Source organism: Bufo gargarizans, unplaced genomic scaffold (assembly GCF_014858855.1).
Source record: "Bufo gargarizans isolate SCDJY-AF-19 unplaced genomic scaffold, ASM1485885v1 original_scaffold_1533_pilon, whole genome shotgun sequence".
Lineage (NCBI taxonomy): Eukaryota > Metazoa > Chordata > Amphibia > Anura > Bufonidae > Bufo > Bufo gargarizans.
The window spans coordinates 18,451-162,629 of NW_025334402.1; the positions used below are offsets into that span (position 1 = coordinate 18,451).

At 47.8% G+C, this 144,179-nt stretch overlaps 1 protein-coding gene and 1 pseudogene across 1 annotated transcript; one reads left to right on the forward strand and one right to left on the reverse strand.

The window, feature by feature from the left end:
• Positions 1-21,386: 21,386 nt before the first annotated feature.
• Positions 21,387-55,562, reverse strand: LOC122923378 (annotated as a pseudogene).
• Positions 55,563-65,737: 10,175 nt separating this feature from the next.
• Positions 65,738-121,572, forward strand: LOC122923379 (E3 ubiquitin-protein ligase Mdm2-like). The gene is made up of 10 exons (XM_044274175.1): positions 65,738-65,815; positions 72,725-72,799; positions 72,886-72,990; positions 103,201-103,275; positions 103,362-103,495; positions 104,661-104,710; positions 115,032-115,162; positions 119,729-119,851; positions 120,021-120,095; positions 121,054-121,572. The coding sequence occupies exons 1-10, from the start codon at positions 65,738-65,740 to the stop codon at positions 121,570-121,572; spliced, it is 1,365 nt and encodes a 454-aa protein (XP_044130110.1).
• Positions 121,573-144,179: the final 22,607 nt, after the last annotated feature.

The following is a 144,179-nucleotide window of genomic DNA, read 5'->3' on the forward strand; positions in this document are numbered from 1 at the left end:
CGGACGGGGGCTGATGTACAGACTATGTGTCAACATATCACGTAAATTATTGTTGCGGCGATAAGTGACTGAAGGGTTGGCTGAAATCATCCCACCAATATCCGGATCGGATTTCAAAATGTCCCAGTGCTCGTTAAGGACATGGCGCACCTCGTCATGGGCGCCGTCAAAAGTCCCAATGATCCTCACAATATTCTCACTATTGTCCCTCTTTTTCGGAGACAACAACCGATCCCTGTTAGTACTCATTGAGTGCTGGTAAGCCTGCTTTAGACACTGCTGAGGATAACCACGACACTGAAACCTCTGCTGGAGATCCTTAGCAGCCACCCTAAAATCACTGAGATGAGAACAATTCCTCCTAACCCTCAAGTATTGGCCCTTAGGGATTCCTCTCCTAAGGGCCACAGGGTGCGCACTGTCCCATTTCAAAAGGTTATTGGTAGCTGTGGGCTTTCTGAAAACGTTGGTACTAATATGCCCATCAGCAGACAATGAAATGGACAGATCCAGGAAGGAAATGTTCTTCAAATCCATTTCTGAGGTGAAAAAAAGTCCCACGGTGTTGTTGTTGAGGACCGCAACAAATTCACGGAACAATTCACTATCGCCCCCCCACAGGATCAGCACATCATCGATGTACCTGATCCAGAGGGGGACAACATCCGTGAATCGCTCCATATCTTCACAAAACACTACCTCCCTCTCCCACCAGCCCAGGTAGAGGTTCGCAAAAGTCGGGGCACAGGGACTGCCCATTGCGACCCCCCTGAGCTGGTGGAAGATAGAGCCATCAAACAAAAATACATTGTGTGTGAGTATGAAACTCAACAATTCCATTACAAAGGCATTATGGGCCCTATATTGTTCACCCCTCTGCTGAAGGAATGTTAGGATCGCTCCACAGCCCAATCCATGAGGGATTGAGCTGTAGAGCGCCTCCACATCCAAACTGGCCAGATAGGTACCACTATCACATTGGACACCATCCAAGCGTCCCAGCACATCCATAGTATCCCTTACATGTGAGGGCAAGCTGTTAACAAATGGACGCAGGATGGTATCAACATAAGTACTGATATTGGCTGTCAAACAATTGTTTCCAGACACTATCGGCCTCCCCTTTAGATGTTCATACCCCTTATGAACTTTGGGGAGACAATAAAAGGCCGCAGTGACTGGGTGTGAAGGTAACAAAAAGGCCAATTCAGTCTTGTCAATGAGTTTCTTCTCAAGGGCTTGGTTCAAAATACAGGACAATTCCACCTTATAAGTTGGCGTGGGATCAGACGGAAGTAGTTCATATGTAAGCTTGTCCCTGAGCACGCTCATACACATATTACGATATTGTTCGTGCCCAAGGACAACAATATTTCCGCCTTTGTCTGATGATTTAATCACCACTTCTTTGTCCTGTTGCAATAACCACAAGGCCCCTCTTTCTTGGTCATTCAAATTGTCACTGTTAAGTCCATGCATGTCAATCTGACTCAACTTATTAGACACTATGGACACAAAAGTATCAATTGGGGTGCAATCACCAATAGGTGGCATTTTTGTTGAGGGTAATCTAAGCTTGGTGAACGGACCATCACCTGGATCCCTTTGTCCCTCAGCCAGAAGATCTGATAAAATTTGGACATCTGGCAAGTCTGATATATCAATTCCTAGCTCTTCGCATTTCCTGCGGTCATTATTGACAAAAAATTTTCGCCACTTGAGCTTACGCGCAAATAAATTCAGGTCTTTGACCCACCCAAAACAATCAAACCTGCGCATCGGGACAAATGAAAGGCCCTTTTGTAGAACATGGGTCTCCATGGTAGTTAGAGTCCGTGAAGACAAGTTAATAACTTGTAACTCGTCCTTCATTGATCTAGATGGAAATAGGGATGTAGTTTGGGACGTACAGGGGGATGTCAATGTTTGTTCCTCAGTAAGTATTGGGAAATCAGCGGGGTATCGTCTAAAAAACCCCCCCTACCGTATTGACCTCTACCTCCTCGTCCTCTTCTACTACCCCTACCTCTATTCCTACCACCATACGGTCTTCTAGCGGACTGTGACCTTGTTCGCTTATCACCAGTAGCGTCTGAATCTATTTCACCCTCTGAGGAAGAAACTTCAGTATCTAACTCAAGAGCATCCGAATGTTTGATGCTATAATCAAAAATTTTACCCTCTTTAAAGTCTCTGATATCTCTATTGAAAAGGGAGTGTTTCTTTTCTTTTAACTGGGCAGTGTATTTTTCCACAGAAATTTGGAGGAGTGACTCCTTTTTATTAAAATCAGTGTGACTATTGAATTTTTTTGTTGCCTCAATAGCTTCCTTCAGGTCACTTTCCAGAGATGTCACAACACTCTTTTCCTCCTCCAATAGGAGTTTCATCAATCTCAGAGAGGAATCTACGGACTCCTTCTCCCACTTTTTCAGGAAGTCCGCAGATCTCAATCGGACTGATGGTGTGATAGGATTCCTCAGGCCACGTGGGACAATTTTATTCCCAATATACGTTTCCAAAGACTGCACCTCCCACCAAGATCTAACAAAATTTTTGTAGATCTTAGTGACTTGTTTGAAAGCAGAAGAGATGGTAATTGTCTGAGAGGCAAAAGATATGTCTCGCTCAGAAAACACCTCACTAGGATCTCCCATCCACTGTGCGGTGTCAATGCCGCTAGATAAAAAGCCTGCCATTCCTTGTATAATAATTAAATGGAATAAATTGAAATGATATATTGAATATACGCCTATAAATACAATAGAGCAAATAACATGGGGATAGGCGCTAAAACAAAATAATAATGTCTTTATTAATTGTCTGATTAAGAAATAAGGGGTATCAACCGTCAGTATAATGTGCAAAACTGACTTTAACAATTGTGAAAACACTGATACATACCAAATAGCACCACCATCTGGATTGCCAGTGTAGTCTCACAAGCTACTAGCATAAGGGGCTCATTCAACCACAGGGTTCAAGATGTGTATCCCAGGGTGAAAGGTATCAAGGGGATGTATTGGTATGGGAATTTCACCAAACACCACTCCAAAACAGTGAGAGCCAGCGCGCAGACTCTCACTGCACTAATAATCACAGGTGCTGGACTATGGCAGAGCAATAGCATTCACTCCAGGTGGATTAAAGGAGCAATGGTTGCCCTGACAGATCTATGGATATGGCAGGTGAACTGAACCAGTTCCACCTACCTGCCACAGCCTTGCTGACTGGATCCCTGTGGTGGCAAGCTGAAGATCCGAATGCATCCACACACAGAGACCCAGATCCATAGCTGCACAGAAAAACAAGGAAAACATCAAATAGACATCACACATAAACTTGACATAAACTTAAGAATGACAATTTGTTTTATGACCACAAGGGTGGCCCCCACTGGCAGATGTAGTTCACAGGAGGCTGCTCCAGCTAAGCATGGCTGAAGCAACCCACTGAGCCATGCCAAACACAGAGGCTTTATAGGACTAAGTGGCCACACCCACACAGACACACCCAGTGTCTCACACACACACAGAAAGGGAGTTAACCCTTCCACCACCAGGGAAGGGAAAACAGCAACTTAAAGGGGAAGTGCACACAATGCATAAAACCAAGTGCACACATACACACATACCAAACGCAACCGCATGCACAACATAGAAAGCTGCCACGATACAGCTCAGACTGCTATGCTGCCACATACATACTGTTGCCAGCGGCAACCATAGGTGAGGCAAATACCACAGCCCTCACCTGTGATTGACAACCAAACCAAAACCGCTGACAACCGCATCCCTCTTTTAAAAGGTTGCCTGGGGAAATGGCCACAAGCCTATTCCACAGCAACTCAGCCGTCTCCGGCCGATTCTCCCTGCCGCGACAACCCGTCGGCATTTCCATGTAAACTACCTTTTCTGTGCTGCACGGTGAAGTTATACTGCTGCAAAATCAGGCTCCATCTCAGCAGTTTCATATTGTCTCCTGCGAGACGTGCCAACCAGCTGAGGGGATTGTGATCAGTGATCACTGTGAAATTGTGTCCATACAGGTAGTGTTGTAGCTTTTGCAGGGACCACACAATAGCTAAACACTCCTTCTCTATTGTGGAGTAGCTGGTCTCCCTGGCCAGTAACTTACGGCTCAGGTATAGTACAGGATGCTCCTCCCCGGCCTGGTTCACCTGACTCAGGACTGCACCCAGACCAAAGGCGGAAGCATCCGTGTAGACCACAAACTTCCGAGTGAAATCTGGGGCCTGAAGCACAGGAGCACTGGCTAGTGCATCCCCATCCGAACTGCTGGGGATGGCCAGTGGACCAATGATGTCCACGGCCACCCTCCTGAAGGGTTCATCAATTATCGGTAAGGGATTCAATGGAGCTCGGTGACGGTCTCCTGCTTTGCCAACTCGCTGACAGATGTCGCAGGACCTGCAGTACTTGGCGACATCTGCCCCGAGGCCAGGCCAGAAAAAATTCAGCATCACCCAGGACTTTGTTTTGGTTATTCCCAGGTGACCAGCTAAGGGGATCTCATGAGCCACTTGCAGTAATTGTTCCCTGAACTGCACAGGTACAATGAGCTGCCTCTTGAGTGGCCCCACCCTACTGTCACTGTGGGAGATGTCCTCCTTATACAGTTTCCCATTGTCCCAACACACTCGGTATTTGTCTCCCTCAGTGGGAGGGCTGGCAGCTAACCCTCTTAGCTGCTCCAAGGTAGGGTCATCTCGCAGGGCCTGCTCAAAGGCGGCACTACAAGTCCCAGCCAGCTGTCCTGTGGCGAACAGGGACAGTGGCTGAGGCTCTGACGCGGTTAAGTCCACGGGGTACGAACCGGTGGAAGGGGACACTTCCACTTGCTCTTCCCCAATGGAGCGCTCCGCTGCGGCTTTTGCAGCCCTGCGAGTGACGGGCAACACAGGCACAATAATGTCATCACATTTAACATTTGCACAACTTGAATCAGTTAAACACATGTCCACTATCTGCGTACATACACCCGCCATCCCCTCTACATCTCCTGTCATAGGAGAACTGCTCCCACACACCCCACCTCCCACCTCCCGAGGTCCATCCCCAAGGTTATTTGATGTTACGCAAACATCCTTGCACAGTACCTCGGTATGTCCAGGGACCTCCATAGGGACGGGTGAGTGATGTGTGCTTCCAGGGGGCACGTAGCACGAGACCAATCGTCCTAGGTCAGTGCCTAATAAAACATTTGTGGGGATCTCCGCAGAGACTCCCACCTCCCTTACTCCACTCCCAGACCCCCAATCAAGGAAAACACGAGCATGGGGAACATTAGGGCTCACCCCCCCAACTCCCGTGATGGTGAGGCTTTTGCCGGGAATAAGGTCTGCGTCATCCACTAGTTCAGGCCGAACTAGTGTGACTTCGGCTCCTGTATCGCAGAAGCCTGTGGTGCACCGGTTGCCCACAGTAACCGACTGTAGGTTGTCTGCGGTGTGTCTTGCAGCTCCATTCACTAACACCACAGATGATGGGTTGCGGGCAAGCTTGCCAGGGGGTGCTGTCTTCTTCGGGCACGAGTGGCTGAGGTGTCCTGGCTTGCCGCACGCATAGCACTTGCGCACGTCTGTCGGTGCTGGCTTGACTCCTTCAGATCTTTGTGCAGGCCTGTGAAAGGGTCGCTGGACAGGAATCGACAAAGCTGGCCGGGAGGAAGAAGCAGATGAAGAGGTTCCTCCCAGACGGGACAGAGTGTCTTTGAATGCCCGAGTGCTGGGCATGGCAACATATTCATCGGCTAGTTCAGCCGCCTCTCGCGCACTTTTCGGCTTGTGCTCACATACATATTTTTGCACATCTGTGGGGCAATTGGAGACAAACTGTTCTCGGACCATCAGATCCGCCAGGGACTGCTTGGTGTCCTCTGTGAGGGGATCAGACCACTGTTGGAAGGTGGTCTGCAACTTGCCCAGATGGTCCATAAAAGTATCTCCGGGCCCTCTCCGCAGGGACCGGAACCGTAAACGGTAAGTCTCTGGAGTCAGCTGGTACTTGACCAGAATAGCCTTTTTGATGACCGCGTAACTGGTACGCTCTGCTAATGGTAGTCCGACCAGGGCCTCCATAGCTTTGCCCTTCAGCGCGGACATTGGCTCTGGTACCTGGTACTGCTGGCATGAGGTTTCAAAAGCATGCAGGAAAAGATCAATGTCACAGTTCTCAGACTCCATCACAGGCAGTTTTGGCTTGACCATCAGGGATGGGCCTGTGGATGTAGCATGCCTGTCGGACCCCTGAAGCTGTACTCGGGCCAGGTCCAGTTCATGCCTGCGGACAGCTTCCCGTTCTCGTTCTGCAGCCTTGCGCTCAGCCTTGCGCTCTGCAGCCTCGAGCTCAGCCTTACGCTCTGCACGACGTGCCTCCAGCAGCCGAAAATATAAGTCCGGGTTACTGAGCATTAGTTGGTCCAGACCATTTTGGGATGGCATAGAGACAGAGTTATGTCCAGCTAGAGGACTGCAAGCCCCAGCAGGCTGTCCTCCTCCCAGTTCATCATCCTCATTCTGGAAGGGGTCACCTGGCTCAGGGGCCCCAGAGTGTCCTCCATTCTCTGAATCCTGCAGGGTTGACTCTTGACTCCTCCGTGCACATAACTCCTGGATAAGGACAGTCTTATTTTTCCCATATACTTGGATGCCTTTGTGCTCACACAGAGCTGTGATATCAGCCACGCTCAGGACGTCATAATTCACGGATTCGGACATTATTGCCAAATAAAAGATAGGACAGAAAACAAGAGAGAGGGGAGGGTACTGTCGTGAATTATTATTCTATCAAAACTAATGCACTGTGCTTCGTCTTCCAGAATTTTTCAATCCTTTAGTACAGAGTTATGGACATAACTTCATGCACTAATATTCTAAGCATACAGAATCCCGTAAGCTGCCACCAGAAAATGTCACGAACTATGGATCCGATCGCTCCGGATCCCACAGCTGTGACGTAGTGGTCTGTGACGGAGTCTGCGCACCCACAGAGACCTCACGTGACCGGGGTATTACCATCCGGCTAACACCCCCCCACTATACTTCGGTAACTGCCACCACGTGGGTTCCCGGTCCACGAGCCGACTATCCGGGTCATTCACTATCACACAGATCAGTGGATGATCCGGATATCACTTACTGACCAACCGCAGTCAATCACCCCCAGCTACAATTCCTAAATGCAATTTAACTAACTACCTGGTAACGTCTCCTCAAAGGCAAGGTACGTTGTCCAGCAGCTTAGAATATGGAAGACTTGGCCACTTAGATTTTATAATCTTTAATAAGCTGTAAAAAGCAGTGCAGACAAATCTAATGAAAATGACTATAAATCTACAGAATAATAATAACAATATAAATAATCACGACAGTTCAAATGAAAGGGAAAAAGATGAAAGAATACTTAGTTTCCCTGGAGGGTTTCAGATGGTCGCTCATATGTCCTTTTTGAATCCTTGCAAACCCCTTTTCAGTATGTATCAGGGGAGACCCTCAAAGTTCTTCTGATACAGGGATATGCTGTCAATGTCCAATGAAGTGTCTGGTGATGTTCCATGGGTCTCTCTCCTCTGTCCTTGTGCATGGATTTTTATGAACTCTCCCATGGGCAGGAGACTTACTCCTGTCAGCCAATGGCAGCAGAGTGACTGTGAAGCCTAGGGATTGGCCTCCAAGTGTTTTATGACCCCATCAAAGTTCAGTTCCTACAATGAGGATTATACTTAAGCCTGCATCTCCTTGATACATCGGCATATTTTTATACAGAATACATATTTGCGATCCTTATTTATTTACCTACAGAATGAGACCACACACGGTAATGCTGGGACCTGTAGTTCTTCTACCACCCATAGGTCAGCTACAGAATCACATCCTCTAGTCATATTTGATACCCAATTAACCTCAATCCTCTGTAGAGCCTGGATCTGGTGTCAGAAAGGGCATAAGTTGATTCATAAATGAAATATGAAAGTGGACTGGTTTTATGCCCAGAGCTAATTAAGGGCTATTAGCTCTCCTCAAACCAGACCTGGAAATTAATGACGTCACGCTCCAGCCAGGCTTGACAGCGAGCTGATCTTATCTTATAGGACAGGATGAGCTGGGGCTGGTATAGCCTTTATGACCTTTTATAGCTGGCCTCAAAGAGTAGTCGTAATAAAAGTGTCCATCTATATCATAGGTGACCCAGGCTTCAGGAAGATGAGAGTTCAGTTTTTTTACATATGCCAGAAGCATATAAGATGGCTACCCAGAGAAATTATGTATGTATGCCGGCACAACGACCATGACCATGGCCGTGACAACTGAGCTCACTTATCACAGCTCTCTTATTCCCCAGCAGGGGGAGGGGCCTCACAGACACTGCAGGACAGCCACATGTTCCTGTACACTGAGCTCACTTATCACAGCTCTCTGATGATTCCCTAGCAGGGGGAGGGGCCTCACACACACTGCAGGACAGCCACATGTTCCTGTACACTGAGCTCACTTATCACAGCTCTCTGATGATTCCCCAGCAGGGGGAGGGGCCTCACACACACTGCAGGACAGCCACATGTTCCTGTACACTGAGCTCACTTATCACAGCTCTCTGATGATTCCCCAGCAGGGGGAGGGGCCTCACACACACTGCAGGACAGCCACATGTTCCTGTACACTGAGCTCACTTATCACAGCTCTCTGATGATTCCCCAGCAGGGGGAGGGGCCTCACAGACACTGCAGGACAGCCACACGTTACTGTACACTGATCTCACTTATCACAGCTCTCTGATGATTCCCCAGCAGGGGGAGGGGCCTCACACACACTGCAGGACAGCCACATGTTCCTGTACACTTAGCTCACTTATCACCGCTCTCTGATTGTTCCCCAGTAGGGGGAGGGGCCTCACAGACACTGCAGGAAAGCCACATGTTCCTCTACACTGAGATCACTTATCACAGCTCTCTTATTCCCCAGCAGGGGAAGGGGCCTCACACACACTGCAGGACAGCCATATATTCCTGTACACTGAGCTCACTTATCACAGCTCTCTGATGATTCCCCAGCAGGGGGAGGGGCCTCACAGACACTGCAGGACAGCCACATGTTCCTCTACACTGAGATCACTTATCACAGCTCTCTTATTCCCCAGCAGGGGGAGGGGCCTCACACACACTGCAGGACAGCCATATGTTCCTGTACACTGAGCTCACTTATCACAGCTATCTGATTCCCCAGCAGCGGGAGGGGCCTCACAGACACTGCAGGACAGCCACATGTTCCTGTACACTGAGCTCACTTATCATCGTTCTCTGATGATTCCCCAGCAGGGGGAGGGGCCTCACAGACACTGAAATGGGAAAAAAGGATTGCGCTGCAGGAGAGTATGCTTAATAATTAAAGTCCAAAAATTATTTGTGTTCAATTGTCTATGAAAATCTTCAGTCAAATAGGTTCATCCAAATACATCAAACACAGCTGCGGTGTGGAAATCTGAAAAAAATATAAACCGCACTAATGGTGTAGTAACTTCTCAAAAGGAGTGTCCCCTGAAAACAGGTTATACTCACAAGACTCAGATGATATTAGGCGTAGAAAGCAGGCTCAGCGCTGTCATCCAACCAGGAACTGCACACCTTGGATGTCGTTCACTAGACCACACGGACGAACAGGGTGCTTAGCCGCTTATGTGAAATCTTGCACAAGCAGGATCCCAAAAATTGAGCACCACTTTGGCAGGATATCACCGAACTCCACACTCTTCAAGGTCTCGGAGAAAAGATGTCAACCAATAGTAAAGTACGTACAAAGTGTTGAATAAAAAGGATTTATTATACTCACAAAGAACGCAAGTTTTGGAGCAAGTTAAAACAAGCCTCACAGACACTGCAGGACAGCCACATGTTCCTGTACACTGAGCTCACTTATCACAGCTCTCTGATGATTCCCCAGCAGGGGGAGGGGCCTCACAGACACTGCAGGACAGCCACATGTTCCTGTACACTGAGATCACTTATCACAGCTCTCTGATGATTCCCCAGCAGGGGGAGGGGCCTCACACACACACTGCAGGACAGCTACATGTTACTGTACACTGAGCTCACTTATCACAGCTCTCTGATTCCCCAGCAGCGGGAGGGGCCTCACAGACACTGCAGGACAGCCACATGTTCCTGTACACTGAGCTCACTTATCACAGCTCTATGATGATTCCACAGCAGGGGGAGGGGTCTCACAGACACTGCAGGACAGCCACATATTCCTGTACACTGAGCTCACTTATCACAGCTCTGATTCCCCAGTGGGGGGAGGGGCCTCACAGACACTGCAGGACAGCCACATATTCCTGTACACTGAGCTCACTTATCACAGCTCTGATTCCCCAGCAGGGAGAGGGGCCTCACAGACACTGCAGGACAGCCAAATGTTCCTGTACACTGAGCTTACTTTTACAGCTCTCTAATGATTTCCCAGTAGGGGGAGGGGCCTCACACACACTGCAGGGCAGCCACATGTTCCTGTACACTGAGCTCACTTATCACAGCTCTCTGATTCCCCAGCAGGGGGAGGGGCCTCACACACACTGCAGGACAGCCACATGTTCCTGTACACTGAGCTCACTTATCACAGCTCTCTGATTCCCCAGCAGGGGGAGGCGCCTCACAGACACTACAGGACAGCCAGATGTTCCTATACACTGAGCTCACTTATCACAGCTCTCTGATGATTCCCCAGCAGGGGGAGGGGCCTCACAGACACTGCAGGATAGCCACATGTTCCTGTACACTGAGCTCACTTATCATAATTCTCTGATGATTCCCCAGCAGGGGGAGGCGCCTCACATACACTGCAGGACAGCCACATGTTACTGTACACTGAGCTCACTTATCACAGCTCTCTGATGATTCCCCAGCAGGGGGAGGGGCCTCACAGACACTGCAGGGCAGCCACATGTTACTGTACATTGAACTCACTTATAACAGCTCTCTGATTCCCCAGCAGGGGGAGGGGCCTCACAGACACTGCAGGACAGCCACATGTTCCTGTCCACTGAGCTCACATATCACAGCTCTCTGATTCCCCAGCAGTGGGAGGGGCCTCACAGACACTGCAGGACAGCCACATGTTCCTGTACACTGAGCTCACTTATCACAGCTCTCTGATTCCCCAGCAGGGGGAGGGGCCTCGCAGACATTACACGACAGCCACATTTTTTTACTGTACACTGAGCTCACTTATCACAGCTCTCTGATTCCCCAGCCGGGGGCAGGGGCCTCGCAGACACTACAGGACAGCCACATGTTCCTGTACACTGAGCTCACTTATCACCCCTCTCTGATTCCCCAGCAGGGGGAGGGACCTCACAGACACTGCAGGATAGCCACATGTTCCTGTCCACTGAGCTCACTTATCACCTCTCTCTGATTCCCCAGCAGGGGGAGGGGCCTCACAGACACTGCAGGACAGCCACATGTTACTGTACACAGAGCTCACTTATCACCCCTCTCTGATACCCTAGCAGGGGGAGGGACCTCACAGACACTGCAGGATAGCCACATGTTCCTGTCCACTGAGCTCACTTATCACCTCTCTCTGATTCCCCAGCAGGGGGAGGGGCCTCACAGACACTGCAGGACAGCCACATGTTACTGTACACTGAGCTCACTTATCACAGCTCTGATTCCCCAGCAGGGGGAGGGGCCTCACACACACTGCAGGACAGCCACATGTTCCTGTACACTGAGCTCACTTATCACCCCTCTCTGATTCCCCAGCAGGGGGAGGGGCCTCACAGACACTACAGGACAGCCACATGTTCCTGTACATTGAGCTCTAGTGAAATCAGGCGCAGTGAGGAAGCTGGCAGCCTTCGAGCGTCTTTCCCTCACCAAGCCTGCGCCAAATGCTGAACGGCGCAAAATTTCACCAGAGCACAGGGCTGGCAGACAGATGTGAGCGCTGCCTGGCCCTGTCAATCAGGCTTTGGTGGTAGACAACAAAGTTGGTAGAACAGAGCCTCTAGGAGCAGGAACAACGCCCCCCCTGCTCCTAGAGGCTAATTAGCATATTATAAAAGTTAGATTTCTGGGGTAACGGGAGCACTGATAAAAGTAGGAATAGGCTAGTTAGGTTTAGCTGACATTAGCACACCGCTAATGTCAGCTAGCTTAATGGGGTTAAATCTGGTGACAGAAACCCTTTAAGTTTGTGTGAATGGGGCCTAAGCAGGGGCGTAGCTATAGGGGGTGCAGAGGTAGCAGTCACTACCGGGCCTAGGAGCCTAAGGGGGCCCAAAGACCCTTGTGCCACATAAGACACTGGCATTACAGATGGTGAATACTGGTCAATTTACACCATTGGCTGGAGGGAAGGGGTTAGGTGATGAATTTGGCATGAGGGGGTGCCCTTTCAATGTTTGCCTCAGGCAGCAGAAAGGCTACGTGCTCCCCTGCCCCTTGCCAACAAGCACTGAGGGACGGGGGCCCAAGCTAAACTCTTGCAACAGGGCCCATGAGCTTTTAGCTACGCCCCTGGGCCTAAGCCTTTAGCAGCATGCTGTGAGGGGAGGAAGGCATCCATGCACAGCAATGCTCAAGTTATGCAGGCCATTGCACCTACAGATGACTTGGAGGGAATCCATCTTTTCCACTATAAGGCCACGGAAAGAAACCAAAACGCATTTGTTTAAACAGTTTTATTTAAGAATCCATTGACATCCAAACACAGAAGACATGACTGCAGCAAACCTTCTGGTTATTACCTACAAACCTAAACAGTCCCAACACTATGACCAGGAGCATGTTTCATTTCACTCCAGAGCGTTTACCACCCGCCGCCACCAGCATCATATGCCGTTCACAAGGACTCATTGGCGTTAAACAGAAAAGAACCAGATGTTTGTCCCTATAGGGCCCTCAGGAGATTGTAACAAAAATCAAACCATGGTCGCCTGACCAAAACTCCTTTTAGGAGTCCTATCTATATGTTAAAACTTTAACCTTTATTATTTACTTTTAAAACTAAAATACTCGGAGAAACCAATCTTATAAGGCAATTTAAAAATATCAGGCAGCAGTTTCGGGCTAAGTCAGTTAATTTATGTATTTTTTGGGGGCGCTGTCATAGATACTCTGTGGCCATGTATCACCGCAGGTTACTAGGTGTGTTTTCAATGGTGAATTATTTGGTGTCCCTGTGACAGATCCATCTGTATAGACCTATATTGCTGGTTCGTCTGTTTGCCCTTATTTCGCTGGATTTCCTGTCCATATGCCCCTGTTCGTGTGTTTCCCCACAGGACTACTGAACAGACGGCCACCCAGGAGAAGAGTGTGCTGCTAGTAACCCAAATGGCCTCATTGTTCACAAAGGACTTGAACCAACTTGACCTCCTGGTCTAATTCGTGCCATTGTGGGACGCTAAATGTCTGTGTATTGAAAAGGGTTGTGACATTGTGTGTGTAAATGGTGATGTCTGTTCTGTTGTCCCCACATGTGTATTGGTGATTTCCCTCTGTCTTGGGAGATAATTGGATTATCCCTCGGGTGTCGCCAGGGCAGAGAGGAGGAAACCATAATGCATTGTGGGGATGTATTGTCTCTGTAGTGCTGCATGTCTGTCCTGTGTCCCAGTCTCCATTCTGGGCCCCTAGGGGCGTGTCCACCAGATGGGGACCTGCATAAAAATGGGCGGGTAGCCCTCAATAAAGCATTCCATGTTTGACTTTCAAGACGGAGCTTGGTCTCGTTTATGGAGGGATTTATTATTGGGACAGCGCTTTCATATATTGCTAGCTGTGGAAGGAGTTCGACTGAATTGCTGATCGGGAGTTGCCACGCTCTTATGCTCCATTCGGGGGTTTGATGATCGGCTGGATTAAAAACTGCATTCCTGGAGAAAGGGGCTTATTCACTAACCAGCGGCGTCATCTACCTGGCGGTGAGTGTCGTAACAATTGGTGGCAAGCAACAGGATGAATCCTACCGCCCAGAAGGCCAGCTACAAATCCCAGGGTGGAAATGCAGTATGAGGAATTAAGGCGTGCTACCCTTAAAGATATATTGGAACGCAGAGGACGATCAGCGAGTAATCTCAAGAAGAGAGAGATTATTTCTATATTATTGGAGATGGATGCAGCACAGGGAACGGAGAGAGCTAATGGGCCTGGCATACTGGATTTAACACCCGAGGAGGTACAATTTAACCGGGCAGTCCAGATAAGGCTGGCACACTTTGGCCTCAACCCTGCAGCAGATATTGTGGTCCAGGTGCAAGCAGCAGTAGCAGCACAACAGACGCTCCAGGGGAGAGGAGCTGCAGCAGCAGAGGTACCCCATAATAATGCATTTAGACATTTTGTGGAAGCGGAGGGAGAGATTGACGGGTTCCTGGCCGATTTTGAAAGGCAGTGTGCCTTACACCAGGTACCCGCAGAGGAATGGGTCACTCTCCTCTCTGGGAAATTATCCGGCCGGGCCAGTGAGGCTTTTCGGGCCATCCCAGAGGAGGACCTTACAAGTTACCGGGCAGTAAAAGATGCCCTTTTGGCCAGATACGCTGTCACCCCTGAGGCGTATCGGCGGCGATTCCGGGACACTAACAAGCAGGCTGGCGATTCTTATGTGGAGTGGGCATGCAGGGTACACCGCACCGCAGCCCACTGGATGGCAGGGTGCCAAGCGGTAACTGGGGAAGAGGTGCTGCAAGTATTTTTGTTGGAGCACTGCTTTGATCGGTTACCTGCAGGAGTCAGAGAGTGGGTTAGGGACCGCAAACCCGCTACCTTACCTGAAGCTGCTCGTCTGGCCGATGAATACACAGATGCACGAAGGCTAGACCAGACAGCAGCCAAGGTCCCTACCCGAGTGGAGTACAAACCGGCAGCACCTCCAACCACTACTGTGTATCACCCCCCAGCGCAACGCACCCCCACAATACCACCAGCGAACAATTATGTTCAGCCAGCTCGGTTCAACGCCCGGGATTACTCTCAGCCTATCCGGTGCTATGGATGCAAACAGTTGGGGCACAAGAGACCGGAGTGCCCATTGAACAATTCCAACCCAGCGCAGTCGTGGAGAAAACCAGCCGGCGGAAATCAGCAGCCACCCCAGCCTTCCGCTCACTGTCTTGAGCAGGAGGAATTTTGGGGTATACTACATGAGGCAGATCCAGTACAAGCAGCCCAGCAGGATAACCGGCAGCAGCACAGGCAGACCGTTAGACTAAACGGTAAAGTGGTCACTGGTCTGAGAGACACCGGGGCCACTATGACCCTGCTCCAAAAGAACCTTGTTTCGGAACACCAACACACTGGAAATACTGTGGCAGTGAGGGTAGCAGGAGGCGCCGTGTTCCGTCTACCTGTTGCCCGGGTTCATTTGGATTGGGGAGTGGGCTCTGGACATGTGAATGTGGGGGTTATGAAAGACTTGCCTGCTGATGTCTTGCTCGGGAATGACCTGGCCCCTTTGGTTTCTGCTTATGCTCCAATGGGACCTGCTGATGTCCACCCAGTGACTACCCGGGCCCAGACCCGTGTTGCTGGGACCAGCCCACCTGCCACCGAGACCCAGGTAAGACCCGATTCCCCGACTGATACCCTAGGACAGACCTTTGCTAGCTGGGATTCCCCAGAGGAGTTTGGGAGGGAAACTCAGGCAGATCCGACTCTCCAGAAGTATAGAGACAGAGCAGATACTGGAGAGGAAGGAGTAGATGGGGAGCGGTATGAATGGGTGGGGGACAGGTTATATAGGATCCCTAAACCGTCCCAGAAAAGTGTTGCCCATCCGCCGAATCGACAGCTGGTGGTGCCCGCAAAATACCGGCAGGAGATTCTGCGGATAGGGCATGACGTTCCATTAGCCGGACATCTAGGGTCCCGCCGCACAGCCTATAGGATCATGCAGAACTTCTTTTGGCCAAATTTTAATCAGGCTGTGCGGATACATTGTAGTACGTGTGACACTTGTCAACGGGTAGGAAAGCGGGGGGACCACCCAAGAGCTAGGCTTATGTCTATGCCTATCATTGGGGAGCCCTTTGCCCGCATAGCCGTTGACATTGTGGGTCCACTGGCCAGGGCTAGTCCATCCGGTAAGAAGTATATTCTCACCGTGGTGGACTATGCCACTCGCTATCCAGAGGCAGTAGCGCTGTCTAATATAGAGGCAGAGACAGTTGCTGATGCCCTGGTTAGGATTTTTACTAGGGTCGGGTTCCCTAAGGAGATTCTCTCTGACCAGGGAACCCAATTTACCGCTGTGCTCACCCAGCAACTGTGGAGGGTGTGCGGCATTAAACCGATACTTAGCTCCCCGTACCATCCACAGACTAACGGCCTCTGCGAGCGATTTAATGGCACCCTCAAACAGATGTTGAGGACCTTTTCTGACACTTGCAGAGACTGGGAGCGATTCCTGCCTCATCTGTTGTTTTCTTACAGAGAGGTGCCCCAGGAATCTACTGGGTTCTCCCCCTTTGAGTTGCTCTATGGGAGGAGGGTCCGCGGACCCCTAGATCTCATTAGAGGCCACTGGGAGGGGGAGACAGAGCAGGAAGGGACCCCCATAGTACCGTATGTCATGGAACTCCGGGACCGCATGGAGAAACTGTCCCTGATGGTAAGAGAGAATCTCCAGGTGGCCCAGGGGAGACAGAAGAGATGGTACGATCGGGGTGCCCGGCAGCGAGTCTTCCAGGTTGGGCAGAAAGTGCTAGTGCTCAAACCTGTGAAGGCGAACAAGATGCAAGCATCTTGGCAGGGCCCATATAAGGTGGTAGCTCAGGTTTGTGATACTACCTACCTTATAGCCAGCTGTTCAGATGAAGGGATCCAGCGATCCTTTCATGTGAACATGCTAAAGGAGTATCAGGAGAGACCGGAGGATGTCGCTGCAGTATGTGCCCCTGCTGCAGACGATACAGAGAGTTTATCCTTACCCGATTTGTTAGAGAGGGACTTCCAGACTGACCTTACTAGTCTTGTACAGCTAGGGGATAGATTAAGCCCCACAGAGAAGGGACAGGCAAGACAGCTTCTGTGGGAGAAGCAGGCGACGTTCTCCCAAGAGCCTGGCTACACTACCCTAGCTGTACATAAGGTAGAGACCCCTGGACAGAACCCTCTACGACAGCCCCCGTACCGTATCCCTGAAGCAGTCCGAGAAGGAATGCGGAAGGAGATACAGGAGATGACCCAGCTTGGGGTCATCGAACACTCCGATAGCCCTTGGGCTTCGCCTGTAGTCCTGGTGCCTAAGAAAGATGGGACCACCCGGTTCTGTGTAGACTACAGGCGGCTCAACGAGCGGACCACCACTGACGCCTACCCGATGCCCCGGGTAGACGAATTATTAGATCGTATTGCCAGGGGACGCTATCTGACCACCATAGACCTGTGTAAAGGTTATTGGCAGATCCCCCTGGCCGAGGATGCTATCCCCAAGTCGGCCTTCGTCACCCCATTTGGCTTGTACCAATTTAAGGTCATGCCATTTGGGATGAAGAATGCCCCGGCTACCTTTCAGCGTATGGTGGATAGACTTCTCGATGGATTCCAGGAATTTGCTTGTGCATACCTGGATGACATTGCGATCTACAGTGGGTCCTGGGAGGAACACCTAGTACATGTGGGGGTAGTTTTGGACAAAATTCGGGCTGCTGGCCTGACATTGAAGCCAGAGAAGTGCCATCTAGGCATGGCTGAAGTGCAATACCTGAGTCACAGAGTGGGGTGTGGGAGCCAGAGACCGGAGCCGGCTAAGATAGAGGCAGTAGCTAACTGGCCCACACCTATCACTAAGACCCAGGTGTTAGCCTTCCTAGGGACAGCCGGGTATTACAGACGCTTTGTCCCAGACTACAGCACTATTGCTAAGCCCCTGACTGACCTGACCAAGAAAAATCTCCCTAAGCAGGTCCTGTGGTCTCCGGCTTGTGAAGCTGCGTTTCAAGCACTCAAACAGGCTCTTGTAAATGCCCCTGTCCTGGCTGCCCCAGTCCCTAACAAACGTTTTCTCGTCCATACAGATGCTTCCATGTATGGACTGGGGGCTGTGCTGAGCCAGGTCGGGGAAGATGGAGGAGAGCACCCTGTCGCATATCTCAGTAGAAAGCTGTTACCCCGAGAAGTGAGTTATGCGGCAGTGGAGAAGGAATGCTTGGCCCTGGTCTGGGCATTGAAAAAGTTAAGCCCTTATTTGTATGGACAGGAATTTTCCCTTGTGACGGACCACAATCCCCTTGTCTGGCTTAACCGGGTCTCAGGAGACAATGGGAGACTGCTGCGGTGGAGTTTAGCTTTACAACCGTATAACTTCACCATCAGCTACCGACCCGGTAAGCAGAATGGGAATGCAGATGGTTTGTCCCGGCAAACCGACGTTCTTGCTACCTCCTAGTCCGGTCATCCCCAAGTTGACCCGCCAAAGGGTCAAGCCGGGTCTGCCGGAGTGTCCCACAAGGGGGGAGCCGTGTGACAGATCCATCTGTATAGACCTATATTGCTGGTTCGTCTGTTTGCCCTTATTTCGCTGGATTTCCTGTCCATATGCCCCTGTTCGTGTGTTTCCCCACAGGACTACTGAACGGACGGCCACCCAGGAGAAGAGTGTGCTGCTAGTAACCCAAATGGCCTCATTGTTCACAAAGGACTTGAACCAACTTGACCTCCTGGTCTAATTCGTGCCATTGTGGGACGCTAAATGTCTGTGTATTGAAAAGGGTTGTGTCATTGTGTGTTTAAATGGTGATGTCTGTTCTGTTGTCCCCACATGTGTATTGGTGATTTCCCTCTGTCTTGGGAGATAATTGGATTATTCCTCGGGTGTCGCCAGGGCAGAGAGGAGAAAACCATAATGCATTGTGGGGATGTATTGTCTCTGTAGTGCTACATGTCTGTCCTGTGTCCCAGTCTCCATTCTGGGCCCCTAGGGGCGTGTCCACCAGATGGGGACCTGCATAACAATGGGCGGGTAGCCCTCAATAAAGCATTCCCTGTTTGACTTTCAAGACGGAGCTTGGTCTCGTTTATGGAGGGATTTATTATTGGGACAGCGCTTTCGTATATTGCTAGCTGTGGAAGGAGTTCGACTGAATTACTGATCGGGAGTTGCCACGTTCGTATGCTCCATTCGGGGGTTTGATGATCGGCTGGATTAAAAACTGCATTCCTGGAGAAAGGGGCTTATTCACTAACCAGCGGCGTCATCTACCTGGCGGTGAGTGTCGTAACAGTCCCTATAGGTCCTAAGTATAGGAGCTTCTATTGTACACATGTCACATGTCAATCGCAGCAACACAACTCGATTGGTGGAACCCATAGATTGGGAGGGGATAGATAGTTTAGGCAGGCGAAACAGAGCGTGCCACGCTATTACCCCAACTCACCTGATGATAGGTTGCAGTATAGGGCAAGATCTACAACCAGTAGGGTCGCAATCATTGTCCAGCTCCATAAATATTGGGCAAATGTCTGGAGGCAAACTGCCTGATCTCCCAGCGTGTGAGATGTGTGAATGAATGGTGGATGGCTGTCGTATAGGGATATAGGAACACATCTCATCTATTTACAATAGAAACTCCTATACCTAGGACCTATAAGGACACCAAATAATTCACCATTGAAAACACACCTGGTAACCTGCGGTGATACATGGCCACAGAGTATCCATGAGGTAAACCACCTCTTACCTAGAATGTAGAGCGAGCGACAGCGCCCCCAAAGAAGACATAAACTAACTGATTAGCCCGAAACTGCTACCTGATATTTCTAAATGACCTTGTAGTATTGGTTTCTCCGAGTATTTTAGTTTTAAAAGTCAATAATAAAGGTTAAAGTTTTAACATATCGATAGGACCTCTAAAAGGAGTTTTTGGTCAGGACACAGAAAAGAACGCACACCTCATACAGCATTCACAGCAGTAGACATTTCAAGGAGAGGAAAAGTTATTATATTTGTACAGAAACGCATTTCAAACAGTTATAGCTTTTAGGCGGGCAATGAAATAAGCTCCAGTCTTCCAAATGTAGAAGAACATTGGTGCGTTACTTGCTCCCACTGCTCTCTGCACGCGCTCACTATGGCCACTGGATCGAGAGACACATCTCCAACGTTTAGGAAAGAAAAAATCCCAAAATGCACCCCCAGGTCACTGCTCGCTCTCTGGATCTCACTCATACCCCAAGCCTCTCCTGCCTTGGTACCAACAATCCCACAGTTCAAACAGCCTTCCGGTTCCAACTCACAGCCGTGCGTACTCAGGGTTTATTCACATCCGTTTGTGTTTTGCGGATCCACTAAACACGGACACAGGCAATGTGCGTTTCGTATTTTGTGGACCGCACATCGCCAGCACTTAATAGAAAATGCCTATTCTTGTCCGCAATTGCAGACAAGAATAGGACATGTTCTATTTTATTTGGGATTGAAATTGCGGACCCGGAAGTGTGGGTCTCCATTCCCAGATCTGGGCTGCACATCGTGTGGCCCCATAGAAATGAATGGGTCTGCAATTCCGTTCCACAAAATGCGGAACGGAATTGCGGACGTGTGTATGAAGCCTCAAAGTGCTGGTACGACTTCCACGAATGAAAGTAGTGGCCAAAAATTGGATCACCCACCGTCTTCAGAACTGCTGTGTACAGCAGAAGATTTCTTGATGGGGATTATCAGGAATGGATTCCAGGGCAGGACATAAAACAGAAGTGGGCGCCAGGTCCCAGAGAGACAAATGTGCGGAGCAGAGATCAGTAGTTGAAGCAGTGAACACAATTTAGGAAGACTGTTCTACACAAGATGTGATTCTCATTTACATCAAAGAGAAAAAACCATGAACTATGTCTATATATTTTCTAAGTTAGTCACCGGCCTATGCCAAACAAAATCAAGTCGTTTTCTTCAACAGGCAGGTAGGGTTCATGAGCTACTTAATCATGGGATCACACCATAAGGCTCCATTCACACGTCCGCAATGCCGTTCCGCATTTCTATGGGGCCACACAATGTGCAGCCCGAATCCGGAAATGCGGACCCAGGTCCACAATTCCGATCCCGAAAAAAATAGAACATGTCCTATTCTTGTCTGCAATTGCGGACAAGAATAGGCATTTTCTATTAAGTGCCGGCGATGTGCGGTCCGCAAAATGCGTAACGCACATTGCCGGTGTCCGTGTTTTGCGGATCCGCGGATCTGAAAAACACACACAGATGTGTGAATGGACCCTAATCCCTTCATAGAAGATATGCAGCTGAACCACCAGCAAGCTTGAAGAAAACCTCTAGAGAAAAAGTCTGTAAATTACATTTTACACTTGTAATTACTATAAAATTAGGAAATGTTGCCTTACCCACCCCCCTCACTAAGCCATACTATCTACATACCCCAACCAGAGGACTTGGACTCGAGCTAAAGCCCCCAATGAACCCAGTAGCCAGCATTAGGAGAACCCCAGCCTATAGCAGAGTTCGAGCCATGAGAATTACTACCTGAGCCAAAACTCTGTGGCCGGTCTCTTGGCTGATTCCCTTGCCACTGATTGATACCCTGTGGACCAGGCTGATTCTGCTGACTAGCAAGCATACCCATCATCCCCGAGCTGCTCTGTACGGCTGCCGGAGCAGCAGCCATCATTGTAGGGTAAATGCTGAATGGCCTAAAGTTCATGCCACCACCATCCCCCATGTTATTAGGCTGGTTGTGCGCAAGGCCTCCATTGTTTGGCCTGTTATTAGGATATCCCCAATTCCCAAAGATGGGTCCTGGGACTCTGCCACCGCTCTCCAAAGGGCTCTTTCTATTGTGTTTAGCTGCAGATACGTGAACACAGAATCCTTTGATAATCACATCTTCTCCACACAAAGACTCGGCAACCTTGGGAAAAAAATAAAGACATTTACTCACCGAGGTGACATCTACAAATCCAATTCTAGCACCAATGACTGGGACACATTGTACTTCATGACAGTGGGAAATTTCAGTCGATATATTTCACCTTTATTTATACAATTATCCCAAATTAGAATTTCTCTACTTTTAAGACATCTAGTGATGCCTCATAAAATGGTTACCAACCAACATTCCCCATATGTCGGCTTTGTGTTGGCATCATTTTGTAAATGTTCGTTTTATTTTTAGGACATTAGAAGACTTTCAACAACGTTTCCAAAACCATTTTTTAAGCACCAATTCAGTTATAAAGTGATTTTGAGGGGCTTACGTAATAGAAACCCCCCATAAATGACCCCATTTTAGAAACTACACCCCTCAAATTATTCAAAACTGATGTTACAAACTTTGTTAACCCTTGAGGTATTCCTCAAGAATTAAAGGAAAATGGAGGTGAAATGTCTAAATTTCTCTTTTTTGGTAGATTTTTTATATTAATCGATTTTTGCTTGCACACAGCAAGGGTTAACAGCAAAATAAACATTTTGGAGGCAGATTTCACAAGATTGGTTATTAGGCACCATTTTGTATTTGAAGAGACCCTGACATACCCCTACAGTGGAAACCCTCAAACAGTGACCCCATTTTGGAAACTACACCCCTTAAAGATTATGTTACGGATGGTATTGAGCACTTTGACCCCCTAAGCGTTTTACGGAATTTGGAAACACTTTGCTGTAAAAATGAAGTTTTGTTTCTTCCAATAAAATGTTGCTTTAGCCCCAAATTTTTCTTTTTCACAAGGGGTAACAGGAGAAAAAGCATCAACTAATTTGTTACCCATTTTCTCCTGAATCGGTAACACCCCATATGTGGTGATAAACTGCTGTGGGGGCTCATGGCAGGACTCAGAACAGAAGGAGCGCCATATGGCTTTTGCAGGGCAGATTTTGATGGATTGGTTTACGGGTGCCATTGGTTTTTATTGTCTTACGTGGGGGCTCATTTTTTGCGGGATGAGGTGACGGCTTAATTGGTATTATTTTGATTGCTTGGTATTAAACTTTGTGAGGCAAGGTGAAAAAACATGGCTGTTTTGGCATAGTTTGGCCACCCCGCAGGATACCACGGTCAGCGCTGACCGAGGCAGTGCAAGGGTTAATGCACCGGGCATCAGCGTTTTCTCCGATGCTGGCTCATACAGCAGGGGGCGACTATCAGTGACTGCCGGACCACTGCGGCTGATCGGACGGGAGCAGCTCCTGCGCCCGCACAGAGCACCGTAGCCGTATGGTGCTGGGATTTGTGAACCTGATACCAGCACCGTACAGGTACAGTGCTGGTGTCCTACGGGTTAAAGGGCTTGTCCAGGTTCAGGGCTGAAGCCGGATATAAGCTCCCCTTCACTCCATTACCATGTAGGAGTGCAGCATTTCCTTGCTCCGATGCTCCACTTGTGCAGGGCACGGTCTGTTTTACTGCCGGTGACAGATCAGGCTTCACATCAGTATGCTAGGCAGAGACTTCCACCTAGCAGTGAGCCTGGTGACGTCACCAACACAAATGGGTAGTGTATAGCACTGTCCTGGGCATCAGTGGTACTGCCTCTAAAACCACCCAGAACAGCTATCTACACGGCCCATTTGTGCCAGTGACATCACCGGGTTCCCTGCTAGGCACAAGTCTCTGCCTAGCATACTGATGTGAAGCTCGGTACGTCACCAGCTGACAACAAGCTACACGATGCAAGGAAAGGGGAGCTTCTATCAGGTTCAGCTTTGGACGCAGCCACTCCTTTAATGACTTGTATTAGGAATGTAAGTGAGTGCTCTCATCTGGGGATTAAGGGCATAAACTCTTGGACCCACTACTATCTTGAGAACGGGGCCCTACCTTACCCTGAGAGGAGGCTGTGCACGCATGGATCTCCATTCACTTCTATGGAAGTTTCAAAAATAGCCAAACATGAGTCCCCTTTTCAAGATTGTTGTGCTGGTCCCACTTCTGAGACCTGCCTCCATCAGACATTTAGGACATACCAGTGGATGTGCCACAAGTATAGATGGGACAACCCCTTTAAATCCAGACAGCCACATGCCAAAAAGGGGAAAGCTAAGCCAACTGGTGGTCCGTCATATCCACAATTGTCAGTGTGAGCACTTTTCAGAACCTACCCAATGCTGAGGCAAGAACTGGATCCATTAGTATCTTCTCCATAGATGTGCTATGGAAGGTCTGATCTGTGGAAGCCAGAGCTATATTGCCCACATACAGGGGGATATGTTTATGTGCTTATATAATAGAAAATGATACAATCCTCTAATATGCATGTATATAAAATTCTGCATACATACCGCTCATATCAGACAGCTGACCCTATATGAAGAAGAATGGTACAGCCCATGTATCAGTCCTGTGTAATGTATCCATGGCCGTCATGCCACACCCTTCACCGTACAATGTATGACATTACTGACGCCATGTTTAGTCCTAACCAGCCCTCCTACGGATGCATTTTACAGGACTACAATGGACTGTGACAAAGGCACGGATATAAAAAGGTCCATGATCAGAATTTTAAATAGATGTATATTAGAAAATTGCTCCATAAAACGGGAATACCTGGTTAAGAGGAAGTGAGCGCTTGCACTCAGCCCCCCAGACATCACTGCTTAGTTCTGCAGAAGATTTCATCTACGTAAAGGGAGTGCCCCAAGTCTTCCACAGCCCTGACTCTGCATTCACTCTCCATGGGAGCCTCTGAAGACTTAAAGGGAGTGCCCCAAGTCTTCCACAGCCCCGACTCTGCATTCACTCTCCATGGGGGCCTCTGAAGACTTAAAGGGAGTGCCCCAAGTCTTCCACAGCCCTGACTCTGCATTCACTCTCCATGGGAGCCTCTGAAGTCTTAAAGGGAGTGCCCCAAGTCTTCCACAGCCCTGACTCCGCATTCACTCTCCATGGGAGCCTCTGAAGACTTAAAGGGAGTGCCCCAAGTCTTCCATAGCCCCGACTCTGCATTCACTCTCCATGGGAGCCTCTGAAGACTTAAAGGGAGTGCCCCAAGTCTTCCACAGCCCTGACTCTGCATTCACTATCCATGGGAGCCTCTGAAGACTTAAAGGGAGTGCCCCAAGTCTTCCACAACCCCGACTCTGCATTCACTCTCCATGGGAGCCTCTGAAGACTTAAAGGGAGTGCCCCAAGTCTTCCATAGCCCCGACTCTGCATTCACTCTCCATGGGAGCCTCTGAAGACTTAAAGGGAGTGCCCCAAGTCTTCCACAGCCCTGACTCTGCATTCACTCTCCATGGGAGCCTCTGAAGACTTAAAGGGAGTGCCCCAAGTCTTCCACAGCCCTGACTCTGCATTCACTATCCATGGGAGCCTCTGAAGACTTAAAGGGAGTGCCCCAAGTCTTCCACAGCCCTGACTCTGCATTCACTCTCCATGGGAGCCTCTGAAGACTTAAAGGGAGTGCCCCAAGTCTTTCACAGCCCTGACTCTGCATTCACTCTCCATAGAGGCCTCTGAAGACTTAAAGGGAGTGCCCCAAGTCTTCCACAGCCGTGACTCTGCATTCACTCTCCATGGGAGCCTCTGAAGACTACAGCAGGATGGGCAGGGTGTATGTGGGAAACTGGACCCCCACCAATCAGGTACTTCGTTATCCCTTATCCTGTGGGCAGGGGACAGCTTGAAAACTTGGCACAACCCCTTTAAAATGTATGAATGAACACGTTAAAAACCATTTACTCATGCAGAACAGATGACAGATACAATATATACCTGAGCTGCCTCTTACCTGGTCATCGGCAAAGGTCACAAAGGCAAACGCTCTAAATGGCTTTGGGACAAACACATCCACAACCTCCCCGTACTGCGTGAAGAAATGGCGAAGCTCCTCCGCTGTGATATCCTCAGTGCACCGGCCAACATATACCATCCGGCTGCGTACAGGTTCATCCGGGCTTTGCTGTAGAGAAGCCACAATGAGTGAGAGGCCTAGAAGTATGCATCCCAACGTTGTGACGAATAGTAATAAAGTGACATGGCAGTAGGGCTGCAGTAAACGAATATTTTTGTAATCGAGTATTCTATCGATTATATTTCTCGATTCATCGAGTAATCTAATAAGAAAAAGCTACTTAAAATAACGTACGTAATTAGGTATGTATAAAGTTATTGGTTTGAAGGGGTTAATAACTTTATACATGCCTAATGCCAAGGTGCTTCCATTAACCCCTCCAAACCAATAACCCCCCCAGCCTCTGATCTGCCTCCCCCCCCAGCCTCTGATCTGCCTCCCCCCAGCCTCTGATCTGCCTCCCCCCCCGCCTCTGATCTGCCTCCCCCCCCAGCCTCTGATCTGCCTCCCCCCCAGCCTCTGATCTGCCTCACCCCCCAGCCTCTGATCTGCCTCCCCCCCCAGCCTCTGATCTGCCTCCCCCCCCAGCCTCTGATCTGCCTCCCCCCCAGCCTCTGATCTGCCTCCCCCCCCGCCTCTGATCTGCCTCCCCCCCCAGCCTCTGATCTGCCTCCCCCCCAGCCTCTGATCTGCCTCACCCCCCAGCCTCTGATCTGCCTCCCCCCCCAGCCTCTGATCTGCCTCCCCCCCCAGCCTCTGATCTGCCTCCCCCCCCAGCCTCTGATCTGCCTCCCCCCCCAGCCTCTGATCTGCCTCCCCCCAGCCTCTGATCTGCCTCCCCCCCAGCCTCTGATCTGCCTCCCCCCCCAGCCTCCGATCTGCCTGTCCCCAGCCTCTGATCTGCCTCTCCCCAGCCTCTGATCTGCCTCCCCCTCCCCCTGATCTGCCTCCCCCTCCCCCCAGCCTCTGATCTGCCTCCCCCCAGCCTCTGATCTGCCTCCCCCCCTCCCCCCAGCCTCTGATCTGCCTGCCCCCCTCCCCCCAGCCTCTGATCTGCCTGCCCCCTCTGGTAACGCAACCCCCCCCCCCTCCCTCCCCAGTATTAATCATTGGTGGCAGTGGCCACAGGGTCCCCCTCCTCCCCCCCATCATTGGTGGCAGTGTCAGTTCCGATCGGAACCCCGGTAGTGTAGTGCTGGGGCTCCGATCGGTTACCATGGCAGCCAGGAGTCACGCTACTGAAGCCCTGGCTGCCATGGTATGTTAGTGAGCAGAGAGCAGCGCATTATACTCACGTGCGCTGTGGCCGGAGGTCGCTCCTTCTTCTGTCTGTGCGGCGGATTGCTAATGCTTACAGCATTAGCAATGCGCCGCACAGACCTATGAGAAGGAGCGACCGCCGGCCACAGCGCACGTGAGTATAATGCACTGCTCTCTGCTCACTAACATACCATGGCAGCCAGGACTTCAGTAGCGTCCTGGCTGCCATGGTAACCGATCGGAGCCCCAGCATTACACTGCTGGGGCTCCGATCGGAACTGACACTGCCACCAATGATGGGGGGGAGGAGGGGGACCCTGTGGGATATGGCCGGCACAGTCATTGGTAGCGCAGTGGCCACAGTCCCTCCCCTCCTCCTCCTACTCTGTCCTCATTGGTCTTCAGCGGCAGCCGCGCACAGTGGGGAGGGAGAGACTCCCTCCTCCTCCCTCCTCCTCAGCTGTGCCGGCTCAGTCCTGCCTCTCTGGCCTCCGGAGGACACGGAAGCGGTGAGTGAGACGCTTAATTTCACTCCCGCTCCGTGATCACGTGATCTAAACGATTCCTCGATGCAGGGAAACTGCATCGATGAATTTTTTGACTCGATTTAATCGAGTTATTCGAATAATCGTTTCAGCCCTACATGGCAGCGTCACGTAAATGGGCACAGCAGAGCTTTTACCATTTCCAGAGAACCCTCATTATACAGCTTATAAGAGAATGCGTAAAAAAAATGTAATTGCTGTCAGACCGCTCAGGCAAGATGGCTGCTCCACAGTGCGGGTCGGAAGATAGAAGGAACAAAGTCTGCCATGAAACTAGATTAGAACCAAAGGACTTGTGTGTCACTGTCTGGTTTTAACGGGCAGTAAAGACTTCTGTGACATATCCCTTTAAAGAGGACCTTTCCTGGGTGTGTAGTAATTGAGATAAATATCTGTGCTGCCACCCTGCCTGGTTTTTAAAATAGCGCTCCTGCGCCCCGTTTTGGCCCCCCACAAATTCCGCACTCAGTATGCTGATACGGAGCAATGAGGAGGAGACGGAGTCTCTCTGTGGACGTCTCCTTCTCCCTGGCGGTAGAGCTGTCCAATCACAGCGCAGAGCGTCACAGCCAGGGAGAAGGAGACGCCCAGAGAGAAAGACTCCGCCTCCTCCTCATTTCTCCGTATTGGAATACTGAGCGCGGAATTTGTGGGGGCCATAACGAGGCACAGGAGTGCTATTTAAAAAAAATATATATATCGCCAAAGCAATCGTATCCCGTTAATCAACGATTGTGATATGGCGAGTTGGCCAACCCAAAAATGCTGTGATAACCTACAATGATACACAGCGCGGTCGGCGGTTGTATGAACAGAGGGAGGAGGGGCTGGGGGCCGGCATCTGGATTAGGAATGACAGTGGGGACCGGTGCAGTCCCTGTATCCTATTGCACCATCCCCGCTCACTGTTGTATAATCTTATCTAACCTGCATTGTTAAGATATAATAATCATGTGTAATCCAGCTGTATTACTTACAGCTAGGTTCCGTAGAAGGGAGGAGGCAGGACGGGAGGACGGGCGGGCGACGCGTCACTCACTACGTCATGCACCTGCGCCGCCCACTTTATGAATGAAGCAGGCAGCGTCCTCCCGTCCTCCCTCCTCCCTGCTACGGAACCTAGTTGTAAGTAATACAGCTGGATTACACATGATTATTATATCTTAGCAATGAAGGTTAGATAAGATTATACAACAGTGAGCGGGGCCGGTGCATTAGAATACAGGGACTGCACCGGTCCCCACGGTCATTCCTAATCCAGATGCCGGCCCCCAGCCCCTGTTTTCAGGGTCATTCACACTGCAGGGACACTGTTATGGGGGGGATCTGTGGATGGCACAAAGCATAAGATGCTATAACAGTGCCATCAACAGATCACCCCATAGCAGTGTCATCCACAGATCCCCCCATAACAGTGCCAAACACAGAGCCCCCCATAACAGTGCCAGCCAGAGATCCCCTCCATAGCAGTGTCATCCGCAGATCCCCCCCATAGCAGTGTCATCCACAGATGCCCCATCACAGTGCCATCCAGAGATCCCCATAACAGTGCCATCCACAGATCCCCCCATAACAGTGTCATCCACAGATCCCCCCATAACAGTGCCATCTAGAGATCCCCCATAATAGTGCCATCCACAGACCCCCCATAACAGTGTCATCCACAGATTCCCTATAATAGTGTCATCCACAGATCCCCCATAACAGTGCCATCCACAGATCCCCCGTAATAGTATCATCCACAGATCCCCCATAATAGTGTCATCCACAGATCCCCCATATTAGTGTCTGTAACGGACCGTTTCAGCAGACAAGGGGTTAAAATCCGTCTAGGCGATATGCCCCTTTCTGAGAGACAGGCACAGCTACTGCAGAACACCAACCTCCCGAACTGGATACAAAATAGCACTCCAAACTGGAACCTCGCAAAAAGCTGCCGGCAGACGAACAGGAAAAGCGTACAGTCAGCTTACACTCCTGGCAATCAGTCTCCAACAGCATACAGGGAATCCCCCCAATAACGAGACAAGGCTCCGTCTTGAGGGTCAGCAGTGATCTGATGTGCTGGCACACCCAGCCTGGTTTTTATTACAGTTTTTCAAATACAGAACAGATACAACATATCCCCACAATGCATCATGGTTTCCTCCTCTCTGTCCCAGAGACGACCGAACACAATCCAATTATCTCTCAGGACAAAGGGGAGATCACCAATACACATGTGGAGACAACAGGACAGACATCACCATTTAAACACACAATGGCACACCCCCACAGCAAACACAGACATGTAACATATCCCCAGATAGCTCAAGTCTGAGTGCATATCATTAGGTGAATGGCACTCAGAATACACGAATACAATAATATTAGCTATCTGGGTGCCCTCACATAACATACAATTTAACCGAACGCATAATAACATAAAATACAATTCTACAGACAGATTTAAGCTGTGCGGCCGGCCTGTCTTCTCCTTTACAGTTACTATGGGCCATAATCCTGAGGCAAGAGGCTTTTAAACAGCCCTCTCCAAAACCCAGTGGCGAGGTTGGTTTCGCCACAGTGTCATCCACAGATCCCCCATAACAGTGCCATCCACAGATCTCCCATATTAGTGTCACCCACAGATCTCCTCCATAACAGTGCCATCCACAGATCCCCCCATAACAGTGTCATCCACAGATCCCCCATAACAGTGCCATCCACAGATCTCCTCCATAACAGTGCCATCCACAGATCCCCCCATAACAGTGTCATCCACAGACCCCCCCATAACAGTGCCATCCAGAGATCCCCCATAATAGTGCCATCCACAGACCCCCCATAACAGTGTCATCCACAGATCCCCCATATTAGTGTCATCCACAGATCCCCCATAACAGTGCCATCCACAGATCCCCCATAACAGTGCCATCCACAGATCCCCTCCATAGCAGTGTCATCCACAGAACCCCCCCATAGCAGTGTCATCCACAGATGCCCCATCACAGTGCCATCCAGAGATCCCCATAACAGTGCCATCCACAGATCCCCCCATAACAGTGCCATCCACAGATCCCCCATAATAGTGTCACCCACAGATCTCCTCCATAACAGTGCCATCCACAGATCCCCCCATAACAGTGTCATCCACAGATCCACCCATAACAGTGCCATCCAGAGATCCCCCATAATGGTGCCATCCACAGTTCCCCCATAACAGTGTCATCCACAGATCCCCTATAATAGTGTCATCCACAGATCCCCCATAACAGTGCCATCCACAGATCCCCCGTAATAGTATCATCCACAGATCCCCCGTAATAGTATCATCCACAGATCCCCCATAATAGTGTCATCCACAGATCCCCCATATTAGTGTCATCCACAGATCCCCCATATTAGTGTCACCCACAGATCTCCTCCATAACAGTGCCATCCACAGATCCCCCCATAACAGTGTCATCCACAGATCCCCCCATAACAGTGCCATCTAGAGATCCCCCATAATAGTGCCATCCACAGACCCCCCATAACAGTGTCATCCACAGATCCCCTATAATAGTGTCATCCACAGATCCCCCATAACAGTGCCATCCACAGATCTCCCGTAATAGTATCATCCACAGATCCCCCATAATAGTGTCATCCACAGATCCCCTATATTAGTGTCATCCACAGATCCCCCATAACAGTGCCATCCACAGATCCCCTCCATAACAGTGCCATCCACAGATCCCCTCCATAACAGTGTTATCCACAGATCCCCCATAACAGTGCCATCCACAGACCCCCCATAACAGTGCCATCCACAGATCCCCATAACAGTGCCATCCATAGATCCCCCATAATAGTGTCATCCACAGATCTCCTCCATAACAGTGACATCCACAGATCCCCCATAACAGTGTCATTCACAGATCTCCTCGTAGACAGTGCCATCTAGAGATCCGCATAACAGTGCCATCCACAGACCCCCCCCCCCCCATAATAGTGTCATCCACAAATCTCCTCCATAACAGTGCCATCCACAGATCCCCCATAACAGTGTAATCCACAGATCCCCCCATAACAGTGCAATCCAGAGATCCCCCATAATAGTTTCATGCACAGACCCCCCATAACAGTGCCATCCACAGATCCCCCATAATAGTATCATCCACAGATCCCCCATAATAGTGTCATCCACAGATCCCCCATAACAGTGTCATTCACAGATCCCCCATAATAGTGTCATCCACAGATCCCCCATAATAGTATCATCCACAGACCAATATTAGTTCAAAACCCACCAAAAGCACACCTTTTTCAAAATATAATTTTTCTTATTTTCCTACTCAAAAACCTAGGTGCGTCTTATGGGCAGGTGCGTCTTATAGGGTGATAAATCCGGTATATTCCCTTATATTGCTGCTGCTGACTATGGTGTTCTGTAAAACGTTCCTGTTTGTTCGGTGTTTGGAATGATCACATGTTCTTCTCTCTGTTCTATCGGATTTCTCCGTTCTGTGCAGCGCTAGTAAGAAATGGGAGGTTCTGTATTTCGCACTTTTGCAGTAATGAAATATGTTATTCCCTTTAGTAAGAGATGTTTTAGTGTGTAAAGCGCTGTGCGTTTCAGTTCTGGAGTTGGGCATAACTGCATTTCAGCATTACCAGTAATGTGTGTGTGATTGTACCTAGAAAATCCAAGCAAATAGACCTCTAGCGCAATTCCCTTAAAATATCGCATATCGTTATCGCAATTTCTAGGGCCCTAATCGCAATCGCACAAAATTCCCATTTCGTGCAGCCCTAGTCAGATATTTATCTCAGTTACTACAAACCCAGGAAAGGTCCTCGTTACAAGATAGCCGCTTTCTACAGATCCGATCCAAAGCCATTTACATCAATCTTCCCATAAGAACCGCTACAGCCATCAAATGCATAATGCCATACACGTCCCGCATTATGTTCCAGGGATTGTATAGAGTGGGCTGCAGTGCCGAGCCCACCCCATATGCAGACGTGACGGCTATATAATAAAGCAGGCACCTGGCCACATTGAGCCCCACGGTACAGCTGTAGTTCTCAAGGAGCCCCACAGGTGGCAGCGCTCCATAACAAATATAGCAGATCTCCCGAAACCTGCAGAGCAAGGAACAGGCGATCTGAAGATCACAGAGTATTTTACACTAAAGTTATCCCTCTTTCCCCATAATGAATTCGCCTTTCACATTCACGTTTTGGCTTCTGTCTGCGAGATCCGTTCAGGGCTCAGCGTCCAAAACGGATCAGTTTGCATTCTAATGTATTCTGAATGGAAAAGGATCCGCTGAGAATGCACCAGTTCAGTCTCCGTTCCGCTCTGGAGGCCGCCTGCAGCGTCTTGTGTCCGTCTGATGGACTGAGCCAAACGTCCTGGCACACAATGTAAGTCAATGGGACGGATCTGTTTTCACTGACACAATCGGGCACAATAGGAAACGGATCCGTCCTCCATTGACTTACATTGTGTGCCAGGACGGATCCGTTGTCACTGACACAGTCGGGCACAATAGGAAACGGATCCGTCCTCCATTGACTTACATTGTGTGCCAGGACGGATCCGTTTTCACTGACACAATCGGGCACAATAGAAAACGGATCCGTCCTCCATTGACTTACATTGTGTGCCAGGACGGATCCGTTTTCACTGACACAATCGGGCACAATAGAAAACGGATCCGTCCTCCAGTGACTTACATTGTGTGCCAGGACGGATCCGTTTTCACTGACACAATCTGGCACAATAGAAAACGGATCCGTCCTCCATTGACTTACATTGTGTGCCAGGACGGATCCGTTTTCACTGACACAGTCTGGCACAATAGGAAACGGATCCGTCCTCCATTGACTTACATTGTGTGCCAGGACGGATCCGTTTTCACTGACACAATCGGGCACAATAGAAAACGGATCCGTCCTCCATTGACTTACATTGTGTGCCAGGACGGATCCGTTTTCACTGACACAGTCTGGCACAATAGGAAACGGATCCGTCCTCCATTGACTTACATTGTGTGCCAGGACGGATCCGTTTTCACTGACACAATCGGGCACAATAGAAAACGGATCCGTCCTCCATTGACTTACATTGTGTGCCAGGACGGATCCGTTTTCACTGACACAGTCTGGCACAATAGAAAACGGATCCGTCCTCCATTGACTTACATTGTGTGCCAGGACGGATCCGTTTTCACTGACACAATCGGGCACAATAGAAAACGGATCCGTCCTCCATTGACTTACATTGTGTGCCAGGACGGATCCGTTTTCACTGACACAATTGGGCACAATAGAAAACGGGTCCGTCCTCCATTGACTTACATTGTGTGCCAGGACGGATCCGTTTTCACTGACACAATCTGGCACAATAGAAAACGGATCCGTCCTCCATTGACTTTCAATGGTGTTCAAGACGGATCCATCTTGGCCATGTTAAAGTAATATAAATGGATCCGTTCTGAACAGATGCAGACGGTTGTATTATCTGAATGGAACCGTCCATGATGGATCCGCACAAAACGCGAGTGTGAAAGTAGCCTTATATGCATAGCCACGCATCAAAATATAGATGCATTTATCCCACACTGAAGACAAAAGAGAAATTCCAGACAGCCGATTTGGCGTTTTTCCTCAGTCCACCTTGCACAAACACGGCCTGGTCGGTGACTAGCGGTGTGACTGACAGCTGCAGGTTGTGCATCCCAAACTCACAGCAGCCTAGGATCACTATGATGCTGCGAGTTCAGCTCACATGACCTGTAGTCAGGAAAGGCCATGGTCACAGGACACACGCAGCCACGTGGCGTGTTACCGCGGGGCAGCATTGCACTTTTTACACTGCAGGTTGTGTTAGTTTTTGGGGCATATACAGTGGGATGCGAAAGTTTGGGCAACGTTGTTAATGGTCATGATTTTCCTGTATAAATCGCTGGTTGTTACGATGTCAGGTAAATCTATCATATCGGAGACGCACACAGGGATATCTGAGAAGGGAAATGAAGTTTATTGGATTTACAGAAAGTGCTATAATTGTTTAAACACAATGAGGCAGGTGCATAAATTTGGGCACCACAAAAAATAAATGAAATCAATATTTAGTAGATCCTCCTTTTGCAGAAATCACAGCCTCTAAATGCTTCCTGCAGGTTCCAATGAGAGTCTGGATTCCGGCTGAAGGTATTTTGGACCATTCCTCTTTACAAAACATCTTTAGGTCATTCAGGTTTGATGGCTTCCGAGCATGGACAGCTCTCTGTAAGTCACACCACAGATTTCCCATTATATTCAGGTCTGGGGACTGAGGTGGCCATTCCAGAAAGTTGTACTTGTTCCTCTGCATAAATGCCTTAGTGGATTTTGAGCAGTGTTTAGGGTCGTTGTCTTGTTGTAGATCCAGCCCCGGCGCAGCTTCAGCTTTGTCACTGATTCCTAGACATTGGTCTCCAGAATCTGCTGATACTGAGTGGAATCCATGCGTCCCTCAACTTTGACAAGATTCCCAGTCCCTGCACTGGCCACACAGCCCACAGCATGATGGAATCACCACCATATGTTACTGTAGGTAGCAGGTGTTTTTCTTGGAATGCTGTGTTCTTTTTCCTCCATGCATAACGCCCCTTGTTATGGCCAAATAACTCAATTTTAGTTTCATCAGTCCACAGCACCTTATTCCAAAATGAAGCTGGCTTGTCCCAATGTGCTTTAGTCCACCTCAAGCGGCAGTTTTTATGCTGTGAGAAAAGGCTTCCTCTGCATCACTCTCACATACAGCATCATCTTCTGTAAAGTGCGCCCAATGGTTGAACGATGCACAGTGACTCCATCTGCAGCAAGAGGATGTTGTAGGTCTTTGGTGCTGGTCTGTGGGTTGACTCTGACTGTTCTCACCATTCGTCTCTTCTGTCTAGCCGAGGTTTTTCTTGGTCGCCCACTTCGAGCCTTAACTTGAGCTGAGCCTGTGGTCTTCCATTTCCTCAATATGTTCCTGACTGTGGAGACAGACGGCGGAAATCTCTGAGACAGCTTTCTGTGTCCTTCCCCTAAACCATGATGGTGGACAATCTGTGTCTTCAGGTCATTTGAGAGTTGTTTTGAGACCCCCATGTTGCTACTCTTCAGAGAAAATTAAAAGAGGAGGAAAACTTACAATTGACCCCCTTAAATACTCTTTCTCATAATTGGATTCACCTGTGTATGTAGGTCAGGGGTCACTGAGCTTACCAAGCCAATTTGAGTTCCAATAATTAGTTCTAAAGGTTTTGGAATCAATAAAATGACAACAACAGAGACCACGTGTAGCACCTGCCTGATTGTGTGTAAACAGAGACCACGTGTAGCACCGGCCGGATTGTGTGTAAACAGTTATAGCACTTACTGTAAATCCAATAAACTTCATTTCACTTCTCAGATATCACTGTGTGCGTCTCCGATATTGATAGATTTAACTGACATTTTTTATCGTAACAACCAATGATTTATACAGGAAAATCATGATGATTAACAAGGTTGCCCAAACTTTCGCATCCCACTGTATAATGTCCTAGTGGAGAAGGGTCTTCACTACCGACCACTTCATCATAACAGATGTGAACACATACACCAAAGTCTGAACATGGCTTTACCGTGGAATTAGGCAGCCTACAACGGCACCATCTTCCATCTATCTTGTGACGCAGGGACATCACCTTCACTTGGGTTTCATATTCCGTAAACCTTATGAAGCCAAAACCTCTGGAACTGCCGGTGTGGGCATCTTTTTTAACCTGGCAAAACATTGAGAAAAAGCGTTAAGTGGCAAGAACCATGAAACCACAGCAGGCACTGGGGGACTTTAGCAACATCAATACCTGGGCCTTAATGAGTTCCCCGTAGGTGCTGAAGTAGTCCTTTAGATCCTGCTCTGTTGTTTTCCATGGTAAGCCAAGCACAACGAGATCAGAGGTTTTTGTCGCACCTCGCTTGGTTTTTACAGCAGAAGATGCATCAGTTTCTGCAACATAAAAAATAAAATGTAAAATGAATTAGAAACCTTCCTTAAAACTAGAGGGAGCGGCGGCTGCTGCAGAGCCCAACCAGGAGACTGCTAGGACTGCCTCTCACCGCACAGGGCAGGGGGTCGGGAAGTCTCCAGGTTAGAATCCAACTCAGGACTAAGTGTCCTCCCCACAATTGCATAGGTTTCCTCCCACAGTCCAAAGACTCTCTAATAAGGAACTTATACTAGGAATCGTTTTACAAAGCACAACATCCTTGTAAGTAGAGGTAATGTCCCCCCACGCCCCTCTGCTTCCTCTCACACGTCCACCTGGTCAATACACATCAGACAGCCCCTGTAATAGGACAGCAGGTAAGGGGTATGCTGCACAGTGGCATTTTCAGGTCAGCTGTAAAGTCGTACAGGCTTCTGTTGGAACACCTCACATGATATGTTGAAGTTCACAACATAACCTCTGTCAGACCATCCTATGGAGGGATGGCACACTGCTCGGACATGGTTCAGGGGCCAAGCAATATGCCATCACTCCATGGGACGGGTGCTTTAACCCCCTCAGCCCCGCTAGCGGAAACCCCCTTCATGACCAGAGCACTTTTTACACTTCTGCACTGCACTACTGTCACCGTTTATCGCTCGGTCATACAACTTACCACCCAAATGAATGTTACCTCCTTTTCTTCTCACTAATAGAGCTTTCATTTGGTGGTGTTTCATTGCTGCTGACATTTCAACTTTTTTTTATATTAATCGAAAATTACCGAAATTTTTGCAAAAAAACAATTTTTCACTTTCGGTTGTAAAATGTTTCAATTAACCCCTTAAGGACACAGCCTTTTTACACCTTAGGACCAGGCCATTTTTTGCAAATCTGACCAGTGTCACTTTAAGTGCTGATAACTTTAAAACGCTTTGACTTATCCAGGCCGTTCTGACATTGTTTTTTCGTCACATATTGTACTTCATGACACTAGTAAAATTAAGTCAAAAAAATATTTTTTTTTGCACCAAAAAATACCAAATTTATCAAAAATTTTGAAAAATTAGCAAATTTCAAAGTTTCAGTTTCTCTACTTCTGTAATACATAGTAATACCCCCAAAAATTGTGATGACTTTACATTCCCCATATGTCTACTTCATGTGTGAATTATTTTGGGAATGATATTTTATTTTTTGGGGATGTTATAAGGCTTAGAAGTTTAGGAGCAAATCTTGAAATTTTTCAGAAATTTACAAAAACTAAATTTTTAGGGACCATTTCAGGTCTGAAGTCGCTTTGCGAGGCTTACATAATAGAAACCACCCAAAAATGACCCCATCTAAGAAACTACACCCCTCAAGGTATTCAAAAGTGATTTTACATATGTTGTTAACCCTTTAGGTGTTGCACAAGAGTTATTGGCAAATGGGGATGAAATTTGAGAATTTCATTTTTCTGTCTAATATTTCATTTTACCCATTTATTCCACTAACAAAGCAAGGGTTAACAGCCAAACAAGACTGTATCTTTATTGCCCTCACTCTGCCGTTTACAGAAACACCCCATATGTGGCGGTACACTACTGTACGACCACACAGCGGGGCGTAGAGGGAAAGGTGCGCCGTATGGTTTTTGGAAGGTTGATTTTTATGGACTGGTTTATTTACACCATGTCCCATTTGAAGCCCCCTGATGCACCCCTACAGTAGAAACTCCCTAAAAGTGACCCCATCTAAGAAACTACACCCCTCAAGGTATTCAAAACTGGTTTTACATACGTCGTTAACCCTTTAGGTGTTGCACAAGAGTTATTGGCAAATGGGGATGAAATTAGAAAATTTCTTTTTTTGCCTTATTTTCCATTTTAACCCATGTTTTCCACTAACAAAGCAAGCGTTAACAGCCAAACAAGACTGTATCTTTATTACCCTGACTCCGCCGTTTACAGAAACACCCAATATATGGCGGTACACTACTGTACGGCCACACAGCGGGGCGTAGAGTGAAAGGTGCGCCGTTTGGTTTTTGGAGGGCTGATTTTTATGGACCGGTTTATTTACACCGTGTCCTGTTTCAACCCCCCTGATGCACCCCTGGAGTCGAAACTCCCTAAAAGTGACCCCATTTTGAAAACTACGGGATAAGGTGGCATTTTTTCGGGGAGTATTTTTAGGGCAAATATAATTTTTGGTTGCTCTATATTACATTTTTGTGAGGCAAGGTTACCAAAAATTGAAATTCTGATATTTCATCTCCATTTGCCATTAACTGTTGAGGAACACCTAAAGGGTTAATAAAGTTTGTATTATCAGTTTTGAATACCTTGGGGGGTGTAGTTTCTTAGATGGGGTCAATTTTAGGGAGTTTTTACTCTAGGGGGGCATCAGGGGGGCTTCAAAAGGGATATGGTGTCAATAAAAAAGGCCATCAAAATCGGCCTTTCAGAAACCATGTCGGTCCTTTCCTTTTGCGGCCTCCCTTTTACGGATACAGCAGTTTACGACCACAAATGTGGCGTTTCTGTAAACTGCAGTATCAGGGTAATAAATTTTAACTTTTGTTTGGTTGTTAACCCTTGTTTTGTTACCGGAAAAAACGGACTGAAATGGAAAAGTGCCAAAAATAGCGGTTTTGGCACCGTTTTTTTTTTTTTTTTTTTAACCGTGTTAATCTGGGTAGTTAGGTCATGGGATATTGTTATAGAGGAGATTCTTACGGACGCGGCAATATCTAATAAGTCTACTTTTTTTTAACAATTATTTAGGTTTTTGACTATATTATCTTTTTTGATACAACATTTTTTTTGGGTATCTCTAAAGTCTAAGTGTCATTTTTTTTATTTTCTTTTAGCCAATTATCTTATGTGGGGGCTCATTTTTTGCGGGATGAGCGGACGGTTTTATTGGCACTATTTTGGGGGCTATATGACTTTTTGATCGCTTGCTATTAAACTTTTTGTTATGTAAGGTGACAAAAAAAAAATTTGTTTGCACCTTTTTTTTTTTTTTTTTTTTTTACTGTGTTAATCTGGGGGGTTGGGTCATGGGGTATTTTTATAGAGGAGATTCTTACAGACGCGGCGATACCTAATAAGTCAACTTTTTTTTACAATTATTTATGTTTTAGACTATATTATCCTTTTTGATACCCTAAAAAAAATTTTGTATCTCTAAAGTCTAAGAGTCATTTTCTATTATTTTTTTTATCTGATTATCTTATGTGGGGGCTCATTTTTTGCGGGATGAGATGACGGTTTTATTGGCACTAATTTGGGGGCTATATGACTTTTTGATCGCTTGCTATTAAACTTTTTATTATGTAAGGTGACAAAAAAAACTTTTTTTGCACCTTTTTTTTTTTTTTCTGGACCGTGTTAATCTGGGGGGTTAGGTCATAGGGCATTTTTATAGAGGAGATTATTACCGACGCGGCAATACCTATGTCTACTTTTAATAAATTATTTTAGTTTTTTTGGGTGTCTCAAGTCTGAGAACCATTTTTTTTTATCCGATGTCAGTGCTAAATTGGGATATAAATTTAGTACTCCATGGAAGTGCGATACTCCCTGAAGCAATCGATAATGCAGAGGCCCGGATGATCGGGGCACGTGTCACACTGAGTAGTGGTGTCCTTCCGTATCCCCCTCCTGCGACACACTCTGCATCTTTTTTGGGTTCGTCCCTTCTTTCCAGTATGGGGGACCACACCTGGAAAGTGTTGGCCAGGAACGATCCGGGCGCCTCCAGTTCCCGAGGTACTCCGGCCTGCTCTTTCCCGGTCAGAAAAGATCAGGGCCTTGAGGACTGCCTCATAGAACTGGAGGAATGTCCCTGTGCTGCCAGCGCTTCTGGATAGTACAAAAGAGTTGTACATGGCAACCTGTACCAAGTAGACCGCAACTTTTTTGTACCATGCCCGGGTTTTGCGCATGGCGTTATATGGCTTGAGGACTTGATCCGAGAGATCAACTCCTCCCATATACCGATTGTAGGCGACGATACAATCGGGCTTGAGGACCGTTGCCGCGGTACCTCGCACAGGGACAGGGGTGATGCCGTTACCATGAATTGTGGACAGCATAAGGACATCCCTCTTGTCCTTATACCTGACCAGCAACAGGTTTCCAGTGGTAAGGGCACGGGTCTCACCCCTGGGGATAGGTACCTGGAGGGGGTGGGCAGGGAGGCCGCGTTGATTTTTCCGCACGGTCCCACAAGCGGACGTGGATCTGGCGGCAAGGGACTGGAACAAGGGGATACTAGTATAAAAGTTATCCACGTACAAGTGGTAACCCTTATCCAGCAGTGGGTGCATAAGGTCCCACACAAGTTTCCCGGTAACACCCAGAGTGGGGGGACATTCTGGGGGTTGAATCCGGGAATCTCGCCCCTCGTATACACGAAATTTGTAAGTGTACCCTGAGGTACTCTCACAAATTTTGTATAGCTTCACGCCATACCTCGCCCGCTTGGAAGGCACATACTGGCGGAAAATGAGTCTCCCCTTGAATGCAATGAGAGACTCATCAACCACGACCTCCCTTCCAGGTACATAGGCCTCCATGAATTTGGCCCCAAAGTGATCGATGACCGGCCGTATCTTGTACAGACGGTCATGGGCAGGATCACCTTGGGGTGGACATGCTGCATTATCGGAATAATGCAGACATTTCCGGATGGCCTCAAACCGGGAGCGTGTCATAACCGTACTGTAAAGTGGGGTCTGATATAGGACGTCCCCACTCCAGTACAGCCTGGCACTGGGTTTCTTGACCAGGCCCATATGCAGCAGGAGGCCCCAAAATGTCCTCATTTCGGCTGCACTGACCGGCGTCCAGCCACCGGGCCTGGCCAAAAAGGAGCCCGGGTGTTGAGCGACAAACTGTTGGGCGTACAGATTCGTCTGCTCCACCATCAGATTTACCAGTGGGTCACTGAAAAAATGACAAAAAAAGTCATATTCAGTGTAGCCCACTGTGGAAATCTGGATTCCTGATTGGCCTACGAAATCGGGAATCACGGGCTCGTATCGCTCTGGGCTACACCAGACAAGTTCACCGGCAGGGTGCTCCGGTGGATTTAACTGGTGGGCCGGGAAACCAGTACGAGCCCCAGAGCTGCTCGTACTAGTGTGGGCCACAGGGTCCCTAACATGGCGGTCCCCTTGCTCCGCCTGGCGGCGTCTCCGCCGCCTTGGGGGCTCATCATCATCGCTAGATGATGAGGAGGATGCGGATGACAACAGGAATGTGGGATCATCCTCATCCTCACTGGGACTCTCGGACTCGGAGGCAAGCTGGGCGTATGCCTCCTCGGCCGAGAACGTCCGGCGGGCCATAGGGGAGTGTGTGTCTGCGTGTATATGTGCGTGTGTGTAACTCTTTATTTGGTGTGCGTGTGTGAGGGGGCACGGGTGTTCACGAACTCACCCTAAAACGAACAGAAAAAATAAATAAACTAACTAAAAAAAGGGCAAAAAATGTGGGGAAAAAAAATTCAAAACTGCTGATCAACCGTCCGAAGTTGATCAGCGGTGGGGTGTGCGATGCGCTAACAGTGGCAGGGGGAGGGGGGCAAGTGGCAGCACCCCTGGGGGGTCTAGGGTCACACAGCTGTGCTGTGGACCCCAGACACCCTAACTGGGGTGATGCAATAAAAGTTCAAAAAAACTACCTTTCCCTTTTTTTTTCCCTGCCTAAACCAAACTTTCCCTAGCTGTCCCTATGTACCTGATGGGGTGCTGGGGGCAGAGATCGGGTCCTGGGGGGGCACAGATCGGGTGCAGGCAGCGGTGGCAGCAGACACGTGCAGGCAGCTCCTCTCTCCTCCGGCTCCGGAACACAAAAGGAGGAGGAGAGGAGCGCCTGCCTCTTTTGAATCTGCCGCCGGACCGCCCACAGACCAATCAGAAAGCGATCCTGAGTGGTGATGTCACCATCACCACTCAGGATCGCTGGATGGTGATTGGTGGGGTGAAATCCCACCACCATCACCATCCTGTTCCGGGTTATCGGGTCTTCAGAGACCCGAATAACCCGGAAACGCAGAAAACCGCAGGTCTGAATTGACCTGCGGTTTTCTGCGATCGCATACATGGGGGGGGGTCACCGGACCCCCCGACGCATTTGCCCCAAGTGCCTGCTCAATGATTTGAGCAGGCACGGGGTTCCGATCGCCGCCGGCCGCGCGGCGGTGATTGAAAATGCACAGGGCGTACATGTACGCCCTGTGTCCTTAAGTACCAGGGCACAAGGGCGTACCTGTACGCCCTGTGTCCTTAAGGGGTTAAAACTACATTTCTATATACATTTTTCTCTAAATTTATTGTTCTACATGTCTTTGTTTAAAAAAATGCAATAAGTGTATATTTATTGGTTTGGGTAAAAGTTATAGCGTTTACAAACTATGGTGCAAAAATTTGAATTTCCGTTTTTTGAAGCAGCTCTGACTTTCTGAGCACCTGTCATGTTTCCTGAGGTTCTACAATGCCCAGACAGTAGAAACACCCCACAAATGACCCCATTTCGGAAAGTAGACACCCTAAGGTATTCGCTGATGGGCATAGTGAGTTCATGGCAGTTTTTATTTTTTGTCACAAGTTAGCGGAAAATTATTATTATTATTTTTTTTTTACAAAGTCTCATATTCCACTAACTTGTGACAAAAAATAAAATTTAACATGAATTAAACATACCCCTCATGGAATACCTTGGGGTGTCTTCTTTCCAAAATGGGGTCACATGTGGGGTATTTATACTTCCCTGGCATTTTAGGGTCCCTAAAGCGTAAGAAGTAGAATGCCCTGTGAAATCCTGAAAGTACTCATTGGAATTTGGGCCCCTTTGCGCATCTTGGCTGCAAAAAAGGTGTCACACATCTGGTATCGCCGTACTCAGGAGAAGTTGGGCAATGTGTTTTGGGGTGTCTTTTTACATATACCCATGCTGGGTGAGAGAAATATCTCTCTAAAAGACAACTTTTCCCCTTTGTATAAAAAAATAAAATAAAAAAAAAGTTGTCATTTTACAGAGATATTTCTCTCACCCAGCATGGGTATATGTAAAATGACACCGCAAAACACATTCCCCAGCTTCTCCTGAGTACGGCGATACCACATGTGTGACACTTTTTTTGCAGCCTAGGTGTGCAAAGGGGCCCAAATTCTATTATGGTATCTATTAAGGCCTCATGCACACGACCGTTGTGTTCATCCGTGGCCGTTGTGCCGTTTTCCTTTTTTTTCGCGGACCCATTGAATTTCAATGGGTCCGTGGAAAAATCGGAAAATGCACTGTTTTGCAGCCGAGACCGTGATCCGTGTTTCCTGTCCGTCAAAAAAATAAGACCTGTCCTATTTTTTTTGACGAACAACGGTTCACGGACCCATTCAAGTCAATGGGTCCGTGAAAGAACACGGATGCACACAAGATTGGCATCCGTGTCCGTGATCCGTGGCCGTAGGTTACTTTCATACAGACGGATCCGAAGATCCGTCTGCATAAAAGCTTTTTCAGAGGTGAGTTTTCACTTCTGAAAACTCAGATCCGACAGTATATTCTAACACAGAGGCGTTCCCATGGTGATGGGGACGCTTCAGGTTAGAATATACTGAAAAACTGTGTACATGACTGCCCCCTGCTGCCTGGCAGACCCCCCCCCCCCCCGTTTTTAACTCATTGGTGGCCAGTGCGGCCGCCCTCCCCTGTAGTTAACTCATTGGTGTCCAGTGGGCCCCCCTCCCTCCCCTGTAGTTAACTCATTGGTGTCCAGTGATCCCCCCCTCCCTCCCCTGTAGTTAACTCATTGGTGTCCAGTGATCCCCCCCTCCCTCCCCTGTAGTTAACTCATTGGTGTCCCGGTTGCCATGGTTACCGATCGGAGCCCCAGCGATTACACTGGGACTCCGATCGGTACTCACCACTGCCACCAATGATAGGGGGGGAGATTTTAATTAGGAGGGGGAGGGAGGGGAGAGGGCCCACTGGCCACCAATGAGTTATCTACAGCGGAGGGAGGGGGGCCCACTGGACACCAATGAGTTAACTACAGGGGAGGGAGGGGGGCCCACTGGCCACCAATGAGTTAAAAACAGGGGGGAGGGGGGGTCTGCCCGTGCTGCCTGGCAGCACCTGTCAGGCAGCAGGGGGCAGTCATGTACACAGTTTTTCAGTATATTCTAACCTGAAGCGTCCCCATCACCATGGGAACGCCTCTGTGTTAGAATATACTGTTGGATCTGAGTTTCACGATCTAGCTCATATCCGACAGTATATTCTAACATAGAGGCGTTCCCATGGTGATGGGGACGCTTCAAGTTAAAATATACCATCGGATTGGAGAAAACTCCAATCCGATGGTATAAAAGAACTCCAGACTTTACAGTGAAAGTCAATGGGGACGGATCCGTTTGAAATGGCACCATATTGTGTCAACGTCAAACGGATCCGTCCCCATTGACTTGCATTGTAATTCAGGACGGATCCGTTTGGCTCCGCACGGCCAGGCGGACACCAAAACAACTTTTTTTTCATGTCCGTGGATCCTCCAAAAATCAAGGAAGACCCACGGACGAAAAAACGGTCACGGATCACGGACCTACGGACCCAGTTTTTGCGGACCATGAAAAAAAACTGTCGTGTGCATGAGGCCTAAGAGGGCATTTTTAGGCATTTGGATTCTCACGCTTTAGGGCCCCTAAAATGCCAGGGTAGTATAAATACCCCACAAGTGACCCCATTTTGGAAAGAAGACACCCCAAGGTATTCCGTGAGGGACATGGCGAGTTCCTAGATAAAAATATTTTTTTATTTTTTTTTTGGGCACAAGTTAATGGAAAATGATTTTGTAAGAGAAAAAAACAAAAAAATTATTCTATGAACTCGCCATGCCCCTCAAAAGTGATCTTTTTATAGCGCCACAGCGATTTTACGGTGTTTTTGCAGTGATCAGAATAAAAAAATTCAGTCACTGCGGTGGGGCTGAACTGAAAAATTTAGGAGCCAAATCAAATTTTTAGTCACCGAATCAAAATGTTGGTATCGTGACAATGCTACGCCGATCAGATCGGCATAGGGTTGTTTTGATACCAAAATTTTGATTCGCTTTCGTCACCATAAAAAAAGTATTGTGATACTCAAGACCGCGCAAAAAAAACAACACCAAAAAAAGCCGCGTGCATTTCGCATTTTATAAAACATTCGGCCCATAATAGAACAGTCCTATCCTATTTTTTGGGGTGACAAGGTGACTAAAAAATGGCGATTGCTCACCGCATAGGAGATATTTTTTAATAATTTAATAGTTTGGACTTTTCGGATGCAGCGCTATGTAATATGTTTATTTATTTATTGTTTATATATTTTATATGTAAAATTGGGAAAGGGGGGATTTAACCTTAATATTTTAGGGTACTTTCACACTAGTGTTTCTCTTTTCCGGCATAGAGTTCCGTCCTAGGGGCTCAATATCAGAAAAGAGCTGATCAGGCAGATCGCCATGGATTCTGACTGGAGAGCGATCCGTTCAGGATGCATCAGGACGTCTTCAGTTCAGTCATTAGGACTGTTCAGGTAAAATATAAAAACGCAGTATGCTACGGTTTTATCTCCGGCGGAAAAAAAACTGAAGATTTGCCTGAATGCCGGAACCAGCATTTTTTCCCATAGGAATGTATTAGTGCCGGATCTGGCATTCAAAATACCGGAATGCACCCGCACTAAATCCGGACCCATTCACTTCTATGGGGCTGTGCACATGAGCGGTGATTTTCACACATCACTTGTGCGTTGCGTGAAAATCGCAGCATGCTCTATGTTGTGCGTTTTTCACGCAATGCAGGCCCCATAGAAGCTAATGGGGCTGCGTGAAAATCGCAAGCAAGTGCGGATGTGGTACGATTTTCACTCATGGTTGCTAGGAGACAGTCTATTCACTGTTATTTTCCCTTATAACAGGGTTATGAATACAGACTGCAAAGTAGAAGGTCAATATAATAAACATTGGCGCAGTGCGCCCCCCAACACCCCAGTATGATAACCATTGGTGGCGCAGTGTGCTCCCCCAATATAATTAACATTGGCGCAGTGCGCCCCCCCATCACCCCAGTATGATAACCATTGGTGGCGCAGTGTGCTCCCCCAATATAATTAACATTGGCGCAGTGCGCCCCCCCATCACCCCAGTATGATAAGCATTGGTGGCGCAGTGTGCCCCCCAATATAATAAACATTGGTGGCGTAGTGCGCCCCCAACACCCCAGTATAATAAACATTGGTGGCGCAGTGTGCCCCCCTCAATATAATAAACATTGGTGGCGCAGTGTGCCCCCTCAATATAATAAACATTGGTGGCGTAATGCGCCCCCCCAACACCCCAGTTTGATAAACATTGGTGGCGCAGTGTGCCCCCCTCAATATAATAAACATTGGTGGCGCAGTGCGCCCCCCTCAATATAATAAACATTGGTGGCGCAGTGCGCACCCCTCAATATAATAAACATTGGTGGCGCAGTGTGCCCCCCTCAATATAATAAACATTGGTGGCGCAGTGTGCCCCCCTCAATATAATAAACATTGGTGGCACAGTGTGCCCCCCTCAATATAATAAACATTGGTGGCGCAGTGTGCCCCCTCAATATAATAAACATTGGTGGCCCAGTGTGCCCCCCTCAATATAATAAACATTGGTGGCGCAGTGTGCCCCCCCCCTCAATATAATGAACATTGGTGGCGTAGTGGGCAGTGCCAATGAGGGTTAAAAAAAATAATAATAATTAACTCACCTCCTCCAATTGATGGTCTCCTGTTCTTTCTTCGGGACCTGTCAAAGGACCTGTGGTGACATCACTGTGCTCATCACATGATACATCACATGATTCATCACCATGGTAATGGACCATGTGATGAGCTCAGTGACATCACCACAGGTCCTGAAGAAAGAACAGGAGACCGGCAGCTACGCAATCAACTGGAGGAGGTGAGTTAATAAAAAAAAAAAAATGTAACCCTCATTGGCACTTCCCACTGAGCCACCAATGTTTCTTATACTGGGGGGGGGCACACTGTGCCACCAATGTTTCTTATACTGGGGTGTGGGGGGCACACTGTGCCACCAATGTTTCTTATACTGGGGTGTGGGGGGCACACTGTGCTACCAATGTTTCTTATACTGGGGTGTTGGGGAGCACGCTGTGCCACCAATGTTTCTTATACTGGGGGGGCACACTGTGCCACCAATGTTTCTTATACTGGGGTGTGGGGGCACACTGTGCCACCAATGTTTCTTATACTGGGGTGTGGGGGGCACACTGTGCTACCAATGTTTCTTATACTGGGGTGTTGGGGAGCACGCTGTGCCACCAATGTTTCTTATACTGGGGGGGCACACTGTGCCACCAATGTTTCTTATACTGGGGTGTGGGGGGCACACTGTGCCACCAATGTTTCTTATACTGGGGTGTTGGGGAGCACGCTGTGCCACCAATGTTTCTTATACTGGGGGGGGCACACTGTGCCACCAATGTTTCTTATACTGGGGTGTGGGGGGCACACTGTGCCACCAATGTTTCTTATACTGGGGTGTGGGGGGCACACTGTGCCACCAATGTTTCTTATACTGGGGTGTGGGGGGCACACTGTGCCACCAATGTTTCTTCTACTGGGGTGTTGGGGGGCACACTGTGCCACCAATGTTTCTTATACTGGGGTGTTGGGGGGGGCGGCACTGCGCCACCAATGTTTCTTATACTGGGGTGTTGGGGGGGGGCACACTGTACAGGGAGTCTAAGAAAGAATCGAATGAGTCACTAACTAAGTCGGATCTTTAGATTCTTTTCACCTGCGACTCATTCGATTCTTTCATCCTGTACTTGTCAGTGACTCAGAGCTGCTAGTGCTTGCCTTGCCTCAGCTCTGATTGGTTGGTGGGGCGGGAAGGGGAGGGGCTGGCAGCAGCAGCTTCCACTCTAGGATCAGATTACACTCCTCCCGAGCCCCTCCCCTCCCTGCTGCCAGCGACTCTGCTATTGTGTGCTGTGACTCACTGCCTCGGCTCTGATTGGTTGGTGGGGTGGAGGGGCTGGCAGAAGCAGCTTCCACTCTAGGACCAGATTACACTCCTCCCGAGCCCCTCCCCTCCTTGCTGCCAGCGGCTCTGCTATTGTGTGCTGTGACTCACTGCCTCGGCTCTGATTGGTTGGTGGGGTGGAGGGGAGGGGCTGGCAGAAGCAGCTTCCACTCTAGGATCAGATTACACTCCTCCCGAGCCCCTCCCCTCCCTGCTGCCAGCGGCTCTGCTATTGTGCGCTGTGACTCACTGCCTCAGCTCTGATTGGTTGGTGGGCGGGGAGGGGAGGGGCTGGCAGCAGCAGCTTCCACTCTAGGATCAGATTACACTCCTCCCGAGCCCCTCCCCTCCCTGCTGCCAGCGGCTCTGCTATTGTGTGCTGTGACTCACTGCCTCAGCTCTGATTGGTTGGTGGGCGGGGAGGGGAGGGGCTGGCAGAAGCAGCTTCCACTCTAGGACCAGATTACACTCCTCCCGAGCCCCTCCCCTCCCTGCTGCCAGCGGCTCTGCTATTGTGTGCTGTGACTCACTGCCTCAGCTCTGATTGGTTGGTGGGCGGGGAGGGGAGGGGCTGGCAGCAGCAGCTTCCACTCTAAGAACATCGGCGGCGGCAGAGAACTATCAGCTCCTGTGCCCGTCGCTGTTCTACTGCAGAGCTGCCGCGGAGGGTTTAGTCGCAAATGGCGACAAGACTAAAAAGTCTTGTCGCCATTTGTGAATTCTAAGTCGCATTGGCGACCATTTTGGTCGCCATCTGGAGCCCTGAAGTGTGCGCACAAGATCAGGCCTGATCGGGTGAACACTGCGTTTTTTGTAGAGCCTATAGAACATGTCCTATTCTTCTCCGCAATTGCGGACAAGAAAAGGCATTTTCTATATAGTTCTGGCAATGTGCGGATCCGCAAAATGCAGAAAGCACATTGCTGGTGTCCGTGTTTTGTGGATCCGCAAAACACATACAGACGTCTGAATGGAGCCTGACAGGGGGGTGATCAGGAGTTAATTAGTGACGGGGGGTGTAGGGTGGCGCTTGGTGCTACTTACTGAGCTGCCTGTGTCCTCTGGTGGTCGATCCAAACAAAAGGGACACCAGAGGACCAGGTAGCGGAATATCAGACGCGGTTATCAAAACAGCATCTGATATACCTTTCAAGGGTTAAAAAATAAATAAATCGCATCTACAGCCTGCCAGCACGTGATCGCCGCTGGCAGGCTGTAGACGCACTCGTTTACCTGACGTTTTCTGTGAACGCGCGCTCCTGTGTTCACAGGAAATCTCGCATCTCGCGCCGAAGATAAACAAACCGGCCGCCTCCGGACCGCAATCCTGCGTTAGGCGGTTAACCAGTAATCGTCCAGCTTTCTGTCGCACCACCATCTTCCTGGGGGATTTCACGTGGTTGTAACTGGGGATGAGCACATTTCATATTTTGACATTCGTTTTTCGGTTCGGGTTGTGGTATTTACTGAATTGCGTTATGGATTCCGTTACCACGCACCCTAATGCAATCCCATAACGGAAAGCCTTTAGAGGCATTCCGTTATTCATTCCGTCATAATAGAAGTCTATGGCCTGTATAGCGGATCCGTCCGGTTTACGTTACGCTGGAGTCCTCTCCTGCATAAGGGCACTTTCACACTGGCGTTTTTCTTTTCCGGCGCTGAGTTCCGTCCTTGGGGCTCTATACCGGAAAAGAACTGATCAGTTTCATCCCCAGGCATTCTGAATGGAGAGCGATCCGCTCAGGAAGCATCAGGACGTCTTCAGTTCAGCGCGCTACGGTTTTCTCTCCGGCGAAAAAAACTGAAGACTTGCCTGAACGCCAGATCCGGCATTTTTTCCCATAGGAATGTATTAGCGCCGGATCTGGCATTCAGAATACCGGAATGCCGGATCCGTTGTTCCGGCATGCGCATATCAGTAAAAATGAGAAAAAATGTACAAGACGGATCTGTCGGTCCACATGACAAGCGCAGATACGGATCCGTCCTTGCAATGCATTTGTGAGACGGATCCGGATCCGTCTCACAAATGCTTTCAGTCAGCGGCAGATCGGCGGATCCGGTGGCCAGTTCCGACGACGGAACTGCCCGCCAGATCACACTGCCGCTAGTGTGAAAGTAGCCTAACATAAACCGGACGGATCCGTTATGCAGGCCATAGACTTTTATTATGACGGAATGAATAACGGAATGCCTCTAAAGGCTTTCCGCTATGGGATTGTATTAGGGTGCGTGGTACCGGAATCCATAACGCAATTCACATTATACCACAACCCGGAAACAAATGTCTAAATATGGAATTCGCTCATCCCTAGTTGTATCTGCAATGTCTCCCCCCGATCACTGCTTCCTCATAGACCTTGGTGGTGCAGTGGCATCATACTGATGACCTACTACCCTCAGGACAGGTTAATATCCTGCGACGGATCTCAATAGCGGAAAGGGAAAGCGCAGGTGTGAGACTAGCCTAAGCCAGTTTTCCTCCACACCAGTTTGGATTAATCTCCCCAGGGCCGTCTTTGCCGCAGGGCAAAAGGGGCAGCTGCCCTGGGCCCAGTTGCTCCTGGGGGCCCTCGCGACTCCCATCCACTGACTCTGACTGTCTATGCAGCAGTCTTCTTCACTAGAACAACTTGACCTTACAAGCGAAGCACTTCGGCGCCCGTCACGTGATAGAAGGGGTGTCCCTCACCTCAGCCTGGTGAGTGGTGCCACGGCTGAGCAGCCAGCAGCAGGACTAAGTCCCCGCCTCCGGTCCGGAGCTAAAGGGGTTGGGTGGCGGTGGTGAGTCGCCTCACGTGACCACTGCCAGACCAGACCGGGGACTCACTCACATGATGTCACCGTCCTGACCTAATAGTAGTAGTACCAGTACCTTAAGGTAGTCAGCCAGCCAGACCTGCAGCCTGCCACTGCCGCGCCAGGAGGGGAGGACCGAGGTGAGGTAAAGCAACTGCTGCGCTTATATATATTGACTTTATTTGATATCTGAATGTGGTTTAATAATTAACCCCAGAGCCGACCATTCATAAATTAGTGGGGGATAAGGGATTATTATAGAGACAGACGGCCCCAGGAGTCATAAGGGGTTGTGTTGGGTAAGGGTTCTTCTCTCTGTCTGACTGTGGCCTGGGGCCACCACCGGCCACATTTACTAATCTTTACTCAGGGGGGGCCTGGGGGGCCCTCATGGTGTGGACTGGACATTTTCACTAAGGAATATAGTTTAACCATTTATGTGCCAAAGAGAAATAAGAAGTCACTAAGTCCGCTCCAATCAGCTATCTGCACATAGACCAAGACGCTGGGTCCGTGCAGATGTCTGATGGAGCTGACTTAGTGACCAGTCCACACCATGAGGGCCCCCCCTGAGCAAAGATTAGTAAATGTGGCCGGTGGTGGCCCCAGGCCCCAGTTCAGCAGACAGAGAGAACCCAGCTCCTTTGTCTCCCGTCTCTAATAATCCCCCACTAATGGGGTTATTTAAATTACTGGGGGATTATTAGAGACGGGAGACAAAGGAGCTGGGTTCTCTCTGTCTGCTGAACTGGGGCCTGGGGCCACCACCGGCCACATTTACTAATCTTTACTCAGGGGGGCCCTCATGGTGTGGACTGGTCATTTTCACTAAGGAATATAGTTTAACCATTTATGTGCAAAAGAGGAAGTCAGCTCCAATCAGATATCTGCACATAGACCAAGACGCTGGGTCTTGGAGATTGGAGCTGACTTAGTGACTTATTTTTTTCTCTTTTGCACATAAACGGTTAAACTATATTCCTTTGAAAAAATGACCAGTCCACACCATGAGGGCCCCCCCTGAGCAGCGGGTGACACCAGCCATAGCAACGCCGCTGCCTCTGTTTTACAGCGCGTTCCCACCAATGCTTCCCTATGGGAATGGTTCTCACCTGAGCGTTTTACAGCGCGTTCCCACCAATGCTTCCCTATGGGAATGGTTCTCACCTGAGCGTTTTACAGCGCGTTCCCACCAATGCTTCCCTATGGGAATGGTTCTCACCTGAGCGTTTTACAGCGCGTTCCCACCAATGCTTCCCTATGGGAATGGTTCTCACCTGAGCGTTTTACAGCGCGTTCCCACCAATGCTTCCCTATGGGAATGGTTCTCACCTGAGCGTTTTACAGCGCGTTCCCACCAATGCTTCCCTATGGGAATGGTTCTCACCTGAGCGTTTTACAGCGCGTTCCCACCAATGCTTCCCTATGGGAATGGTTCTCACCTGAGCGTTTTACAGCGCGTTCCCACCAATGCTTCCCTATGGGAATGGTTCTCACCTGAGCGTTTTACAGCGCGTTCCCACCAATGCTTCCCTATGGGAATGGTTCTCACCTGAGCGTTTTACAGCGCGTTCCCACCAATGCTTCCCTATGGGAATGGTTCTCACCTGAGCGTTTTACAGCGCGTTCCCACCAATGCTTCCCTATGGAAATGGTTCACACCTGAGCGTTTTACAGCGCGTTCCCACCAATGCTTCCCTATGGGAATGGTTCTCACCTGAGCGTTTTACAGCGCGTTCCCACCAATGCTTCCCTATGGGAAATGGTTTCACACCTGAGCGTTTTACAGCGCGTTCCCACCAATGCTTCCCTATGGGAATGGTTCATCACCTGAGCGTTTTACAGCGCGTTCCCACCAATGCTTCCCTATGGGAATGGTTCTCACCTGAGCGTTTTACAGCGCGTTCCCACCAATGCTTCCCTATGGGAATGGTTCTCACCTGAGCGTTTTACAGCGCGTTCCCACCAATGCTTCCCTATGGGAATGGTTCTCACCTGAGCGTTTACAGCGCGTTCCCACCATGCTTCCCTATGGGAATGGTTCTCACCTGAGCGTTTTACAGCGCGTTCCCACCAATGCTTCCCTATGGAATGGTTCTCACCTGAGCGTTTTACAGCGCGTTCCCACCAATGCTTCCCTATGGGAATGGTTCTCACCTGAGCGTTTTACAGCGCGTTCCCACCAATGCTTCCCTATGGGAATGGTTCTCACCTGAGCGTTTTACAGCGCGTTCCCACCAATGCTTCCCTATGGGAATGGTTCTCACCTGAGCGTTTTACAGCGCGTTCCCACCAATGCTTCCCTATGGGAATGGTTCTCACCTGAGCGTTTTACAGCGCGTTCCCACCAATGCTTCCCTATGGGAATGGTTCTCACCTGAGCGTTTTACAGCGCGTTCCCACCAAATGCTTCCCTATGGGAATGGTTCTCACCTGAGCGTTTTACAGCGCGTTCCCACCAATGCTTCCCTATGGGAATGGTTCTCACCTGAGCGTTTTACAGCGCGTTCCCACCAATGCTTCCCTATGGGAATGGTTCTCACCTGAGCGTTTTACAGCGCGTTCCCACCAATGCTTCCCTATGGGAATGGTTCTCACCTGAGCGTTTTACAGCGCGTTCCCACCAATGCTTCCCTATGGGAATGGTTCTCACCTGAGCGTTTTACAGCGCGTTCCCACCAATGCTTCCCTATGGGAATGGTTCTCACCTGAGCGTTTTACAGCGCGTTCCCACCAATGCTTCCCTATGGGAATGGTTCTCACCTGAGCGTTTTACAGCGCGTTCCCACCAATGCTTCCCTATGGGAATGGTTCTCACCTGAGCGTTTTACAGCGCGTTCCCACCAATGCTTCCCTATGGGATGGTTCTCACCTGAGCGTTTTACAGCGCGTTCCCACCAATGCTTCCCTATGGGAATGGTTCTCACCTGAGCGTTTTACAGCGCGTTCCCACCAATGCTTCCCTATGGGAATGGTTCTCACCTGAGCGTTTTACAGCGCGTTCCCACCAATGCTTCCCTATGGGAATGGTTCTCACCTGAGCGTTTTACAGCGCGTTCCCACCAATGCTTCCCTATGGGAATGGTTCTCACCTGAGCGTTTTACAGCTGCGTTCCCACCAATGCTTCCCTATGGGAATGGTTCTCACCTGAGCGTTTTTAACAGCGCGTTCCCACCAATGCTTCCCTATGGGAATGGGTTCTCACCTGAGCGTTTTACAGCGCGTTCCCACCAATGCTTCCCTATGGGAATGGTTCACACCTGAGCGTTTTACAGCGCGTTCCCACCAATGCTTCCCTATGGGGAATGGTTCTCACCTGAGCGTTTTACAGCGCGTTCCCACCAATGCTTCCCTATGGGAATGGTTTCTACACCTGAGCGTTTTAACAGCGCGTTCCCACCAATGCTTCCCTATGGGAATGGTTCTCACCTGAGCGTTTTACAGCGCGTTCCCACCAATGCTTCCCTATGGGAATGGTTCACACCTGAGCGTTTTACAGCGCGTTCCCACCATGCTTCCCTATGGGAATGGTTCTCACCTGAGCGTTTACAGCGCGTTCCCACCAATGCTTCCCTATGGGAATGGTTCTCACCTGAGCGTTTTAACAGCGCGTTCCCACCAATGCTTCCCTATGGGAATGGTTCCACCTGAGCGTTTTTACAGCGCGTTCCCACCAATGCTTCCCTATGGGAATGGTTTCTACACCTGAGCGTTTTACAGCGCGTTCCCACCAATGCTTCCCTATGGAATGGTTCTCACCTGAGCGTTTACAGCGCGTTCCCACCAATGCTTCCCTATGGGAATGGTTCCACCTGAGCGTTTTACAGCGCGTTCCCACCAATGCTTCCCTATGGGAATGGTTCTCACCTGAGCGTTTTACAGCGCGTTCCCACCAATGCTTCCCTATGGGAATGGTTCTCACCTGAGCGTTTTACAGCGCGTTCCCACCAATGCTTCCCTATGGGAATGGTTCTCACCTGAGCTGTTTTACAGCGCGTTCCCACCAATGCTTCCCTATGGAATGGTTCATCACCTGAGCGTTTTACAGCGCGTTCCCACCAATGCTTCCCTATGGGGAATGGTTCTCACCTGAGCGTTTTACAGCGCGTTCCCACCAATGCTGCTCAGCGCGTTCTCCACCATGCTTCCCTATGGGAATGGTTCTCACCTGAGCGTTTTACAGCGCGTTCCCACCAATGCTTCCCTATGGGAATGGTTCTCACCTGAGCGTTTTACAGCGCGTTCCCACCAATGGCTTCCCTATGGGAATGGTTCTCACCTGAGCGTTTTACAGCGCGTTCCCACCAATGCTTCCCTATGGAATGGTTCTCACCTGAGCGTTTTACAGCGCGGTTCCCACCAATGCTTCCCTATGGGAATGGTTCTCACCCTGAGCGTTTTACAGCGCGTTCCCACCAATGCTTCCCTATGGGAATGGTTCTCACCTGAGCGTTTTACAGCGCGTTCCCACCAATGCTTCCCTATGGGAATGGTTCTCACCTGAGCGTTTTACAGCGCGTTCCCACCAATGCTTCCCTATGGGAATGGTTCTCACCTGAGCGTTTTACAGCGCGTTCCACCAATGCTTCCCTATGGGAATGGTTCTCACCTGAGCGTTTTACAGCGCGTTCCACCAATGCTTCCCTATGGGAATGGTTCTCACCTGAGCGTTTTACAGCGCGTTCCACCAATGCTTCCCTATGGGAATGGTTCTCACCTGAGCGTTTTACAGCGCGTTCCCACCAATGCTTCCCTATGGGAATGGTTCTCACCTGAGCGTTTTACAGCGCGTTCCCACCAATGCTTCCCTATGGGAATGGTTCTCACCTGAGCGTTTTACAGCGCGTTCCCACCAATGCTTCCCTATGGGAATGGTTCTCACCTGAGCGTTTTACAGCGCGTTCCCACCAATGCTTCCCTATGGGAATGGTTCTCACCTGAGCGTTTTACAGCGCGTACGATCGCGCTGTAAAACGCCCGATGCCCCAAGAAGTACATGAGCTCTTTGGGGCGTCTTGTCACGCGTTCCCGTCATAGACTTCAGCGGGAACACGCGACAATGGGCGTTCGCTTGTCTCTGTATGCGCGATTGCAAACGCCGGTACAATGGCACATACAGAGCGCTCCATCGCGAACGCTCAGGTCTGAACCCGCTGCAGTGCACGGCAGGCTCGCTTTTCTGAAGGAAGGTGAACTGTCTGAACTCTGAACGGCTGCTCAGTCAGTAGTGGCATGTGACACATGTGGCAATAATAGTGTGTCTGGTAAAGACCTGTGTCACGTCATGTGTGATGTGCATCCCAATGATGCCATACATACGTGTGCAGATACGGGTCCTGAACTCCTGTGAGGCTGCAGGGCAGGGGGTGGTGTGGACCACTCCTGAGACTGCATGTGCTTAGGCCTCATTCACACGGCCGTTGTTTGGGTCCGCATCCGAGCCGATGTGGACCCATTCACTGTGTGTTGTGGTGGAGGCGTGATTGCATGCTAGGGTGTGTGAAGGCGGGATCCAGGGGGCCAGTGGCATAGGGATCGCCATAGCAACCATAGCAGTGGCTATGGGGCCCTACGCCACTGGGGGCCCACCCGTCCAGACCGCATCATTTTTATTTTATTTTTTATACATCACAGCACTCACAGGCAGCCAGGGCCGACCGCCCGCCCAGTGTAGTGGGCGGGGCGCGGGCGGTCCAACATGAGGTAGGCCGGCGGATGCGGTGGAGGGGGCCGGAACGGGGGCATAGCGGAGGCGGAGCCAGGCTGGAACCGGCGCCGCCCGCAGTGCAGGAAAGGAATGAATTTCCCCGCCCCCTCCACCGCCTGAGTCCGCCTCCTGAGTCCTCCCACCCAGTCTCTCTAGTTAGTAGGAGGCGGACTCAGGTGGTGGAGGGGGCGGGGCCAGGCCGGGGGGGGGTTGTTACCTGTCCTGCTGTGGGGAGGAGGGACTGGGAGTGGGACTATGGAGGGAGACTGGTCCCGCCTAAAACCTACTACTGCTGTCACTGGATGGCACAGAGGGGTGATGGCACCTACTTCTCCAGGCTGCCTGTGAGGACCGGACATCAGCTGTCTACAGGAAAGGTAAGTGTCTGTCTGTAGAAATAGGTGTATAACTACTTGTAAGTTCATGTGTATGTAATGTGTGTGTGTGTGTCCATATATGTGGTGAGTGCGTATGTGAGTCTGTCCATGTATGTGGTGAGTGCCTGTATGAGTGAGTCCATGTATGTGGTGAGTGCGTGTATGAGTGAGTCCATGTATGTGGTGAGTGCGTATGTGAGTCTGTCCATGTATGTGGTGAGTGCCTGTATGAGTGAGTCCATGTATGTGGTGAGTGCGTGTATGAGTGCGTCCATGTATGTGGTGAGTGCGTGTATGAGTGCATCCATGTATGTGGTGAGTGCGTATGTGAGTCTGTCCATGTATGTGGTGAGTGCGTATGTGAGTCTGTCCATGTATGTGGTGAGTGCCTGTATGAGTGCGTCCATGTATGTGGTGAGTGCCTGTATGAGTGAGTCCATGTATGTGGAGAGTGCGTGTATGAGTGCGTCCATGTATGTAGTGAGTGCCTGTATACGTGCGTCCATGTATGTAGTGAGTGCGTGTATGTGAGTCTGTCCATGTATATGGTGAGTGCCTGTATGAGTGCATCCATGTATGTGGTGAGTGCGTGTATGAGTGAGTCCATGTATGTGGTGAGTGCGTATGTGAGTCTGTCCATATATGTGGTGAGTGCGTATGTGAGTCTGTCCATGTATGTGGTGAGTGCCTGTATGAGTGAGTCCATGTATGTGGTGAGTGCGTGTATGAGTGCGTCCATGTATGTGGTGAGTGCGTGTATGAGTGCATCCATGTATGTGGTGAGTGCGTATGTGAGTCTGTCCATGTATGTGGTGAGTGCGTATGTGAGTCTGTCCATGTATGTGGTGAGTGCCTGTATGAGTGCGTCCATGTATGTGGTGAGTGCCTGTATGAGTGAGTCCATGTATGTGGAGAGTGCGTGTATGAGTGCGTCCATGTATGTAGTGAGTGCCTGTATACGTGCGTCCATGTATGTAGTGAGTGCGTGTATGTGAGTCTGTCCATGTATGTGGTGAGTGCCTGTATGAGTGCATCCATGTATGTGGTGAGTGCGTGTATGAGTGAGTCCATGTATGTGGTGAGTGCGTATGTGAGTCTGTCCATGTATGTGGTGAGTGCCTGTATGAGTGAGTCCATGTATGTGGAGAGTGCGTGTATGAGTGAGTCCATGTATGTGGTGAGTGCGTATGTGAGTCTGTCCATGTATGTGGTGAGTGCGTATGTGAGTCTGTCCATGTATGTGGTGAGTGCCTGTATGAGTGAGTCCATGTATGTGGTGAGTGCGTGTATGAGTGAGTCCATGTATGTGGTGAGTGCGTATGTGAGTCTGTCCATGTATGTGGTGAGTGCCTGTATGAGTGCATCCATGTATGTGGTGAATGCGTGTATGAGTGCGTCCATGTCTATGGTGAGTACGTGTATGAGTGCGTCCATGTATGTGGTGAATGCGTGTATGAGTGCATCCATGTATGTGGTGAGTGCGTATGTGAGTCTGTCCATGTATGTGGTGAGTGCCTGTATGAGTGCGTCCATGTATGTGGTGAGTGCCTGTATGAGTCTGTCCATGTATGTGGAGAGTGCGTGTATGAGTGCGTACATGTATATGGTGAATGCGTGTATGAGTGCATCCATGTATGTGGTGAGTGCGTATGTGAGTCTGTCCATGTATGTGGTGAGTGCCTGTATGAGTGCGTCCATGTATGTGGTGAGTGCCTGTATGAGTGAGTCCATGTATGTGGAGAGTGCGTGTATGAGTGCGTCCATGTATATGGTGAGTGCCTGTATGAGTGCATCCATGTATGTGGTGAGTGCGTGTATGAGTGAGTCCATGTATGTGGTGAGTGCGTATGTGAGTCTGTCCATGTATGTGGTGAGTGCCTGTATGAGTGAGTCCATGTATGTGGAGAGTGCGTGTATGAGTGAGTCCATGTATGTGGTGAGTGCGTATGTGAGTCTGTCCATGTATGTGGTGAGTGCCTGTATGAGTGCATCCATGTATGTGGTGAATGCGTGTATGAGTGCGTCCATGTATGTGGTGAGTGCCTGTATGAGTGCATCCATGTATGTGGTGAATGCGTGTATGAGTGAGTCCATGTATATGGTGAATGCGTGTATGAGTGAGTCCATGTATGTGGTGAGTGCGTGTATGAGTGCGTCCATGTATGTGGTGAGTGCGTATGTGAGTCTGTCCATGTATGTGGTGAGTGCCTGTATGAGTGAGTCCATGTATGTGGTGAGTGCGTGTAAGAGTGCGTCCATGTATGTGGTGAGTGCGTCCATGTATGTGGTGAGTGCGTCCATGTATGTAGTGAGTGTGTGTATGAGTGAGTCCATGTATGTGGTGAGTGCCTGTATGAGTGCGTCCATGTATGTGGTGAGTGCCTGTATGAGTGCATCCATGTATGTGGTGAATGCGTGTATGAGTGCGTCCATGTATGTGGTGAGTGTATGAGTGCGTCCATGTATGTGGTGAATGCGTGTATGAGTGCGTCCATGTATATGGTGAGTGTATGAGTGCGTCCATGTATGTGGTGAATGCGTGTATGAGTGCGTCCATGTATATGGTGAATGCGTGTATGAGTGAGTCCATGTATGTGGTGAGTGCGTGTATGAGTGAGTCCATGTATGTGGTGAGTGCCTGTATGAGTGAGTCCATGTATGTAGTGAATGCGTGTATGAGTGCATCCATGTATGTGGTGAATGCGTGTATGAGTGCGTCCATGTATATGGTGAGTGTATGAGTGCATCCATGTATGTGGTGAATGCGTGTATGAGTGCGTCCATGTATATGGTGAATGCGTGTATGAGTGCGTCCATGTATGTGGTGAGTGCGTGTATGAGTGAGTCCATGTATATGGTGAATGCGTGTATGAGTGAGTCCATGTATGTGGTGAGTGCCTGTATGAGAGCGTCCATGTATGTAGTGAGTGCGTGTATGAGTGCGTCCATGTATGTGGTGAGTGCGTGTATGAGTGCGTCCATGTATGTGGTGAGTGCGTGTATGAGTGAGTCCATGTATATGGTGAATGCGTGTATGAGTGAGTCCATGTATGTGGTGAGTGCCTGTATGAGAGCGTCCATGTATGTAGTGAGTGCGTGTATGAGTGCGTCCATGTATGTGGTGAGTGCGTGTATGAGTGAGTCCATGTATATGGTGAATGCGTGTATGAGTGAGTCCATGTATGTGGTGAGTGCCTGTATGAGAGCGTCCATGTATGTGGTGAGTGCGTGTATGAGTGCGTCCATGTATGTGGTGAGTGCCTGTATGAGTGCGTCCATGTATGTGGTGAATGCGTGTATGACTGCGTCCATGTATGTGGTGAGTGCGTATGTGAGTCTGTCCATGTATGTGGTGAGTGCGTGTATGAGTGAGTCCATGTATATGGTGAATGCGTGTATGAGTGAGTCCATGTATGTGGTGAGTGCCTGTATGAGAGCGTCCATGTATGTAGTGAGTGCGTGTATGAGTGCGTCCATGTATGTGGTGAGTGCCTGTATGAGTGCGTCCATGTATGTGGTGAGTGCGTGTATGAGTGAGTCCATGTATGTGGTGAGTACGTGTATGAGTGCGTCCATGTATGTGGTGCGTGTATGAGTGCCTCCATGTATGTGGTGCGTGTATGAGTGAGTCCATGTATGTGGTGAGTGTATGAGTGTGTCCATGTATGTAGTGAGTGCGTCCATGTATGTGGTGAATGCGTGTATGAGTGCATCCGTGTATGTGGTGAGTGCCTGTATGAGTGCATCCATGTATGTAGTGAGTGCGTGTATGAGTGCGTCCATGTATGTGGTGAGTGCATCCATGTATGTGGTGAGTGCATCCATGTATGTGGTGAGTGCGTGTATGAGTGAGTCCATGTATGTGGTGAGTGCCTGTATGAGAGCGTCCATGTATGTAGTGAGTGCGTGTATGAGTGCGTCCATGTATGTGGTGAGTGCGTGTATGAGTGCGTCCATGTATGTGGTGAGTGCGTGTATGAGTGAGTCCATGTATATGGTGAATGCGTGTATGAGTGAGTCCATGTATGTGGTGAGTGCCTGTATGAGAGCGTCCATGTATGTAGTGAGTGCGTGTATGAGTGCGTCCATGTATGTGGTGAGTGCGTGTATGAGTGAGTCCATGTATATGGTGAATGCGTGTATGAGTGAGTCCATGTATGTGGTGAGTGCCTGTATGAGAGCGTCCATGTATGTAGTGAGTGCGTGTATGAGTGCGTCCATGTATGTGGTGAGTGCCTGTATGAGTGCGTCCATGTATGTGGTGAATGCGTGTATGACTGCGTCCATGTATGTGGTGAGTGCGTATGTGAGTCTGTCCATGTATGTGGTGAGTGCGTGTATGAGTGAGTCCATGTATATGGTGAATGCGTGTATGAGTGCATCCATGTATGTAGTGAGTGCGTGTATGAGTGCGTCCATGTATGTGGTGAGTGCCTGTATGAGTGCGTCCATGTATGTGGTGAGTGCGTGTATGAGTGAGTCCATGTATATGGTGAATGCGTGTATGAGTGCATCCATGTATGTAGTGAGTGCGTGTATGAGTGCGTCCATGTATGTGGTGAGTGCCTGTATGAGTGCGTCCATGTATGTGGTGAGTGCGTGTATGAGTGCGTCCATGTATGTGGTGAGTGCCTGTATGAGTGAGTCCATGTATGTGGTGAGTGCCTGTATGAGTGAGTCCATGTATGTGGTGAGTACGTGTATGAGTGCGTCCATGTATGTGGTGCGTGTATGAGTGCCTCCATGTATGTGGTGCGTGTATGAGTGCGTCCATGTATGTAGTGAGTGCGTCCATGTATGTGGTGAATGCGTGTATGAGTGCATCCGTGTATGTGGTGAGTGCCTGTATGAGTGCATCCATGTATGTAGTGAGTGCGTGTATGAGTGCGTCCATGTATGTGGTGAGTGCATCCATGTATGTGGTGAGTGCGTCCATGTATGTGGCGAGTGTGTGTATGAGTGCGTCCATGTATGTGGTGAGTGCCTGTATGAGTGCATCCATGTATGTGGTGAGTGCGTCCATGTATGTGGCGAGTGTGTGTATGAGTGAGTCCATGTATATGGTGAGTGCCTGTATGAGTGCGTCCATGTATGTAGTGAGTGCGTGTATGAGTGCGTCCATGTATGTAGTGAGTGAGTGTATGAGTGAGTCCATGTATGTAGTGAGTGCGTGTATGAGTGCGTCCATGTATGTAGTGAGTGCGTGTATGAGTGCGTCCATGTATGTAGTGAGTGCGTGTATGAGTGCGTCCATGTATGTAGTGAGTGCGTGTATGAGTGCGTCCATGTATGTGGTGAGTGCCTGTATGAGTGCGTCCATGTATGTAGTGAATGCGTGTATGAGTGCGTCCATGTATGTGGTGAGTGCGTCCATGTATGTGGCGAGTGTGTGTATGAGTGCCTGTATGAGTGCATCCATGTATGTGGTGAGTGCGTCCATGTATGTGGTGAGTGCGTGTATCAGTGAGTCCATGTATGTGGTGAGTGCCTGTATGAGTGCGTCCATGTATGTAGTGAGTGCCTGTATGAGTGCGTCCATGTATGTGGTGAGTGCGTCCATGTATGTGGCGAGTGTGTGTATGAGTGCATCCATGTATGTGGTGAGTGCGTCCATGTATGTGGTGAGTGCCTGTATGAGTGCATCCATGTATGTGGTGAGTGCGTCTATGTATGTGGTGAGTGCGTGTATGAGTGAGTCCATGTATGTGGTGAGTGCCTGTATGAGTGCGTCCATGTATGTAGTGAGTGCCTGTATGAGTGCGTCCATGTATGTGGTGAGTGCGTCCATGTATGTGGTGAGTGCGTGTATGAGTGAGTCCATGTATGTGGTGAGTGCGTGTATGAGTGCGTCCATGTATGTAGTGAGTGCCTGTATGAGTGCGTCCATGTATGTGGTGAGTGCCTGTATGAGTGCGTCCATGTATGTGGTGAGTGCCTGTATGAGTGCGTCCATGTATGTGGTGAGTGCGTCCATGTATGTGGCGAGTGCGTGTATGAGTGCATCCATGTATGTGGTGAGTGCGTGTATGAGTGAGTCCATGTATGTGGTGAGTGCGTCCATGTATGTGGTGAGTGCATCCATGTATGTGGTGAGTGCATCCATGTATGTGGCGAGTGTGTGTATGAGTGCATCCATGTATGTGGTGAGTGCGTGTATGAGTGAGTCCATGTATGTGGTGATTGCGTCCATGTATGTGGTGAGTGCGTCCATGTATGTAGTGAGTGTGTGTATGAGTGAGTCCATGTATGTAGTGAGTGTGTGTATGAGTGCGTCCATGTATGTGGTGAGTGCGTCCATGTATGTGGTGAGTGCGTGTATGACTGAGTCCATGTATGTGGTGAGTGCGTGTATGAGTGAGTCCATGTATGTGGTGAGTGCGTCCATGTATGTGGTGAGTGCGTCCATGTATGTAGTGAGTGTGTGTATGAGTGAGTCCATGTATGTGGTGAGTGCGTGTATGAGTGCATCCATGTATGTGGTGAGTGCATCCATGTATGTGGTGAGTGCGTGTATGAGTGCGTCCATGTATGTGGTGAGTGCCTGTATGAGTGCGTCCATGTATGTAGTGAGTGCCTGTATACGTGCGTCCATGTATGTAGTGAGTGCGTGTATGAGTGAGTCCATGTATGTGGCGAGTGTGTGTATGAGTGCGTCCATGTATGTGGTGAGTGCGTCCATGTATGTGGTGAGTGCCTGTATGAGTGCGTCCATGTATGTGGTGAGTGCGTGTATGAGTGCGTCCATGTATGTGGTGAGTGCCTGTATACGTGCGTCCATGTATGTAGTGAGTGTGTGTATGAGTGAGTCCATGTATGTGGCGAGTGTGTGTATGAGTGCGTCCATGTATGTGGTGAGTGCGTCCATGTATGTGGTGAGTGCCTGTATGAGTGCGTCCATGTATGTGGTGAGTGCGTGTATGAGTGCGTCCATGTATATGGTGAGTGCCTGTATGAGTGCGTCCATGTATGTAGTGAGTGCCTGTATGAGTGAGTCCATGTATGTGGTGAGTGTATGAGTGCGTCCATGTATGTGGTGAGTGCCTGTATGAGTGCGTCCATGTATGTGGTGAGTGCGTCCATGTATGTGGTGAGTGCCTGTATGAGTGCATCCATGTATGTGGTGAGTGCGTCCATGTATGTGGTGAGTGCCTGTATGAGTGCATCCATGTATGTGGTGAGTGCCTGTATGAGTGCATCCATGTATGTGGTGAGTGCCTGTATGAGTGCGTCCATGTATGTGGTGAGTGCCTGTATGAGTGCGTCCATGTATGTGGTGAGTGCCTGTATGAGTGCATCCATGTATGTGGTGAGTGTGTCCATGTATGTGGCGAGTGCCTGTATGAGTGCGTCCATGTATGTGGCGAGTGTGTGTATGAGTGCGTCCATGTATGTGGTGAGTGCCTGTATGAGTGCGTCCATGTATGTGGTGAGTGTGTGTATGAGTGCGTCCATGTATGTGGTGAGTGCCTGTATGAGTGCATCCATGTATGTGGTGAGTGTGTCCATGTATGTGGCGAGTGCCTGTATGAGTGTGTCCATGTATGTGGCGAGTGCCTGTATGAGTGCGTCCATGTATGTGGCGAGTGTGTGTATGAGTGCGTCCATGTATGTGGTGAGTGCGTCCATGTATGTGGTGAGTGCGTCCATGTATGTGGCGAGTGCATCCATGTATGTGGTGAGTGCGTCCATGTATGTGGTGAGTGCGTCCATTAAGTTTGGGAGGGGCCCAGTACAAAAGTTTGCTGTGGGGCCCAGTCAGTTCTAGCTACGCCCCTGCAGGGGGCCCAAGTAAATTCTTGCCTCCAATCAATATTAAAGAGGGCCCTGAATCTCCCCCATTGTGTGCCCTAACAGCTTGTGCCCATCACTGGTGCCCCCCCCCCCCCCATGAGCTCCGCAGCCAATTCCCACAGATGCCCCAGAGCGGGTGGTACAGTTAGTTTACCTCCTGCTTCCCATCGCTCCGCTCCAGGGCTGATCTTCCGGGGCAGGGTCTGTTCACCTCTGGTCACGTGGCCGCTGCACTGGCCTCCGCAGTGATGTCACCTAGCAGTGACATTGTCATTGGCTGCAGCAGTGCACATCAACCTGTCAGTTTGGAAGTTTACATGATGGAAAACCCCTTTAAGTTGGCCCTTCACGCTTTTGCAGAGCCTGCTGAGCGTCTAATGCGTTTGGGGGTTGTCAGGACTCCCCCTCGGTGGAGAAGACGAATCAGGCGGTTGGAGTTCAACATGGTGATCTTAACTCAAGGACATAAACCAGCGCCTGAGATGACTGGCAGCGACTTACACCCGTCTCCCTTTAAGCTTGTGAGCCAAAAGCACCCCATTCAGGCACTGATTGTCCCCTTATAGGACATCCTTGTAGGAACCTTGGGCTGGTGTGTCTTCCTGAGACGACCGCCCCTTTAACAGGAGGTCCCCCCATTAAAGGGGTCCATACAAATAACATGTTCAGGCAGCGCTCCCGCGCACACGGCTATAAAGTGCCCACCTGGGGACCGGGATCTCACACCAGGCCGCGGCGGATGGATCCGGAGGAGCGCAGAGCTACAGTGCTGCACGTCAGCAGCAGCGCGCTCAGCCAATGGGAGGAGCCGCCGCTACACACGTGACTGCTGACGTGATTGCCCAGCGCTCCGCACAGACGTGCCTGCCGGAGTGCACAGAGCTTCCGGAGAGCAGGTGGGGGCAACAGGGGCTCCTATATGAGGGGGCAGCAGGCGGGGCACTCAGGGGCAGCAGGTGGGGCACTCAGGGGCAATAGTACAGATCCGGGACGCAGCAGGCAGTGCAATAGGGGCCGCCGACAGCGGACGCTAGCCCCGCCCCTCCCCGCCCTCCAACCAATCACAGCACAGGGGGAGTCGCAGGGACTCAGAGACTCATTTGAGTCTTTGAGTTAAAAGAAGCGCGAGTCCCCGAGTCCCTGCCAGGCTCCATGTAAGTCCGTCCGGGGGGAGGGGGGCATTAATCTAGCATGTAGCAGAGCTGTGTGTGTACAGGGTGCATCATGCTACACTGCTACATGCACCCTGTACAACCCCCAGCATGTCCAGCTTATTATGTACTATCAGAGTTATAGTCCTCTCTATACCTCCTCTTATAATGTACTCTGATATTATATAATGACGGCTTGGACATGCTGGGAGTTGTAATCCCATCCTCTTACTTGTCCCCCTGTAATGTGTTCTGATGTTAAATATGCTGGGAGTTGTAGTCCTCTCCTGTTATACCTCCTGCGGTAATGAGCTCTGCATTAAGGCCAGGATGATGGATAGGCGAGGGTAGTCATCCACCTAGGGCGCCACTTGGCTACCCATAGAGGGAGGCGCAGATAACACTGTGGTCTGCATAGGGCTGAGCGATATACCGCTATCCACGATATACCGCAATAGTAAAACACGGCGATGTCACCGTTTCCGAATAACCGCGGTATGAAGATATGTAAATGTCATCTAGAACTGATCATGGAGGACACGGACAGTACAGACCAAAGGGTTGGACACCTTCTCGTTCAAAGAGTTTCCTTCATCTTCATGACCGATGTAGATTCGCACTGAAGGCCTCAAAACTATGAATTATCACATGTGGAATTATCTACAGAACAAAAAGTGTGAAACCACTGAAAATAGGTCACATTCTAGGGTCTCACAGGAGCCGCCTTCTGCTCTGATTACTGCTTTGCACACTCTTGGCATTCTCTTGATGAGCTTCGTAGTCACCTGAGATGGTCCTCACTTCACAGGTGTGCCCTGTCAGGTGTAATACGTGGGGTTTCTGGCCTTATAGATGGGGTTGGGACCATCAGTGGTGGAGAAGTCAGGTGGACGCACAGCTGATAGTCCTACTGAATAGACTGTTAGAATGTGTATTATGGCGAGAAAAAAGCAGCTAAGTAAAGACAAGCGAGCGGCCATCATTACTTTACCCACCTCCCGACCGCTGTACGCAGATCTGCGTCCGGGAGGTGGCAGCTGTGCGCTCAACGACGCATATACGCGTCCTCCCGCGAGACGCAAGATTTCCTGTGAACGCGCGCACACAGGAACGGAAGGTAAGCGAGTGGATCTCCAGCCTGCCAGCGGCGATCGTTCACGGGCAGCTGGAGATCCGAATTTATTAACCCCTAACAGGTATATTAGCTGCTGTTCTGATAACCGCGTCTGATATTCCGCTACCTGGTCCTCTGGTGTCCCTTTTGTTAGGATCGACCACCAGAGGACACAGGTAGGTCAGTAATAAGTAGCACCAAACACTACACTACACTACACCCCCCCTGTCACTTATTAACCCCTTATGAACCCCTGATCACCCCATATAGACTCCCTGATCACCCCCTGTCATTGATCACCCCCTGTCATTGATCACCCCCTGTCATTGATCACCCCCCTGTAAGGCTCCATTCAGACGTCGGTGTGTGTTTTGCGGATCCGATCCATGGATCCGTAAAAATTATACGGACGTCTGAATGGAGCCTGACTGGGGGGTGATCAATGACAGGGGGGTGATCACCCCCCCCTGTAAGGCTCCATTTAGACATTTTTTTTGGGCACAAGTTAGCGGAAATTATTTGTTTTTGTTTTTGTTTTTTCTTACAAAGTCTCATATTCTACTAACTTGTGTCAAAAAATAAAATCTCACATGGACGCACCATACCCCTCACGGAATCCAAATGCGGAACATTTTTAGACATTTATATTCCAGACTTTTTCTCACGCTTTAGGGCCCTAAAAAGACAGGGCAGTACAAACACCCCACATGTGACCCCATTTCGGAAAGAAGACACCCCAAGGTATTCCGTGAGGGGCATATTGAGTCCATGAAAGATTGACATTTTTGTCCTAAGTTAGCGGAAAGTGAGACTTTGTGAGAAAAAAAAAAAATCTATTTCCGCTAACTTATGCAAAAAAAAATAAAAAATTCTAGGAACTCGCCAGGCCCCTCATTGAATACCTTGGGGTGTCTTCTTTCCAAAGTGGGGTCACATGTGGGGTATTTATACTGCCCTGGCTTTTTAGGGGCCCTAAAGCGTGAGAAGAAGTCTGGGATCCAAATGTCTAAAAATGCCCTCCTAAAAGGAATTTGGGCACCTTTGTGCATCTAGTCTGCAAAAAAGTGTCACACATGTGGTATCGCCGTACTCAGGAGAAGTTGGGGAATGTGTTTTGGGGTGACATTTTACATATACCCATGCTGGGTGAGAAAATATCTTGGCAAAAGACAACTTTGTATAAAAAAATGGGAAAAGTTGTCTTTTGCCAAGATATTTCTCTCACCCAGCATGGGTATATGTAAAATGACACCCCAAAACACATTCCCCAACTTCTCCTGAGTACGGCGATACCAGATGTGTCACACTTTTTTGCTGCCAAGGTGGGCAAAGGGGCCCACATTCCAAAGAGCACCTTTCGGATTTCACCGGGCATTTTTTACAGATTTTGATTGCTGTCTCATCAGTGATTGATAGTAATCTCTGTGTAAGTGTGTATACAGAGATAGCTGTCAGTCACTGGTATCTGTACACAGGGAGGTGTTATCAGTGATGGTATTCTCTGTGTAAGTGTGTATACAGAGATAGCGGCCAGTCACTGGTATCTGTACACAGGGGAGGTGTTATCAGTGATAGTATTCTCTGTGTAAGTGTGTATACAGAGATAGCTGTCAGTCACTGATATCTGTACACAGGGGAGGTGTTATCAGTGATAGTAATCTCTGTGTAAGTGTGTATACAGAGATAGCTGTCAGTCCCTGATATCTGTACACAGGGAGGTGTTATCAGCGATAGTAATCTCTGTGTAAGTGTGTATACAGAGATAGCTGTCAGTCCCTGATATCTGTACACAGGGGGGTGTTATCAGTGATAGTAATCTCTGTGTAAGTGTGTATACAGAGATAACTGTCAGTCCCTGATATCTGTACACAGGGGAGGTGTTATCAGTGATAGCATTCTCTGTGTAAGTGTGTATACAGAGATAGCTGTCAGTCACTGGTATCTGTACACAGGGAGGTGTTATCAGTCATAGTATTCTCTGTGTGTGTATACAGAGATAGCTGTCAGTCACTGATATCTGTACACAGGGAGGTGTTATCAGTGATTGATAGTCATCTCTGTGTAAGTGTGTATACAGAGATAGCTGTCAGTCACTGGTATCTGTACACAGGGGAGGTGTTATCAGTGATAGTATTCTCTGTGTAAGTGTGTATACAGAGATAGCTGTCAGTCACTGATATCTGTACACAGGGGAGGTGTTATCAGTGATAGTAATCTCTGTGTAAGTGTGTATACAGAGATAGCTGTCAGTCCCTGATATCTGTACACAGGGAGGTGTTATCAGTGACAGTAATCTCTGTGTAAGTGTGTATACAGAGATATCTATCAGTCACTGGTATCTGTACACAGGGGAGGTGTTATCAGTGATAGTAATCTCTGTGTAAGTGTGTATACAGAGATAGCTGTCAGTCACTGATATCTGTACACAGGGAGGTGTTATCAGTGATAGTATTCTCTGTGTAAGTGTGTATACAGAGATAGCTGTCAGTCACTGATATCTGTACACAGGGAGGTGTTATCAGTGATAGTATTCTCTGTGTAAGTGTGTATACAGAGATAGCGGCCAGTCCCTGATATCTGTACACAGGGAGGTGTTATCAGTGATAGTAATCTCTGTGTAAGTGTGTATACAGAGATAGCTGTCAGTCACTGATAGCTGTACACAGGGAGGTGTTATCAGTGATAGTATTCTCTGTGTAAGTGTGTATACAGAGATAGCTGTCAGTCCCTGATATCTGTACACAGGGGAGGTGTTATCAGTGATAGTATTCTCTGTGTAAGTGTGTATACAGAGATAGCTGTCAGTCACTGATATCTGTACACAGGGAGGTGTTATCAGTGATAGTATTCTCTGTGTAAGTGTGTATACAGAGATAGCTGTCAGTCCCTGATATCTGTACACAGGGGAGGTGTTATCAGTGATAGTATTCTCTGTGTAAGTGTGTATACAGAGATAGCTGTCAGTCCCTGATATCTGTACACAGGGGAGGTGTTATCAGTGATAGTATTCTCTGTGTAAGTGTGTATACAGAGATAGCTGTCAGTCACTGATATCTGTACACAGGGGAGGTGTTATCAGTGATAGTAATCTCTGTGTAAGTGTGTATACAGAGATAGCTGTCAGTCCCTGATATCTGTACACAGGGAGGTGTTATCAGTGATAGTAATCTCTGTGTAAGTGTGTATACAGAGATAGCGGCCAGTCCCTGATAGCTGTACACAGGGGAGGTGTTATCAGTGATAGTAATCTCTGTGTAAGTGTGTATACAGAGATAGCTGTCAGTCACTGATATCTGTACACAGGGAGGTGTTATCAGTGATAGTAATCTCTGTGTAAGTGTGTATACAGAGATAGCTGTCAGTCACTGATATCTGTACACAGGGAGGTGTTATCAGTGATAGTAATCTCTGTGTAAGTGTGTATACAGAGATAGCGGCCAGTCCCTGATAGCTGTACACAGGGGAGGTGTTATCAGTGATGGTATTCTCTGTGTAAGTGTGTATACAGAGATAGCTGTCAGTCACTGATATCTGTACACAGGGAGGTGTTATCAGTGATAGTATTCTCTGTGTAAGTGTGTATACAGAAATAGCTGTCAGTCCCTGATATCTGTACACAGGGGAGGTGTTATCAGTGATAGTAATCTCTGTGTAAGTGTGTATACAGAGATAGCTGTCAGTCTCTGATATCTGTACACAGGGAGGTGTTATCAGTGATAGTAATCTCTGTGTAAGTGTGTATACAGAGATAGCTGTCAGTCTCTGATATCTGTACACAGGGGAGGTGTTATCAGTGATAGCATTCTCTGTGTAAGTGTGTATAGAGAGATAGCTGTCAGTCCCTGATAGCTGTACACAGGGAGGTGTTATCAGTGATAGTAATCTCTGTGTAAGTGTGCATACAGAGATAGCTATCAGTCCCTGATAGCTGTACACAGGGAGGTGTTATCAGTGATAGTAATCTCTGTGTAAGTGTGTATACAGAGATAGCTGTCAGTCACTGATATCTGTACACAGGGAGGTGTTATCAGTGATAGTATTCTCTGTGTAAGTGTGTATACAGAGATAGCTGTCAGTCCCTGATATCTGTACACAGGGGAGGTGTTATCAGTGATAGTATTCTCTGTGTAAGTGTGTATACAGAGATAACTGTCAGTCCCTGATATCTGTACACAGGGGAGGTGTTATCAGTGATAGTAATCTCTGTGTAAGTGTGTATACAGAGATAGCTGTCAGTCCCTGATATCTGTACACAGAGGAGGTGTTATCAGTGAGTCATAGCATTCTCTGTGTAAGTGTGTATACAGAGATAGCTGTCAGTCACTGATATCTGTACACAGGGGAGGTGTTATCAGTGAGTCATAGCATTCTCTGTGTAAGTGTGTATACAGAGATAGCTGTCAGTCACTGATATCTGTACACAGGGAGGTGTTATCAGTGATAGTATTCTCTGTGTAAGTGTGTATACAGAGATAGCTGTCAGTCCCTGATATCTGTACACAGGGGAGGTGTTATCAGTGATAGTATTCTCTGTGTAAGTGTGTATACAGAGATAGCTGTCAGTCCCTGATATCTGTACACAGGGGAGGTGTTATCAGTGATAGTAATCTCTGTGTAAGTGTGTATACAGAGATAGCTGTCAGTCACTGGTATCTGTACACAGGGAGGTGTTATCAGTGATGGTATTCTCTGTGTAAGTGTGTATACAGAGATAGCTGTCAGTCCCTGATATCTGTACACAGGGGAGGTGTTATCAGTGATAGTATTCTCTGTGTAAGTGTGTATACAGAGATAGCTGTCAGTCACTGATATCTGTACACAGGGAGGTGGTATCAGTGATAGTATTCTCTGTGTAAGTGTGTATACAGAGATAGCTGTCAGTCCCTGATAGCTGTACACAGGGAGGTGTTATCAGTGATAGCATTCTCTGTGTAAGTGTGTATACAGAGATAGCTGTCAGTCCCTGATAGCTGTACACAGGGGAGGTGTTATCAGTGATAGTATTCTCTGTGTAAGTGTGTATACAGAGATAGCTGTCAGTCCCTGATAGCTGTACACAGGGGAGGTGTTATCAGTGAGTCATAGCATTCTCTGTGTAAGTCTGTAAACCTACACTTCAGTCTTGGCATTATATGTTCATATGCAACATTTTCTTTATTTTTAAGGTAAGACCAAATGCTCTTCTGCTAAATCTGTTACAATCTGGTGGTGCCAAGAAGGAAACCTTTACAATGAAAGAGGTGGGTGCACAATCCCTGATGATGATGTATGATGCTGTGATATTCTGTATGCTGGTTATTGCTGTGTCTTTGTACTTGCTCTGTAGGTAATTCACCATCTTGGTCAGTACATTATGGCCAAGCAGTTGTATGACAAGAAGCAGCAGCACATTGTCCACTGCTCTAATGATCCTCTCGGAGAACTATTTGGGGTACAGAGCTTCTCTGTGAAAGAACCCAGGTAACTGATGGGCTTCTAACAATCAATGTTTGATGTCATTTTCCAGAAGGGATTTTTTCAGTCTGTAGAATAGAATTGACCCCAATATTATTTTGGGTGTCCCGTTATCTTCCTTTACCCCCTTCCACTTAAAGTGGATATCCCAGGACAAATCTAAACATTGAAAACCAGACATCGTATAGGACATGCCAACCTCTTTCTAACAAAGCCAGAGCCAGTCCTGGACCTCACATGGATCCAGAGATCTCCCCATTCATTGCTCTGCTAGATTTATCTCCAGCTGACAGCTCAAGGGCAGTGTCCTTTCTGCTGCAGCTCAGGGGGCGTGTCCGTGCTCTGCGTATCACAGCTCAGGAGGCAGAGGAAGGATGACACTGAGCATGTGCGACCTTCTCAGTGAGCAGGACAAAGAAATAAGAATAACAGCCGGTGGTGCTATACAAATGCATTGTATTGAGTAACTCGGGGCTATGCTACATTGTTTATTACCTGCAATTACAATAGTATCCAGATTAGGGTTGTTTCAGGTATCCAGATATGGATATTGACATGTGCTGATACTAGCAATATCGGATCAGTGGCGGTCCTGCACCTGGCACCCCCTCTGATGAGCTGGTTTGGGTGGCTGCGGCACTGGATTAAACTAAACAGTGTATGAATGTAGAATAAGACAGCTGTGCAGTGGGCATGCTGGGTACTGCAGTGCAGCTCCTATTCAAGTGCAGAGCTCCTGAAATACAGTGTGCAGACCCTTCTGCTTCCGCTCCACTAATCGCTGGAGGTGCCGGACCCCACCCATCTGATACTGATGACTATCCCGAGGATACCTCATCAGTAGCCTGGACAACCCCTTTAAGTAATTGCACATCTATGTCATGATGTAATAGGTGGGCACTAGAGCTTAGTCATCCTCTTAGTACAGTACAAACAGCCTGAATAATGGGGGCCACCTAATTATTGGGGGCTCATTGGCCTTAGCTCGTATTTCGGCTGCTATATTGGGGTAAATGTACCCATGCACATTACACTAAAGTTGATCAAAATGGATGATTTCCAGAAAACAATCCGGTGAGATTTAGGTTGTGGAGGTTTCCTGTAAATGATGGAATAAATCTGGAACGTGCGGTCGGTGTTTCCTATGTTTTCCGTGTATATATTCGGACAGAGGATGAAACGCTGCACAGGTATCTGGGGTGGGATGCACGGACATGTTTATGGTATTACTGCAAATGGAGCTCGGAACCCTGTCGGAAAGTCCATCTAGATGTAAATTATCATCTCTCTGTTTCAGGAGACTGTATGCAATGATTTTCAGAAATCTGCTAACTACTGATTCAGAAGGTAACATTTTGTAGAAATAACCGTTTTAGCGCCGTGTGGCCCCAATCTTATGGGATTTCTAATGTCTGACAAGTGAGGGATGCAGTGAGAGAGTAACACCTGAAATGACTGTCTGCGATGCCAGTGTTACTATCCCCTGCGATGCTGGTGGGTGCGCCTAATCTGGGACAAGGCTCAGGCCTCATCATACATGTGGTGCCTCCTCCGGCAGTCCATGTTCCTAAACAGAAATCTTACATCTCTGGCTTCACTGACGCCTGAAAACTGGTGTAAATGAAGATAAAACCGTTACGGTTACTGTCCATGCCCCGTCCCACCCTTGCCAAGCCCCCCCTCCCTTCCTGAAAAGTGGTGTAAATGAAGATAAAACCGTTACGGTTGCTGCCCATGCCCCTTCCCACCCTTACCAAGCCCCCCCTCCCTTTCTGGAAACTGGTGTAAATGAAGATAAAACCGTTACGGTTGCTGCCCATGCCCCGTCCCACCCTTGCCAAGCCCCCCCTCCCTTTCTGGAAACTGGTGTAAATGAAGATAAAACCGTTACGGTTGCTGCCCATGCCCCTTCCCACCCTTACCAAGCCCCCCCTCCCTTTCTGGAAACTGGTGTAAATGAAGATAAAACCGTTACGGTTACTGCCCATGCCCCGTCCCACCCTTGCCAAGCCCCCCTCCCTTCCTGGAAACTGGTGTAAATGAAGATAAAACCGTTGCGGTTACTGTCCATGCCCCGTCCCACCCTTACCAAGCCCCCCCTCCCTTCCTGAAAAGTGGTGTAAATGAAGATAAAACCGTTACGGTTACTGTCCATGCCCCGTCCCACCCTTGCCAAGCCCCCCCTCCCTTCCTGAAAAGTGGTGTAAATGAAGATAAAACCGTTACGGTTGCTGCCCATGCCCCGTCCCACCCTTGCCAAGCCCCCCCTCCCTTCCTGAAAACTGGTGTAAATGAAGATAAAACCGTTACGGTTGCTGCCATGCCCCGTCCCACCCTTGCCAAGCCCCCCCTCCCTTCCTGAAAAGTGGTGTAAATGAAGATAAAACCGTTACGGTTGCTGCCCATGCCCCGTCCCACCCTTGCCAAGCCCCCCCTCCCTTTCTGGAAAGTGGTGTAAATGAAGATAAAACCGTTACGGTTGCTGTCCATGCCCCGTCCCACCCTTGCCAAGCCCCCCCTCCCTTCCTGAAAACTGGTGTAAATGAAGATAAAACCGTTACGGTTGCTGTCCATGCCCCGTCCCACCCTTGCCAAGCCCCCCCTCCCTTCCTGGAAACTGGTGTAAATGAAGATAAAACCGTTACGGTTGCTGCCCATGCCCCGTCCCACCCTTGCCAAGCCCCCCCTCCCTTCCTGGAAACTGGTGTAAATGAAGATAAAACCGTTACGGTTGCTGCCCATGCCCCGTCCCACCCTTACCAAGCCCCCCCTCCCTTCCTGAAAACTGGTGTAAATGAAGATAAAACCGTTGCGGTTGCTGTCCATGCCCCGTCCCACCCTTGCCAAGCCCCCCCTCCCTTCCTGGAAAGTGGTGTAAATGAAGATAAAACCATTACGGTTGCTGTCCCTGCCCCGTCCCACCCTTGCCAAGACCCCCCTCCCTTTCTGGAAACTGCTGTAAATGAAGATAAAACCGTTACGGTTGCTGTCCATGCCCCGTCCCACCCTTGCCAAGCCCCCCCTCCCTTCCTGGAAACTGGTGTAAATGAAGATAAAACCGTTACGGTTGCTGTCCATGCCCCGTCCCACCCTTGCCAAGCCCCCCCTCCCTTCCTGGAAAGTGGTGTAAATGAAGATAAAACCGTTACGGTTGCTGTCCATGCCCCGTCCCACCCTTGCCAAGCCCCCCCTCCCTTCCTGAAAAGTGGTGTAAATGAAGATAAAACCGTTACGGTTGCTGCCCCTGCCCCGTCCCACCCTTGCCAAGCCCCCCTCCCTTCCTGAAAAGTGGTGTAAATGAAGATAAAACCGTTACGGTTGCTGCCCATGCCCCGTCCCACCCTTGCCAAGCCCCCCCTCCCTTCCTGAAAACTGGTGTAAATGAAGATAAAACCGTTACGGTTGCTGTCCATGCCCCGTCCCACCCTTGCCAAGCCCCCCCTCCCTTTCTGGAAACTGGTGTAAATGAAGATAAAACCGTTACGGTTGCTGCCCATGCCCCGTCCCACCCTTGCCAAGCCCCCCCCTCCCTTTCTGAAAACTGGTGTAAATGAAGATAAAACCGTTACGGTTGCTGCCCATGCCCCGTCCCACCCTTGCCAAGCCCCCCCCCTCCCTTTCTGAAAACTGGTGTAAATGAAGATAAAACCGTTACGGTTGCTGTCCATGCCCCGTCCCACCCTTGCCAAGCCCCCCCTCCCTTTCTGGAAACTGGTGTAAATGAAGATAAAACCGTTACGGTTGCTGCCCATGCCCCGTCCCACCCTTGCCAAGCCCCCCCTCCCTTCCTGAAAACTGGTGTAAATGAAGATAAAACCGTTACGGTTGCTGTCCATGCCCCGTCCCACCCTTGCCAAGCCCCCCCTCCCTTTCTGGAAAGTGGTGTAAATGAAGATAAAACCGTTACGGTTACTGTCCATGCCCCGTCCCACCCTTACCAAGCCCCCCCTCCCTTTCTGGAAACTGGTGTAAATGAAGATAAAACCGTTACGGTTGCTGCCCATGCCCCGTCCCACCCTTGCCAAGCCCCCCCTCCCTTCCTGGAAACTGGTGTAAATGAAGATAAAACCGTTACGGTTGCTGCCCATGCCCCGTCCCACCCTTGCCAAGCCCCCCCTCCCTTCCTGAAAACTGGTGTAAATGAAGATAAAACCGTTGCGGTTGCTGTCCATGCCCCGTCCCACCCTTGCCAAGCCCCCCCTCCCTTCCTGGAAAGTGGTGTAAATGAAGATAAAACCATTACGGTTGCTGTCCCTGCCCCGTCCCACCCTTGCCAAGCCCCCCCTCCCTTTCTGAAAACTGGTGTAAATGAAGATAAAACCGTTACGGTTGCTGTCCATGCCCCGTCCCACCCTTGCCAAGCCCCCCCTCCCTTTCTGGAAACTGCTGTAAATGAAGATAAAACCGTTACGGTTGCTGTCCATGCCCCGTCCCACCCTTGCCAAGCCCCCCCTCCCTTCCTGGAAACTGGTGTAAATGAAGATAAAACCGTTACGGTTGCTGTCCATGCCCCGTCCCACCCTTGCCAAGCCCCCCCTCCCTTCCTGGAAAGTGGTGTAAATGAAGATAAAACCGTTACGGTTGCTGTCCATGCCCCGTCCCACCCTTGCCAAGCCCCCCCTCCCTTCCTGAAAAGTGGTGTAAATGAAGATAAAACCGTTACGGTTGCTGCCCCTGCCCCGTCCCACCCTTGCCAAGCCCCCCTCCCTTCCTGAAAAGTGGTGTAAATGAAGATAAAACCGTTACGGTTGCTGCCCATGCCCCGTCCCACCCTTGCCAAGCCCCCCCTCCCTTCCTGAAAACTGGTGTAAATGAAGATAAAACCGTTACGGTTGCTGTCCATGCCCCGTCCCACCCTTGCCAAGCCCCCCCTCCCTTTCTGGAAACTGGTGTAAATGAAGATAAAACCGTTACGGTTGCTGCCCATGCCCCGTCCCACCCTTGCCAAGCCCCCCCCTCCCTTTCTGAAAACTGGTGTAAATGAAGATAAAACCGTTACGGTTGCTGCCCATGCCCCGTCCCACCCTTGCCAAGCCCCCCCCTCCCTTTCTGAAAACTGGTGTAAATGAAGATAAAACCGTTACGGTTGCTGTCCATGCCCCGTCCCACCCTTGCCAAGCCCCCCCTCCCTTTCTGGAAACTGGTGTAAATGAAGATAAAACCGTTACGGTTGCTGCCCATGCCCCGTCCCACCCTTGCCAAGCCCCCCCTCCCTTCCTGAAAACTGGTGTAAATGAAGATAAAACCGTTACGGTTGCTGTCCATGCCCCGTCCCACCCTTGCCAAGCCCCCCTCCCTTTCTGGAAAGTGGTGTAAATGAAGATAAAACCGTTACGGTTACTGTCCATGCCCCGTCCCACCCTTACCAAGCCCCCCCCTCCCTTCCTGGAAACTGGTGTAAATGAAGATAAAACCGTTACGGTTGCTGTCCATGCCCCGTCCCACCCTTGCCAAGCCCCCCCCTCCCTTTCTGGAAAGTGGTGTAAATGAAGATAAAACCGTTACGGTTACTGTCCATGCCCCGTCCCACCCTTACCAAGCCCCCCCCTCCCTTCCTGGAAACTGGTGTAAATGAAGATAAAACCGTTGCGGTTGCTGCCCATGCCCCGTCCCACCCTTGCCAAGCCCCCCACCCTTCCTGGAAAGTGGTGTAAATGAAGATAAAACCGTTACGGTTGCTGTCCCTGCCCCGTCCCACCCTTGCCAAGCCCCCCCTCCCTTCCTGGAAACTGGTGTAAATGAAGATAAAACCGTTACGGTTGCTGCCCCTGCCCCGTCCCACCCTTGCCAAGCCCCCCCTCCCTTTCTGGAAAGTGGTGTAAATGAAGATAAAACCGTTACGGTTGCTGCCCATGCCCCTTCCCACCCTTGCCAAGCCCCCCCTCCCTTTCTGGAAACTGGTGTAAATGAAGATAAAACCGTTACGGTTGCTGTCCATGCCCCGTCCCACCCTTGCCAAGCCCCCCCCCCTCCCTTTCTGGAAAGTGGTGAGTGTGGCCTACAAAGTGACAGATGCAACAATAAAAAACATTGCAAACACATAAGAAGCCCCCATAAGAAGTATCCCCCCCCCCCCAAAAGTGGGGGAAATGCCCCTGCGTCTTATGGGGTGAGTACTAATGAGCGCTGCCATTATGGAAGTCTAAAGCCTAACGCGGCAGTAAGAGCTCCCCGGACCCCGGTGTAGTATAAAGCGTCACTGCTATTACTATAGGTACTAAACCTGAATGTCAGCAGACGGGGGAAGGTACTGCTTATCTTTACTAATTGTTCCTACAAACCAGATTACACTGAGCGTCCCCACTTCAGCAGGAGTTGGGGTACTAGACGGTGAGGAGGACGCGGGAGACGGCACTAACTGCCACCCTCTCACTAGGTATACAAGATACTACAGTGTACCTGGCTATTACTAGCTCTATGCTGCTGGCAGTTTGGCAGTGTAAAGCAGTGGGGACCTAAAGGCCTTTCCACACTGTCAAGGAAGTGCAAGTTGCACCCATACAGACAGCGGATCGGCTGGAGGCTGACAGGCTAGAAGCACTACACACTATAGTGATCACTGATAGATGACGTGTATGAATGATCACACTATTAGTAATCACTGATAGATGACGTGTATGAATGATCACACTATTAGTGATCACTGATAGATGACGTGTATGAATGATCGCACTATTGGTGATCACTGATAGATGACGTGTATGAATGATCGCACTATTGGTGATCGCTGATAGATGACGTGTATGAATGATCGCACTATTGGTGATCACTGATAGATGACGTGTATGAATGATCACACTATTGGTGATCACTGATGGATGACGTGTATGAATGATCGCACTATTGGTGATCACTGATGGATGACGTGTATGAATGATCACACTATTAGTTATCACTGATAGATGACGTATATGAATGATCACACTATTAGTGATCACTGATAGATGACGTGTATGAATGATCGCACTATTAGTGATCACTGATAGATGACATGTATGAATGATCGCACTATTGGTGATCACTGATAGATGACGTGGATGAATGATCACACTATTGGTGATCACTGATGGATGACGTGTATGAATGATCGCACTATTGGTGATCACTGATGGATGACGTGTATGAATGATCACACTATTAGTTATCACTGATAGATGACGTATATGAATGATCGCACTATTGGTGATCACTGATAGATGACGTGGATGAATGATCACACTATTGGTGATCACTGATGGATGACGTGGATGAATGATCGCACTATTGGTGATCACTGATGGATGACGTGTATGAATGATCGCACTATTGGTGATCACTGATGGATGACGTGTATGAATGATCACACTATTGGTGATCACTGATGGATGACGTGTATGAATGATCGCACTATTAGTTATCACTGATAGATGACGTATATGAATGATCACACTATTAGTGATCACTGATAGATGACGTGTATGAATGATCGCACTATTAGTGATCACTGATAGATGACATGTATGAATGATCGCACTATTGGTGATCACTGATAGATGACGTGGATGAATGATCACACTATTGGTGATCACTGATGGATGACGTGGATGAATGATCGCACTATTGGTGATCACTGATGGATGACGTGTATGAATGATCACACTATTGGTGATCACTGATGGATGACGTATATGAATGATCGCACTATTGGTGATCACTGATAGATGACGTGGATGAATGATCACACTATTGGTGATCACTGATGGATGACGTGGATGAATGATCGCACTATTGGTGATCACTGATGGATGACGTGTATGAATGATCGCACTATTGGTGATCACTGATGGATGACGTGGATGAATGATCGCACTATTGGTGATCACTGATGGATGACGTGGATGAATGATCACACTATTGGTGATCACTGATGGATGACGTGGATGAATGATCGCACTATTGGTGATCACTGATAGATGACGTGTATGAATGATCGCACTATTGGTGATCACTGATAGATGACGTGTATGAATGATCGCACTATTGGTGATCACTGATGGATGACGTATATGAATGATCACACTATTGGTGATCACTGATGGATGACGTATATTATCGATCGCACTATTGGTGATCACTGATAGATGACGTGTATGAATGATCGCACTATTGGTGATCACTGATGGATGACGTGTATGAATGATCGCACTATTGGTGATCACTGATAGATGACGTGTATGAATGATCGCACTATTGGTGATCACTGATGGATGACGTGGATGAATGATCGCACTATTGGTGATCACTGATAGATGACGTGTATGAATGATCGCACTATTGGTGATCACTGATAGATGACGTGTATGAATGATCGCACTATTGGTGATCACTGATGGATGACGTGTATGAATGATCGCACTATTGAAATCTCCGCTAACCACCGCTTGTTCACTGGGAAGGAGGAGACTGACATTAGAAACTACAACTGCCCCCGACATGTTTCGCCAGTATTCTGGCTTCTTCAGGGGAAATGGGCAGCAATGGGTGTAGCCACAGCACTGGGGGTAAATGCTGAAATTACTGATTGGCAGGACGATCGCCCGCTCATAGTGTTATTCTGCATCGGCGCTGGCCTTTTACCTGTAACTAGAAGCACCCACAGGGCAGGCCGCCATACTCCGGTGCCAGTCGCCTCCTGAATGCGTCATCAGGACGGGGCGCAAACACTTAGGCCAGATCGGACCCGAGTATTAGCAGTGCGCTGCGCCGGAATGTGCACACACTGCACCCCAGGCCGGACCACGGTGCACCGGTGGACGCTGCGCCGGAATGTGCACACACTGCACCCCAGGCCGGACCACGGTGCACCGGTGGACGCTGCGCCTACACATTAAGTGGATAGTGTGATCATTCATACACGTCATCCATCAGTGATCACCAATAGTGTGATCATTCATCCACGTCATCTATCAGTGATCACCAATAGTGTGATCATTCATACACGTCATCTATCAGTGATCACCAATAGTGCGATCATTCATACACGTCATCTATCAGTGATCACCAATAGTGTGATCATTCATACACGTCATCTATCAGTGATCACCAATAGTGTGATCATTCATACACGTCATCTATCAGTGATCACCAATAGTGTGATCATTCATACACGTCATCTATCAGTGATCACCAATAGTGCGATCATTCATACACGTCATCTATCAGTGATCACCAATAGTGTGATCATTCATACACGTCATCTATCAGTGATCACCAATAGTGCGATCATTCATACACGTCATCTATCAGTGATCACCAATAGTGTGATCATTCATACACGTCATCTATCAGTGATCACCAATAGTGCGATCATTCATACACGTCATCTATCAGTGATCACCAATAGTGCGATCATTCATACACGTCATCTATCAGTGATCACCAATAGTGTGATCATTCATACACGTCATCTATCAGTGATTACTAATAGTGTGATCATTCATACACGTCATCTATCAGTGATCACTATAGTGTGATCATTCATACACGTCATCTACCAGTGATCACCAATAGTGTGATCATTCATACACGTCATTTATCAGTGATCACCAATAGTGTGATTATTCATACACGTCATCTATCAGTGATCTCCAATAGTGTGATCATTCATACACGTCATCTATCAGTGATCTCCAATAGTGTGATCATTCATACACGTCATCTATCAGTGATCACTAATAGTGTGATCATTCATACACGTCATCTATCAGTGATCACCAATAGTGTGATCATTCATACACGTCATCTATCAGTGATCACCAATAGTGCGATCATTCATACACATCATCTATCAGTGATCACTATAGTGTGTAGTGCTTCTAGCCTGTCAGCCTCCAGCCGATCCGCTGTGTGTATGGGTGCAACTTGCACTTCCTTGACAGTGTGGAAAGGCCTTTAGGTCCCCACTGCTTTACACTGCCAAACTGCCAGCAGCATAGAGCTAGTAATAGGCAGCGACAGTGTAGTATCTTGTATACCTAGTGAGAGGGTGGCAGTTAGTGCCGTCTCCCGCGTCCTCCTCACCGTCTAGTACCCCAACTCCTGCTGAAGTGGGGACGCTCAGTGTAATCTGGTTTGTAGGAACAATTAGTAAAGATAAGCAGTACCTTCCCCCGTCTGCTGACATTCAGGTTTAGTACCTATAGTAATAGCAGTGACGCTTTATACTACACCGGGGTCCGGGGAGCTCTTACTGCCGCGTTAGGCTTTAGTTAATATAGTTGTTAAAATACCTTACCCAGGTTAGGTCCTAAATATGACTCCATTATAGAAGATGCGGGAGGCTGATCTCTGGTAATATGGAGATGCTGGAGGCTGATCTCTGGTAATATGGAGATGCTGGAGGCTGATCTCTGGTAATATGGAGATGCTGGAGGCTGATCTCTGGTAATATGGAGATGCTGGAGGCTGATCTCTGGTAATATGGAGATGCTGGAGGCTGATCTCTGGTAATATGGAGATGCTGGAGGCTGATCTCTGGTAATATGGAGATGCTGGGGGCTGATCTCTGGTAATATGGAGATGCTGGAGGCTGATCTCTGGTAATATGGAGATGCTGGGGGCTGATCTCTGGTAATATGGAGATGCTGGGGGCTGATCTCTGGTAATATGGAGATGCTGGGGGCTGATCTCTGGTAATATGGAGATGCTGGAGGCTGATCTCTGGTAATATGGAGATGCTGGGGGCTGATCTCTGGTAATATGGAGATGCTGGAGGCTGATCTCTGGTAATATGGAGATGCTGGGGGCTGATCTCTGGTAATATGGAGATGCTGGAGGCTGATCTCTGGTAATATGGAGATGCTGGAGGCTGATCTCTGGTAATATGGAGATGCTGGGGACTGATCTCTGGTAATATGGAGATGCTGGAGGCTGATCTCTGGTAATATGGAGATGCTGGAGGCTGATCTCTGGTAATATGGAGATGCTGGGGGCTGATCTCTGGTAATATGGAGATGCTGGAGGCTGATCTCTGGTAATATGGAGATGCTGGAGGCTGATCTCTGGTAATATGGAGATGCTGGAGGCTGATCTCTGGTAATATGGAGATGCTGGAGGCTGATCTCTGGTAATATGGAGATGCTGGAGGCTGATCTCTGGTAATATGGAGATGCTGGAGGCTGTTCTCTGGTAATATGGAGATGCTGGGGGCTGATCTCTGGTAATATGGAGATGCTGGAGGCTGATCTCTGGTAATATGGAGATGCTGGAGGCTGATTCTCTGGTAATATGGAGATGCTGGGGGCTGATCTCTGGTAATATGGAGATGCTGGAGGCTGATCTCTGGTAATATGGAGATGCTGGAGGCTGATCTCTGGTAATATGGAGATGCTGGGGCTGATCTCTGGTATATGGAGATGCTGGGGGCTGATCTCTGGTAATATGGAGATGCTGGAGGCTGATCTCTGGTAATATAGAGATGCTGGAGGCTGATCTCTGGTAATATGGAGATGCTGGGGGCTGATCTCTGGTAATATGGAGATGCTGGAGGCTGATCTCTGGTAATATGGAGATGCTGGGGGCTGATCTCTGGTAATATGGAGATGCTGGAGGCTGATCTCTGGTAATATGGAGATGCTGGAGGCTGATCTCTGGTAATATGGAGATGCTGGAGGCTGATCTCTGGTAATATGGAGATGCTGGAGGCTGTTCTCTGGTAATATGGAGATGCTGGGGGCTGATCTCTGGTAATATGGAGATGCTGGAGGCTGATCTCTGGTAATATGGAGATGCTGGAGGCTGATCTCTGGTAATATGGAGATGCTGGGGGCTGATCTCTGGTAATATGGAGATGCTGGGGGCTGATCTCTGGTAATATGGAGATGCTGGAGGCTGTTCTCTGGTAATATGGAGATGCTGGGGGCTGATCTCTGGTAATATGGAGATGCTGGGGGCTGATCTCTGGTAATATGGAGATGCTGGAGGCTGATCTCTGGTAATATAGAGATGCTGGAGGCTGATCTCTGGTAATATGGAGATGCTGGGGGCTGATCTCTGGTAATATGGAGATGCTGGAGGCTGATCTCTGGTAATATGGAGATGCTGGGGGCTGATCTCTGGTAATATGGAGATGCTGGAGGCTGATCTCTGGTAATATGGAGATGCTGGAGGCTGATCTCTGGTAATATGGAGATGCTGGAGGCTGATCTCTGGTAATATGGAGATGGGGACTCTGGTAATATGAGATGCTGGAGGCTGATCTCTGGTAATATGGAGATGCTGGGGGCTGATCTCTGGTAATATGGAGATGCTGGAGGCTGATCTCTGGTAATATGGAGATGCTGGAGGCTGATCTCTGGTAATATGGAGATGCTGGGGCTGATCTCTGGTAATATGGAGATGCTGGAGGCTGTTCTCTGGTAATATGGAGATGCTGGGGGCTGATCTCTGGTAATATGGAGATGCTGGGGGCTGATCTCTGGTAATATGGAGATGCTGGGGGCTGATCTCTGGTAATATGGAGATGCTGGAGGCTGATCCCTGGTAATATGGAGATGCTGGGGGCTGATCTCTGGTAATATGGAGATGCTGGGGGCTGATCTCTGGTAATATGGAGATGCTGGTGGCTGATCTCTGGTAATATGGAGATGCTGGGGGCTGATCTCTGGTAATATGGAGATGCTGGGGGCTGATCTCTGGTAATATGGAGATGCTGGGGGCTGATCTCTGGTAATATGGAGATGCTGGAGGCTGATCTCTGGTAATATGGAGATGCTGGAGGCTGATCTCTGGTAATATGGAGATGCTGGAGGCTGATCTCTGGTAATATGGAGATGCTGGAGGCTGATCTCTGGTAATATGGAGATGCTGGAGGCTGATCTCTGGTAATATGGAGATGCTGGAGGCTGATCTCTGGTAATATGGAGATGCTGGGGCTGATCTCTGGTAATATGGAGATGCTGGAGGCTGATCTCTGGTAATATGGAGATGCTGGGGGCTGATCTCTGGTAATATGGAGATGCTGGGGGCTGATCTCTGGTAATATGGAGATGCTGTAGGCTGATCTCTGGTAATTGGAGATGCTGTGGCTGGTGGCTGATCTCTGGTAATATGGAGATGCTTGAGGCTGATCTCTGGTAATATAGAGATGCTGGAGGCTGATCTCTGGTAATATGGAGATGCTGGAGGCTGATCTCTGGTAATATGGAGATGCTGGAGGCTGATCTCTGGTAATATGGAGATGCTGGAGGCTGATCTCTGGTAATATGGAGATGCTGGAGGCTGATTTCTGGTAATATGGAGATGCTGGAGGCTGATTTCTGGTAATATGGAGATGCTGGAGGCTGATCTCTGGTAATATGGAGATGCTGGAGGCTGATCTCTGGTAATATGGAGATGCTGGGGGCTGATCTCTGGTAATATGGAGATGCTGTAGGCTGATCTCTGGTAATTTGGAGATGCTGTGGCTGGTGGCTGATCTCTGGTAATATGGAGATGCTTGAGGCTGATCTCTGGTAATATAGAGATGCTGGAGGCTGATCTCTGGTAATATGGAGATGCTGGAGGCTGATCTCTGGTAATATGGAGATGCTGGAGGCTGATCTCTGGTAATATGGAGATGCTGGAGGCTGATCTCTGGTAATATGGAGATGCTGGAGGCTGATTTCTGGTAATATGGAGATGCTGGAGGCTGATTTCTGGTAATATGGAGATGCTGGAGGCTGATCTCTGGTAATATGGAGATGCTGGAGGCTGATCTCTGGTAATATGGAGATGCTGGGGGCTGATCTCTGGTAATATGGAGATGCTGGAGGCTGATCTCTGGTAAAATGGAGATGCTGGGGGCTGATCTCTGGTAATATGGAGATGCTGGGGGCTGATCTCTGGTAATATGGAGATGCTGGGGGCTGATCTCTGGTAATATGGAGATGCTTGAGGCTGATCTCTGGTAATATGGAGACGCTGGAGGCTGATCTCTGGTAATATGGAGATGCTGGGGGCTGATCTCTGGTAATATGGAGATGCTGGGGGCTGATCTCTGGTAATATGGAGATGCTGGAGGCTGATCTCTGGTAATATGGAGATGCTGGGGGCTGATCTCTGGTAATATGGAGATGCTGGGGGCTGATCTCTGGTAATATGGAGATGCTGGAGGCTGATCTCTGGTAATATGGAGATGCTGGGGGCTGATCTCTGGTAATATGGAGATGCTGGAGGCTGATCTCTGGTAATATGGAGATGCTGGAGGCTGATCTCTGGTAATATGGAGATGCTGGAGGCTGATCTCTGGTAATATGGAGATGCTGGAGGCTGATCTCTGGTGATATGGAGATGCTGGAGGCTGATCTCTGGTAATATGGAGATGCTGGAGGCTGATTTCTGGTAATATGGAGATGCTGGAGGCTGATTTCTGGTAATATGGAGATGCTGGAGGCTGATCTCTGGTAATATGGAGATGCTGGAGGCTGATCTCTGGTAATATGGAGATGCTGGGGGCTGATCTCTGGTAATATGGAGATGCTGTAGGCTGATCTCTGGTAATTTGGAGATGCTGTGGCTGGTGGCTGATCTCTGGTAATATGGAGATGCTTGTGGCTGATCTCTGGTAATATAGAGATGCTGGAGGCTGATCTCTGGTAATATGGAGATGCTGGAGGCTGATCTCTGGTAATATGGAGATGCTGGAGGCTGATTTCTGGTAATATGGAGATGCTGGAGGCTGATCTCTGGTAATATGGAGATGCTGGAGGCTGATTTCTGGTAATATGGAGATGCTGGAGGCTGATTTCTGGTAATATGGAGATGCTGGAGGCTGATCTCTGGTAATATGGAGATGCTGGAGGCTGATCTCTGGTAATATGGAGATGCTGGGGGCTGATCTCTGGTAATATGGAGATGCTGGAGGCTGATCTCTGGTAAAATGGAGATGCTGGGGGCTGATCTCTGGTAATATGGAGATGCTGGGGGCTGATCTCTGGTAATATGGAGATGCTGGGGGCTGATCTCTGGTAATATGGAGATGCTTGAGGCTGATCTCTGGTAATATGGAGACGCTGGAGGCTGATCTCTGGTAATATGGAGATGCTGGGGGCTGATCTCTGGTAATATGGAGATGCTGGGGGCTGATCTCTGGTAATATGGAGATGCTGGAGGCTGATCTCTGGTAATATGGAGATGCTGGGGGCTGATCTCTGGTAATATGGAGATGCTGGGGGCTGATCTCTGGTAATATGGAGATGCTGGAGGCTGATCTCTGGTAATATGGAGATGCTGGGGGCTGATCTCTGGTAATATGGAGATGCTGGAGGCTGATCTCTGGTAATATGGAGATGCTGGAGGCTGATCTCTGGTAATATGGAGATGCTGGAGGCTGATCTCTGGTAATATGGAGATGCTGGAGGCTGATCTCTGGTAATATGGAGATGCTGGGGGCTGATCTCTGGTAATATGGAGATGCTTGAGGCTGATCTCTGGTAATATGGAGACGCTGGAGGCTGATCTCTGGTAATATGGAGATGCTGGGGGCTGATCTCTGGTAATATGGAGATGCTGGGGGCTGATCTCTGGTAATATGGAGATGCTGGAGGCTGATCTCTGGTAATATGGAGATGCTGGGGGCTGATCTCTGGTAATATGGAGATGCTGGGGGCTGATCTCTGGTAATATGGAGATGCTGGAGGCTGATCTCTGGTAATATGGAGATGCTGGGGGCTGATCTCTGGTAATATGGAGATGCTGGAGGCTGATCTCTGGTAATATGGAGATGCTGGTAGGCTGATCTCTGGTAATATGGAGATGCTGGAGGCTGATCTCTGGTAATATTGAGATGCTGGCGGCTGATCTCTGGTAATATGGAGATGCTGGAGGCTGATCTCTGGTAATATGGAGATGCTGGGAGGCTGATCTCTGGTAATATGGAGATGCTGGAGGCTGATCTCTGGTAATATGGAGATGCTGGGGGCTGATCTCTGGTAATATGGAGATGCTGGAGGCTGATCTCTGGTAATATGGAGATGCTGGGGGGCTGATCTCTGGTAATATGGAGATGCTGGAGGCTGATCTCTGGTAATATGGAGATGCTGGAGGCTGATCTCTGGTAATATGGAGATGCTGGAGGCTGATCTCTGGTAATATGGAGATGCTGGGGGCTGATCTCTGGTAATATGGAGATGCTGGAGGCTGATCTCTGGTAATATGGAGATGCTGGAGGCTGATCTCTGGTAATATGGAGATGCTGGAGGCTGATCTCTGGTAATATGGAGATGCTGGAGGCTGATCTCTGGTAATATGGAGATGCTGGGGGCTTATCTCTGGTAATATGGAGATGCTGGAGGCTGATCTCTGGTAATATGGAGATGCTGGGGGCTGATCTCTGGTAATATGGAGATGCTGGAGGCTGATCTCTGGTAATATGGAGATGCTGGGGGCTGATCTGAGGCAATGGGGCTCTTATGTGAGGTCTGATATTGGGGGTCTGATCTGAGGTCTTATTAACGTTGGGGGTCTGGTTACTGGTCTGACCTGAGTTCTAATGAAAAATATTTTTTTCTTATTGTCCTTCTCTAAAACCTTGGGCGAAAAATACGGTGATTAGCGACTTCTTAATGCCACTTTTTAGGTGCAAGGGAGAGGATAAATCTTCCCCTTTGTGTTAGAGAAGAATCCAGTTTTGTTATTTCTGGACTTCGTTGGGGCGACCTGTACAGTGGCTGCTGTGAATTATTTTTTATTGCTTCTGTGCTAGAAATGTGATTAATTCCTGGAAATCGGAGGACAAGGTTAGCGCACTAAAGGGGTTTAGTTAAAGGGCTCGTCTGAGATCATTACAAATCTGGGACAACATCCTAAAATAAAAAATGCTGATATCCTCTCTCTTTGCTGTGTGGTGCTGGTCCGGTCCTCTTACTGCAGTGGTGATGTGTCAGTACAGCGCCGCTGCAGCCAATCACTGGCCGCAGCACGTCCCCGCTGCATTAGTAAGCAAGCAGTGGCAGGAGGACCGGACTGGCACCACAGGCAACGGAGCTGAGGTGGGAGTGTAATGTTTTTTATTTTAGGTTTTTAATTAGACTTGAGAACCCCTTTAATTTGCATTTATGTTTAAAATGTATCACTGTAGGTAATCAACTTTTTAAAGTGGTTATCCAGGAAATAACGATGACCTATCCTCGGGAGGGGTCGTCATTACCGGATTGACGGGCGTCTGAGTCCCAGCACCCCAGCCGGTCCAGTGAATAACACAAGTCATTTTGAAGAGGAAGCAGTGCTTGCACAAACACAGCTGCCCCTTTGATTGGCTGATCGGCAGGGGCGCCAGGAGTCCGAGCTCTACCGATCTGATATTGATGACCTATCCGTCAGTTTTAAGCCACTGCACAATCGCTTTACTTCACCATGATCAGTCCTGCCATGCAGTAGGTCTGGCCTAATTGGGTTGATCATGGGGACTAGAGAGGAGCAAATTTCTGATTTTAACATTTTGTTCACACTTCATTTGGTGGTAAAAGGTGAATTGCGTTATGGATTACATTACCACGGGCCATAACGCAATTCTATGACGGAATGCATAACGGAATGCCTTTAGAGGCATAATAGAAGTCTATGGGCTGCCAAACGGATCCGTCCCATTTCCGTTATGCAGGGGAGTCCTTTGAAGGCATCCCGTTATGCATTCCGTCATAGAATGGCGTTATGGTCCGTGGTAACGACGTGCTCTATAAAAATGTCACATCATCTACCACCTCAGGTGAATGGCACCTTACATCACTAAAAGTGTAATACCAAGCGATGAAAAAATCCTGTGTACCCCAAAATTATTTCATTCTCACTCCCAATAATGGTCTTCCATACATCTTCATTATTGGTGACTGCTCCTGATGAAGGGGGATTAATGTACCCCCGAAACGCCTTGAGCCCGACCTGTGTTACCAATGGAAGTCCCAGCTGTGGACACTACGAGCCATCCAGGCGAGGGAGGTTGGATTTGTGGGGGTCTTGAGTTTTATCCCACAAAACACCTCCCCGGTGAAGTGAGTCTTTGATCACCATTTGTATCATATTGTGTTCATTCTATTATTTTCAGTGACACTTCCTACGGACTGTAGGTGGGTTTATAATAAGTGGTACATATAGCTCTATCCATGCTTTTATTGCCCTCCGCTAGTCCTACCGTCAGTGGATTGGCGCCTTTACTGTGGTTATCTTCTCCCTTTTCCTCTCCTATCACAGTCAGGTATGTAGTAGTGCACTCCACATATACAACCACTGCCGGCAGCCTATCCGCTCTATGCTATAGTCACCATCCTTCCTTCCTTTGGTGCCCTGCCGTTATTCTTTCACCTTTTGGAGACACATCCAAGAGGTTCCTTGACTGACACTCTGTTTTGGGAATTTTTTCCTCACCCCTGTTCCAGGGACCATAACATGTTTACTCTTCCCGCTCGCTCAGCCGTATGAGGGCTTGTTTTTTGCAGGACAAGTTGCACTTTCTAATTTCATCATACATGATGTGGTGGGGAGCTGGAAAGGAATTCCAAATGGGGGGAACCTGGAGTAAAAAAACACAATTCCCCAACAGATACCAGATGTGAAGAGTTTTTCTTGAGTTTTAATACAAAAAAAAACTGGGAAAAAATAACTTTTTTTCTATTTGTGGCCATATTCTGACCCTATAGCTGCAGTTATGTGTTTTGCGGGGCAGTCCGGATTGTATCCGCAATTGTAGGAGATGAATACAAATTGTTCCCACTAATGTATTACCTTGTGTCCTCTGGAATACTATCCTTCTCTGAGTGCGAACGGCTCTTGGAAACGGTGACAAATGTCACTTAGGCTACTTTCACACTGGCGTTTTCTGCGGATCCATCATGGACCTGCAATAATACAACCGCCTGCATCCGTCATGTAATGAACTTCATGTCAATGGAGGACGGATCCGTTCCCTTTGACTTACATTGTGGGCCAGGACGGATCCGTTTTGGAGCGCTGAGCCCATGACGGACCTCACAAACAGGAAGCCAAAACGCCAGTGTGAGAGTAGCCTTATCCTAGATGGATATGTTTCCGTTATACAATGGTTAAGACTTATTGGCAGAAACCAGAGAATCCTTTAGGTGTTGAAGCGACTGCAGAAATGTTAGAACTGAAGCACCACCTTAGAGCCACTTCTAAAGTGTATTAACCCTTTTGCTACCACTGCCGTACGAGTACGGAGGTGGAGCGATAGGCAAACATGGCGTGCAGCGGGCGTCATGGCCGGCAGGACTCTGCTGTTTCAATTAAAGGCTTTAGATGCCGTGATCAAGTGAGATTGCGGCATCTAAATGCGCAACCGGCATCGCCTGTGGCCAATGGGGAGGCTGGTAATTGATTTGAATAGGCTCAGTCTAAAGAGGCTGAGAACATTCAGAGTGCAATTCCTGTTTTGGCCACCAGGTGACAGGCCAACATAAGAAATGAGCAATTCTCAATAATAAGTCCAGTTTAAAAATACGGGATTGTTCAAAAACTAGATGTTGTCGGCTCATATATGGGCTTCAAAATCAGTCCAAATTTTTCTGAACTGTTAAATATATAAAAGAAATAATAAAATAACCAAGTTTAAATCACCCCCCCTTTCCGTATAAAAAAATATAAACCTCATAGTTATCACCGTGACCTAAAACGCCCGTACTATTATTACTAATATTGTTATCAGTGATAGTATTCTCTGTGTAAGTGTGTATACAGAGATAGCTGTCAGACCATGATATCTGTACACAGGGAGGTGTTATCAGTGATAGTATTCTCTGTGTAAGTGTGTATACAGAGATAGCTGTCAGTCACTGATATCTGTACACAGGGGAGGTGTTATCAGTGATAGTATGCTCTGTGTAAGTGTGTATACAGAGATCTGTCAGTCCCTGATATCTGTACACAGGGAGGTGTTATCAGTGATGGTATTCTCTGTGTAAGTGTGTATACAGAGATAGCTGTCAGACCGTGATATCTGTACACAGGGAGGTGTTATCAGTGATAGTAATCTCTGTGTAAGTGTGTATACAGAGATAGCTGTCAGTCCCTGATATCTGTACACAGGGAGATGTTATCAGTGATGGTATTCTCTGTGTAAGTGTGTATACAGAGATATCTGTCAGTCACTGATATCTGTACACAGGGAGGTGTTATCAGTGATAGTATTCTCTTTGTAAGTGTGTATACAGAGATAGCTGTCAGTCACTGATATCTGTACACAGGGGAGGTGTTATCAGTGATGGTATTCTCTGTGTAAGTGTGTATACAGAGACAGCTGTCAGTCACTGATATCTGTACACAGGGGAGGTGTTAGCAGTGATGGTATTCTCTGTGTAAGTGTGTATACAGAGATATCTGTCAGTCACTGATATCTATACACAGGGAGGTGTTATCAGTGATGGTATTCTCTGTGTAAGTGTGTATACAGAGATAGCTGTCAGACCGTGATATCTGTACACAGGGAGGTGTTATCAGTGATAGCATTCTTTGTGTAAGTGTGTATACAGAAATAGCAGTCAGTCACTGGTATCTGTACACAGGGGAGGTGTTATCAGTGATGGTAATCTCTGTGTAAGTGTGTATGCAGAGATAGCTGTCAGTCCCTGATATCTGTACACAGGGGAGGTGTTATCAGTGATAGTAATCTCTGTGTAAGTGTGTATACAGAGATAGCTGTCAGTCACTGGTATCTGTAAACAGGGAGGTGTTATCAGTGATGGTATTCTCTGTGTAAGTGTGTATACAGAGATAGCTGTCAGTCACTGATATCTGTACACAGGGGAGGTGTTATCAGTGATAGTGTTCTCTGTGTAAGTGTGTATACAGAGATAGCTGTCAGTCCCTGATATCTGTACACAGGGTGGTGTTATCACTGATAGTATTCTCTGTGTAAGTGTGTATACAGAGATAGCTGTCAGTCCCTGATATCTGTACACAGGGAGATGTTATCAGTGATGGTATTCTCTGTGTAAGTGTGTATACAGAGATAGCTGTCAGTCACTGATATCTGTACACAGGGAGGTGTTATCAGTGATAGTAATCTCTGTGTAAGTGTGTATACAGAGATCTGTCAGTCCCTGATATCTGTACACAGGGGAGGTGTTATCAGTGATAGTATGCTCTGTGTAAGTGTGTATACAGAGATCTGTCAGTCCCTGATATCTGTACACAGGGAGGTGTTATCAGTGATGGTATTCTCTGTGTAAGTGTGTATACAGAGATAGCTGTCAGACCATGATATCTGTACACAGGGAGGTGTTATCAGTGATAGTATTCTCTGTGTAAGTGTGTATACAGAGATATCTGTCAGTCACTGGTATCTGTACACAGGGAGGTGTTATCAGTGATGGTATTCTCTTTGTAAGTGTGTATACAGAGATAGCTGTCAGTCACTGTACACAGGGAGGTGTTATCAGTGATAGTAATCTCTGTGTAAGTGTGTATACTGAGATCTGTCAATCCCTGATATCTGTACACAGGGGAGGTGTTATCAGTGATAGTATGCTCTGTGTAAGTGTGTATACAGAGATCTGTCAGTCCCTGATATCTTTACACAGGAAGGTGTTATCAGTGATAGTATTCTCTGTGTAAGTGTGTATACAGGGATATCTGTCAGTCCCTGATATCTGTACACAGGGAGGTGTTATCAGTGATGTTATTCTCTGTGTAAGTGTGTATACAGAAATAGCTGTCAGTCACTGATATCTGTACACAGGGAGGTGTTAGCAGTAATTGTATTCTCTGTGTAAGTGTGTATACAGAGATAGCTGTCAGTCACTGATTTCTGTACACAGGGGAGGTGTTAGCAGTAATTGATGGTAATCTCTGTGTAAGTGTCACGAGGGTGTCAAGAACCACGCCTGACTCCGTTATACCCAGGGTCAGGAAGTCGCAGCCGTTGGCTGCGCGCTCTATGTAGTAAGATAGGGCTGTTTCCTCATGGTAGCTTTCTGGGTTTGCTTTGCAACCCTTTTTGGCTCACTCAGGGATCCGTAGCTCCTTCTCCTCAGCTGTTCCTTGTCCAGTACTCCCAACCTTCTTATATTCCCCTCTCCCACTTCTTTGGTTGCCAAATCTAGAGCTTCCTGCCTGGACTTCTATACTGACCCACTGGAGCTGAGTTGCTGCGTTCTCTGGTTGTTGGTCCAGAACGTTTCCCTCCGGATCCCGGTTGGACCTTTGTGGTCTGCTGTGGTCGCCCACCTGGGTTTGTCTGTATTGTCTGTCCTCTCCCTGGTGTTTCCCTCTTAGTGTCAGTGGTGCGGACTAGCGATCCCACCGGCCCGTTCACTATCTAGGGCTCATTTTAGGGAAAGCCAGGGTTTAGGCACGTGATCGCCGCACGGGTGAGGAACCCGTCTAGGGACGTCAGGGCAGTCAGGTGCCAGCCGCAAGGTGAGTCAGGGGTCACCACCTTTCCCTCTCCCTTGGGCAGGGCTTTCCCTTTTCCCTCCCTTTGCGTGGCGCCGGTCATTACATTATATCTGGCCCTTATTTTGTGTAGGTAAAAAAATATATATATTTTTTTTTTACCTACTTAGAATCCAGTATGGATCCAATTGCTGCTCTGTCCAAGCAATTTCATGGCCTGTCTTTGGAGGTGGCAGGATTGAAGGCGTCGGTCCTCCAGCAACAGCAGCAATTACAACTGACCGCAAGCCCAGCGGTTGCTACTGGTAAATAGGTTGTTGCGTAACCAAAGGTTACTCTCCCTGACAGATTTTCTGGGGGAAGGGACAAGTTTGTGACATTCTGTGAGGCCTGTAAATTATACTTTAAACTGCGCCCTTACTCCTCTGGTAATGAAGAACAGCAGGTGGGGGTTGTTATTTCCCTGCTGCAGGGGGACCCGCAGTCCTGGGCGTTCTCTTTACCCACTGATTCCCAGGCTCTTCGGTCAGTGGATGAGTTTTTCGGGGCCTTGGGTCTCATATATGACGACCCTGACCGAGTCGCACTGGCTGAATCAAGATTACGGAGACTCCTACAAGGAGAGCGGCCAGTAGAGGAGTATTGCTCTGACTTCCGTAGGTGGGCTACGGATACCTAATGGAACGACCCGGCTCTCAGGAGTCAGTTGTGCTCTGGGTTATCCGAAAGGGTTAAGGACGCCCTTGCATTTTATGAGACCCCCTTTTCCCTTGATGCGGTTATGTCCCTTTCTATCCGAATTGATAGACGCCTTAGGGACAGATTGAAAGACCCGGAGCAATTGGTAACCCCTCCCAAGCAGTAGTTAGTCTGTACGGACTTAGGCCTCTTTCACACTTGCGTTGTCCGGATCCGGCGTGTACTCCACTTGCCGGAATTACACGCCGGATCCGGAAAAACGCAAGTGTACTGAAAGCATTTGAAGACGGATCCGTCTTCAAAATGCTTTCAGTGTTACTATGGCAGCCAGGACGCTATTAAAGTCCTGGTTGCCATAGTAGTAGTGGGGAGCGGGGGAGCGGTATACTTACCATCCGTGCGGCTCCCGGGGTGCTCCAGAGTGACGTCAGAGCGCCCCATGCGCATGGATGACGTGTCCATGTGATCATGTGATCCATGCGCTTGGGGCGCCCTGACGTCACTCTGGAGCGCCCCGGGAGCCGCACGGATGGTAAGTATGCTGCTCCCCGCTCCCCACTGCACTTTACCATGGCTGCCAGGACTTTAGCGTCCCGGCAGCCATGGTAACCATTGAGAAAAAGCTAAACGTCGCATCCGGCAATGCGCCGAAACGACGTTTAGCTTAAGGCCGGATCAATGCCTTTCAATGGCCATTCATTCCGGATCCGGCCTTGCGGCAAGTGTTCCGGATTTTTGGCCGGAGCAAAAAGCGCAGCATGCTGCGCTATTTGCTGCGGCCAAAAAACGTTCCGTTCCGGAACGGAAGACATCCTGATGCATCCTGAAGGACGGACTGTCCATTCAGAATGCATTAGGAAAATCCTGATCAGTATTCTTCCGGCTTAGAGCCCCGACGACGGAACTCTATGCCGGAAGACTATAACGCAAGTGTGAAAGAGGCCTTAGACGAGCCTATGCAGCTAGGAGGAACCACTCGTCAGGTCCGTCCTCCTGAGGTTTGCCATAGGCGTGTTTTTTTTTTTTTTTGTGGGGAGAGGGGTCATTTCATTAATGTCTGTCCTTCTTTCCTCAGAAACAAAAAGACCGTCGGAAAACTACTAACCCCAGGCTGTGTGGAGGATGTCAGCCGGGGGGTATATGTTTCCTCCATACGTACATCGCAATTTGTGTTGCCAGCGGTTATTGTTTTTGGTATTAAGACAGAGACTATTTCTTTCTTTCTAGACAGTGGAGCAGGGGTAAATTTGATAGATGCCCATTTTGCCCGCACTTTGGGTTTCTCTCTCTGTACGCTACAGAGACCTGTTCCCATATTCGCTATTGATTCTGCTCCTCTGTCTCAGAGAAACCTCACCCACATTGTTCATAATTTACACCTTCGGGTAGGGGACCACCATAACGAGATGCTTTCATGTTATGTTCTGGAGGGGCTTCCCGCTCCGGTAGTGCTGGGCCTTCCCTGGTTGGTAGAGCACAATCCAGTGGGGGATTGGCAGGCCAGGGAGATATTGGAGTGGAGTGAGCATTGCAGAGAAAATTGCTTAAATAGCAATTGCTTAGTCGCCTCCATAACTACCCTACCTACATTTATTTCGGATTTTGAGGACGTTTTTTCTGAAAAGGGTTGTCAGAAGTTACCACCTCATCGTCCTTATGATTGCCCGGTTAACCTTATTCCCGGCGCAAAATTACCCAAGACCAGGTTGTATAATCTTTCGGGTCCGGAGAGACAAGCCATGAAAGATTATATCTCCGAGAGTCTGGCTAAGGGACACATCAGACCCTCTTCTTCACCCGTGGCTGCAGGGTTTTTCTCCGTTAAAAAGAAAGATGGGGGTCTGCGTCCTTACCTAGATTTCCGTGAGCTAAACCGGATAACCATCCGAGACCCATACCCTCTTCCTCTCATTCCTGACCTGTTTAATCAGATTGCGGGTGCTAGGTGGTTCTCCAAACTCGATCTTAGGGGGGCCTACAATCTGATTCGTATCAAGGAGGGGGATGAGTGGAAGACAGATTTTAACACCCCTGAGGGGCATTATGAAAATTTAGTCATGCCTTTTGGTCTGACCAATGCCCCTGCCGTCTTTCAACATTTCGTTAATGACATTTTTAGTCATCTAATCGGCAGGTTTGTGGTAATATACCTAGAGGATATTTTAATTTATTCGTCTGATCTGAAAACACATGAGGGGCATGTCAGACAAGCTCTGCAGGTCCTACGGACGAATAAATTATATGCTAAAATTGAAAAATGTGTCTTCGCCGTTCAGGAGATACAATTCCTTGGTTATTTTTTATCTGCTTCAGGTTTCCGTATGGATCCTAGGAAGGTCCAGGCAATTTTAGATTGGGATCTTCCTGAGAACCTCAAAGCACTGCAACGGTTCTTGGGCTTCGCAAATTTCTATAGGAAATTCATTAAAAATTATTCAGTGATCGTTAAACCCCTTACTGACAGGACTAGGAAGGGGACTGATTTTTCTAAATGGTCTGACGCCGCTAAAGTTGCTTTTTCCTCTCTAAAAGAGAGGTTTACCTCGGCACCTGTTATAATTCAACCTGATGTCTCCCAGCCTTTTATTGTTGAAGTCGATGCGTCAGAGGTGGGAGTGGGGGCTGTGCTGTCTCAGGGTCCGTCTCCTGGCAAATGGCGTCCTTGTGCTTTCTTTTCTAAAAAAACTATCTGCAGCAGAAAAGAACTATGATATTGGCAATAGGGAACTATTAGCTATTAAACTAGCGTTTGAAGAATGGCGTCACTTTTTAGAGGGGGCAGTCCACCCCGTCACTGTGATTACGGACCACAAAAATCTTCTGTACCTCGAATCAGCTAAGCACATCACCCCTAGACAAGCTAGGTGGTCGCTATTTTTTTACCAGGTTTAACTTTGTTATTACCTATCGTCCTGGGGCAAAAAATACCAAGGCTGATGCACTATCTCGTTCTTTCCCTTGAGGGGGTAATGTGAGTGATCCGGTACCCATTCTTCAAAGATGAGTGGTTGTCTCTGCTGTACACTTTGTTCTGGAGGGGAAGGTGTTAGAGGCCCAGGGGGACGCCCCGGTCTCTTGCCCCTCAGAGAAATTGTTTGTACCGTTGAACCTGCGTTTCAAATTATTAAAGGAACATCATAATTCGGCACTTGCTGGGCACCCGGGTAGTAAAGCAACCTTGGAGCTATTGTCTCGTCGTTTTTGGTGGCCAAGGTTGCGTCAGGATGTATTGGATTTTGTGTCTTCTTGTTCTAACTGTGCGCGCGCAAAAGTTTTGCATACACGTCCTGCAGGGTCTCTATTACCACTCGGCATTCCCAATAGACCATGGACACATCTGTGTAACGGACCGTTTCAGCAGACAAGGGGTTAAAATCCGTTTAGGCGATATGCCCCTTTCCGAGAGACAGGCACAGCTACTGCAGAACACCAACCTCCCGAACTGGATACAAAATAGCACTCCAAACTGGAACCTCACAAATAGCTGTCAGCAGACGAACAGGAAAAGGATCCAATCAGCTTACACTCCTGGCAATCAGTCTCTAACAGCATACAGGGAATCCCCCCAATAACGAGACAAGGCTCCGTCTTGAGGGTCAGCAGTGATCTGACATAGTACTGCCCACAGGGTTTTGAAATCCAACCAATCAGTAATTCACAACACGCACAATGTAAATACAGCAACCAATCGTTCCCGCCCCCTAGAGGACCAGAAGGGAGACTGCGACACAGGACAGATACAACATATCCCCACAATGCATCATGGTTTCCTCCTCTCTACCTGGGAGACGACCGAAGACAATCCAATTATCTCTCAGGACAAAGGGGAGATCGCCAATACACATGTGGAGACAACAGGACAGACATCACCATTTAAACACACAATGGGACAATAGAACCACACCCAGCATATTCCTCCCAAGCTGACAAGTTACACTTATTATAAGTTGTTACAACTTTGTGAGGTTACATTGTCCATACATATAACTTACATCAATTTAAACAGTATAACTTGGGGGACAAACCTATCCAAAATTCCCTGGAATAGGTTCAGGGGTTTAAAAGTTACTATGGGCCATAATCCTGAGGCAAGAGGCTAGCAACCAGCCCCCTCCAAAACACCGTGGCGAGGTTGGTTTCGTCACAATCTGTCAATGGATTTTATCACTGACTTACCTTTGTCTGCGGGTAAAACAGTTATTTTGGTAGTAGTAGACAGGTTTAGCAAAATTGTACACTTCATTGCGTTAACCGCACTACCTAATGCTAAGACTCTTGCTCAGGTATTCATCAGTGAAATCGTGAAGCTTCACGGGGTCCCTTCCGATGTTGTTTCGGATCGGGGTACCCAGTTTATTTCTAAATTTTGGAAAGCTTTTTGTTACGGTTTGGGGGTACACTTGTCGTTTTCCTCAGCTTTCCATCCTCAGTCGAATGGACAGACTGAGCGTACCAACCAAAACCTTGAAACATATCTAAGATGTTTTGTGTCTGAAAACCAAGAGTTGTGGTCATCATATTTACCGTTAGCCGAGTTTGCCATAAATAATCGTCGTCAGGAATCCACTGGCAAGTCACCATTTCTTGGTGCATATGGTTTTCATCCCCAATTCTGTACTTTCAAAGAGGAAGGTCTTTTGGGGTTCCCGAAGAGGAACGGTTTTCGTCATCTTTCATCGGTATGGCAGAAGGTGCAAGCTAACTTGAAAAATATGGAAGGTAAATACAAATGCATGGCTGATAAGAGACGGTCGCCAGGTCCGGACCTAGGAGTGAATGACTATGTGAGGTTGTCTACTAGGAATATTAAATTGAAGGTTCCCTCTTGGAAACTGGGTCCTAGGTTCATTGGCCCTTACAAAATTGTATCCATCATCAACCCCATGGCTTTTCGCCTGGAGCTACCTCAGACTTTTAAAATCCATAACGTCTTTCATAAGTCGTTACTCAAAAAATATGTTCCACCTCTAGAACCGTCACCGCTGCCACCCCCTCCTGTTGTTGTGGATGGTAATCTAGAGTTTCAGATATCCAAAATTGTTAATTCTCGTCGGGTCCGCTGTGGAGAGGTTACAGTCCCGAGGAAAGAATGTGGGTTCCTGCGTCTGAGGTAAACGCCGACAGGCTAGTTCAGGCTTTTCATGCCTCTCATCCTAAGAGACCTGGTCCTGAGTGTCCGGAGGCCCCTCGTAGAGAGGGGGGTACTGTCACGAGGGTGTCAAGAACCACGCCTGACTCCGTTTTACCCGGGGTCAGGAAGTCGCAGCGGTTGGCTGCTCGCTCTATGTAAGATAGGGCTGTTTCCTTATGGTAACTTTCTGGGTTTGCTTTGCAATCCTTTTTGGCTCACTCAGGGATCCGTAGCTCCTTCTCCTCAGCTGTTCCTTGTCTAGCACTCCCAACCTCCTTATATTCCCCTCTCCCACTTCTCTGGTTGCCAGATATAGAGCTTCCTGCCTGGACTTCTATACTGACCCACTGGAGCTGTGTTGCTGCGTTCTCAGGTTGTTGGTCCAGAACGTTTCCCTCCGGATCCCTGTTGGACCTTTGGGGTCTGCTGTGGTCGCCCACCTGGGTTTATGTGTTTGTCTGTATTGTCTGTCCTCTCCCTGGTGTTTCCCTCTTAGTGTCAGTGGTGCGGACTAGCGATCCCACCTGCCCGTTCACTATCTAGGGCTCATTTTAGGGAAAGCCAGGGTTTAGGCACGTGATCGCCGCACGGGTGAGGAACCCGTCTAGGGACGTCAGGGCAGTCAGGTGCCAGCCGCAAGGTGAGTCAGGGGTCACCACCTTTCCCTCTCCCTTGGGCAGGGCCTTCCCTTTTCTCTCCCTGTGCGTGACGCCGGTCATTACAGTAAGTGTGTATACAGAGATAGCTGTCAGTCATTGTACACAGGGGAGGTGTTAGCAATAATTGATGGTAATCTCTGTGTAAATGTGTATACAGAAATAGCTGTCAGTCACTGATATCTGTACACAGGGGAGGTGTTAGCAGTAATTGATGGTAATCTCTGTGTAAGTGTGTATACAGAAATAGCTGTCAGTCCCTGATATCTGTACACAGGGGAGGTGTTATCAGTGATAGTAATCTCTGTGTAAGTGTGTATACAGAGATAGCTGTCAGTCCCTGATATCTGTACACAGGGGAGGTGTTATCAGTGATAGTAATCTCTGTGTAAGTGTGTATACAGAGATAGCTGTCAGTCACTGATATCTGTACACAGGGAGCTGTTATCAGTGATTGATGGTATTTTCTATTTAAGTGTGTATACAGAGATAGCGGTCAGTCACTGGTATCTGTACACAGGGGAGGTGTTATCAGTGATAGTATTCTCTGTGTAAGTGTGTATACAGAGATAGCTGTCAGTCACTGATATCTGTACACAGGGAGGTGTTATCAGTGATGGTAATCTCTGTGTAAGTGTGTATACAGAGATAGCTGTCAGTCACTGATATATGTACACAGGGAGGTGTTATCAGTGATAGTAATCTCTGTGTAAGTGTGTATACAGAGATAGCTGTCAGTCACTGATATCTGTACACAGGGGAGGTGTTATCAGTGATAGTATTCTTTGTGTAAGTGTGTATACAGAGATATCTGTCAGTCCCTGATATCTGTACACAGGGGAGGTGTTATCAGTGATAGTATTCTCTGTGTAAGTGTGTATACAGAGATAGCTGTCAGTCCCTGATATCTGTACACAGGGGAGGTGTTATCAGTGATAGTATTCTCTGTGTAAGTGTGTATACAGAGATAGCTGTCAGTCCCTGATATCTGTACACAGGGGAGGTGTTATCAGTGATAGTATTCTCTGTGTAAGTGTGTATACAGAGATAGCTGTCAGTCCCTGATATCTGTACACAGGGAGGTGTTATCAGTGATAGTATTCTCTGTGTAAGTGTGTATACAGAGATAGCTGTCAGTCCCTGATATCTGTACACAGGGGAGGTGTTATCAGTGATAGTATTCTCTGTGTAAGTGTGTATACAGAGATAGCTGTCAGTCCCTGATATCTGTACACAGGGGAGGTGTTATCAGTAAGTCATAGCATTCTCTGTGTAAGTCTGTAAACCTACACTTCAGTCTTGGCATTATATGTTCATATGCAACATTTTCTTCATTTTTAAGGTAAGACCAAATGCTCTTCTGCTAAATCTGTTACAATCTGGTGGTGCCAAGAAGGAAACCTTTACAATGAAAGAGGTGGGTGCAAAATCCCTGATGATGATGTATGATGCTGTGATATTCTGGATGCTGGTTATTGCTGTGTCTTTGTACTTGCTCTGTAGGTAATTCACCATCTTGGTCAGTACATTATGGCCAAGCAGTTGTATGACAAGAAGCAGCAGCACATTGTCCACTGCTCTAATGATCCTCTCGGAGAACTATTTGGGGTACAGAGCTTCTCTGTTAAAGAACCCAGGTAACTGATGGGCTTCTAACAATCAATGTTTGATGTCATTTTCCAGAAGGGATTTTTTCAGTCTGTAGAATAAAATTGACCCCAATATTATTTTGGGTGTCCTGTTATCTTCCTTTACCCCCTTCCACTTAAAGTGGATATCTGCTAGATTTATCTCCAGCTGACAGCTCAAGGGCAGTGTCCTTTCTGCTGCAGCTCAGGGGGCGTGTCCCTGCTCTGCGTATCACAGCTCAGGAGGCAGATGAAGGATGACACTGAGCATGTGCGACCTTCTCAGTGAGCAGGACAAAGAAATAAGAATAACAGCCGGTGGTGCTATACAAATGCATTGTATTGAGTAACTCGGGGGCTATGCTACATTGTTTATTACCTGCAATTACAATAGTATTCAGATTAGGGTTGTTTCAGGTATCCAGATATGGATATTGACATGTGCTGATACTAGCAATATCGGATCAGCGGCGGTCCTGCACCTGGCACCCCCTCTGATGAGCTGTGGCTGCGGCACTGGATTAAACTAAACAGTGTATGAATGTAGAATAAGACAGCTGTGCAGTGGGCATGCTGGGTACTGCAGTGCAGCTCCTATTCAAGTGCAGAGCTCCTGAAATACAGTGTGCAGACCCTTCTGCTTCCGCTCCGCTAATCGCTGGAGGTGCCGGACCCCACCCATCTGATACTGATGACTATCCTGAGGATACCTCATCAGTAGCCTGGACAACCCCTTTAAGTAATTGCACATCTATGTCATGATGTAATAGGTGGGCACTAGAGCTTAGTCATCCTCTTAGTACAGTACAAACAGCCTGAATAATGGGGGCCACCTGATTATTGGGGGCTCATTGGCCTTAGCTCGTATTTCGGCTGCTATATTGGGGTAAATGTACCCATGCACATTACACTAAAGTTGATCAAAATGGATGATTTCCAGAAAACAATCCGGTGAGATTTAGGTTGTGGAGGTTTCCTGTAAATGATGGAATAAATCTGGACCGTGCGGTCGGTGTTTCCTATGTTTTCCGTGTATATATTCGGACAGAGGATGAAACGCTGCACAGGTATCTGGGGTGGGATGCACGGACATGTTTATGGTATTACTGCAAATGGAGCTCGGAACCCTGTCGGAAAGTCCATCTAGATGTAAATTATCATCTCTCTGTTTCAGGAGACTGTATGCAATGATTTTCAGAAATCTGCTAACTACTGATCCAGAAGGTAACATTTTGTAGAAATAACCGTTTTAGCGCCGTGTGGCCCCAATCTTATGGGATTTCTAATGTCTGACAAGTGAGGGATGCAGTGAGAGAGTAACACCTGAAATGATTGTCTGCGATGCCAGTGTTACTATCCCCTGCGATGCTGGTGGGTGCGCCTAATCTGGGACAAGGCTCAGGCCTCATCACACATGTGGTGCCTCCTCCGGCAGTCCATGTTCCTAAACAGAAATCTTACATCTCTGGCTTCACTGACGCCTGAAAACTGGTGTAAATGAAGATAAAACCGTTACGGTTACTGTCCATGCCCCTTCCCACCCTTGCCAAGCCCCCCTCCCTTCCTGGAAACTGGTGTAAATGAAGATAAAACCGTTACGGTTGCTGCCCATGCCCCGTCCCACCCTTGCCAAGCCCCCCTCCCTTCCTGGAAACTGGTGTAAATGAAGATAAAACCGTTACGGTTGCTGTCCATGCCCCTTCCCACCCTTGCCAAGCCCCCCCTCCCTTTCTGAAAAGTGGTGAGGGTGGCCTACAAAGTGACAGATGTAACAATAAAAAAAAAAATTGCAAACACATATTGTATTTTTCGCCCCATAAGAAGCATTCCACCCCAAAAAAAGTGGGGGGGGGGGGGGGGGGGGAATGCCCCTGTGTCTTATGGGGTGAATACTAATGAGCTCTTCCATTATGGAAGCGCTCATTAGTACCGGAGGACCGGGAAGCGGTAAGGGCTCTGTACTCTGAGATGCTGAGCACAATTTAGAGGCTGATCTGGGGCAATATGGAGATGCTGGGCGCTGATGTGGGGCAATATGGGGCTGCTGGGGGCTGGTCTAAGGAAATGGGGGCTAACCTGAGAGGCAGTGGGGGCTGATTTGAGGCAAAGGGGGCTGCTGGGGGCTGATGAGAGACATGTGGCTCTTATGTGAGGTCTGATATTGTGGGTCTGATCTGAGGTCTTGTTGGGGTCTTATTAACGTTAGGGGTCTGATCGCTGGTCTGATCTGAGTTCTAAGATTTTTGTGAATCTTTCTTGCTTTATTCATTGGGGGACACAGGAGCGTGGGTATAGCTTGCTGCTGCCACTAGGAGGTGACACTAGGCTGAAAACTGTTAGCTCCTCGCCTGCCAGCTATACCCCCTCCAGTCTAGAGAGAGCATATCAGTTTGTGCTCCAGCAGTAGGAGAAGCAGAAAAACCAAACAAGAACTGCACATTGCCATAAGACCAAACACAAACAAGATCTCAACTGGCAACCCATGGACCCCACATGCCGCACTAAGAACAATGGTGGTCCCCCAATGAATAGAGTGAGAAAGAGATTTTACAGGTGAGTTCACAAAAATCTTGTTTTCTGGCTCATATCATTGGGGGACACAGGACCGTGGGATGTCCTAAAGCAGTCCCCAGGGAGGGAAGAAAACATGTCTAAAAAAAACAACTCCCTCATGGAAGTCACTACACTGCGACCTGCAAGACTCTGCGGCCGAGAGCAGCATCCGTCGAGGCCAGAGAATGCACCCGGTAAAATTTTGTGACGGTGTGTAAGGGGGACCAGGTTGCCACCTTACACAGTTGGAACGCAGAAGCGTGGTGTAGGTGAGCCCAAGAAGCCCCGACCGCCCTGGTAGAGTGAGCTGTGAACCCAGGAGGAGGTGCCTCCATGTCCTGTAATTAGTCTTGGATAATGAAGGTTTCCTGGCTCTAATCGTAGTCCTAATGACCGCATCCGAGAAACCCTTGTGTTTCAAAATTAAGGTTTCAATAGCCACGCCGTTAAACGTAGCGTATCTAAACCCTGGTGGAAGACTAGACCTTGTGAAAGGGGCCACGGTGCGTCCCCTAGAAGACGAATGAGCTCTGAATACCAGGCCCGGCGAGGCCAGTCCGGAGCAATCAGGATCGCCTTGATGTTCTCCATGCTGATTCTGCGCAGAATCTGGGGAAGGAGGGGCAATGGTGGAAAGACGTACAGGAACGAGAAGTCGTCTCATGGTGCTACAAGAGCATCCATGCCGTGTGCCTAGGGATCCCTTGCACGAGAGAAGAAGCACGGGAGCTTGCAATTGAGCCTGGACGCCATCAAGTCCACGTCTGGACATCCCCACTGGAGACAGAGAGCTTCGAACACCTCCTGATGGAGAGACCACTCCCCCGGGTCCACCGTCGTCCGGCTTAGAAAATCCGCCGTCCAATTGTCCCACTCCTGAAATGTAGACTGCAGATATCACGGAACCTGTTCTTCCGCCCACTGCAGAATCTTCACAGATTCCTTCATCACCGCCAGGCTGTGGGTCCCCCCTTGGTGGTTGATATAAGCCACCGCCGTAGCATTGTCCGATTTGTACTCGGATCGGATGGCCCTGAAGTAGGGGAGTCCAATGGCGAAGGGATAGATAAATTGCCCGGAGCTCCAAGATGTTGATGGGCAGTATGGACTCCGATTGAGACCAAATGCCCTGGACCGTCCGGGTGGCTAAGACCCCCCCACAACCGTGAAGACTGGTGTTCATTGTAACAGCCGTCCATGAGACTGGGAGAAAAGATCTCCCCATCGTCAGGTGTGCAGGAGCTATCCACCAACCGAGTGCCAACCGAACCTGCCGAGACAGGTGAATCTCCCGATCCAGCGAATCCGTAAGTTTGTCCCAGGAAACATAATGGCATGCTGAAAAGACCTGGTGTGAAACTGAGCGAATGGGACTGTCTCGAAGGAGGCCACCATCATCCCCAGTACCCGCATACAAATTCGGATTGACGTCCTGTGGCGCCGAAGTAGCAGACTCACTGACCGTTGGATGTCCAGTCTCTTGTCCTGCGGAAGGCGCACCAATGCCGTGCCCGAATCCAGCGTCATGCCGAGGAATCTGATGTGGTGAAAGGACTGAGGGAGGATTTTCGCAGATTCACTATCCAACCAAATCAGGAGAGAGTGTCCAGAGTGAGCTGAGGCTTAAAGGATGGCTTTTTTCGCTGGTCCTGTATGAGCGGTCTGGCCGCCGAGGTAGCTGCCGGACGGATGCCAGAGAACCTCCGAAAGGACTGATAACGGGAGGTCGAAGTTCTGGGACGAAAGGAACGTTTCGCCTTGGGTTGTGGAAGATGAGTGCTCTTCCCACTCGTCGTTTCCGATATGATCTCGTTGAGACGGGAACCAAAGAATCGAGCCCCATAAAACGGAGGCTAGAAAGCGAGCGCTTGGAGGAATCTGCAGCCCAAACTTTAAGCCAGAGCTCCCGGCGAATAGAGACTGCGAGAGCAGAAGAGCGCGCGACCATAGTACCAGCATCCAGAGCGGCCTCATAGAGGTACTTCCCTGCCTGAGAGATTTGGTCTGTCAAGGATTTGAGTTCCGCAATAGGGTGATCCGCTGCCAGGTCTTGGTGTAAGTGGAGGGCCCACTCCGAGACTGCCTTGGCCACCCACGCAGAGGCAAAAATGGGTCGCAGGGCAGATCCACTGGCCGTAAATAACGGTCCACCGGGTCCTGGAGAGAGGAGCCATCTGCCACCGGAATGGCCGTGTTCTTCGCTAGGCGAGCAACCGATGGGTTCACCTTCGGAGGAGAGGACCATTTCACCACGCACTCAGCTGGAAAGGGATAGAGCAGGTCCAGGCGCTTTGAAACCAGGAAGCTTAGACCTGGCTGTTCCCAAGCTTTTGCTACAACCACATAAAAATCGTCGCGCAAGGGAAAAGATTTAGGGTACTGCCTTGCACGCAAAAAAGACACCCCTGGTGGCTTGTGGAGGGAAGGTCCTCCTGTACCTGAAAAGTATCCTGGATAGCAGATACTAGACTATCCACCATGGATGCAATCTGGGAAGACTGCTCCAGATCCATTTCTGCATCCGAATCCACAATCTCCCCCTTCGACAGCGCGTTGCCCAGGAAGGACACCTGTGAATGGGAACCGGGAGGAGGTGGGGATGTTAAAGCGTCACAGGAGGAATGGCGACCTTTACAGCCGCTGGCACCGAAGTGGCAGGGGACCGGGCAGTAAAGGGCTTAGAGCTCTTGGCCCTCTTGCTGGTGGGAGGCAGGGGAGCTAGGCTGCCCTGGTCCAGTTGTCTTCTTGGGGGAGGAAAGGCGGTGGGACAACTGACATCGGCCAGCCTCCCGGGGATACAGAGCAGCATTGTAACTCTGGGTCCCCAAGACCTGTGAAAAAAGAATAAAATTAAGAGAAAATAAAATAAGCCACAGAGCCACCCTGCTAAGCAGGGAGGTCTGCCTCCTACGACACTAATCTAAAAACGGTTAGCTCCTCCCCTGCCAGCTATACCCCCTCCAGTCTGGAGAGAGCATAACCGTTTTCAGCCTAGTGTTGCCTCCTAGTGGCAGCAGCAAGCTATACCCAGGGTCCTGTGTCCCCCAATGATATGAGCAAGATTTTTTTTTTTCTTATTGTCCTCCTCTAAAACCTTGGGCGAAAAATACGGTAATTAGCGACTTCTTAATGCCACTTTTTAGGTGCAAGGGAGAGGATAAATCTTCCCCTTTGTGTTAGAGAAGAATCCAGTTTTGTTATTTCTGGACTTCGTTGGGGCGACCTGTACAGTGGCTGCTGTGAATTATTTTTTATTGCTTCTGTGCTAGAAATGTGATTAATTCCTGGAAATCGGAGGACAAGGTTAGCGCACTAAAGGGGTTTAGTTAAAGGGGTTGTCTGAGATCATTAAAAATCTGGGACAACATCCTAAAATAAAAAATGCTGATTTACTTGCTCTTTGCTGTGTGGTGCTGGTCCGGTCCTCTTACTGCAGTGGTGATGTGTCAGTACAGCGCCGCTGCAGCCAATCACTGGCCGCAGCACGTCACCGCTGCATTAGTAAGCAAGCAGTGGCAGGAGGACCGGACCGGCACCACAGGGAACGGAGCTGAGGTGGGAGTGTAATGTTTTTTATTTTAGTTTTTTAATTAGACTTGAGAACCCCTTTAATTTTCATTTATCTTTAAAATGTATCACTGTAAGTAATCACTTTTTAAAGTGGTTATCCAGGAAATAACGATGACCTATCCTCGGGAGGGGTCGTCATTACCGGATTGACGGGTGTCTGAGTCCCAGCACCCCAGCCGGTCCAGTGAATAACACAAGTCATTTTGAAGAGGAAGCAGTGCTTGCACAAACACAGCTGCCCCTTTGATTGGCTGATCGGCAGGGGCGCCAGGAGTCCGAGCTCTACCGATCTGATATTGATGACCTATCCGTCAGTTTTAAGCCACTGCACAATCGCTTTACTTCACCATGATCAGTCCTGCCATGCAGTAGGTCTGGCCTAATTGGGTTGATCATGGGGACTAGAGAGGAGCAAATTTCTTATTTTAAAATTTTGTTCACACTTAATTTGGTGGTAAAAGGTGAATTGCGTTATGGATTACATTACCACGGGCCATAACGCAATTCTATGACGGAATGCATAACGGAATGCCTTTAGAGGCATAATAGAAGTCTATGGGCTGCCAAACGGATCCGTCCCATTTCCGTTATGCATGGGAGTCCTTTGAAGGCATCCCGTTATGCATTCCGTCATAGAATGGCGTTATGGTCCGTGGTAACGACGTGCTCTATAAAAATGTCACATCATCTACCACCTCAGGTGAATGGCACAGTACATCACTAAAAGTGGAATACCAAGCGATAAAAAAAACATACAGTACAGACCAAAAGTTTGGACACCTTCTCATTCAAAGAGTTTTCTTTATTTTCATGACTATGACAATTGTAGATTCGCACTGAAGGCATCAAAACTATGAATTATCACATGTGGAATTATATACAGTACAGACCAAAAGTTTGGACACCATCTCATTTAAAGAGTTTTCTTTATTTTCATGACTATGGAAATTGTAGATTCGCACTGAAGGCATCAAAACTATGAATTAACACATGTGGAATTATATACATAACAAAAAAGTGTGAAACAACTGAAAATATGTCATATTCTAGGTTCTTCAAAGTAGCCACCTTTTGCTTTGATTACTGCTTTGCACACTCTTGGCATTCTCTTGATGAGCTTCAAGAGGTAATCACCTGAAATGGTTTTCCAACAGTCTTGAAGGAGTTCCCAGAGATGCTTAGCACTTGTTGGCCCTTTTGCCTTCACTCTGCGGTCCAGCTCACCCCAAACCATCTCGATTGGGTTCAGGTCCGGTGACTGTGGAGGCCAGGTCATCTGGCGCAGCACCCCATCACTCTCCTTCATGGTCAAATAGCCCTTACACAGCCTGGAGGTGTGTTTGGGGTCATTGTCCTGTTGAAAAATAAATGATGGTCCAACTAAACGCAAACCGGATGGAATAGCATGCCGCTGCAAGATGCTGTGGTAGCCATGCTGGTTCAGTATGCCTTCAATTTTGAATAAATCGCCAACAGTGTCACCAGCAAAGCACCCCCACACCATCACACCTCCTCCTCCATGCTTCACGGTGGGAACCAGGCATGTAGAGTCCATCCGTTCACCTTTTCTGCGTCGCACAAAGACACGGTGGTTGGAACCAAAGATCTCAAATTTGGACTCATCAGACAAAAGCACAGATTTCCACTGGTCTAATGTCCATTCCTTGTGTTCTTTAGCCCAAACAAGTCTCTTCTGCTTGTTGCCTGTCCTTAGCAGTGGTTTCCTAGCAGATCTTCTACCATGAAGGCCTGATTCACACAGTCTCCTCTTAACAGTTGTTCTAGAGATGTGTCTGCTGCTAGAACTCTGTGTGGCATTGACCTGGTCTCTAATCTGAGCTGCTGTTAACCTGCGATTTCTGAGGCTGGTGACTCGGATGAACTTATCCTCCGCAGCAGAGGTGACTCTTAGTCTTCCTTTCCTGGGGCGGTCCGCATGTGAGCCAGTTTCTTTGTAGCGCTTGATGGTTTTTGTGACTGCACTTGGAGACACTTTCAAAGTTTTCCCAATTTTTCAGACTGACTGACCTTCATTTCTTAAAGTAATGATGGCCACTCATTTTTCTTTACTTTGAAGAACCTAGAATATGACATATTTTCAGTTGTTTCACACTTTTTTGTTATGTATATAATTCCACATGTGTTAATTCATAGTTTTGATGCCTTCAGTGTGAATCTACAATTTTCATAGTCATGAAAATAAAGAAAACTCTTTGAATCAGAAGGTGTGTCTAAACTTTTGGTCTGTACTGTACATAACAAAAATGTGTGAAACAACTGAAAATATGTCATATTCTAGGTTCTTCACAGTAGCCACCTTTTGCTTTGATTACTGCTTTGCACACTCTTGGCATTCTCTTGATGAGCTTCAAGAGGTAGTCGCCTGAAATGGTCTTCACTTCACAGGTGTGCCCTGTCAGGTGTAATAAGTGGGATTTCTTGCCTTATAGATGGGGTTGGGACCATCAGTTGCGTTGTGGAGAAGTCAGGTGGATACACAGCTGATAGTCCTACTGAATAGACTGTTAGAATTTGTATTATGGCAAGAAAAAAGCAGCTAAGTAAAGAAAAACGAGTGGCCATCATTACTTTAAGAAATGAAGGTCAGTCAGTCCGAAAAATTGGGAAAACTTTGAAAGTGTCCCCAAGTGCAGTCACAAAAACCATCAAGTGCTACAAATATACTGTCTCACATGCGGCCTGCCCCAGGAAAGGAAGACCAAGAGTCACCTCTGCTGCGGAGGAGAAGTTCATCCGAGTCACCAGCCTCAGAAATCGCAGGTTAACAGCAGCTCAGATTAGAGACCAGGTCAATGCCACCCAGAGTTCTAGCAGCAGACACATCTCTAGAACAACTGCTAGGAGGAGACTGTGTGAATCAGGCCTTCATGGTAGAAGATCTGCTAGGAAACCACTGCTAAGGACAGGCAACAAGCAGAAGAGACTTGTTTGGGCTAAAGAACACAAGGAATGGACATTAGACCAGTGGAAATCTGTGCTTTGGTCTGATGAGTCCAAATTTGAGATCTTTGGTTCCAACCACTGTGTCTTTGTGCGACGCAGAAAAGGTGAATGGATGGACTCTATATGCCTGGTTCCCACCGTGAAGCATGGAGGGGGAGGTGTGATGGTGCTTTGCTGGTGACACTGTTGGGGATTTATTCAAAATTGAAGGCATACTGAACCAGCATGGCTACCACAGCATCTTGCAGCGGCATGCTATTCCATCCGGTTTGCGTTTAGTTGGACCTTCATTTATTTGTCAACAGGACAATGACCCCAAACACACCTCCAGGCTGTGTAAGGGCTATTTGACCATGAAGGAGAGTAATGGGGTGCTGCGCCAGATGACCTGGTCTCCACAGTCACCGGACCTGAACCCAATCGAGATGGTTTGGGATGAGCTGGACCGCAGAGTGAAGGCAAAAGGGCCAACAAGTGCTAAGCATCTCTGCGAACTCCTTCAAAACTGTTGGAAGACCATTTCAGGTGACGACCTCTTGAAGCTCATCAAGAGAATGCCAAGCGTGTGCAAAGCAGTAATCAAAGCAAAAGGTGGCTACTGTGAAGAACCTAGAATATGACATATTTTCTGTTGTTTCACACTTGTTTGTTATGTATATAATTCCACATGTGATAATTCATAGTTTTGATGCCTTCAGTGTGAATCTACAATTTTCATAGTCATGAAAATAAAGAAAACTCTTTAAATGAGAAGGTGTGTCCAAACTTTTGGTCTGTACTGTATGTACCCCAAAATAGTCCCAATCAAACCATCATCTCATCCCACAGAAAATGAGCCCCTACATAAGATGATCGCCCCAAAAAAAAAAAATGGCCTTCAGAAAATGGAGATGCTAAAACATGTTTTTTTTTTTATTTTCACAAATGCTTTTATTGTGTAAAACTGAAATACATAAAAAAGTAGACATATTAAGTATTGCCGTGTCCGTAAAAACCTGCTCTATAAAAATATCATATGATCTACCCCCTCAGTTGAACGCTGTTAAAAAAATAAATATGCAAACTGTGCCAAAATCACCGTGCCCCAAAAAAGTCTAATATTAAATGATCAAAAAATCAAATGTACCCAAAAATGGTGCCAAATAAAATGTCAGCTCTTCCTGCAAAAACAGAGCCCTGCACAAGACAATCGGCAGAAAAATAAAAGAAATGTAGCTTTCAGAAAATGATGACACAAAAACATTATATTTGTTTTAAAAAATGCTTTATTATGTGAAACAAACAACAAAACAAACACATATTTGGTATTGTCGCATCCACATCAACCTGCTCTATAAAAGCAACACATGATCTATCCGTAAAAATACTGTGCACAACAGCCATTTTTTGGTTACCTTGCCTCACAAAAAGTATAATATTGAGCAAACAAAAATCCTGTGTACCCCAAAATAGTACCAACAAAACTGTCACCTCATCCCGTAGTTTACAGATTGGGGTCACTTTTTGGAGTTTCTACTCTAGGGCTGCATCAGGGGGTCTTCAAATGTGACATGGCAAGTTAAAATTATTCCAGTGAAATCTGCCTTCCAAAAACCATATAGCGTTCCTTCCCTCCTGCGCCCTGCCGTGTGCCCGTACAGCAGTTTACGACCACATATGGGGTGTTTCTGTAAACTGCAGAATCAGGGTAATAAATATTGAGTTTTCTTTGGCTGTTAACCCTTGCTGGGTTACAGAGAAAAATAGATTAAAATGGAAAATCCCCTCCACCTCCATTTTCCTTTCATTCTTGTGGAACACCTAAAGGGTTAACAAAGTTTATAAAATCAGTGTTGAATAACCTGAAGGGTGTAGTTTCTAAAATGGTCATTTTTGGGGTGTTTCTACTATGTAAGCTTCACAAAGTGACTTCATAACTGAACTGGTCCTTAAAAAGTGGGTTTTGGAAATTTTAAGAATTGCATGTAAACTTCTAAGCCTTGTAACATCCTAAAAAATAAAATGATGTTTGATAAAAGATGGCAACACGGAGTAGACATCTGGGAGATGCACAGTAACAACTGTTTTATGAGGTATCACAATCTGCTTTAAAAGCAGAGACATTCCAATTTCAGCAATGATCAATTTTTCTAAATTTTCAGTAAATTTTTGAATTTTTAATAAATAAAGGTGAAACGTATTGACTCCGTTAGGTACCACTAACACGAAGTACAATGTGTCACGAGAAAACACTCAGAATGGCTTATATAAGTAATAGCGGTCCAGAGTTATTACCACATAAAGTGAAACATGTCAGATTTGCTAAATGTGGCTTGGTCCTGAAGGTACAAACGAGCTTGGTCCTGAAGGGGTTAAACGTATGGGTACGGCACCAGTGGCGGTGCACTACAGAGGTGCGTTATTTCAACAATTGCCTGCTGAGTATTTTATTGTATATTTTTTTTACTTTGCTTAGAAGAAAGTTCTTCAAATGGTCAACCATCAGAACCTCAGAGAGAGGGCCAGAAGTCAGACGGTATCTCTTTAACCCTAGATGAGAGCCTTTCATGGTCGGTGATAAGTGACTCTACAGACACCTCTTCTAATGCAGTAAGTAAGGCTCCTAGATGACACCATTCTGACCACAGAGATGAACAACGTCCAGTCAGGCCACATGAGCGTAATGGACGGAATGTACTATTACTGGAGAAAAGATTTCATTCTCACTCCCAGTAATGGTCTTCCATACATCTTCATTATTGGTGACTGCTCCTGATGAAGGGGGATTAATGTACCCCCGAAACGCCTTGAGCCCGACCTGTGTTACCGATGGAAGTCCCAGCTGTGGACGCTACGAGCCATCCAGGCGAGGGAGGTTGGATTTGTGGGGGTCTTGAGTTTTATCCCACAAAACACCTCCCCGGTGAAGTGAGTCTTTGATCACCATTTGTATCATATTGTGGTCACTCTATTATTTTCAGTGACACTTCCTACGGACTGTAGGTGGGTTTATAATAAGTGGTACATATAGCTCTATCCATGCTTTTATTGCCCTCCGCTAGTCCTACCGTCAGTGGATTGGCGCCTTTACTGTGGTTATCTTCTCCCTTTTCCTCTCCTATCACAGTCAGGTATGTAGTAGTGCACTCCACATATACAACCACTGCCGGCAGCCTATCCGCTCTATGCTATAGCCACCATCCTTCCTTCCTTTGGTGCCCTGCCGTTATTCTTTCACCTTTTGGAGACACATCCAAGAGGTTCCTTGACTGACACTCTGTTTTGGGAATTTTTTCCTCACCCCTGTTCCAGGGACCATAACATGTTTACTCTTCCCGCTCGCTCAGCCGTATGAGGGCTTGTTTTTTGCAGGACAAGTTGCACTTTCTAATTTCATCATACATGATGTGGTGGGAAGCTGGAAAGGAATTCCAAATGGGGGGAACCTGGAGTAAAAAAACACAATTCCGTAACAGATACCAGATGTGTAGAGTTTTTCTTGAGTTTTAATACAAAAAAAATCTTGAAAAAAATTAATTTTTTTCTATTTGTGGCCATATTCTGACCCTATAGCTGTAGTTATGTGTCTTGCGGGGCAGTCCGGATTGTATCCGCAATTGTAGGAGATGAATACAAATTGTTCCCACTAATGTATTACCTTGTATCCTCTGGAATACTTTCCTTCTCTGAGTGCGAACGGCTCTTGGAAACGGTAACAAATGTCACTTAGGCTACTTTCACACTGGCGTTTTCTGCGGATCCATCATGGACCTGCAATAATACAACCGCCTGCATCCGTCATGAACTCCATAGAAAGTCAATGGAAAACGGATCCGTTTTCTGTTGTGTCAGACTGTCAGAGAAAACAGATCCGTCCCCAGTGATCCGTCCCCCGTTTTCTAGTGTGCCAGACTGCGTCAGAGAAAACGGATCCGTCCCCATTGACTTACATTGTGCGCCAGGACGGATCCGTTTTCTGTTGTGTCAGAGAAAACGGATCCGTCCCCATTGACTTATATTGTGGGCCAGGACGGATCCGTTTTCTAGTGTGCCAGACTGCAACAGAGAAAACGGATCTGTCCCCATTGACTTATATTGTGCGCCAGGACGGATGCGTTTTCGAGTGTGCCAGACTGCGTCAGAGAAAACGGATCTGTCCCCATTGACTTACATTGTGCGCCAGGACGGATCCGTTTTGGAGCGCTGAGCCCATGACGGATCTCACAAACAGGAGGCCAAAACACCAGTGTGAGAGTAGCCTTATCAGGCATGTCCAAACTGCGTCCCTCCAGCTGTTGCAAAACTACAACTCCCAGCATGCCCTTATTGCTGTAAGCTATCCAGGCATGCTGGGAGTTGTAGTTTTGCAACAGCTGGAGGGCCGCGGTTTGGACATGCCCGTGACCTAGATGGATATGTTTCCGTTATACAATGGTTAAGACTTATTGGCAGAAACCAGAGAATCCTTTAGGTGTTGAAGCGACTGCAGAAATGTTAGAACTGAAGCACCACCTTAGAGCCACTTCTAAAATGTATTAACCCTTTTGCTACCACTGCCGTACGAGTACGGAGGTGGAGCGATAGGCAAACATGGCGTGCAGCGGGCGTCATGGCCGGCAGGACTCTGCTGTTTCAATTAAAGGCTTTAGATGCCGTGATCAAGTGAGATTGCGGCATCTAAGTGCGCAACCGGCATCGCCTGTGGCCAATGGGGAGGCTGGTAATTGATTTGAATGGGATCAGTCTAAAGAGGCTGAGAACATTCAGAGTGCAATTCCTGTTTTGGCCACCAGGTGACAGGCCAACATAAGAAATGAGCAATTCTCAATGATAAGTCCAGTTTTAAAATACGGGATTGTTCAAAAACTAGATGTTGTCGGCTCATATATGGGCTTCAGAATCAGTCCAAATTTTTCTGAACTGTTAAATATATAAAAGAAATAAAAAAAATAAAAGTTTAAATCACCCCCCCCTTTCCGTATAATAAAAATATAAATATCTAAATAACAAAAACTATAAACCTCATAGTTATCACCGTGACCTAAAACGCCCGTACTATTCAAATATAAAAATATTTTTCCAACACGACCAATGGCGTAACGAAAAAGGAAGATGGGGAAGAAAAATGAAAAGGCCAAAACGAAAAGGGTTAAGAGCGGGGGAGATGCGTGGAGCCATCTAGTGGCCACTTATCCCGGGCCCCAGCATTTTGGATAGAGCATAGTTCTTTGTGTTCCCCTGCCAGGATGTCATGCTGCCCCTGGTCTCATATACCTTCTATATAAAAAGAATCTTCATATAAAAGAGAGGATTAAAAAAACATAAAAATGATCTTCTCCTTCGGGCAGACATAATCGCCTCTAAGTTCTTTTATCCAGTATCTTAATCTGATTTGTGCGAGCAGTGACACAAAGGGACAGTTGTATGTGCAAAAATATATCATCGTTTTTATAAAAGAATATAAAATCAATACAATTGCAAAACAAATGATGAAGTTACAAATTAATACCCAAAATGTACCACACGGTGGCGCTAACACACCCCTATCTGACCAGCACAGTGTGACTTAGTGATTTATGACGACCAGTGTCGTACCTTTAACAAGCGGACTCATATACCAAGAGAAACTTAGGATCTTCTGTTATCAAACAGGCTATAACAATAAAACACGGATTATACAGGAATATGATAAAATATTCAGCTCGGCAATCAGACTGTGGACAATAACTCTCCAAGGGTTTAGTCCTCTCTTCAAACAATGTCAGATCTTCCAGTAACAATCTGCATCTTCGCTAAGAGTATAGTCAGCATTATGGAGGCACCTAACACTATATATTCCCACAGTATGGGGACTCTTGGCTATATACCGAGAGAAATATCTTATTATTATCACGAGCAGTAAACAAAATATACGTTACCGGGTCACAGGTAGACAGAGTTCAGATGGCACCAGTTCTCAGGAACTTTCCTAGTAATCCCAAAATAATAATCCAAGTTTCTTCTGGTAAAGTTTTCTTTTTGATTGGATGGATCTATGGATCTCTTTTGCTGCTCCGCACACGAGTAATTATTCCCCCCCTTATCTAAGAATCATCCCCTTTTAGATTAGGGATTTCTAATCAGGTAAGGTGGGTGTATTCGCATGCTAATAAAACCATGATGTCATATTAAGTCCTAATATGGCATAGAACAATTAATGAAATAATATAATATATTCCATCTGCCTCCAGATGGCACTGTGGTACTGCAGATGAACAGCACAACTTTTAAGCATTTAAAACTAAATATCTAATAAATATGTTCACAGGACCTTCTTGACCTTTTAATATACATCATTGAGGAAGGTGTTTTCCTGACACTTTTAATTACCTATATCCTGGACTTGTTGGAGTTCTGTGTCTTCTGCTATCTTTGTGAAATGTGTTAACTTGATGAAAATTTTATATAATGGCTTTGATGCTTGGCATCGAACTTGTACATTTTACTTATCTACAACCATGAATAACTATTGTTTTGAAATAAAATGTACTCTTCTCAGAAATCCAATTAACATAAACTTACTTCAATGTTTCTGTACCTTCTACAATACCTTCTAAATGATAAATACATGGTATAACATATATAAATCGATACATTGTTACACATGGATAACACATTATATTAATTATTGATTAAAATATGTTGTAATCTAAATATGCCATACAGAGCTATATATAATATAATTATGAATGTATAAATTGAACCTCATACAGCAGGTGTGCCTCAAGGATAGGAATCCTTATCACGTCATGGCTTATCCATGAAACAACCTTGTTCCCTTCAGACAGACATGTCTGGGGAAGCTAGTTTACTCCCCATAGATAATCCCATATCTTTAGTAATAACTTTTAAATACAATATCCGTTCATGTTCACAATTATTTTTATATAAACTGAATTTGCATGAACTTGTCTTGGCTTCCTCAGCCACATAATAGAACTTTGGTTCAGGCTGATTTTATTCTTAAAGTCAATGAGATGAGCATTCATTTTGGTTATAATGTCATTAGATAATATTGTATATGTATGAAAATGCACAACACTGGTGAGGACAGCACAGAACTGATGACGGGTGCCCTTAACTGGCATCGTAGGAAGTCTTAATCCTGTTGGATCTTTTTTTTCCTGTTCCCTTTAGGACCATGAGGCAGGTTCTGTCTCTGATCAGTTCAGTGTTGAGTTTGAGGTGGAGTCTGTATATTCCGAAGATTATAGTCCTAGTGGAGGAGAAGAAAGTCTGTCAGATGACCTGGATGATGAGGTAAGACTGTTAGAAGCATGGATGTCACTGGCACCATGCAGAATCTAGATTTGCACTGGTGCCTGGAGGGAACTATTGGCTACAGTTTAGTGTGACCTCACTCTAGTGTTGCTTTACAATCTGCCTTCTATCAATACTTTCACCTTCTCATTGTCTTCTCGGGCCTCAGGTTTACCAGGTGACTATGTACCAAGATGAAGAATTGGGAGACTCTTTGGACGAGGAGATGGACATTTCTGAAGCTGTAAGTATGACCTTGCTGAGCTTACACAGAAGAAAGATGGAATCTGTCAGTCACTGATAGGACCTCCTCCTCATAGAGGGAAGGCTGTCAGTCACTGATAGGACCACCTCCTCATAGAGGGAAGGCTGTAAGTCACTGATAGGACCTCCTCCTCATAGAGGGAAGGCTGTCAGTCACTGATAGGACCTCCTCCTCATAGAGGGAAGGCTGTCAGTCACTGATAGGACCTCCTCCTCCTCATAGAGGGAAGGCTGTCAGTCACTGATAGGACCTCCTCCTCATAGAGGGAAGGCTGTCAGTCACTGATAGGACCTCCTCCTCATAGAGGGAAGGCTGTCAGTCACTGATAGGACCTCCTCCTCATAGAGTGAAGGCTGTCAGTCACTGATAGGACCTCCTCCTCATAGAGGGAAGGCTGTCAGTCACTGATAGGACCTCCTCCTCATAGAGGGAAGGCTGTCAGTCACTGATAGGACCTCCTCCTTATAGAGGGAAGGCTGTCAGTCACTGATAGGACCTCCTCCTCATAGAGGGAAGGCTGTCAGTCACTGATAGGACCTCCTCCTCCTCAAAGAGGGAAGGCTGTCAGTCACTGATAGGACCTCCTCCTCATAGAGGGAAGGCTGTCAGTCACTGATAGGACCTCCTCCTCATAGAGGGAAGGCTGTCAGTCACTGATAGGACCTCCTCCTCATAGAGGGAAGGCTGTCAGTCACTGATAGGACCTCCATCCCACAAGTGGTACCTTGGAACTGAGTTCGGGAAGTTTTCTTTTTTTGTTTTTTTTTACAGTAGAAGTCAATTTATGAAGTTATTGCTCTTGCTGCGTACAGTATTGAAATGAAGTTTTATGTGAATAGACTTTGGATGTTTCAGCTGAAGTTGATTCGCTCATCCCTAGTCATCAGTATAAAAATGTCTGAAAACCCCTTTAATGTTTTTTGAAATCTCATTACAGGATTACTGGAAGTGTTCACAGTGTGATGAGATGAATCCTCCTATTCCAAGATACTGTAAAAGATGTAGGTCTCTTCGTAAAGACTGTCTCCCAGACCAAAGTGAAAAGAAGAATTTCCCCTTGAAAAGAAAAGGGATTGAAGATTCCCTGGAAGATGTGGGCATTGATGTCCTAGATGGCAAAAAGCCAAAACTGACAGATATGCAAGATTCAGTTCTCGCAAGAAAAGAGGATGAGGGAATCCAGAGCTTTTCTCAGCCCTCCACATCTTGTAGTCAGGAGGAGTACAGAGATGGTGACCAAGCTCACCAGGAAAGTTTAGAAGGGAGCCTTCCACTTTCTAGTGTTGGACCTTGCGTAATCTGCCAGACTAGGCTGAAGAATGGCTGCATTGTCCATGGCAGAACAGGGCATCTCATGGCATGTTATACATGCGCGAAAAAGCTTCAGAAGAGGGACAAGCCTTGCCCTGTATGCAGACAACCAATTCAAATGATCGTATTAACCTATGTCAGCTAGAAGGCAGGACAGATGAATAAACACAGCATGAAGATGCAAGACCAAAACATTGGACTCTAGAATATATGACTGGTAGAGGAGGGACTGTTAGAGCCTAAATAAGCTTCCGTTATACGGAAATAACTTACTACATTACTTTATTTAAGCACTTGCACATAAATTAACAGTTTAAAATCTTAATATGGCCGAAAATGATAATTTTTGGCCTTATTAAGATTTTAAAGTAGACCGCTTACTTAAAATTTAAAGGGAACCTGTCACCTGGATTTTGGGTATAGAGCTGAGGACATGGGTTGCTAGATCGCCGCTAGCACATCCGTAATACCCAGTCCCTATAGCTCTATGTGCTTTTCATGTGTCAAAAACCGATTGAATAGATATGTAAATGAACCTTAGATGAGTCCTGTCTCCTCCATGCTTCAGAGATGAGTCCAGCGTTCTCGGACTCTGAGCCCAGCCACGCCCACTGTGAAGGAGTCCAGCACCGTCCGAATCTCCTCCTTGCTCCCCAATGTCACAAACCTAGAGCGCCGTAATCTTGCGATGTGCGAGCTAGCGCATGCGCAGTTCATTCCCTGAGGCTGATGCCAGCACAGGGAAGCAACACTATGCCGACACTGCGCACTAGCTTTGTGATGTCGGGTAGGAAGGAGGAGATTCGGAGTATGTAGACTCCTTCAGTGAGCGTGGCTGGGCTTCGGAAACGTTAGTAACAGCTCCTTGGGCGTCTTACTTGCCTCATTTACATAGATATATAATCTTCTTTTTTGTTTTACACAATAAAAGCACACAGAGCTACGGGGAATGGATATTGCGGATGTGCTAGCAGCGATCTAGCAGCCCATGTCCTCAGCTCTGTACCCCAAATCCAGGTGACAGGATCCCTTTAAGGAGTCAATTCCATCAGTGTGGCAGTCAGACAGTAAAGACCTCCATAGAAAGTTCTAGGTGTGGTAAGCCCTAGCCTACAGTGTATTAGATGGGCATTTGAAGTTCCCTAGCAGGGACCTGTCACACGAGGTCAGTATAAAATCTGTTGAAAGGTTATCCTCCTTATGGCATGCCGTGCCTTCTTCTAAATCTTATGTACTCCTGGCTTTCGTGCTGCTAGGAATCCGTATTTAGATTGCGTCCTAGCAGTATGTGCGCTGTTGACTCCAATAGGATCATGCAACAATCATCCTTGGACCAAATACTCATTTGTCTAGTCATCAGTAACGTGACTGTTGGAATTATTTGGGTACTGCCAAGGTATTTCTAATAGAAAGAAGCTCCAAATTCGTGAGTAGGGGCAGGAGGACCTAAACAGCAGGAAGTCGTTTGGGTTTTAGTTATCACTTAGAACAGGATTAAAGGCCCCTTTACACGGCTGAAGAAAGCGGTATTTACATGCAGAGACCCCCACCCGCCCCACAATTTGAGGAGTGATTGCTGATGCCATTTAGGTTCTAACAGTCCCTTCTCTACCCTTCATAGATTCCCATACAGAGTCGTTGTTTGCCCGCAGCGGAGTGCTGTTTAGACGGCAAGATGTGCTGCCGGCAAATGATCTTATTAGCAGATGAATAGCGTTTGGCTTATTCGTGGGGTAATGATGGCGCCTTTACACCTGCAGTTCATGGCTAACGGACATTCCTACGAATGCTAGCTAGCAGTTATGTGCCTGATGCTAAGCTAGTGTAACAGGTCCTTTAGGCCCCTTGTGGACGAGCGTTTGTCACACTACTACGAGTCCGCAGCGCAGCTCCCGGCCTGACCTCCCAGCACGGACCGGGTCACATAGCATTCTATTCATTTATGGTGCTATGTAACCCTTACAATTCTGGAATGTATTAGATGACACTGACATAATGCTGTCAGTGTTCTACAATACTTTCCAGAACTGTAAGGGTTACATAGCATCCTAAATCAATAGAATGCTATGTGACCCCCGGCAGCGCCGGGAGGTGAGGCCGGGAGCTGCGGACAAACGCTCGTCTGCAAGGGGCCTTGTTCTTTAAATGGATTTTCAGAGAAAACACGTTGATGCCCATCTTTCCCATTGGTGCCGGACTGGTGGTCAGCTGATCAGCAGATGCGGCTGCTGCCTTCCAGAGCGCCACTTGATTCGAGGCTGAGTCGTAGTACCGGTCACAGCCAAATGTACCGACGTCTGAATGTCTGTCCAGTTAGGGGGATACCCTCACACCCCATACAGTCGGCTGTTTGCATCTTACTCTGGTTAAACCATGTGATGCCAGGTAGGTGACCTTCAGATGCTCATGTGGCACAACTGTAAGTAGGTTGTGCCTGCTCATCTTGAAAGGTTGCTTTTTCTGAAAAAACACAATTTCATAGTAGACGTCTAGTTATGGAGAAAAAACTGGCTTCAAATGCAAAGTAACGTAAAATATACATCCATTACCTAGCTTCTAGGATTGGTAACGCTTTGCTAAACATGTACTTCCTCAGCTCATCCAGTGACGCTAAAGGCTTGTGTCACATTAAAGGTGTTGTCCAGGATCAGAAAAAGATGGCCACGTTCTTTCAGAAAGGGCACCGCAGGTTCAGCCCCATTCAGTTCAGTGGAGCTGTGCTACAATAGCAGACATTTCAGACTTGGAGCTCACATATAACATCTTGTAGCTGGGGAAAGTGAGACTTCTTAGGACACAGCCAAGGAAATTGTCCAATCTGAGCTCTAATCAGGTCAGGATACATTGCAAATGGACTTGGCCGCTTACTGTCCTATTTGCACGCCCCTGTAGGGTGACATAAATTATATTGCTACTTCTAAGAGGTTTTTTCTTTATACTATACAGACAATATTATTTGGGGGAAAAACAATGTAATGTTCTCCTGTGTTACTGAAATCGGAGATAATTCGGAAAAGTTTCTCCCGTGAAGGAGTTTTCTTGTGTGTTTTCTGTTTGGTGGTGGAGCGTGTATTGAATTACCAAAGTTTCTGATTGAAGTTTTCCATATTCAGGTTTACATAAAATACCAATTTAAAGGGGTTGTCTGGGTTCAGAGCTGAACCTGGACATACCCCCATTTTCTCCCGGCAGCCCCCTGACTTGAACTGCTCCGATGCTCTCCTTCGAGCAGAGCAAAGGCTTTTGTTTACAATAACACACTGCCGGACGGAGACTTCCCCCCAGCAGTGTGTCCGGTGACGTCACCGGCTCTGGTGGGTGGGCTTTAGTGCTGCCCTAGCCGTTTTACAGGCCACAACAGTGCTAAAGCCCACCCATCAGTGCCAGTGACGTCACCGGGCTTCCTGCCATCCTGATGCAGAGCCCGGTTTGTCACCAGAACTCCAGAAAATGCCTTTGTCCTGCGCGATTCAGCATGAACTGCTCCGATGCTCAGTCAGGGGGGCGGCCTGGGTGACAATAGGGGCATGTCCGGGTTCAGCTCTGGACCCCGACAACCCCCGCTAAGCAGTTTTCTAAAGAATTATTTCTGATAGAGCTGAATAAACATAGTTATGTTACAAAAAGAAAATGTGTAGAAGATATATACAGGTATACAGGTATATATAAATGTGTAGAAGATATATACAGATATACAGGTATATATAAATGTGTAGAAGATATATACAGATATACAGGTATATATAAATGTGTAGAAGATATATACAGGTATACAGGTATATATAAATGTGTAGAAGATATATACAGGTATATATAAATGTGTAGAAGATATATACAGGTATACAGGTATATATAAATGTGTAGAAGATATATACAGGTATACAGGTATATATAAATGTGTAGAAGATATATACAGGTATACAGGTATATATAACGTTTCATGTCACCAGAGTTATTGGTAGACACTTAGTTACAACATGGTTTCCCCCATCTCAGTTGTAGTCATTGGTGTATGTCGACCAATATCCATTCTCTGTTATTTTGTGTGTAATAAAGGATTTTTTTGGCTTACATTTTGTGTTGAGTCTTTTTTTATTACATTTTTTTGTTGAATGTGCATTTTGTACTAAGGGTCTGAGATTCCCAGTTGGAGAAACCAGTCGGTATGTAGAAAAGGACGAATAGTTGCCAATATTTCTTCCTTGGTGAAGAAGGCTGATATATATGGTTTCCAGTTTGTAAAGAAGGAGTTCGTCTCGAGTTACAGTATTCCGTCTCTAGACGTTCCGGTGTCGGACACTCATTTATTACATTGATGGAGTTTCTGATTTAGGCCAGTGATTTCAGAGACCTCTTAGCTGCTAAGATTAATACATGGAAGGCTGCTGGTATTTTGGGTTTAGTGGTTTCCCTCCCTATATGAAATAGAAGGATCACTGGATCCATTGGGATTTTTATGGGACTCTTGGTTTCTATCCTAATTAGGAAGTTTTGCCAAAAATCTTGTACCCTTGGACAGGACCATAGTCCATGAGTAATGTCTGTGTTAGGGCAGTGGGTTATTCTACCTTCAGGTTTTTTGTTAGGGTCCCTAGGAGTATGGAAGCCATATAAAGCCCTGTGGGTTATCATAAACGGTGTCTCCCTCCAGATTTCACTACAAACATGTCTTCGAATTAAAGTCCAACCTTCCATTAACTGGTCCGGGGTAGTCAGGTTTGGGAATTCTTCAGGTCTCAGCGATTCCGTCACCTCTTGTTACTGTATAGAGATGCGGACATGCACGGCTAGATCGCCGCTAGCATGTCCGCAATATACCTGTCCCATAGCTCTGTGTGGTTTTATTGAGTGCAAAAAATGATTTTATATATATATGTAAATCAGCCTGGTAAGGAGCCCAAGGGGCTGTACTAACCGTTCCGGAGCCCAGCACCGCCTGTCACCGGGAATCTCCTCCTTGCTCACAAAGTCAGATCGCCGTAATCTCGCGATGCACGAGCGCGCGCATTCACAGTTCCTTCCCTGAGGCTGATGCCAGCACAGGGAAGGAACACTATGCCAGCACTGCGCATGCGCGAGCTCACACATTCACAGTTCCTTCCCTGAGGCTAATGCCAGCACAGGGAAGGAACACTATGCCAGCACTGCGCATGCGCAAGCTCGCACATTTACAGTTCCTTCCCTGAGGCTGATGCCAGCACAGGGAAGGAACACTATGCCAGCACTGCGCGAGCTCGCACATTCACAGTTCCTTCCCTGAGGCTGATGCCAGCACAGGGATGGAACACTATGCCAGCACTGCGCGAGCTCGCACATTCACAGTTCCTTCCCTGAGGCTGATGCCAGCACAGGGAAGGAACACTATGCCAGCACTGCGCGAGCTCGCACATTCACAGTTCCTTCCCTGAGGCTGATGCCAGCACAGGGAAGGAACACTATGCCAGCACTGCGCATGCGCGAGCTCGCACATTTACAGTTCCTTCCCTGAGGCTGATGCCAGCACAGGGAAGGAACACTATGCCAGCACTGCGCATGCGCAAGCTCGCACATTCACAGTTCCTTCCCTGAGGCTGATGCCAGCACAGGGAAGGAACACTATGCCAGCACTGCGCATGCACGAGCGCGCGCATTCACAGTTCCTTCCCTGAGGCTGATGCCAGCACAGGGAAGGAACACTATGCCAGCACTGCGCATGCGCGAGCTCGCACATTCACAGTTCCTTCCCTGAGGCTGATGCCAGCACAGGGAAGGAACACTATGCCAGCACTGCGCATGCGCGAGCTCGCGCATTCACAGTTCCTTACCTGAGGCTGATGCCAGCACAGGGAAGGAACACTATGCCAGCACTGCGCATGCGCGACCTCGCACATTCACAGTTCCTTCCCTGAGGCTGATGCCAGCACAGGGAAGGAACACTATGCCAGCACTGCGCATGCGCGAGCTCGCACATTCACAGTTCCTTCCCTGAGGCTGATGCCAGCACAGGGAAGGAACACTATGCCAGCACTGCGCATGCACGAGCTCGCACATTCACAGTTCCTTCCCTGAGGCTGATGCCAGCACAGGGAAGGAACACTATGCCAGCACTGCGCATGCGCGAGCTCGCACATTCACAGTTCCTTCCCTGAGGCTGATGCCAGCACAGGGAAGGAACACTATGCCAGCACTGCGCATGCGCGAGCGCGCGCATTCACAGTTCCTTCCCTGAGGCTGATGCCAGCACAGGGAAGGAACACTATGCCAGCACTGCGCATGCGCGAGCTCGCACATTCACAGTTCCTTCCCTGAGGCTGATGCCAGCACAGGGAAGGAACACTATGCCAGCACTGCGCGAGCTCGCACATTCACAGTTCCTTCCCTGAGGCTGATGCCAGCACAGGGAAGGAACACTATGTCAGCACTGCGCATGCGCGAGCTCGCACATTCAGTTCCTTCCCTGAGGCTGATTCCAGCACAGGGAAGGAACACTATGCCAGCACTGCGCATGCGCGAGCTCGCACATTCACAGTTCCTTCCCTGAGGCTGATGCCAGCACAGGGAAGGAACACAAAGCTGCCAGGGGCCTTATTATCTTAGGATGGAGGGCATTCTAAGACCCCAAAAAACAGTCCCTCTCACTCCCCCTCTAGGCCGACGGTCGGCTCATAGGGGGTTAATATGGCACCTAGTCGGGCGGAGCGCGCTGCTGGAAATCACACCGGCACAAACAGACTACTAAATCAGCGGGAGAGAGAGGAGCGCACTGCCCCGCTCCCCGCTATCTAGCTCCATATCTGCCCGTCAGGAGCAGGTGCCAAGCGTGCCGCTCCGACAGGGTTAATGGTGGACAAGACAGTCTTGGATGCCTCGTGCGCCGCACAGCTCTTGCGGCATGGGGGACTCCGGCTGCGAGGGTGAGTACTCTGCCCGACCTGGATCCAGGCAGTGTCTGTTTCGGGCGATGCGCAATCTGCTCCGCTCCAGGCCCCCTTTTGGCCCGGACCGTCTGGCAGTGCTCCCAGCAGCCGGGTGTTAATTTAGGCCCCGAGTTTTGCGGCAGACTAGGCCACAACTCTTCCCGTTTGAGGGAGGGGGCGGCGAGCTGGCGCAAATTTTTTCCGCCTAGCTGTTCCCCTCCCCAGAAGCCAGCTGAGCTCCGCCCCTGCTCTCTGCATTTTTAAACCTTCCTGGTCAGCCATTTCTTTTGGCCGGCGCTGGGTCTTCAATGAGTTAAAACAGTGCGGCTACTTATGAAGTAACGCTCCGACTCCCAGTATTATAAACAAAAAAAAAGCATTTAGTACGGGCCCCGGTCCCCTTAGCACACATTCTGGGAAAGTGGTTATGCATAACCGTGCAGTAACAGACTGGGCCCGTACCCTGTCCTGGTCACAGGAGGACCTCTCATAGTCCCAATCCGCCCTACACGGCCGCCTGGTTGATACTTCTGCATACACCTGCGCAATACAGTGAACCCTGAAGGATTCCCTATACTCCCTCCGGGGCCATTGGCTCACAATCCTCCACCTGCGCATCCAAGAAGAGGGTCAGTCTAAGGGCCCGGGGGCGGGGAATCGCTGATTCAGACCCTGATATAAATCTGAAGCAATCTCCCAAGATTGCATCTACGGTGGCCAGCAGTACTTGTCGTATGCATTGCCCCCTTCCTTGGGCGGAGTAATTGCACTACTTTGGGATTCAGTACTGGCCTTATACATTGTCTCCTGCCATAGGCGGACTAAGTACCGGTGCACTAGTTTCAGTGCCGGGCGTATACATTCCCCCTTCTGTAGGTGGTGGAATTGCATCTCCACTGGGTTCAGTACCTGCCGTAGGCATTAGCCCCTTCTATAGGGGCACGATGACATTATCTCTGGTTACATTGTGTGCTGTAGGCATTACCCCCTTACTTAGGTGCAATATTTGCACTCCCACGGGGTACAGGACTCGCCATATGCACTAGTTCCCACCGTGGGCATTGACCCCCCTTCATAGGTGTAGTATTTTACCCACCACTGGCTTAAGTACTTGCCATATGCATTCCACCTTCCATAAGTAGAGTAATTGCACTACCATTGCATACGGTCCCGACTGTCAGGCTATCGCTTTCCATAGGCGGAGTGTTGCACTTCACTGTGCTTCCTTTTGCAGTAACCCCTTCCACAAGTGATCCTCTAGCGGGGAATAACTAAACATCTTGGGATGTTGCAACTCCACTACACCACGGTTCTAGGTGCCTTCGCTTTCACAAGGGGGCGTGGCAACAGTTGGTACTCTTAATCTTCTGGTATACAGTTACAGGAGAAATACACCCCCCAGAGAGGATGTACAGCAGTATACAGCCTCAGTGCAGGGCTGACATAGTAGCCCCAGTTACAGGGGAAATATACCCCACAGAGAGGCTGTACAGCAGTATACAGCGCTGTACAGCCTCAGTGCAGGGCTGACATAGTAGCCCCAGTTACAGTGGAAATACACCCCCCCAGAGAGGCTGTACAGCAGTATACAGCGCTGTACAGCCTCAGTGCAGGGCTGACATAGTAGCCCCAGTTACAGTGGAAATACTCCCCCCAGAGAGGCTGTACAGCAGTATACAGCTCTGTACAGCCTCAGTGCAGGGCTGACATAGTAGCCCCAGTTACAGGGGAAATATACCCCACAGAGAGGCTGTACAGCAGTATACAGCGCTGTACAGCCTCAGTGCAGGGCTGACATAGTAGCCCCAGTTACAGGGGAAATATACCCCACAGAGAGGCTGTACAGCAGTATACAGCGCTGTACAGCCTCAGTGCAGGGCTGACATAGTAGCCCCAGTTACAGGGGAAATATACCCCACAGAGAGGCTGTACAGCAGTATACAGCGCTGTACAGCCTCAGTGCAGGACTGACATAGTAGCCCCGTTACAGTGGAAATACACCCCCAGAGAGGCCGTACAGCAGTATACAGCTCTGTACAGCCTCAGTGCAGGACTGACATAGTAGCCCCAGTTACAGGGGAAATACTCCCCCCAGGGAGGCTGTACAGCAGTATACAGCTCTGTACAGCCTCAGTGCAGGACTGACATAGTAGCCCCGTTACAGTGGAAATACACCCCCAGAGAGGCCGTACAGCAGTATACAGCGCTGTACAGCCTCAGTGCAGGACTGACATAGTAGCCCCAGTTACAGTGGAAATACACCCCCAGAGAGGCTGTACAGCAGTATACAGCGCTGTACATCCTCAGTGCAGGGCTGACATAGTAGCCCCGTTACAGTGGAAATACACCCCCAGAGAGGCTGTACAGCAGTATACAGCGCTGTACAGCCTCAGTGCAGGACTGACATAGGAGCCCCAGTTACAGGAGAAATACTCCCCCCAGAGAGGCTGTACAGCAGTATACAGCGCTGTACAGCCTCAGTGCAGGGCTGACATAGTAGCCCCAGTTACAGGAGAAATACACCCCCCCAGAGAGGCCGTATAGCAGTATACAGCACTGTACAGCCTCAGTGCAGGGCTGACATAGTAGCCCCAGTTACAGGGGAAATACACCCCCCAGAGAGGCCGTATAGCAGTATACAGCGCTGTACAGCCTCAGTGCAGGACTGACATAGTAGCCCCGTTACAGTGGAAATACACCCCCAGAGAGGCCGTACAGCAGTATACAGCTCTGTACAGCCTCAGTGCAGGACTGACATAGTAGCCCCAGTTACAGGGGAAATACTCCCCCCAGGGAGGCTGTACAGCAGTATACAGCTCTGTACAGCCTCAGTGCAGGACTGACATAGTAGCCCCGTTACAGTGGAAATACACCCCCAGAGAGGCCGTACAGCAGTATACAGCGCTGTACAGCCTCAGTGCAGGACTGACATAGTAGCCCCAGTTACAGTGGAAATACACCCCCAGAGAGGCTGTACAGCAGTATACAGCGCTGTACAGCCTCAGTGCAGGGCTGACATAGGAGCCCCAGTTACAGGAGAAATACTCCCCCCAGAGAGGCTGTACAGCAGTATACAACGCTGGACAGCCTCAGTGCAGGACTGACATAGGAGCCCCAGTTACAGGGGAAATACACCCCCAAAGACGCTGTACAGCAGTATACAGAGCTGTACAGCCTCAGTGTAGGACTGACATAGGAGCCCCAGTTACAGGAGAAATACTCCCCACAGAGAGGCTATACAGCAGTATACAGCGCTGTACACCCTCAGTGCAGGGCTGACATAGTAGCCCCAGTTACAGGGGAAATACACCCCCCAGAGAGGCCGTATAGCAGTATACAGCGCTAGACAGCCTCAGTGCAGGACTGACATAGTAGCGCCAGTTACAGGGGAAATACACCCCCCAGAGAGGCCGTATAGCAGTATACAACGCTGTACAGCCTCAGTGCAGGGCTGACATAGGAGCCCCAGTTACAGGAGAAATACACCCCCACAGAGAGGCTGTACAGCAGTATACAGCGCTGTACAGCCTCAGTGCAGGGCTGACATAACAGCCCCAGTTACAGGGGAAATACACCCCCCAGAGAGGCCGTACAGTAGTATACAGCGCTGTACATCCTCAGTGCAGGGCTGACATAGTAGCCCCAGTTACAGGGGAAATACACCTCCCAGAGAGGCTGTACAGCAGAATACAGCGCTGTACAACATCAGTGCAGGGCTGATCGAGGTCTGTGGAAGACCCGACAGCTCCTGCACTCTCCCGGCCCCGGCAATCACATAACTGCTGGGCCGGAACAGGAAGTGCATAGCGCTTCATGCTCTGTATACACAGCGCTCGCTGAGCGGTGAGTATACAGCGATCTAGAAGGCAGGGACATTTGGGAACTGTCCCTGCCTTCTCTAAGGTCCCTTTCACACGAGCGAGTTTTCCGCGCGGGTGCAATGCGTGATGTGAACGCATAGCACCCGCACTGAATCCTGACCCATTCATTTCAATGGGTCTGTGTACATAAGCGTTGTTTTTCACGCATCAGTTCTGCGTTGCTTGAAAATCGCAGCATGTTCTATATTCTGCATTTTTCACGCAAGCAAGTGCGGGTGCGATGCGTTTTTCACTGATGGTTGCTAAGGCCCCTTTCACACGGGCGAGTATTCCGTGCGGATGCGATGCGTGAGTTGAACGCATTGCACCCGCACTGAATACCGACCCATTCATTTCTATGGGGCTGTGCACATGAGCGTTGATTTTCACGCATCACTTGTGCGTTGAGTGAAAATCGCAGCATGCTCTATATTGTGCGATTTTCACGCGACGCAGGCCCCATAGAAGTGAATGGGGTGCGTGAAAATCGCAAGCAAGTGCGGATGCGGTGCGATTTTCACACACGGTTGCTAGGAGACGATCGGGATGGAGACCCGATCATTATTATTTTCCCTTATAACATGTTATAAGGGAAAATAATAGCATTCTGAATACAGAATGCATAATAAAATAGCGCTGGAGGGGTTAAAAAAAATAAAAAAATATTTCTCACCTTAGTCCACTTGTTCGCGTAGCCGGCATCTCCTTCTGTCTCCTTTACTGAACAGGACCCAGGGTGAGCATTAATTACATCAACAGGACCTGTGATGACGTCACTCCGGTCATCACATGTTCCATCACATGATCCATCACCATGGTAAAAGATCATGTGACGGACCATGTGATGACCGGAGTGACGTCATCACAGGTCCTGTTGATGTAATTAATTCTCACCCCAGGTCCTGTTCAGCAAAGGAGACAGAAGAAGATGTCGGCTACGCGAACAAGTGGACTAAGGTGAGTTAAATAATTTTTTATTTTTTTTTAACCCCTTCAGCGCTATTTTACTATGCATTCTGTATTCAGAATGTATTCTTTTCCCTTATAACCATGTTCTAAGGGAAAATAATACAATCTACAGAACACCGATCCCAAGCCCGAACTTCTGTGAAGAAGTTCGGGTTTGGGTACCAAACATGCGCGATTTTTTTCACGCGAGTGCAAAACGCATTACAATGTTTTGCACTCGCGCAGAACAATCGTGGGTGTTCCCATAACGCACCCGCACATTTTCCCGCAACGCCCGTGTGAAAGGGGCCTAAGAGATGTTGTTTGTAAACATTCATTTTTTTATCACACGCGTAAAAAAAGGCATTGCACCCGCGCCGAATAAATTGAACAACTAAACGCAACTACAGACAAAACTGACTGAACTTGCTTGCAAAATAGTGTAAGTTTAACTGAACGCACCCTGAACGCATCCGGACCTAATTCGTCACGCTCGTGTGAAACCAGCCCAAGGCCTCTTTCAGACGGGCGTTGTGGGAAAATGTGCGGGTGCGTTACGGGAACACCCACGATTTTTCCGCGCGAGTGCAAAACATTGTAATGCGTTTTGCACTCGCGTGAGAAAAATCGCGCATGTTTGGTACCCAAACCCGAACTTCTTCACAGAAGTTCGGGCTTGGGATCGGTGTTCTGTAGATTGTATTATTTTCCCTTAGAACATGGTTATAAGGGAAAATAATAGCATTCTGAATACAGAATACATAGTAAAATAGCGCTGGAGGGGTTAAAAATAAATAATAATTTAACTCACCTTAGTCCACTTGATCACGTAGCCCGGCATCTCCTTCTGTCTCCTTTGCTGAACAGGACCTGTGGTGAGCATTCATTACAGGAACAGGACCTGTGATTACATCACTCCGGTCATCACATGATCCATCACCATGGTAAAAGATCATGTGATGACCGGAGTGACGTCACCACAGGTCCTGTTCAGCAAAGGAGACAGAAAGAGAAGCCGGCCTGCGCGATCAAGTGGACTAAGGTGAGTTAAATTATTATTATTTTTTTAACCCCTCCAGCGCTATTGTACTATGCAGTCTGTATTCAGAATGCTATTATTTTCCCTTATAACCATGTTATAAGGGAAAATAATAATGATCGGGTCTCCTAGCAACCGTGTGTGAAAATCGCACCGCATCCTCAGTTGCTTGCGATTTTCACGCAACCCCATTCACTTCTATGGGGCCTGCGTTGCGTGAAAAACGCAGAATATAGAGCATGCTGCGATTTTCACGCAACGCACAAGTGATGCGTGAAAATCACCGCTCATGTGAACAGCCCCATAGAAATGAATGGGTCGGTATTCAGTGCGGGTTCAATGCGTTCAACTCACGCATCGCATCCGCACGGAATACTCGCCGTGTGAAAGGGGCCTAAGGGTTGCCCTGCTGTCACTGACGATTAGCGTGCAGCTGCCATCTCTGAATGGACGTTCCAGAACGTCCATTCAGAGCTAAACATCCGCCCATAGGACGTTAATGATATACGTATTATTGTCATTTAGAGCCTGGGGCAGTTTAATGGTCCAAGCATCATTTTTACTTCTTGTGCAACCCAACACATTTTTGCTATTGTTTTTACATGTCACATAGGGTTTTTTTATTAATATGCTTCTAGATATATTTTTATATTTTTTAGTTTTATTTGGGGGTAAAAGTCGTTTTATTTAAAACTCCAGCTGCTTATTCTTTAAATATGCAAATTGACACCAAAATAAATGGTTATAATTGGATCCCTGTTTTGGTCATTTTAATCGTTTTTTTTTTGTTTCAAGTGAAAAGGCCGACTATGCTAATGGTTTCGGCAGGTGTGGACTGTTTTTCTATTTTATTCTCACTTGTATTTTATGATATATTTTGATACTTTTAAAATACATTTTGGCAGGTGGGACATTTACACTTTTATTATTTTGCTATTTTCTTTATAATTGGGGCATCCACATGTGACGCTTGTACGGCATAACGGCCCTGCCTGGCAAGGTAGAAACCAACCAGAATATATTAAGGGGCAGCGTCCAAAACCATCCATAAGAACAGTAAAGGATCACTACCACCCCTCCCCATCCGAGCTATCATCATTACTTCTAGAAGTACAGATGTAGCAGGGTCAACACACAAACTCTTAATTAAAATGGTCACAAATGCAACATATCCAATGAATATATATTATATCACATCATCTTCAATTATAAAACTAAACAATCCACAGCTGGTGGGACATACAATACAAAATAATCAAGGATTCCCCACTGGTAAATTCATGTGAGATGCGTGAACCACATGACTTCTACAAATACAGGGGTGGCGGGGACCCCACTTGTTGGATTTATCTACAGGTACATTTTGGTCAGGGTGTACAGATTAAGAAGCTATTTCTCTAGGAAGATGAGTAATGGCTTGTATGTAATTAGGCAATCCTAGCCTGGGTCACTTTTTGGGAGAACTTGCATATTACTGATGAAATGTGCCCAGTAAGACCAGAGCTGACAGTTTTTGTTATGTTATAAATACTTATAGGGGTAGAACAGACTGGGGCTGGAATAGGCAGATTGTTATCCTTTTCTATCAGGCCCTGGTTTTGAGCTTCACCAGGTATGGTTGAAAGATTAGTGATGAGCGGCAGGGGCAATATTCGAATTCGCGATATTTCGCGAATATTTTGGACGAATATTCGCCATGTATTCGAGAATTCGCGAATTCATGATCTCCAGGCATTATTCCTTGATTGCGAAAATTCGCATAAAATTCGCATACAAATTTTCGCATAAAAATTCGCATGAACTAGCATTTTCGCAAAAATCGAACATTCGCAATTACGAATATATTTTGCGATATTCGAAATATTTGCGAATTCTCAAAGTGCCGATATTCGCGATTAAAATTCGCAATTCGAATATTCGTGATCAACACTATGAAAGATACATTACTCCCATAGATTTATGATGTGTTATGCAGACAGGCTTACTCTTATTACTCCCCCTGTGCTGTCCCATACTCAGAGGTAGGTGGAGCATCCTAAAAAATTATCTTAGGGATTTAGGTCACAAGCTTAGGGCAAGGATCTCAAATGCAGTGTTTTCAAAAATACTATCTGTACCACGAGCCACACAAGAAAGGCAGCAGGAAATTTGGGAGGTTAACAAGGGGCTCAAGAACTGGTGTAGGAAGGAGGGGTTTGGGTTCCTGGAGAACTGGGCCGACTTCTCTTTCGGTTACAGGCTCTATCGTAGGGATGGGCTGCACCTCAATGGGGAAGGGGCAGCTGTTTTGGGGGAGAAGATGGCTAGAAGGTTGGAGTGTTTAAACTAGGGATGGGGGGGAATTAAGTTATAGGAGGGGAAGATAGTGAAGATAGAGACCTGGGGCAAGGTAAAAGAACTGGGGGAGAAATGGAAGGAGGGCGTAGAATAGATCAGAAGGAAAGGTGTAGGGTAAAAAATATACATAAACCTCTTACTTGTATGTATACTAATGCCAGAAGCCTGACTAATAAAACTGGGGAACTGGAATTAGTGATGTGTGAGGAGGACTATGACATAGTGGGAATAACTGAGACATGTTCTGATGATAGCTATATCTAACTAGGTGGTTAATGTACAGGGTTACAGTCTGTTTAGAAAGTATTGCCAAAACTTGAGAGGGGGAGGCGTCTGCTTGTCTGTAAAGTCCTGTCAAAATCCCAAAGTTCGAGAAGTGAGGGACATGAATATGTGGCGTCACTGTGGGTAGAGATACATGGAGAAAAAAACAATAATAAAATACTAATAGGAGTTTATTACAAACCACCTTATATACCAGAGTCCACATAAAATCTACTACTAAACGAGACAGACGAGGCAGAAAATCTTAATGAGGTCGTTATTATGGGGGAATTCAACTACCCAGATATAGACTTGGAAACTGAGAGCTGTACATCTCATAAAGGAAACAGGTTCTTGGCAATAACCAAAGACAATTACCTTTCCCAACTGGTTCAGGACCCGACTAGAGGGATGGGTATACTGGACTTAGTATTAACCAATAGACCTGACAGAACAACAGATGTGCAGGTTGGGGGACACCTGGGAAATAGTGACCAGAAAGTAATAACCTTCCAATTATCCTTCAAAAGAGCGTTTCTTCAGGGAGGAACAAAAAATACCAAACTTCAAAAAAGCTAAATTTAGCCAACGAAGAGAGGCCATAGGCCGAACTAACTGGGACAAAGTCCTCAACAATAAAAATACAGCCACAAAATGGGATATTTTTTAAAGCATCCTAAAATATAATTGTGAAAGGTACATACCTTATGAGAATAAAAGGTTAAGGAACAAGAAAAAAACCAAATGTGGATAAACAGAACTGTAAAGAAAGCAATATATGACAAAAAAGAAAGCATTTAAATCACTTAAACAGGAGGGTTGCACGTAAGCAATAAAAACCCCCCAAAATATGTAAAAGACAAATAAAAGCAGCCAAACTAGAGACAGAGAGATTAATTGCCAAAGCGAGTAAAAGTAACCCTAAAATGTTCTTCAATTATATAAATTGTAAAAAGTATAAATCTGAAGGTGTCGGCCCTCTACAGAGTAATGAGGGGGGAGTTGCAGAGAGCGATGAGGAGAAAGCAAAGCTATTAAATATTTCTTCTCCATTGTATTCACTGAAGAAAATAAACTGTCAGATAAAATGCAGAATGTAAAAGTAAATTCCCCATTAAAAGTGCCCTGTCTGACCCAGGAAGAAGTACAGAGGCGTCTTAAAAAGATTAAAATAGATAAATTGCTGGGACCAGATGGCATACACAACCGTATCCTAAGAGAATTAGGTAATGTCATAGCCAGACCCTTATTTCTGATATTTAAGGACTCTATACTGACAGGGGGTGTTCCACAGGATTGGCACAAAGCAAATGTGGTGCCAATATTAAAAAAGGGTCCCAAAACAGAGCCCAGAAACTATAGGCTGGTAAGTTTAACATCTGTCATGGGTAAACTGTTTAAAGGTTTTCTGAGAGATGCTATCTTGGAGTACCTCAATTAAAATAAGCAAATAACATCATATCAGCATGGCTTTATGAGGGATCGGTCATGCCGAACTAATTTAATCAGTTTCTATGAGGAGGTAAGTTCTAGACTTGACAGCGGCGAATCAATGGATGTCGTGTATCTGGACTTCTCCAAAGCATTTGACACTGAACCACATAAAAGGTTAGTATATAAAATGAGAATCCTTGGACTGGGAGAAAACGTTTGTATGTGGGTAACTGGCTGAGTGATAGAAAACAGAGGGTGGGTATTAGTGGTACACACTCAGATTGGGTCACTGTCACTAGTGGGGTACCTCAGGGGTCAGTATTGGAGGGGTCACTGTCACTAGTGGGGTACCTCAGGGGTCAGTATTGGAGGGGTCACTGTCACTAGTGGAGTACCTCAGGGGTCAGTATTGGGCCCTATTCTCTTCACTATATTTATTAATGATCTTGTAGAAGGCTTGCACCGTAAAATATACATTTTTGCAGATGACACTAAACTGTGTAAAGTAATTAAAATGGAAGAGGACAGTATACTGTGTATATACTACAGAGGACAGTATGCTGTATATATACTACAGAGGACAGTGTACTGTATATATACTACAGAGGACAGTATACTGTATATATACTACAGAGGACAGTATACTGTATATATACTACAGAGGACAATATACTGTATATATATACTACAGAAGACAGTATACTGTATATATACTACAGAGGACAGTATACTGTATATATACTACAGAGGACAGTATACTGTATATATACACTACAGCGGACAGTATACTACTACAGAGGGATCTGGATAGATTGGAGGCTTGGGCAGATAAGTGGCAGATGAGGTTTAACACTGATAAATGTAAAGTTATGCACATGGGAAGGAATAATGCAAGTCACCCGTACATACTAAATGGTCAAACACTGGGTAACCCTGACATGGAAAAGGATCTAGGAATTGTAGTGAACAGCAAACTAAGCTGCAAAATCAGTGTCAGGCAGCTGCCTCCAAGGGCAATTAGATAACGGGTTGCATCAAAAGGGGCATAGATGCCCGTGATGAGAACATAGTCCTACCACTTTACACATCACTAGTCAGACCACACAAGGAGTACTGTGTACAGTTCTGGGCTCATGTGAACAAGGCAGACATAGCAGAGCTGGAGAGGGTACAGAGGAGGGCAACTAAAGTAATAACTGGAATTGGGCAACTACAGGACCCTGAAAGATTATCAGCATTAGGGTTATTCACTTTAGAAAAAAGACGACTGAGGGGAGATCTAATGACTATGTATAAATATATCAGGGGTCAGTACAGAGATCTCTCCCATCATCTATTTATCCCCAGGACTGTGACTGTGACGGGGGACATCCTCTGCGCCTGGAGGAAAGAAGGTTTGCACACAAACATAGCAGAGGATTCTTTACGGTAAGAGCAGTGAGACTATGGACTCTTTACTGTAAGAGCAGTGAGACTATGGACTCTTTACTGTAAGAGCAGTGAGACTATGGACTCTATACTGTAAGAGCAGTGAGACTATGGACTCTGTACTGTAAGAGCAGTGAGACTATGGACTCTATACTGTAAGAGCAGTGAGACTATGGACTCTATACTGTAAGAGCAGTGAGACTATGGACTCTTTACTGTAAGAGCAGTGAGACTATGGACTCTATACTGTAAGAGCAGTGAGACTATGGACTCTATACTGTAAGAGCAGTGAGACTATAGACTCTTTACTGTAAGAGCAGTGAGACTATGGACTCTATACTGTAAGAGCAGTGAGACTATGGACTCTTTACTGTAAGAGCAGTGAGACTATGGACTCTACTGTAATAGCAGTGAGACTATGGACTCTGTACTGTAAGAGCAGTGAGACTATGGACTCTATACTGTAAGAGCAGTGAGACTATAGACTCTATACTGTAAGAGCAGTGAGACTATGGACTCTTTACTGTAAGAGCAGTGAGACTATGGACTCTTTACAGTAAGAGCAGTGAGACTATGGACACTATACTGTAAGAGCAGTGAGACTATGGACTCTATACTGTAAGAGCAGTGAGACTATGGACTCTGTACTGTAAGAGCAGTGAGACTATGGACTCTATACTGTAAGAGCAGTGAGACTATGGACTCTATACTGTAAGAGCAGTGAGACTGTGGACTCTATACTGTAAGAGCAGTGAGACTATGGACTCTGTACTGTAAGAGCAGTGAGACTATGGACTCTTTATGGTAAGAGCAGTGAGACTATGGACTCTTTACTGTAAGAGCAGTGAGACTATGGACTCTATACTGTAAGAGCAGTGAGACTATGGACTCTTTACTGTAAGAGCAGTGAGACTATGGACTCTTTACAGTAAGAGCAGTGAGACTATGGACTCTATACTGTAAGAGCAGTGAGACTATGGACTCTATACTGTAAGAGCAGTGAGACTGTGGACTCTATACTGTAAGAGCAGTGAGACTATGGACTCTGTACTGTAAGAGCAGTGAGACTATGGACTCTGTACTGTAAGAGCAGTGAGACTATGGACTCTTTACTGTAAGATCAGTGACACTATGGACTCTTTACGGTAAGAGCAGTGAGACTATGGACTCTATACTGTAAGAGCAGTGAGACTCTGGACTCTTTACGGTAAGAGCAGTGAGACTATGGACTCTTTACGGTAAGAGCGGTGAGACTATGGACTCTTTACTGTAAGAGCGGTGAGACTATGGACTCTGTACTGTAAGAGCAGTAAGACTATGGACTCTTTACTGTAAGAGCAGTGAGACTATGGACTCTGTACTGTAAGAGCAGTGAGACTATGGACTCTGTACTGTAAGAGCAGTGAGACTATGGACTCTATACTGTAAGAGCAGTGAGACTATGGACTCTTTACTGTAAGAGCAGTGAGACTATGGACTCTATACTGTAAGAGCAGTGAGACTATGGACTCTTTACTGTAAGAGCAGTGAGACTATGGACTCTATACTGTAAGAGCAGTGAGACTATGGACTCTATACTGTAAGAGCAGTGAGACTATGGACTCTATACGGTAAGAGCAGTGAGACTATGGACTCTATACTGTAAGAGCAGTGAGACTATGGACTCTTTACGGTAAGAGCGGTGAGACTATAGACTCTTTACGGTAAGAGCAGTGAGACTATGGACTCTTTACGGTAAGAGCAGTGAGACTATGGACTCTTTACTGTAAGAGCAGTGAGACTATGGACTCTGTACTGTAAGAGCAGTGAGACTATGGACTCTTTACGGTAAGAGCAGTGAGACTATGGACTCTTTACTGTAAGAGCAGTGAGACTATGGACTCTTTACGGTAAGAGCAGTGAGACTATGGACTCTTTACGGTAAGAGCAGTGAGACTATGGACTCTTTACGGTAAGAGCAGTGAGACTATGGACTCTTTACGGTAAGAGCAGTGACACTATGGACTCTTTACGGTAAGAGCGGTGAGACTATGGAGCTCTCTGCCTGAGGAGGTGGTGAAGGTGAGTTCACTAATAGAGTGTATGGATGTATTTCTGGAGCGTAATATCACAGGCTATAGCTACTAGAGGGAGTTATTCTGATTGCCTGATTGGAGTCAGGAACACATTTTTTCCTCCTAAAGTGGGGAAAATTGGCTTCTACCTCACAGGTTTTTTTGTGGCTTCCTCTGGATCAACTTGCAGGATAACAGGCTGAACTGGATGGACAGATGTCCTTTTTCAGCCTTATAAACTATGTTACATCCTATCGGTCATTCCACTTGACTGCAAATAACTGGCCATTTAGTGTGAATGACGCCCCTTTTTCCACATGTCTGGACACCAGCTCTTGTGGGAATCCAGCTCTATTTTTTGGGACTTTCCCATATAGGCCCCTGTATTTGCAGTTTTACAGGAATGGAGGGTCTCCATACCGATCACAGGCAGGGTGGAATACAGTTTATTTATTTTTTCTCTCACCAAACATTTGTGTTTAGAGGAGATATATATGTATTAAGCAATGTATTGCTGCATTTGTGGGAGGGGAGGCTGATTACAAGGCTAATTATACGCACCTGTGGGCCAGGCTGGCTGATTACTAGGCTATTTACAGGCACCTGTGGGCCAGGCTGGCTGATTACTAGGCTATTTACAGGCACCTGTGGGCCAGGCTGGCTGATTACTAGGCTATTTACAGGCACCTGTGGGCCAGGCTGGCTGATTACTAGGCTATTTACAGGCACCTGTGGGCCAGGCTGGCTGATTACTAGGCTATTTACAGGCACCTGTGGGCCAGGCTGGCTGATTACTAGGCTATTTACAGGCACCTGTGGGCCCAGACTGACGCTGATTACTAGGCTATTTACAGGCACCTGTGGGCCAGGCTGGCTGATTACTAGGCTATTTACAGGCACCTGTGGGCCAGGCTGGCTGATTACTAGGCTATTTACAGGCACCTGTGGGCCAGGCTGGCTGATTACTAGGCTATTTACAGGCACCTGTGGGCCAGGCTGGCTGATTACTAGGCTATTTACAGGCACCTGTGGGCCAGGCTGGCTGGTTACTAGGCTATTTACAGGCACCTGTGGGCCAGGCTGGCTGATTACTAGGCTATTTACAGGCACCTGTGGGCCAGGCTGGCTGATTACTAGGCTATTTACAGGCACCTGTGGGCCCAGACTGACGCTGATTACTAGGCTATTTACAGGCACCTGTGGGCCAGGCTGGCTGATTACTAGGCTATTTACAGGCACCTGTGGGCCAGGCTGGCTGCTTACTAGGCTATTTACAGGCACCTGTGGGCCAGGCTGGCTGGTTACTAGGCTATTTACAGGCACCTGTGGGCCAGGCTGGCTGATTACTAGGCTATTTACAGGCACCTGTGGGCCAGGCTGGCTGATTACTAGGCTATTTACAGGCACCTGTGGGCCAGGCTGGCTGATTACTAGACTATTTACAGGCACCTGTGGGCCAGGCTGGCTGATTACTAGGCTATTTACAGGCACCTGTGGGCCAGGCTGGCTGGTTACTAGGCTATTTACAGGCACCTGTGGGCCCAGGCTGACGCTGATTCAGCTGATTTCACTACCTCTGAGTCAGCTCTAGGATACAGCAGCATGGTGTGGAGGCTCCTTACGGCTGGGCAATGGCAGAATGCCTCAGGAGGGCGCTGGTTTTTGTGGTAGGATCGGAGTTGTTTGCACGGGACCCACGCTGCGGTCCGCGACGTGTAGTGCTCTGGGATGAAGCAGAGTTTGGGCGCTAATGGTCAAACCATGGTTGTTTGTATTGTTTGTCTGGCTATTCAGAGGCCTGGTGGGGCCATTGCATACAGTCATTGGGGTAGCAGGTGCTTAGAGTGGGCATGGTTGTATGTATGTTTTCTGATACCTGGTTTACATGCTTGTGGGGGGCTATTACATATGGTTATTGGTGTAAGCATGTCCCTAGAATAGGTATGGTCGCATGTTCTGATACCTGTTACATACGGGACGCGTGTCTCCAAGCTACGCACACTGTGTTTAAGTGATGGTATTTTATTCATTTAGTTTTTGGAAGGGTCATGGATCAATGGGGAAAAAAAAAAAACTCCTGCAGCATCATGTGGAGGTTTGTTTGCGCCTGGGCAATGGCAGAAGGTGCCAGGCGAGTGCTGGCATTCACGGTAGGATCGGACTTGGTTACCTTCAAAGCTACGTCCGTGTGTCTGCGTTCACATTTTGTCCTATACAACATTCACTACTAGAGCTGTGGTCATACGTCCGCTGTTGCATTACATTAATACTCTGCTCACTTTCAGATTGCATTCATACGGCTGCTTAATACCATGTTCCTCATGCTCATACTCAGAGCTGTGCCCATACCATGTTTTTAAGCACCACTCACATCCAGAGCTGCATTTACCCACTTGTTCTTACATCATGTGTTATACTCTGCTTCCACTTAAAGCTGCATTTCTTTTCATTGCTACATAAGGGTTACTCAGCATTCTTACTAGGGCTATCAG

Excerpts from the sequence above, each read along its gene's own strand:
- LOC122923379 (XM_044274175.1), top strand. The coding sequence starts at position 65,738 with ATGGTGATCTTAACTCAAGGACATAAACCAGCGCCTGAGATGACTGGC. Across the intron at positions 103,496-104,660 it reads TTCTCTGTTAAAGAACCCAG|GAGACTGTATGCAATGATTT; the intron begins GTAACTGATGGG and ends TCTCTGTTTCAG. Across the intron at positions 115,163-119,728 it reads CAGACACCTCTTCTAATGCA|GACCATGAGGCAGGTTCTGT; the intron begins GTAAGTAAGGCT and ends TGTTCCCTTTAG.